The following is a 138,323-nucleotide window of genomic DNA, read 5'->3' on the forward strand; positions in this document are numbered from 1 at the left end:
CAACAAAATCACACAGGTCTAAACCAAAGGTCTGTATCTTGGTCTGCTTTAAATTCAAGCTGGAAGTTATTTGCAGCTTCAACCAAAGAGTCTGACATAGAAACGTGGCTGATTTCAGACTTCTGACTTGGAGGAAAACGCTCTCAGAAATTATCCTGGGTGTAGGACAGTATTCAAGATGGCCTTGTAGTGGGTCTAGCTGGGATGGAGTTAACTTTCTTCACAGCAGCCTGTATGGCGCTGGGCCTTGCATCTATGGCTAAAACAGCATGGGTAACACACCAGTGTTTTGGCTATCGCTGAGCACTGGTTGCACAGCATCAAGGCTTTCTCTCCAATGCTCCACCACCAACCTCAAAGGTCTGTAGGCTGGAGATGGGCAAGAGTCTGGGAGGGGACATAGCTGACCAAAGGGATATCCCATACCATATGACGTCATGTTCAGCAATAAAAACTGAGGGAAAGGGGGAGGATGGGGCGGGCATTTGCGGTTATATCGTTTGCCTTCCCAAGCAATTGCTACATGTACTGAGGCCCTGCTTCCCAGGATGTGGCTGGACATCTGCCTGCCGATGGGAAGCGGTGAATAAATTCCTCTTTTTGCTTTCCTTCTGTGCACAGCTTTTGCTTTTCTTAATAAATGTATTTATCTCAACCCATGAGCTTTTCTATCTCATTTTCTCCCCCAGTTCTATTGAAACGGGAGAGTGAGAGAGCGGCTGGGTGGGTGTCTGGCAGCCAGTCAAGGTAAACCCACCACAGGCTTCTGGACAAGTACTAATTTTCTTGGCTAATTCTCTCTGTTTTGGTTCCTGATGATCACAAGGAAAACAGATGATGTAAACTTCAAAGGCATTTTCATATGAGAATTGTCAATTTGATTCAATACTCCCAACCTCAAACATTTAATAATTATCAGTCCTGATTAAAAAGAAGAAGAACACTTGGGGTCTTACCTTTTAAGTCTTGGCATTTGAGCCCACAAGGATGTGGTTTTATTACCGGTACATTCTAGTTCAAGCCTGTGTCGCCCTACTGAGAGTGTCCCCACTCTCACAAGTGCCTGCTTTATATTCCTGCTGCTTGTCTTAGGTCAACACTAGCAGTCAGGAGGAGAGTCGAACAAGCTTCATGATCTGGCCGGCAAAAACAGGGACAAGAAGGGTCTCATTCATTCTTGCAAAATACTGTGTTTCAAAGGTGGTTTGCAGTCAGGAGCCAGGCTGTGTTAGGAGTCTGCCATAGGGTGGCCCAGGAGGAGTGGATGACGCAGGAGGTCTGCACAGGAGTCCAGTTTGTCACTGCAGCATTTCTCACTGTGTGCAGCAGTTCCTGTCAGCAGGAAAAAAACAGTCACTGATTTCTGTCAAGTGCTTCAACTGCAGTATTTCTGTCTTTGTCCTGCATTGTTTTATGCAAGGGTTAGACATTTGTCTTGGGCTTTTGCTGAAGGATGCTGTTTCAAAGTTAGAGACATAGCTGTTATGATATGAAGAAGATGCACAAAATCACCTCTGGAGGAGTGAAAACAACAAATTGCAATGCACAGGCTTGAGTGTCAGCGAATACACATCTCTGGAAAGGATTTAGTTATTTTCTTACCCCATGAAACAAGTGACATCTCTCAGGAAAGACTCCCTGTGGGGAACTTGATCCTTTGGGAGGGAGGATGAATTAGTGATCAGGGATGGAATGCAAAGGTGTTTTCAGCATAGCGCCTGGTTGCTCCATTTTCTAATACAGTACATTATGTTGTTAATGGAAATGTAGCTTTGCACCTTCTGTTTTTCTCCCAGTAGAATTAATTTCAGCACTGTTTGCATGCCAAGCATGCACACTCGCAGCTGTGAGCTCCGGGGAGAGGGAGAAGGCACAGCTTGGACCTGCCCAGATAAGATCACAAAAAGTCTGCAACAAGGCCAGGAGCTGAACCCGCTGCTTTTGCCAAGTGACTTCACCACAAGACCATCTTTGCTCCTGCCCACAGGAACTGTCCCGCGCCATTACAGACAGACCTCAGGAGCCAGACAACGGAGGGGGGAAACCATCTGGCTGTTTCAAAGTCCTTTGGGAGATCCACAAGATGGGTAGTCTTCTGTGCCACTCTGTGATGCAGCAAAGAGGGGAAAAACACCCATTTCCCACTGAGCAGCTATCCCTTCCCAGTAATCCAACCCGCACGCCTGTTCCTGCCAGAAATCTCGCTGTTTCAAGGCTGCATGTGTCATTGATTAAGAAATAAGACAGAGCAGGGAGGAACAGCTTTTAAAGAATAAGGCCATGCACGGGCAGGGAAACAAGGGCTGCTGAGTGCTTGGGAACCCTCAGAGATGAAAGTTCCACAGGACTGCCACATGGCAGTGCTGCTGGTATATCTACCGTGCAGCTAAAGGAGTTCTCCACGTGCCGGTTATGGAGAGAGACAATCCTGGAGCTGGAGACGGTCACAGAGCTCACTCCATCTGACGGTCATGAAAGGGGAAAGTAAAGGGAGTAAATTGTTCCATGCAACAGGAGACACTATCACAAGCTGAAAGCCATGGGAAAGAAAGCAACAGGGCATGGGACTTCCTTGGGAGCTGACTGCGAATGAAGCAGCTGAAGTTTCCACTTGGATTTGCAGCTGCATGTTTGTGCAGAAAATAAGGGTGGAAAAGCTGGAGAAATACCGGGAGAGAGTTTCTGAGAGGACTGCAGGCTTGTACCCAAGAGAGGGAAAAGCACCTCCTGCTGTGCTGGTGTGCTCAAGGCACACAAACTGCAGGAATATCCGACTCCTATTTCGTCCTGCTTGGAATCAAATCACAAAGCCCCAGCTCTCAATTAGCTGCTCAAACAAAAAGGGAGATCATCTATTTTCCAAGCGCTTAGGTAAAAGAAGAGTGAAATCATAAGATGTGAGGCAGAGCTTCTGCTCTCTTGTTGTGGTGCCAAAGCACAGCGTCTTAAATAAAGTCAGCAATATTATTTTGTGTGTGCTTAGGAGCAAACTGTAATCCCTCACCTAACATTACCTGAGTCTGTAGAGCTACCCTGGTGTAAATGAGTCCATAACTATATATACACAGCCATCAACTTACTCAGTTCCCATCAGCATAACTGCTGTCATTGCTTTGTATACCAAAGAAGAAAAAACAGCAGAAAACTTGTTTCCTGGCACGTTTGTTTCCAGAAAGACAGCTTGCATATATTTTTTTTACATCTCTGGAGAACAAAGCCCTTAATACTGACCAGACAGAAACTTCCTGAAGTCAAAACCTCCAGGCCAGAGCTCGCTTTCTTTGCCTTAGTATGTTAATGAGCAGAGGGCGATTTGTGAAGCTGTCAATAAAGTTTATCAGGGCAGTGAGTCACCACACCATAATCCTGAAGGTTATCTGGCGGCTTATCTAAGCAGCCTGGCCTTGGTTAAGGAATCAAAGAGGTGGTTTGACGCCGAAAGTCACAGACAGTGGGATTTTGCAACTCCCCGTTCGCCTGCAATACAATGCGTAATTTTGGATATTCTGTTTAAATGTGCGTAGCCACAGGGCTGCGGAAGAGAGACAGCGCAGTGATGGCTGCCCTGCCACCGTTATCCCCTGTGTACCCAACAAATCCAACAGCGGGAGATTTAGATTAGGTATCAGGAAGAAATTCTTTACTGTGAGGGTGGTGAGGCGCTGGAACAGGTTGCCCAGGGAAGCTGTGGCTGCCCCATCCCTGGAAGTGTTCAAGGCCAGGCTGGACGGGGCTTTGAGCAGCCTGGTCTAGTGGGAGGTGTCCCTGCCCATGGCAGGGGGGATGGAACTGGGTGATCTTTAAGGTCCCTTCCAACCCAAACCATTCTATGATGCTATGACACCTCCGAGCGATTCCATGACACCTCTGTGACGCCCGCGAGCTCCTTTTAAGAAATAAAAAGGGGGGCGGGGAGGTGACAGGCCATTTAACCTGCTGGGACTGTGGCCGACAAGGGACGAACCTTCCCTGGACGCGACCATCGCCCCCGCTAGGCCTCAGACACGCACGCCCCCCAACCCACCGCGGGGGGGCGGACGGACAGACGGACGGACGGACGGACGGTGCCGCCGCCAGCCGACAGGGGGCGCTCCCGACGGGGAGCGGGGCTCCTGCGGCGGCGCCAGACCGGCACCGTCCCCCCCCTACCCCCCCCCTTCCCCCCGGCGCCTGCGCTTCCAGGAGCCTCCAAGATGGCGGCGGGCCCGCCTCCCACCGCCGCCCAGGCCTACCGGCCCAACCGCTTCGTCTCGCTGCCGGCCGAGCTCGACCCCGAGACCTACGACTTGTCGCCGGAGAAGCGCCGCGCCGAGGCCGAGCGCTTGGCTATCCGCGCCCGGTTGAAGCGGCAGTACCAGCTGCAGCTCAACAACCCCAACCCACCCGCCATCATCGTGAGTGGGGAAGGGGGCCGCGGGCGGTTGGGGGGGGGGGGGGGGGGCGGGCCGCGGGAACGGGGCGCCTCGCCCGGCGTCCCGGAGCGGGGCCTGGGCCTGGGCCTGGGGCTGGGCCTGGGGCTGGGCGGGCAGGGTGATACCGTCCCCATGACCTTGTCACCCGTCCCGGCCTGGTCCCGGAGGCAACCGGGGGCTTTCTAGGCCCCTGCCCCGCCGCGGGGGGTAAAGGGGGCTGCCCCCAGTCGGGTGTCCGCTGCAAGGTCCCTGGGCCCTCACGGTGGCTTTCTTTCCAACCCCAGGAAGATCCTGCCTTGATCCGCTGGGCCTATGCTAGGTCGCAGAACGTCTACCCTACTTTCCGCCCGACGCCCAAGACGTCCTTTCTAGGAGCCGTTTTTGCGATAGGCCCTATCCTCTTCTGGGCTGCTGTCTTCAAAGCTGACAGGGTAAGTCCATTGACGATACTGAATGTCGGTGGACGCCACTGATCTGCTTGGAGACTTAATTGGTGGAATTCTCTTGCACCTAAGAATTATTAATACCATTAAAGTAATGAGGAAAGGGAGACTGATAGCGAGCCTGCTAGCTCAAAGCGTCGGAACTGATTGCAAAGTCCTGCTGCGCTGAGAGCCCTTGTACCCTTGGGTATGGCCAGTCACAGTTTCCCTGATCAGGATATTTTGCTATAATAAAGCGCTCTGTAGCACTGACTGTAAATTAATTATAAGGGCTGTTGACACACAGTAACTGTGCATTCTAAAATAAATAAATAGAGAGTTTATGGCTGACAGACCTAGTGAGGTCTCTGCAAATTGCTTAACCATTTCTCTAATCTCATGAAGCAAGTGGTGAGGAGTACTTACACTGATTACAGTGCCTGCTCTCACATGGCTTTTTAAGGTTTTGGAAGGTTTATCTTGCTTCTGTTCTGAGTCCTGAAATGTGGACGTCAGAATCTGAGCAATGGTAGACTATTCTGAAAATACTCATCTGTATACATACATAAGAAAGTGCTAGGCGACTGGCAGACAGCGACTGTTTTTACCAGTGCATTTGTGGCTATTGTAAAACACTCTTCCCTCTTTCACACAGAAGTAGCATTTTTAGATTAAGTCATAGACCAGGAAGCACAAACATCAGTTAAAATCAATAGCATATTTGTAGGGAATGCTGTTTACTAGGAGAAATTAAAAAAACAGGTTTAGGAAACATGCTGAGCATGTTGATATAAATCTCTGCAGTATTTTTGTCATGCTGGTTTGGTTTTGTACACAAAGCCGCACTTGAGCTTAGCCACCAAGTGTGGCTTAGTGTGTGAGTGCTTAAAAATAAACCTGTGTGAGCGAAATATAGACATACTTGCCTGGCAATATTTAAGCTGAAGTCTTTAATGTAGTCTTCAGGACAATTTGCTTTCCATTATTCCAGTTCCCTTACTGATTGGCGATTTGTCTTTTGTTTTCTGTTAGTATAGAAAGCACAATAACTATTATACTCTTTTCTCTGAGGAGTGTTTGTGGTGTGTCTGGGAAAGCAAAAGATAAATTGCCGAGTCTTAAGCAAGTCTTCTGGTTTTACCCAGCAGAAGGAATCTGTGCAAAATCTGCAGTGTCTGTGTACTGTAACAATACCTGTCAGAAAGGTACATGACTGCAGAGTGAGATACAAATGGGCTGAAAGTGAACGCAGGCACGTTTAGGCAAGTTTTACTAAGAAGTTTCTCCATAATTAGATCTCTAAACTGGATTATTCAGCAAGAAGGAGGAGGTAGAAACTAAATGTATAAATTAACTGATGCAACTAGTTTGGTAAAAAATACATCACAGGAATTGGTGTCTGCTGGCCTGTGGGAGTGGATAGATGTGCAGAGAGGTCAATCTGAGCATGTCTTCCCTGGCTGGAATGCCGTGTTCTTTTTTTTGCTTTTTAATTAAACAATGGCTGTTACCAGAGTTTGTGCTTATAGAATCATTTAGGTTGGAAAAGACCCTTAAGATCATATGGTGCTATCTTCCTATAGGCTGTGCTGAGATACTAGAACTGCTTTTCTCTTATCCCAGGCTGATGGAAATTTCTTCTCTAATAGGATAATGATGAATGTTCTCTTTCTTCCACAGGATCGTAAAGAGAAGCTTATCCAAGAAGGTAAATACAAGCGACCGTTCAGTGTATTTTAAGTCCTGGAATTGCAGTGCTGTTCATGGGATATAAATAAAATAAGATGTATTGTGTGCTGACATTTCTCCTTCATAAGAATAAATCTTAATTGCTCGTTGGTTGTCTTGCATCTTTAACAATTATGGAAAATGCAGAAATGCAGGATCTTTATATCTAATGCAGATAGATACAGAGAAGGTGTCCGGAACTCAGCTAGGGTACTCCTTTGGTCTACATGCAGAGGCTCCTTTTAAACTGTGGAAGTTGCTGCTGTCAGAGCAGCACAGGCTGAAGTTTAAAATTAGTAGCAGGCTAAAAAGTTGAGCAATCCCAAAGCAGTTTCCCAAATAAGTGCTACTTGCCTACTAGGTATTTCTTCCTGGCGTCAGTTTGACTATGTAGTTTGCACTAATGGGATAATAGGCAAGTTCTGCAATACATTTTTAATAACTTTAGGAGCCTGCCTGACTGCTCTCAATAAATTGAGTTAATTTTTGTTTTCCCTAATAAAATACAAGCCTAAACCATGCATTTGTTTACTGTAATAAACTTTTCGGTAAAATTACTGTACCAGACTTGGAAATAGTGGGCTTAACATTGTCATGCTATGTGTAACACGCATTTCCACTAATTCTGTGATTCCTGTGAGCGGGAGACAAGAAGTAAAAAGAAAGGATTTTTATTTTTGACACTGATTCCCTTACAGTATAGGAGAATTCCATTTCACCCCTGCAAATGGGCTGTGATTAAAAAAAAACAACCCACAAAGCATAACTGAACCTTGTACCTGCAAAGATGTCTTTTCTGCTTATTTTTATAAGAACCCAAGTCTTTTCTGCCCAGGTCAACTGGTATAGGGGACTCTGGAATTGTGAGCCAGTTTGTCACTTGCATGGCAAAGTACTGCAAAGAAAAGATTTTTAATTCAGACTTGAATTTTCACGTGGCCTGTAGGTGCCATCATGATCCAAACAACCCTCAGTCTTCAGACATTATACAGGAGTGGTTTCCCAAATGTTGAGGTCAATGCCAAAAACTTAATCTGATGCAAAAGTTGAAAAAAACCTTCCCTCCGCCTCCTGTGAAAGCAGCCTATGTTCTTGACAGTGAAGTCAGCAAGAGCAGGTCTGATGAGTCCCTTTGCTGCATGATTAGGATGTAAATATGGGCTGTTCGCAGCCCTTGTTCATCAGAGTGAGATGATGAGCTTTTTCACAGAGTGGCTGAGGTTGGAAGGGAGCCCTGGAGATCATCTGGTCCAAGCAGGGCCACCTTGAGCAGGCTGACCAGGACGGCTTTTGAGGATCTCCAAAGGTGGAGACTCCACAACCTCTCTGAGCAACCTGTGCTAGTGCTCAGTCACTCTCACAGTAAAAAAGTGTTTCCTGATTGATTAATTTTATTATTTTTTAAAGAGTATTTCCTGTCGTAGCTCTTCCCTTTCCTGTCTGTCTCATGAAACGTTCAGGCTTGGCACTGAGGCTGTGTGCAGCAGCTGTGCAAGGCCATGGCCTGCTTTTGCATTCCCGTATGTGCTCTCAACAACCCTCTCTGCACCTGTCTCTGCGGCTTGTTCTTCTGCTGGCTTAACGAAAGCAAGCCCAGATTATTCTCTCTGCAGAACAGCTTCTAAAAGACTGTCACAAATGATATTACAAGATACGTCTGTGGGTCAGTGGAGAGAGAGAGGCATCAATGCATGGAGAAAGAGGTATTAAGGGAAAGAAATAATTGCTTGTCTGAGCATGCTAAATTAACTATCTTCTTGCTGCCACGAACTAATTTGATCTCCCAGGACCCATTTCCTCCAGCTAATTGGAACTTGAGTTGCCACACATGTAAATTCTCCCTTGCAGCTGTATTTGTTTCAGGCTGGTTGAGCAAATGGTTTGGGATGGGTTGTGGATGGGCGCTGCGTCTCTTGTCTTTCAGGCCGGCTTTGGATTGTTGCTCGTGGCGCCTGCCACAGCCCTTTCCTTTGCAGATGAGAGAGTCTGATGCTACGTCCCTGTAGATTTGAGCGTGGTGCTTGGGGAAAGGCTGCCCTACTTTTCCTCTCTCCTTATTTGCAGAACTCCTCCAAGCTGTTTTCTTGCAAGGAACGAAAGTGCTGTGCTACTGGAGGTGGGGTTGGTGCTTTGAGGCCGTGGTGATGGGTGCATAGAGGAAGGAAAGGAGAGTTTCCCTTCAGAAATGTAGGGTGAAGACTGGAGAGTGAAAGTGCCTCGTGGAATTTTACCCTTGACTGATGTGTTACCACCCGTGTCTGCTTCAGTCTATAGGAGGAGAAATTCAAGCCTGCAGGTCACTGGATGATAATTTAGGCCCCAAAGAGAAAACAAGCTTGTCCCCTCTGCCTATGAAACATTTAGACCTCATTTATCCCTGGATCAGTCTGATTAAATCAGCTTCTCTGGCAAATTGATTCTCCTGAACGTCCTTTTCTGAGCTGGCTATTTTAGAGTAAACATCTCCCTGTAGATTTTATAATGTAATACTTTGCTCAAAGCCAATGCTTTTTTTTTCCCCCCAAGGATCTGGTGCAGATCCAAAACCGATGATGGATGTAACTGACAGAAGTTAGGTGTTGCAGTTCTATATTTCATACTCTTTTGGAAGATTGAGGATTGCTTCTCTTGGAAAGTAAGAAACATAAATGCTGATGGCACCAAGCTTAGTAAATGTTGCACATGGGTATGTGCTAAAGCACAGGCCTGAGGTTTGGGATCTTGGGCTGTGCTCCTGGTTCCCAGCCTACTTGGGGCTTTGCTTTCTGCCTCCACCTTGTGGAACTCGCCACCAGGAGGTGAGGCTTGCGTACTCCAATGAATTTTGAGGTCCTCCGTGATGTCTGCTCTTGAACTTTCTTCCAGGTACCTTCCCAGGAACAAATGCATGGATTGGCCAGAGAAGCCCCTTGCACTTGCTATGCTGCAAAGTAGCTCTTGACTAGGGAGAGAATTTGTCAAACGCTGACAAACAAGTCAATGCGGAAGGACGGCCAGAGCGTGAGGTTGGAGAGCAAATTTGGATTCTCCAGCCTTTTCTAATTTGCAGTCTACTTTTCTGACAAGTCTTTCCTTGGCAACCCTCCACAGAGCAGCAAGTTGAAATCACTTGTCTAATAGGAGGCTTAGGTCTGGTAGAGCCTTCAGCTCTGCTTGGGAAGCTCTTCCCCTACGAACAGCATAAAATGCTTTATTGATCCCTAGTTTCTCCCTGTGAAAGATGCACTGGGTCGTATTTTCAGGAGGCCCTGTGAACAGGGGCTGGCTGTTACCTCCTACCCGCACAAGGTACAGCGTTCACACCAACTACACATAGTGACAGCCACACAAGTACTTCAGCTTCAGCGTGTCACCAGGAAAGCTTTAATTGGGTACTTGAAAGTTAAAAATAATGGTGGTTTTTTTTTTACTGCATTTCCCAAGTTACATAGGGATGATCATTTTCATGGCTCGGTGGCTGCTGGAAATGCCGTTCTGTGCTGGGGCACTCTGGATAGCCCGAGTCAACTGTGTCACCACACGTAGGTATGCTGGATTTGCCTGTCTTCACTCACTCATTGCAAGCGACAAATACTTCTCTTTACTTGCACTTTGGGTTGAAATGGCTTTTCAGAGGCTCCCAGCACTTGTAGTAGTTTTTATCTAGGCAGTTGGAGGTCTGGAGGCCCCATTTGGTGACGGCCAGACTGAGGGACGATTCGAACATGAAGGCCTGTTGGGAAGAGGGAAGGTAGGTTAGGGCAAGAGAGCAAGAGTTTGCATCCATGCGAGGTGGCTCTGCTCTACCACAGACAGGAGTTGCGCATGTGGTCCAGCCCTGCCAGGTTCTGCCTCCATCCCGATCAACCCAGGGGGAGAAAGCTCTTCAGAGCTGGCATTGCAATGCTGGTGTGACTTTGGATTCCCTGCATACCCAGGAAGGCTAGGTTGTTCCAAAAGCTCGAGTTCAAGGTCTGTTGATGATCATCATTAGATTTTAGGGGGTAGAGAAAGGAGGACCATTAGGAGTTTCATTTCTTTGTCCATAGGCTAACACAAAAATTAAATAAATCAGTATGAAAATTCCTAGCTTCCTGCTCAGGCAACAATTTATGTGGGACGATGATCAAAGCTGCCTGGCATCGCATGTCTCCAGGGGAGCTCCTGGGAGTTGAGTGGTGCTGATCGGTAAGGGAGGCGAATGCTGCAGCTGTTTGGTCCAAGCACTTTTCCAACTTGCCAGCAAGAAGCTAGGCTGTACTTGGAGAGCGGCACAGCCGCAGTGTGCCATGCTGTATTCAAAATTTTACCATCTCTCTTGGCTCCTTACCATGGTCCCTTCTGCAACCCTCTCAGGTTCCAGCTTGGCTTTGCTCGCCTTCTCAAAGCAGTCAGCATCCGGCCCGTGAGGAGTCATCATGCTGTGCAAGCTGCCCCCTCCAGGCTGGAAGCCTTCCTCCTTTGCTTCGTAGTGGCCTTTGATGAGCCCCATGAACTCGCTCATGCAGTTCCCTGCAGGAGGCATAGAGAAGAGGCTGCAACCCCAGCTGAGCTGTGAGCTCCTTGAAGCCCACGAGCTAAGCTGGGCCAGGCAGTGGGTGGAGTGGAGGTTCCTAGGCAGGGCATCACAACAGAGGACATCAGGGCTCCTACAGGCAATGCTTGTAAAGCTGTATAGGTTTTATTCCGCTCTTAATTATCTGGATTCAGAAACTGGCAGCTCCCTAATGAAGGTGCATTGATGTTGGTAGACGTGTGTTTTTCCTACCACCTGGCGCTGTGTAAGTACGGCACCTGCGTGGTGTAACCTGATATTTACAGACTCGGATTAGAGATCTTAAAGTGCTGGAAAGAAAGTTCAGTATAATCACCCCTGTGTTACAGGCACTGAGGCATAAAATGCCTGGCCATCAGTCTGGTGAGAGAGGCTGCTCTGCTCTCCCAGGTTGTAAGCTTGAAATCATTTTGTTCGATATTCTTCTACCACCTCCAGTCCAGCCAGGTGCTTTCAGTACTTTATGCTTTTGATTTGCGCATCATTTACTTATTTCTTGAGAGCCACTGTGTGCCCAAAGACAAGGAGCCAAATTCATCTTTCCCCAAGGAAGAATACTTTTAAGTAGACCCTCTGAAACCAAAGGAGTAATAAACCACTAACTTAGGTAAGGATGGCTGTATCTAGTCATTCAGTACTCACTGAGTTATGCTCCCTGGAGTACTTTAGTACTTTAACAAGTGCCATCCCAAGGTTTCAGCTTTAGTAGACTTGATGTGACTAAACAATATGGCAACTTTCTGCTTAGCAGTCAGTTTCTGCAAAACCAGGACACGCTTGTGTAGCTATGTTATATATAGCCCTTTTTAACATAGCTAAAAGGGCTATGTTAAGCCTATGTTAAGCCCTTAGGACTATGTTCAGTCCTAAGACTGAACCACTAGTTCAGTCTTTGTTAAGTACAATCCAGGGTCTGAAACATTTAACAACAAAACTAATTTGGCTCAAAGCAGACTTGGCCTATATACGTATGCAAACATTTATTAGTTTTCATCCCAAGTTGTCAGTATCTCATGTAAGACTGGATTGTTACGGGCTTTTCATTGAACTCGCTCACGTACTGCACTTGGTGTGCTCAGACGGCTGTACAGACCCTAAGAGCTGGAAATCCAACGCGTCTGCAACTGGACTCATGCTACTGCTTAGGAAGAGTGGGCTGGTGAGCAGGAAGCCAGGCGAGGACTTAAGAGATGAGCTGAGTCCAGTTTCTTATTTGTTCACAGATTTCCTACCCGCCCCAAGAACTTAGGCGCACCTCCATTCCCTGTCGGTAAAATAGCATTGTCCTCTACAAGCAGGATGCTGTGAAGTTAAAATCACTTAGTGGCCGTTAGATTCTAGGTCCCACTGAAATGAGAGTCACACAAGTACTCTCCCAGGCACAGGGGAGATATATGGTATAAAATCTGTATCAGACACATTTTTCAACCTGTGGTGCAAAGACCCTAGGACTAATTCACGGCCTCCAGGGATGCAGAAAGGTGACCAAGAGAAGTCAGTATTTATGAGCCGCACAGCCACCTTTGTATGTGAAATTGTTACCACGTCTAGGGGGAAACTTCGGGCAAAGCTAAGGCTAGACAAAAGCCATGACTCTGAGTGCACCAAAGTTCTCTGAACACAGGCTTTCCACTGCACCTGAGAAGAGGAGGCAACAAGGGATTTCTGGCAAACAAAATGGGCCTCTCGTAAAATATCTGGAGAGAGGAGAGTTCAGCAGCACTGAGCTCATGCTACTCCTACCCCAGGGTTGCTCGGTCCTGTTATGCCTCTCTAATGGTACAAGACTCATCACCGCCCTAATTTCAGAGGGAACTAAAGTGCAGTGTCTTGATAATTAACTGTTGTGATGTCTGCCTTACCCACTCAAGCTCTGCCCCTCCATGGCTGGGCTAGAGTAGACAACCAACCTGCTCATCACTAATTTACTGCTCAAGCCTATGGCTGAGATACTGTGGTCAAGTGAGTAGCTGTGGTAGATACGGGTACTCTTAGCTCACAACACAGACAGAATGAGAGTTATTTCAACCATCTTTTACCACAGACTAAGCAAGGTCGAACAAGTTTATGTTGTTCAACACAACGTGTCTGTGGAAAGTTATCACAGCTCTGCTGATGCCCAGCAACTTAATCATGGTAAGGTGGCTGTGTGTCCCACCTTTTAGGGTCTAATAAAAGAGGTGACTGTGACCTGGCACTGTCCCAGCCAGTCAGGAGACACGTTTCCATGTCACACATGGAATCATTGCGATTGAAAGCAGAACAACCGGGCAGGACTTTGCCTGTGGGATTTACTCAGATGGCAGCACAGCTACCTACGGTGCTTGCAAGCGCCACTTAATTCTGCCAGCCCCCAAGACGCTTGGAAATATGTCTAATAGCAAGAGGAGCTGGCTATTAAACTGTGGTTAGTAAGTATGCAGTAAGTAAAGCCTCTCAGCACTTCAAAGTAACCATAGGGCGTCCTTGGTAGCTTCTGAGATGGGGCCTTTTAGCTGTCGACAGAAGGGGTGCAGCATGAGCAAGCTTTCCCCCTCAGTCTCATAGAGCAGGTTGCCTCATCCCTACCCTGGAAGGGCGAGCCCATGTGGGCAACTGATTTCTGGCATCTATTTGACGCAACATGTGGCTGTGCTCTGCCAAGATGAAATAAAAAAACTGCCAAAAAGAAACTGTCTCTGGTGATGGCAACCAAATCCCCCCCAAACCAACCGGCTGCCTGAGAAGGAGCTCAGTTCCTGATCTCTGGCTTCTTAAATGCCAGAGGTACCTCCATCACTGTGCAGATGGTGAAGAATGGCTCAGGAGAGCCAATTCAGTCCCTTGCTGTAACTTTGGTCTCACCCTGTGAGTGGCCTTGGGCAGCTCTATGTCTCTCTCTGCTTCTCGCCACCTGTGAAGTTGTATTTTCCTTTCTCCTGTTCTTCATCTATGTACTCTAATAAGACGCTAAGCAATTCATGGCTGGACGACAGGACAATTTCTGACGCACTTGTGCAATGCCAAGTTCAATGTGCACCCGGTCTCAGTGGGAGCCCCCTGAGTACAGACGCATCCACCTATGCAGACACCACCAGCCCATCACCCCTGAGTTTTCCTGAGATGCTCTACATAGGAACATCTTTGGGTTTGTTCGTTTTCCAGGGAGGACTGACTGATTCCAAGAAGCTGACTCTAACTGTGCCAAGGGCAAAAAATCAGACTGCTTCTTCCCCGCTCGTGCTCTCCAAATAAACGGAGGCTTATTTTTTCCCTGAAATCTTGTACTCAAGCATAACCAACAAAGAGCAGACGTACGGTGGTAGTATGGTGGACGGAAGGTGTTGTTAGCTACCCCCCATCGTGGGGGGAATATGACAAAGTCAGCGAGTGCCACTCCAGGACGAGTCGACTTGGCTGTCAGGACAGTGAAGATAGAAGGATCCTGAAAAAAGCAAAGCAAAAAGCATGAAACAGAGCAGGGCTCTGAGCTGTCTGCTCAGGTCATCCAGCTGGTGAACCTGACTGATACAGCCTCTCCCTCACCAAAACACTTTTACCACCTCCACCTGGTGGTATGGGTGATATTTGTGACCCTGCGTGACAGCACCCAGCATCTTGATCCCATGCTGAACATGGGAGGCCAGTGGTGGGACTGGATGGTTCTTCCTTTAGGCAGCCTTGGAGAGCCTTCCCTGACCCAGCAAAGGTGCCCCTGGAGTCAGCAGCACAGATGCAGGGGAGGGACAGCCCTGAAAGATGGAGTACTGTAATACCAGGAGAAGCCTCCAGCATCTCTCCTACCACAGAACCGTACCTCTTCCTTAGCCAGTTACAGAGGACAGGAACATGCTCCGGTGGCATCTAGCCTCACAGCCCTGTTAGTTTACAAACAGGGAGAACAACGCACAGAGAAATTGTGGCTTGCTTCAAGGATTTTTGAAGCCTCTAGTCCTGTAAAGTGATTTTCTGGGCTTTGGTCCCAAATCCATCCTTCTCCTGGCAGGTTTTTCTGGAGTTTAAACAATTCTTTCTGTTGGTTGTCTCACTAGAAATTCTCCAGTCTCCTTGCACACCCACTTGCAGAAGCAGCGCCAAGAGATGGCATCGCTGCGGGCACCTCTCCCACTGGGCTGGTTTCCTTTTTAGAAGAGCTGCTCACATTAGTTTTGGCTTTAGTTATTTTCCATAAGATCTCGAAATTATTGCAATGAAAGCTGCCAGCTCTTCAAATGAATTTCAGTGCTGGGCTCAGAAGAACCAGGGGAAGGAGCCTGTGCCATTGCAAGAAATAAATCAAGGCAAGAATTTGAAGGAAAATTCTTTTTGCTGAGTTGCACCGTGTGTGTTGGCTTCGGTATTCAGCTCTCTTCCAGGGCGCAGGAATTCTATGCTAAGCTGCATAAAGCTGTTTAAGAAGTGGATCAACCTCCAGTTATGTCTTTGTACCAAAAAGGAGGTTGTCTTTCTCTACAAGAGCTTGGTTTGGGCCCAGAGAAAGCAGCATAGGAGATTTCACACTGTTTCTTAGAGCGCAATATATTTTTTAACAGGCGCTAAGCCCATGGAGTTCAGGGTGCGTTTGGATGCTACGGTGCCCACGCAGCATTGCTCTGCCTTGCCCGGCCCCAGAACTTACCGCGTGGTCAAAAGCAACAGAATTAATGACCATGAATTTTTCCAGATGGTATTTGTATGGCGTGTAGTTCCCGTGCCAAGCTACAACATTGAAGGGGGAGAAATCCTACCAAAGCAAAGAGACAGAGGGTTACCATACACAGCCCTCCGACTTGCTGCACATGTGCAGGGCACTGCTCTTTCCCAAATTAAAAATGGGTTTTGTGGAGGTGAGAGGTACACCGGGAACCTGGAGCACGAAGCCCTTTACGCGCAGCCCGCCACTGCGAGGAAGTGTTTTTTCTCAGCATTTCCACTTAGTGAGCCTCATCCCTCCCTCTGGGGTTTGGTCTCCAAGGGCTTTTGAGTGCCCAGGCAGTGCTTGAACAAGGCCAGCTGCAACACTGGCTCTCTGGTAAGGAAACCCTGGCTTTTCACAACAGCCCCAGTTCCTCTTTTCTACTCTCTCACTATAAATGTATGGAAACAGTGAGGGAAAGACCATCTTTGAGTCTTTGGGCCGCAAAGTCTTCACAAACACTTTTTTCTAGGCTGTGGATCCTCAACTGGGAAGATGAATGACCCAACAAGGCAAGGGCTCAGTCCTGCTCCACTTGACCCAGCAGGACCTCCTGAGACTACATGCATGCTGCTGAGTTGCATATCCCAGGCCATGCCCTGGCAGTCGCTGCGCTTCAGTATTACCTGTTCTCCTGGGGCATCCTCACCTGCTGGGCTGCAAACAGCTTGCCCTGGTACTTGCTGATCACCGTGTAACCCCCCGGCACTTGGCGGTCCTCGTACCATGCGACAGGCACCAAGAAGTCACGTGGGTTGGCCAGGCCGTTGGCTCCTGCGAAAGAAAGAGAGATGCCAGAGCTCTTTGGGCAACCTGCTAGAAAAGTGAGAGGCTGGTGCAATTTCCTGGCTTTGTGGGTGCCCTTCTGCATTGTGAATGACTGTACTGCTTCTTGGCCCACCACGAAACCTGAGATAGTCATGTACTTCTTGTGCTCCTACAAGTAGGTAATTGTAATACATCCGAGCGTTTAAGTCCATGCACCCCTTATGTGACTAAGACAGGTATCCCTTAGTCGCCTTCTGAACAAGATTAGTACATCATCCTCAATTAAAGGCACGCAACAACTAGGAATTAAGCAAAAAAAGGAGGGTGAATTGTTCTCTGCTCCTGGACATCCTGCTGGTTGGACACATAGCCGTGCAGAGGTTACGAGGCGTGTCATGAGGGGGCCAAATACATTTCTGAATGCTTGCAGGAAGAGTAGTAAAATAAGGGCTAGTGATACCTACAGACTCTGGGCATACTGAGGGGTTGGTTGTCGTGAGGAGTGCATTTTCAAAGTGTAAAGCACCGTATGGGTGCTGAAGTATTCTTCTTCTTCTCATTAGTATTATTGTTACGAAGGGGTTTTGAATTTCTTGGATAAAAATGCAGACATTACTACCTGCTGCTAGGGTTTAACAGTCAGTGCTTTTCTCTAGCTGTCATTTTTTTCAAGTGAAAAGTGAAGTCAGAATAAAGTAAGACTGAAATACAAAGGATCTTGGTCTCCGAGGGGAAGGCGGGTAGGTGGTGAGAAGAGGAGCTCTTATAATTACCACCTCCTGAAAAGGTTTACAGGCAAGTGCACTCATTTTCTTTTTCTTCACAAAGTAAACGTTATAATAGATTCCTGCCTTCTGGAGACCGAAAAAAATCCCACCCCAGTCTAACAGTGTCTGAAAAACTAGCTAATGGGAAAACTTGTTGCAAACAGGCTGGGGCAACAATATCAATAATCAAGTGGAGCAGGCACAGAGCGCGAGAAGCGGGTGAAGGCAGGTAACCTCAGCTGGCTGAAAGGAAAGCTGCTGAGAAATCACTGTAGGCTCGATGCGGAAAGAGCTGTGCAGCGCACGTCACACGGGAGAGATGCTCGAGCCGGGTCCCATTAAATGGCTGGTTCCCAGGGGGCTAGTTCCCCCCTGCAGGAATGACCAGCTTCAGATTGACTATGGCTATGAGATGTTTACAAATGCCTTCTGAATGCAGATGGTCCAGACCAAGCTGGTTACTGGTTGGTAATACCTAGTCAGTTGACTTCAAGCATAGCCAGTCTTTTAGATCTCACTGAGAGTTATAAAACAAGCCCAGTCAGGGAGGTAGGGGGGGAAGCAACCTAAAATGAAAAACAACCACCAACAAACCACCAGTCTGAAGATGGGAAACTATTGTTACTGAGTTTGTAGTTATTTTAGCCGTTGCAAGGGAAGTTTCTTTTCCCTTCCCTGGGGCAATCTTAGTAGCACTAACCAGGAGGTGTTTTCCTGAGTAAGAAAACTTTGGAGGCAAATACTGCAAGGATAAGGAAAGTGAAATAACCTGAGCTGAGCACCTCCAGAAAGCCGGCTGGGAAAACGCAGAGGGGTCGGCAGGGCTTCAGATGCCGTGCACCCTCATGATAGCTTTGTCATGGCAGCAAGAGACTGTGTCTTCGCAACCTGCGACATTGCACGGACCAGGAGGCAGCTGGCAGAGAGGATCCGTAATTTCTGAGAGCTAGGCCTGTGCTCAGGGAAAGCAGATCCGCCCTGGCAGCGCAACACGGAGATGCGAACGTGTTGCTGATCCTAGTCCTGTGCTGCTCGTTTTATTGATTTCTAATTCTCCAAGAGGAACAGCTTCTGACAATAAGGTGTTCTGGCTCTAGAGCTCTAAGGCACCTCTGATAACAGGGGTGGGGGAAAAACACTACTTGATTAAATCTAAAATGGGGCTTCAAGAATATCTGTTGCCTCTCAAATCTGCCTTTCCTTTTACCAGGTAAATTCTCCCTATTAACTCCAGTTTATGCCATATCCATAAGTAAGAGGCATTGGTGATGATGGCCTTTTGAGTTTCTTTTGGTAGGAACAGGTTCAGAGCCAGCAGCTGGGGACTCCCGAACCAGAAGGAAATAGAGAAAGTGGAAAAGGGGGTGGGAGAGAAATAGTCACTTCAGTCCCAGGGGAAAATTGGGAAAACTGAGCTGTCACATTTTTGGGGGAGAACGCTTGCTCTGCTGGGGAATAACAGTGTTGGGATGGAAAGTGTCTTTGGGAAGAAGCGTGTGCATGGGAAGAAGTATTACATAGGAGATAAAAGGCTGGATTAGGGCTTGTAATTCCTGGCTGTATCTATGAAATTCACTGTAGCTCTGACGGGAGATTGTTACCGATGGGTCCCAGATCAGGCAGCTCAAAGTGTGCCCCATACACCTCCAGGATGTAGCCTCTGGTCTCTCCAAACACCTCCACGCTGAAACGCATTCCTTGCTGGAAAATAAAGGAAGATACTAGCATCCTCACAGGACTTCCCTGACAAACCACAAATAGCTGAATGCGGGAGCTGGTTTGCTCCAATGTCAGGCTCTGAAACACAGGCAAGGTGCAGCCAGACCTTACCTGGATGACACAGATTTCGTTGGGCTCCACTAGCATCTTCCCAAACTCGGTGGTGATGAGCAGTTTCCCTTGCTGGGGCACTGTGGAAACAAAATGCAGGCAGAAAAGCTGAAGCAACGTGGTGATTGCCGCCTTCTCTGTCCCCCAAGAGCACCAGGCTCCAAGGAAGAGCAATGGGCCCTTTCTGATCCTGCTTCACAGCAGGACCGGGCTCCCTCTCCCATGCAGAGCCTTGCAGCAGAGATGCCCATACTGGAGGGAGAGCTTCCAGACCAGCCCCATGGCCACCACATCGCAGCAGGTCATCCAGCACCTCATGCTCCCTTAACATAGGGTTTGTGCCACAGTCCAAATAAAGGAGACTTGATATATTTGGGCTCATACCTCTCAGTCTCATGATCTTCACGCAAAATGGTGCATGTACCCATCCTTGTCATGACTGTGGCAGTGTGAGATGTCTGGGAATATCTAATTCTCCCTGCTTCCTGAGGTTAGAAGTAATGCTTCGCTAACGTCTGCATTATTTTCCTTGACTGTCCTGGTGCAGAAGAGCTCACATTTTGACTTTAAAAACTAGCAGATTTACAAAACCTGCCCTGGCACTTTTACTTCATGGTAGTGAGGGAGGTGAGCGAGAACAATTTAATAGCTATTTGATGGGAGAAATGTTTCTTTTGGTGACCCCAAGGCATTTCTGTCCCTTCGTCAAGAAAGATACAAGTAAATATCAGGCTTCTGATACTGCTCAGAATATTTTTCAGTGTGTGTGCACGTTATGTGCCAACCTCAACACTCATCGTGGCAGTCTGGTTGCCTGGGGCTGGCGGAGTGCAGGAGCTAAGCTGCCGTGCCAAATATTCTTGGACTGAAGCAGAGAAGGCATCTAGCTGTAAGCTGTTCAGAAATCCTGAGGCTTCTGTTTTCCAGAAAACCTCCGCCTGTGGTGCACCTAATACCAATCTGGGGAGCGCTGGGAAACGATCCCTGAGCACCACGCCAAGGAAGCTGGGTCACTGCTCAAAACCAAAGTTGAGGTCTGGCACAGATGGGCACTCTCTGAGCTGCAGGAGAGCGGCGCAAGCCACCCGACAGCCCAGCTGGTGCCAGGCCACCGAATCTGGATGGCATGAGGGTGCAGCCAACCCTCTCCTCAAAATCTTGGCTGTAGGGCCCAAGGCTGTGGAGGAACAAAGAGGCAGGCAGGTGGCAACCCAGATAGACCCTCGTGGGAGAAAGGAAAAGCCAGAACATCAACTCACCAATCAGGAAATCACCATCCGAATTATAAAGACATCTAAAGAAAAAATAGAACAGGAAGGTCAAGGTGCCATAAACACCAGGCGCTTGCACATGCCATGACCACAGCTGTGGAGGTCTGAGCTAGGAGACTGGCGTGGCAGAGGTCTCCCCTTCAGCACCCGAAAAGCTACTTGTGGGTCAGCAAATGCAATATACAGACAGGGGCAGAGGCGGCAGGGAGGTTTAATGTGCATGCTCTGGAAGCAGGATCTCCTCTGACCTCTGCCAGGTCCCTGCCTTTGTGGCCATGGGTGCATCAGGCGCTGTGAACTGGGGAGCAGGGCTGACTTCCCCCATGAGCCGTTGCAGGGGGTAGCAATGACCACCAGAGCCTGTGTACGTGTTGACCTCTGAGGAGCATCTCTGATCCCTGGGATGAGAGCACCTGAATCCAACGTATCCCCTCTTGCTGCATCCCCATGCCCAGCTCCTTCCTTCTCTTGGTGGCTCCCCACCCACTCCTCCAGTGCTCAACCGGGGAGCACAATCTGCTTCACCAACACCTGACGTGGACACCATGGACACCTTCGCCTGTGCACACAGGCACACAGGGACAGAGACAGCACTGCTGGGAGCAGCTGGACTGAAGCACCGCGGTGACAGACATACACAAGCAGGCAGCCAGCCCAGGGCAGCCCAAGCCTCCGGCGTAGCACTCACTGACCTGTTGAGCATGGAGGTGTTGCAGACGAAAATATGGACGGCGATGCCATTGCGTCCTCTGGGCTCACCGGCGCCGCACAAGGTGTGCAGCCCCTGCGGGCAAACCCAAAGCATGGGGAGTGAGCGGCAGGCAGCGGGGCAGGGGACAGACCCCTTTCCTCCCCTCATCCCACCCCCTTGCTGGGGCTCACCTCCCTCTCCCCGCTTCCCGTACCGCTACCAGCCTTCCCATGGATGGCCTTTTGCCAAATGTGTTGGCTTTTCTTTAATATTTTAGGTGTTTCTTAAAAATCCATGTAAGCTGGTGTTTTCCAGCCCAGGGACTGGGGAGAGCTGGGGATTTGGGCTTTTTTTGGAAGAGTTCCTTGAAAGCCAATGAAGGTAATAAGGTCCACTGTCAGTTGGTTGAAATCTGGGATCCTCTCCCCTCCCACGGATACTCTGCCAGCCCTGCGGTGTCAAAACCACTGCTGTTAGCCCAATGCTGAGCATCCCATGTGCCCCACTACCCCCCCAAGGGGGAGCAGAGATGGAGGATGCCCAGATGCCCAGGCCCCCCTCAACTTACGCTCACAAAGTCCAGCTTATTCTGAGGGGCTTTCGGGATCTCGAAAGGTTTCCAGCGCAGCTAGATTGTGGCAAACAAAAAGCAAAAAGGCGGTGGCCAGTGGTTATAAAGCAAACAGTGGCAATTTGAAAGGAAGTAGAACCCTGCACGCTCCCTGCTTCCCTGCTCTCTGCTAGCTGAGGTAGACTTCTCTTTCCTCATTGCCTTGCTTAACTTGGTTTACAGGTTTCTTTTGATTTATGAAGCTTTTTTTCCTTTTTAATCATAATTTTGTGAAATATTTGGCAGGCTTGTGTAGTGCCAAGGTTTAAAAAAAAAAAAAAAGTCCTATTTAAAAGCTGTCTCTTCCTTTATTACTAACAACACTGTTGAGGGCAAAGAAATTCAGATGCGCCGGCTTTCCACATCCAAATTGTCACGGTCCTGTGCTCCACTCCCTGCTGGATGATCCACTTCATCCATGACCCAAGCATAACACTCCTGTTTGCTCCACCTCATTTTCCCCACATCCGAAGCAGAAATATCTCTACCTGCGTGAGCGGGAGCTGTAAGCAGCACTAATTACTTCTTGCAAAACCTGTTGAGATCCTCAGGCAGAAGGTGCCAGAGGAGTCCAAAGTATTTACTGCCTCTAATATCGTATTAAGGTTTCGGCTTTGCAGCTCTTGGGAACGAGGTGCTGTGACTGACAGCCCCTCACTGGGGTGGGGGGGTTCAGTGCAGACCAGCCCAAACACCCCAAATTAGGAGGATGTTGACATGGCCAGCTGCCAGATATATATCCCCTGCATCGATACACTTGACCCCAGATGAAAGTGTCTGTGATTCTGGGCATCCACGAGAGCATTCTCTTGCTTTTAGCTACCCGACCTGGCAATTCTTGGTATGTTTTTAGGCTGGTGCCCTCAGAAAACAAAGCTTATGGGACTCTGTGCCTGTGCCTGCCTCTCCCACTAATTTTGAACTATGTGAAATTTCAGCTAAATTTGAATAATTTCCCCCATGCCTCATGGAAGTTTTCCAGACCCAAATCAAAATGTGGGTGGCCAGGCGACTTGTCAGGCTCTCCTGGAGAGCCGGCCTTGGGAGGAAACAGGGAACTGTGCCCAGCGAGTGCATCTGCCAGTAAAGCTGAGCGAAGCAGGGGCTCATCACTAATTAATCAGCTGCACCCCAGGCCTGGCCCCGCAGCTTGGCCCTCTCCGCTCTGCTCTCTGAAGCCATCTGCTTCCTGAGGGCATCCAACCACTAGCAGCCTTGGGTCACCTGGGTTCGATCCATCCCTTGTTCCTTTCTCCCCCCCATCCCATCTGCTGCCAGGCAGAACCGCATTTTCCTCCCCAGGACACCTGGGCGGCTCCGTGATGGTGCCTGCTCAGGGTCACACTGCTGGGGTGCCTGGCGGTGGGGAAGAAGCTGATGGAGAAGTCGCATGTTCTGGATGGAGACACGCAACACACCCACCAGCAGATCAGATGTGACCCTTGCAAGGTATCAACACCTTACTGATGAGACAGTAAGAGAGCGCTGAACCTCAGGTTTTGCTTTTGGACTTCTTTAAAGCATGTTTTCCTTTGGTTTCCAATCCAGTCTTCCAGACATGAACAGAGCCAGCGCAAAGCATGGTCAGAAGGTGTTCCTGAGCCTGCTGCCACCCCCCGCAGTGGGATCTTCCCCTTCCCTGTTGATTTCATGGCAGCTGTGAAGGCCAGTGGTGACATCTCAATGTGAACTGTTCCTCTAATGGTTCATTTAAGCCTCCAGGGCTGGAAGTTGTGACCCACTTGACAGAAACCATTGGGAAATACTGACAGAAAGGACACAGGGAGGGACAAAGACAGAAGACCCTGAAGACTGGGGGGAGAGACAGACAGGGAATGAGAACAGGCAAAAGAAAGGAAATAAATGTCAGGTATAAAGATGGTCTTTTCTCACTGGGGAATACAGAAGATGACAGTAACTCTACAGATGAAGTAATAAGTATAGTGCAGTTCCTACATAACAGCTTCATTTTCACTTTGGTCCCTGTGGGCACCTCCACAGCTGTCATTCCTGTGGGACAAGGAAAGTGGGAAAAATGATCCAGCCCACTGGTTGCAACCAAAAATAGTGTCTGGCCCCTCTCCTCAGAAACGCTTGCAAATTGCTAAGCTACTGCCCGGGTCTGCACGCCATTCGTCTGGTGTTTCTCTGCTGCATTGGGCTTTCACTGGTGCAAGAGAAGAACAAGTGCCCTGAGCAGAAGAGAAGTCTAAGACAGCCAGCGGCTGCCAGTGCCTGATGCTTAAAACAAGGAAGCTTTTAGTGTTGTTTCCCTGCTGTATGATCTGTGAGCTTCCTGAAATACAGCACCTCGGTACTTACTATTACTTTATAGGTTTTCTCTCTCCAAGGTTTGTCCAATCACTTTTCGAACCCACCTGGATCCTCTGGCAAGAAGTTTCACAGTTTATGCTTTTATTTATTTTTTAATGTGACATTCGTTATTGGTATTCATTTTCTTCCCATCTCTCAATCATAGTTTCTCTTGGTCATCTCTGTTCCAGGCTGGAGAGCTGTCTTCTGTTTCAGCATTTCTTGCATGGATGTCGCTCCATATTTTTTCATCCTCTTAGTCCCCTTTTCTGTTTTGTGCCCTGTGCCTTTTATAATTCTGCCATTGTCTTTGGGCAACATTAAGGGATTTTTTTCCTATTGACTTCAATGAGCTTTGCATAAGGTACCTCCATATGTCCATCCTTTTAGATGGATGATGATCAGGAAAGCTCCTTAAATGAGCTGGGCGAAACACAGAGCACTGCAGGGAAGTGTTGGTCTTGTCCAACCAACTGAACCTGGCCTCTGGCTCTGGTTCAGAGAGGATGAGAAGGGAAGGATGAGAAGAAACTGGATGGCTCCCACTTGCTGCTGGGAAATAACCCCTCCGGGTGAGAGAGAGAGTGGGCAAGAGTCTCATTGCTGTTCTTTTAGGTAAAAGATGTATTACACGTAAATATCTTGAGATGCTTGAGAGCTAGGCATCTTGGAATTACCGTAATCATAAATAACTGTAATGGTAGATGCGGGCTGCGAAAGGGCGTCAGGGATGGATGAGGTGGTAACAGAAGTCATCGGAGCTTCATGTAGGAAGGAGCACCAAAGGAGCCTGTCACCGCTCCTTGGTCAGTGGCTGGAAAACATATTCCAGCAGAACTGGGAAAGTATTTAGACAAATGGCAAGGCTGCTGGGAGACTGGAAATTAGCTAATGATGATGCATCAAAGGGCAAAACCTGAGAGGAGTAAAAACCGATGACCATGATATGATGCTGAGAGGAGAATGGCAGGAGGAGAGAGTCAGATTAACAAGCCAAATGTTCTGGGGCTGGCAGGGAAGAAATCATGATTAAAGATGATAGCGGGGCTGTAACAGAGGAAGACAAATGCCACGTCTCTGTGTGACTCTCCAGAATGAAGCTTGATTTCCCACGAGGCCTGCAGGGAAACAGGCTGGCAGCCAGCAGCCTCAACGAAAGCATGGGGAAGGAGGGGATGGATGGCAGAGACATGCTGCTGCTCTACCTGCTGGGCTGGGGCATGATGAGCCTTTGATGGGGGAAACTGAAGAGGAAGAGGGAGCAGCCTGAGGGGTGGCCAACAGGAGCCCCCAAGGGAGGTACTAGATAGCACAGACCAAACCCTGTGACATTGCAGCCGTGCTGGGAGGCAGCACAAGCATCCATCAATGTGGGAAGCAACAAGCTTCGATGGCTTTGCGTCGAGGGCTGTCCTTCCTTGGATGATCCATAGGTGAGGAACAACAGCTGGCAGAAAGGATCCAGTTCCTGTGTTGGCCAGACCCCCAGCTTCCTACTGCTCTCCTCAGACCTCTTGCGGCTCAGTGCCTTTGCACCCCTGATTAGCTTAATATTTGACTGTCCTCCTGGCAGGACCAGGGCTCTTCCCAGCACGGTTACCTGGTTGGGGTCAGGCTCAACTTCATCCCAGTCATGTGTCAAGTGGCCCTCCTTGAGAGGTTTGAAGGGTTTGTGGCAGACTGAAGGTAGGATCCGATACAGCCAGCTATAAAGAAGGAAAAGACCTGGATTAGCCTGGGGAAGAGGTTAAATCCTCTGAGTGGTGGCCAGCTGATTGATCTTCTAAAGGTATGAGTAACATTTACATTGGTGGCAACTGGACCAAAAGGTGTATTAAATATCAAACACCAGCTCACAGCCAGAGACTTCCAGAGAAATGGCTTTTTATTATAGGCTCTAAATAAAAATCTATGCTGTTATATGCACGTAAATGTCTATATGTGTGTTTACATATAATTACGTATGTTTACATTCACACACATGTATATGTATATAAAGATAAAAGATACAGCTATCTCTGAGGTGGAAAAAAACCCTATTTAAACACAGCTACAAAGCAGCTCAGACAAAACAGGGACAAGCACAGTATCTAACTACAATACAGAGGAGCTTTCAGGAGGCAGAAGGTTCACAGCCAGTGTCTGAATTTGGGTGGATTACTGAAAGTAGCATCCTATGCCTAGCTGGCCACACCCATAGGACCACCAGTGAGCTGATGCAGAGTCCGGATCACCAGAGTTTTATGTGGGATGACGCTTCCTACTGCTGTAGGAGGTCCGCCATGCCCCCACCCCTGCCTGGGACCGTCACTCTCCTTCCTTGCTGTCTGATGTGTCCGCGGCTGCAGCCCCTGCCGCCCCCACCGCTCCGGCAGCCATGGCCGGCATCCACACACCACACACCGGCACGGCCAAGCCCGAAGCTGGGTTTTTAATCAGGTGGGAGAGCAGAGGTAATCAGGAAAGCCTGAGCTGGGCAGGGCTGCCAGCGCCTTTGATGTGTTAACAGCGGTGGTTGCAGTTTGGGTGGGTGGGAGAGGGGAGGAGGGAGCTCTCCCTTGAGAGTTGGAAAATTTCCATCAAGGACATCTTCGTGCCGCAAACAATGATTCATCCCTTTCCCACGCACACTGCGAGCTGGCACCAGCCCGGAGAGCAGAGCTCTGCTAGGCAGCTCGGATGATGCATTTGCCTTTCATTTGAACGAACAACAGAAGGGACAGAAGAGCCACCATGGGAGAAGCAAAACGAGAAACCCATCTTCTGCAATCTGGTCATAGCTGGAGCACGATGACCGGGACAGAGCTCTGGGACATTTGCTGCCAGCTGGAACAAGCTGTCCCCAGCTCTGCTGGGAACAGCGGGTAGTCACCAGAGTGCTGGGTGCCTGGCGCTGCTCTGAGCCCCCGGCCAGCCCCAAAACAGGTACAGCCTGAGCTAGTGCCTCACTGGCCCTGGCCAGTCTGCAGGAGCATCCCTTAGGAGGAGGGAAGAGTCCTGCTCGGAGGCTTGGTTTTGACACTGTCCGTCAGGTGCTTACCAGTGCCGGTAGCAGCAGTGATGTTTTCTCAGTGCCATCAGGGCTGAGACCCCGAGGTTGTTTCACGCAGCACACAGCCCCTTCGGGACCCTCTGGCCCCCATGAATGTCCCCTCCCCTTCCTCTCCTCTCTCAGAAAACCATTTTCTTCCCCATCCTGACACCTTCTTTTTCAGCATTTTCACAACCCACTCACCCCACCTGACTGCCCTGCCCCTCTCCTGTGGTTTTCTGCCTTTGCCCCTCTCCCAGCACACGGTGGAGGTTTTCCGATGCGTGTTTCTTTGCCTCCACCCACCCAGGCTCGCAGAAAGCTCTGGTGGCACAGAGGCAGGCTCTCCATCGCTCCCCGTCCCTCACCCCAAGCTGCCCACGTCACCCACCCACTGCCGGGAGTCACCGTACCTTCGCTTATTCGTTGGCCGGGGACAGGTGAAGGCAGAGCCCGAGAGCTGCTCAGCGTACAGGCCATACGGGCAGACTTGCGGGTTATTCTGAGTGGGAGGAGAAGGAAAAATAAGGAGTAAGAGGCAGCGGCATGGGGTTTAGCTCTGGAGCCCCCATCAGTGGGCCGCAGACTGATGCCATGGGGTGGACTGTGCTTCTGAGCCTGTGCATCAGCCCCAGTAGTCGTATCTCCTTGCTCCCGTGAGGCTGAGTGCCCTGAGGGTACCAGCCAGGCCCCAAAACCCATTCCCACATGCAAGACGCTTCAGAAGTGCCCTAAAGGAGTCAGCGCAGCCATTGAGGCAGCACGCCTGCTGCTGGAGCAAGTGGTGCTCAGTAGGGTCAGCGACAGGAGCGTCAGGGAGAAGAGGGTTATTCCCGACGCTTACAGACTGCAAAGCAGACCATCATTATGCACAAACTTTTTTGGGACCAAGTGTTCAGAGGGGTTGCCCCAGACCACTATGTCTGTCTGGCTTTCCAGAGGGCTGATAAAGACTCGCAGCAGCCGCACCTTTGTTTCCTCCCTCCTACGCACTGAAGGTCCCCTTCTCCTCCTGCCCTCTGCCCGGGGGAAGGATGCCCAGAGCGGGGATTTTGGTAGCGTGCTGCTTCCTCCTGCCAGTGCCTTTTGCTGCCCAAGAGTAAGAGTGACCTGTGTGGGAGTCTTTGCTTTTCCACAGGGCTTCTGCGCAGCGGCAGTCCTCCTTTGGAGTACAAAGGGGGCACTTTCCCCTTTGCAGAGCCGTGGATGTGACTAGCACAGGTTTAGCAGCCCTTGTGAGTTCATAACTGAAGGACAGATTCCTCCTTTTCAGAGAACAGAAACGAGACCTTTTGATCTAAGTAGGCCAGTGTCTATTTGAGATCAGCAAGAAGCAAAGGCATCCAAGAACTGCAGGAAATACCCCGGTGGGACAGTCATACACCATTTGCTGTCCCATCTCCCTCCTGCAAGGTCTAGTTTAGCATCCTGTCGTCCTGCTGCGGCTGAGCAGATCAGCCATCCATACAGTATCAAACGCTGCCCTGACAGGTGGGCAGGAGGAAGAGGTAAAGCTCTCATAACGCACGCAGCTTCCAGCCCTCAAACTCCATCTTGTCGGTACGGGTATGCAGTGAAGCAGGGGGATCAATAGCCCTTGTCATTTTTATCTTAGCCAGCACTACTGCAGATGCCAGTCTTATAAATACTGCAGAGGAGAAAGGATCCACCCCTGGGACTGGAGACTTTTTTTGTCTAATTTGTTTTCAGATTTTTCTATTAACTCTTTTGACACCAAGTCCAAACTCTGTCCAGATGAGGGTACCTCCACCAGGAGCTGGAGGGGTCTCCTCACCTGCAAAGTGGTGCTGCTCTGGGAAATCACGAGGAGCACATCCACCACAGCCCACTGCCTATTCAGACCAGCAGTCACCCCTGTTGATCTCCCAGTTTTAAGGGGCCTCTTTCTTACGTCTTTTCTCCCCCCATCTGCTGTAGCCAGTCCCAGAAACAAGACACCCCACCAGCTGAGCCATCAGTCTGATCCAGCACAGCAGTTTTTCTTTCTTGTGGGCACACCATAGGCTGCAGTGCAGACCTAGGGGGTATACATACGCATTTAATGTGTCCTAGTGTTGTGTGTTACTGTCCACACTGACACACAACATGTAGAACATCAGAACCGGGGGGATCCAGCAAACTCAGGAAAAGCGAAGGGTGAAGTTCCCTATTTGACCTGAATTCTGCTGGCCGCCTTGCACAGAGGATGAAGAGGAGCTGACTTGCACCAAGGGGTGCCACTGACTGAGCGTAAAATGCTGCCATCCAAGTCCAAGGGATTGCAGGGCATGCAAGGGAGGGCACAGTCAGCCTCAAAACACCAGCGATAAGGAGATGAGAGAGCTTTAATTCTTCAGGGTTTCATCCTTGCCTCTGCAGACCGAGTGGCTAGCATCACACGGGTCACTGTTCCTTCCCTTGAAGCAGAAAGACCCAACGTAATTTATTTTATTCTAACATGCTCAGAAGTTACTTACTTTTAAGAATGAATCTCTCGGCTTATTACTACAGGCGTTCATGTCCCCTCCCTACAAAGAAGCTGCTCTCCTGACAAAGACTTATAAGCCAGCTTCACCAAACCCAATTCCTACAGCAATCCCAAAAACCGCATCTCCTGCATGATCGTGTCTCTCTGCCAACCTTCAAACTTCCGCTCCGGTTTATTCCAGAGCTGATGGCTTCCTTCTCGGTGTGGCAAACACACTTTTACTGCAAACTCCTTTTGGAAAAAAAACCCGCTGTTGAGCAGAGGTAATTCAGAAAAGTTTTAATCCCCTAGGTGAAACTTGGAAGCTCACAAGTAACTTGATAATAGAAAGCATGAATGGAAATCTTTAATTCTGATTTTTGCCAGCATGTTATTACAGTCCTGCATAAAGAAGGCTCCTGGAGACTTCTGTGGTGGCAGAGAGAAAGGAAACATGTTAAGATGAAAAGAAGCCCAGGGAACAGATATTCACTCTATTCCATGTCATTTTAATAAAGCGCTTAAAAAACCTCAGTACCTGTCCCTCTGGTAAAGCTCCTGGACAGCGTGGATCCTCAGAAACTTGTTCATTTCCAAATCCTGACATGTACTGTAAAATAAACCACACAACTCATCAGTGTTTTGAATGAACAAGCAAAACATCTCCAAACAAGCCATCCATTGCTTCCCTTGCTTTTTTTCCAGGCTCAAGTCATCAGGCTCAAGTCATCAAGACTTTCCCAAGTTATCTACTTGCATATTGCCATGGGCCTCCTGGGTTGGCTTCATTGTCTAACCGCATGGTGGACTAGGAAGGACAGACAGGATTTGCTCTTCTGCTACATCTGCATGTACATTTTGACCACATCTGCACCGTGAAGGCACTTGAGAAATATACCAAATATCGCATACGCAGTCAGCCTCAAGAAAAACAGGATGGTGTATAGAAGAACTATGCATCAACATTACGGAGGTGGGCTAGCACCATCCTGACTTGGCTTGAATAGCGCATGTTCCAACATCTGCAGACTGCCTTGTAAATTCATGCACTGAGTCATGGCCTTTGGATGCTCAGGGACTGAAACTGGGAGTCATTTGGTTGTTGAATTCTTGCCATACGTCCCCATGACCACCACGAAAGAGGTCAGGATGTAGTTGGGATGAGGGAAGAAAGGAAGCTCTGCTGGGACTCACACTGTGTTACTGATTTGCCCTAAATGAGTATCACCCCGTTGGGCGTGAACCATCCACCATGGTAGTAAGCAAGAATTAAATCATTAGCAGGTGATAATCTGATTTTCTAGGGCGATGCATACCCGAGAGACCCACGGACTGAACAGACCTGCGTGCCCTCCCATGCCTGCCCTGCCTACGGCCGCTGTGGTCTGAGCATGGCTAAAAGCCACAGGACCCCGCAGGATGCGGCTCCCAGCTTTGCGGCACTGAGAGTAGCCCTACAGTGAACCTGAGACACGTGAGGGAAGCAGGTATAACAGAGACCTTAGCTTCGCACTGACAGAAATGTAAAGACAGTCCCTCCAGATGCTATAGAAAGGCATGAAGCAACTCAGTTGAACTCTGCATGAACGCAGAGGTGTGTTGGCAGCGATCAGTGGTTCGGCTCTGCGGCCTGGGGAGAGAGTTAAATATTAATGCTTCCTTCTATCAACTGCGAGAGTAGCCGGGCTGCTCGTCTGCCTTCAAGCAGTGGCTCTGGGGTGGCAAAGCCCAGGCATCCCAGCGCTCGGCTGGCACATGCGTGCTTGCGGCGACAGGGTGGCTTCATCGCTGCGATGCTGCTGCTCCCCAGCAGCTGCCTCGGGGCTCTGAGGAACCCCGGCGAGCGGCGGGCACCCTCCGTCCCTGCGGCGCGACACCCCACAGGGCAGAGGCCTGACACGAAGGTGGAGGCACAAATCCCCCATCCCTGCTTTATTATATCCTTGTAGTGCCTGGATTAGTTCCCCCAGGGTTTCTCAGCCTTGTGCAATTTGCATCCCTCCCTAGAAATTTCCCAGTGTGGCAGACACTCGGAAAGCAAACCTGAAACCTCCTGACAAGCCGTGTGCTCTCCTCCGGCACCTTTCAGCGACCCATAAGAAAAGCCCATTCCCAGGAGGAAGCCAGGCTGGCTGGAAGCCCTGCTTAGCCTGAACCTGAAAACAGCTCGGTTTCTGTCAGATCAGGGAGGCTATTTCTCTCCTTCTTATGAACGAGCGTACGCCGCTAGGACTCTGCTCTCCACTGGGTTCTGCAAGAAGCATATTGATATGCAAAGCAGCAGGTCACCTAAGCAGCCTTGGCAAATGTATTGTACTGGAGCGGGTTTTTTTTCTTTTTTTTTTTTTTTTTTTTTTCTCCCCTCGTTTAAAAGGAAATGCAGCAATATCTGATGGGACTGCAGCAGTTCCAGAATTAACCGAGACCTCCGCACTGCATCCTCCTCTACCTGCAGTGTAGGGGTGGTTGGAGCGTTTGCCTGAGGGGCAGCCTTGAAGAACAGGGGAGGAAAGGAGGAAGAGGAGGAGAAGGAGGAGGGGGGCATGCTTATTTTCTGGAGGCATAGCCAGCAGGGCCCAGAATGCTCTGCCATTAGCACAGCAAGGAGAGGGTTAATGCAACATGCAGGCTGCTTTGCTTGAGCACCACCTGAAAAACGCTCCACTGAGCTGGTGGAGAGCTGGGAGGGGATGGTTTGTGGTTCTTTGGTGGGTTTGCGTATCTGGTAACCAGCGTGTGCTCCCCGACAGCCCCCTGCCATGGTGCTGGGGCAAGGGGGAAGGAGGCACAGAGGTGATATATCCATCCCCCATCCTTCAGGCTAAACAGCCGGTGACCTGCCCAGCTGGCCTGCCCTTCCGCATCCACAGAAGCCCCTTTACTTCTGCTTGCTGGGATTAGGAAGGGGGTGGGGAAGGAAAGAAAAGAAACTCAGTAGCCAGCATCTCATGCCGGCAGCCGCTGTGTGCCCGTGTTGGTGCTGCACGGCTCCTCGCCAGCCCCAAGCACAGCCATGCAGGCAGATTCCCAGCGGGCTGCCAGCCGGAGAGCTGCTGCCTTCCTCGGCTGGGCATCACCGGGGGCTGCAGAGCTGCTGGCTCTCGCCCAGCGAGGAGGCAGGAGGCTGGGGGTTGGGGCAGGGGAGCCGAGTCGGGGAGGAGACGGTGTTTGGGAGAGGGTGGCATCACCCCGCTGCCCCCAGGGCTGGGGCAGAAGCTGCTTCATCATTGTTTGGTCAAATCAATTCTTCTTTGCCAAGAAAAGAAAAAAAAAAATTAATCCTCAGGTAACTGCATCGAGGGCTGAAAAAAAAGATATTGGCAGGACTGCAGCTGCGGGAGGGGAGACGTCGTCCTGCTGGTGATTTATCACCCTGTGTGGCTCCAAGGCTTTGCCTGGATGCTCAGTGTGGCTTTTCTCATTCACTCGTTTTATTTTGCCTTTCCCTGTGACAGACCTCAGAGAGGCTTCTCTCCTCTCCATGCCCTTAGGGTTTGGTGTCAAACACTACTTGGGCTGGCAAAAATAGCTGCGCAGCTCCCTGCGTGCATCCAGGGCTCTGGAGCACCACAAGGGGACCCAGCGGATGCAGGTCAGTCAGGAACAACAACACAAGGGCCAGGCACACAATGGCCCTTCTCCTTGCCGACCCTCTGAGCCCGCCTCCACCTCCCAGTCTGCGTAGTACAGGGTGGCCCCGAGCCAGGAGAAATGACCCCTTTCTGCCTGCCCGGCACCGGCACTGGATCACCCTTCCCGTGCAAAAACATCTGGAGAGATGGAAACCAACCCTTCTTCTCCATGGCACGGCGATGGGTCGTTAGTCCAAACTGACTTCCATCTAGGTCCCTGCCTGGCCTCCATGGTTCCTAGCCACATTGTGAGTTACTCCAGGTCGGGTCGGTTGATGAGAACTATTTTGGTAATTGAGCTAGTGGTTTCATAAAACAAAAAGTTCTCTGCGGTCCTTTGTTTTCACTTCGGCTTTTAATTCCTGCTGTTGTTATTTTGTTCGAGATCCTGTAGCTTTTTATGCAAACGGGATCTTAGGAATTCATCTGACTCCACTTTGTTTTTTATTTTGTCGTTTTTCAATAAAATGGGAGAGATAAAAGCCTGGCACAGCATAAAAAATTCAGCAAAGCTCATTGATTGGGATAACCAGGATGCAAAACAGAGTGCTCGCAATGGGTGTCATGCTCTGACCTATAAACCATAACCTTTTGTTCACCGGATTAGACAGCAGGCATGGGAAAAAGGCATTTGAAGTCTGAACACATAGACTGCAAAATAATTAAGGCCCTTCTTCAAACGCTGCATAATACATTTCTCTATCAGCTCCTGCTGCAGGACACAGGAAAACAACATTCATCTCTAGACAAAAGGCATGGCACTTCGTATCAGCTCCGTTCAGTCAACACTGGAGCATCTAACACAAACCCGCAGAAAGAGGGACATGAGCATTTGGGGCGATGAGCAGAGCAAGTCTTTCACCTTCTGCATGGGGCTCCACAGCCTCTTTGCGGGGTTGAACCAAAGCACCCACACCGGAGCTCTGCCCTGGTGCTGCCATGGTCCTGCAGGGCCAACATCCCTGGCAGGAGCTGACGTCTCCCTGATGTCTGACCAACCCTCTGCTCTAAAAGTACCGGGGATGGTCCAGGGCCAGGCCCTTCCTGAAAAGACCTGCCCAGCTCCAAGGTGGGTCAGGGCACTCGGTGGAGGAGGGAAGAGAGGGATGGATGCCAGGAAGAACAGAGAGGATGGGTGAAGCAACTCTTTCTAGGAAAGACTCAAAGAGAAGATTGGCTGGGGAGAGGTGATAATGGGGTATGGATGTATATGATATGTATATGATATGTATATGAGGGGAGATGCTGGCAGAGCAGCCCGTTCCTGTGGGCAGCCCTGGGCAGCCCCATGCTCAACCTGTGGCCAAAGTCACACTGGCCAACAAGGTGCTAGGGTCTGCTAGGGATGAGTTGGAGACAGGGACATGGAAGATGCTGTCATGACCGTGACCGACACCTGTCGGCCACTCATCTGGAGTGGTATGGGGGCAAGGCTGCCCCCAATGCTGAAAGAGGACATTTCAGAGCTGTGGGGTGTCAGGGACAGGCAAGGAAGAGGCGCAGTGAAATTCTACTGTATGAGGAGACAGGACTCTTCAGAGAGGCTGGCCCTGGCGCAACGACAGCGAGGTGACGATGAGATGCAGGGCTGTGAGCCTCATGTGAGCCTGGGCGTGAGCCACCCGCCACATCCCAGCCTTCTCCCCAAACTCCCCCATGCTCTGGCAAATGGTGGTGGGGAAAGCTCCTGCTGGCTGCCCCGCTGAGGCTCGGAGAAGAGGGCATGGCCGGAGCCCCGGTGTGCCGGCATGCCCTGTGCGGGGCATTGAGAAACTGCCCCAGGACGGAGCTGCTGCTCCCCTGGGCTGCCGGGGAAGATGGTGGCCAGGGTTGCAACATCTGGGCAGATGTTGCCAGCCAGATTTCATAGGCTGAGGGGGAAACACCCCCCTGGCAGCCGGGGCAGGAGGAGGGGTGCGTATGGAGGGCGGGGGAAGGACAAATTCCCCGCATGAAGAAGTCCTGTGCTGGGACAGGCTGACCAAGAACAATTTCCAAAGGAGAAGAAAAGGGAAAGAAAAGCCCATTGGTAGAGGAAACACAGCAAAAACCTTTACCCTAAGGGAGCTTTAAAACACACCCTGAAACACAAAAGAGGGCCACGCTGAAGTGAAACAGACGCCAAAAATTTGGTGTCAGCGGAGAAGGGGTGCCCACAGCCAGCACTGGTGGGTCGCAGGCGCCCGGCCCCTTACCTGCAAGCCCGCCATCCTCCTCCTGGTCCTCCTCCTGTGGGAGCAGACACAAATCCCAAGCAGGTGTCTGGCTGAAGCAGCCCGCCAAGCAAAGCCTGCTAGCCAGTCGAGCGAGCCAGGCCGATGGCAGGCTGACAGTGCTGGAAGTGAGAAAGTCCAAGGGAGTTTTCAACCTGTTTGCTCAGCCCGGTCTGTGTTTAACCAAACGCCAGCCCTTCGCCGCAGAACCAGCCCCAGGATCGATTTGAAGATAATAATGGCGGGGGGGGATGAGGGGGAATGGGTTTCCTCGCCACTCTTTTTCCTCCTTAGATGTTAAAAAAGGGGTCGTAGTTCCCACACATAGGGGGAACGCCCCCCCCCCACCCCCCCCGAGGTGTTTAAGAACAAATAAAAGTAATTTTTGCAACTGTTTTATCAGCTTCTTCCATAAATCATACCTCTAGCAACTTTCATATTCAATCCTCTAAATGTGTAACAAATATGTGTTCATTATGCTTCCGAGCTGTGTTACATTGGGGACAGAAAGGATCACATCCCCGTCCCGCTGAAGGTGGTGATACTTGTGAAACACGTTACACAGCAGTTTGGGGCCAAAAGCCGAGGAGGATTTTGTATTCTGGTGATTAGAGCTAGTGAGGGGTGCTTACAAATTCTGAAATATTAATATTTTTCAAGAAAGCTGTTGCTGAGGCAGGAGCAGCAGCAAGCATTTAGCTATAGAATACTAATGAAAGTAGCTCTGCGTTTCCAGAAGCTGCAGAAAAAAAGATCAATTGATTTTATTTGATTTTTTTTACTTTGAATTCTCCTCTCTCCTTAAAAAAAAAAAAGGCCAATTTTTATTTTTTTTTCCTTTCCATGACCTGCTCTACTGTAAGTCCTGCCAGGAGGAAATCTCTAGGAGGCACAACTGAAATTCGAACATGACCCTGGAGTTAATGTCTCCCCCTCTCCTAGAGAGTCCTGGAAGCCTTTGCTCCCCAAAGCAATTACCAGTTTGCGTGGTGACCGCAGCAGCCAGCGAGAGCTTGGTCTGCAAGAGGGACAGGTCTTAATTGTTTTGTCTTCTCTAAAAACTGGAACTTCCTCAAACCACCCCGAGTAACATGTCAGAGCCACCGAGAGCTGCCACTTTTTAAGGTCTGATGAATGAGGCTGGCTGCTACAAGGGAGATGGTGTGGTGCACGAAGAGACGGTGGTTATTGGCAGGGGAGAGGTAGAGATAGTCTTCCTTGGTTGTCCCCTCTGATCTTAGGATGACAGGATCATGAGATAGTTCAGGTCAGAAAGGACTTCAGAAGGTCATTAGTCCAACCTTCAGCTCCAAGCAAGGTCAGCTCTGAGATCAGACCAGGCTGATGAGGACTTTATCCAGTCTTCTCTTTAAGACCTCCGAAGATTGAAACTGCACAGCCTCACTGGGCAGCTTGTTCCACTGCTTGGTTGCCCTCACGGTTGAAAAGCTTTAATTTATATGCAGCTTGTATTTCCCTTGTTTTGATTGATGGCATTTGTGTCTCATCCTTCCACCGGTGAAGAGACAGGCTGGATCTTCTTGCTAACCTCTCCATAGGTATTGGAAGCTGCTGTCTGGTTCCCCCAAAGCCATTCTCCAGGCTGAACAAGCCCTTGCAGGATGTGGGCTCCAGCCCCCAAGCATCTTGGTTGGCCACTGCTGAACTTGCTGCAGTTGATTGGTCTTTCCTGTATTGGGAGCCCCAAAACCAGAGACAGGATCTCCACTTCCCCTACAACACTTGCCTCCCTAAAGCAGGAGCACCGCAGCCCTGGAAGGCCACATCGTCTTCACCTACTTCTTCTTTATTTCTTCAGTTGCTTGTCTACTCCGCTAAGATGTTTTGAGCCAGTTCTGTCATCATTTTTGCATACCGTTTTGCACACTACAAACTGAGCAAATAGCAACAAAGCAAGCCCTGGAGACATGGTGTGTGTGGGAATTGCTTGGAAATGGAGATAGAGAGCTGCAGTTGAAGACTTGTCTGGAAAGTAGCAAGGCTTATTTATTGGTGGCACGTGGTGGAGCTGGTGCCTCACAACCAACAAGCAGGAGTGTTGTGGAGAGATGAACTAAGAAAGCGAGTGCCCCATCCTTTCCTAAACTCTGCAGGGACTTTCTGCCTGCTTGAGAGCCACCTTGACCCACTGCCTCCAGCACCCTCAGCTCAGAGACCATGCAGGGGCTGAGCCGAGCTCCTCTGGTATCATGAAGCCAATGGTTTTATCGCATAATCACCAGGAACAGGCTCAGCTAACCCGGCTGTACTATATCAGGTAGCAGTGCCTCACTGATGCTTGCTCTAAAACAGATAAAAAATTAGCCCCATTACAATGTGGGTGGGCTGAGGATGAGTACAACTGGGAACTTACATAATTTTATTACAGCAGTACCTGAAAGTCTTGAACTGTAGAACTGGACTCCCTTGCATTAGGCTCTAGAAGAATATAGACTGAGTAATCTTTAGGTCTCCATTATGGCTTGCTGTCTTACCATTTGCCCAGGACGGCGCTCTCCATACTCTGGCCTCTGCCAGCTTTCCTACAAAAAAATTGCACCAGCAGTGAGCAGTTCTCCAGCTCAAGGTAGAGATTGCAAATATGTTAGTTCACCCTGAGCAGTGATTCATCATTGCCAAAGAAATAAAGTACCCGGCACCTGCCACCTACCCTTGAGACTCCTTTCCTACCAGACAATATTTAAGAGTAAAGAGTTCATCTCACTTGTTTTCTGACAGTGAAGAATTACAAGTTTGACCACAGTTTTGGAAACTGAAGTTGCAAAGTTTCAGAGGTTTCCAAGATCCCCTTCCCCTGACCCATGCAGCAGGAGAGGTAATGCCGCATTTTAGCTTACATTCCCCTTTGAGAACCTACATTTCGCCCTGTTCACACCTCTTTACAGGCCCTGCACTCTTGCCGCCTTCTTGTGGGACAGATGAAAATAAAGGTGTTGCTTTTTAATTATGGGTAGACCTACTTCCTGCTTGTTCTTGTTTCCTTTAAAGGAAGGAGAAGGTATGATTCCTTTACTCACCTGATGGCCATGTAAGTGTTTTAGAGCTTATTAGGCTCTCTAACCTTGCTTTTCCATTCCATAGAGGGAAAAACATTCTTTCATGATAGACTGTTGAACTGACACTGTTGGCTTTTTTGATTTATTGACCTCCAAATTACATGAAGTGCAGAAAAGAATGTTTCTTAACACTTTTGTGGCGTTTCTGACCTAGCTCATCCCATTTAAGAGTGAAATAATAAATCCACGCTGGCTACTTCCAATCATCTTCATGTCCAACATGTGTCTGGAAATGGTTGCCAGGATTAGTTGCCTTGAAATGATGGTGGATCCCTTGGAGGGATGGAGCATCCCTTCTCAGGCATGGAGGTGAGGCTTACTGGCCTGTAGCTGTGGATTTTCCTTTTTGCCCTTGAATGTGAATATTGAGTTCTCCAGATCCTCCTTTTTGCCCATAAACATGAATATTAAGCGGCAGTCAAACACTGGAACAGGTTGCCCAGAGAGGTTTTGTATTCTCCAGCTCTAAAGATACTCAAAACGCAACTGGACACGGTCCTGGGCAACCTGCTCCAGCTGACACTGCTTGGGCAGGGGATTTGTACTAGATATCTCCAGAGATCACTTCCAACCTCAGTGATTCTGTGATTTAGCTTAAACAATCCCTTTAGTTAGTTGCAGCAGCTCTTAAATATAGATCTTATAAAACATTAAGTATAGATGTACTTCATTAATATTTTAGCAACTGTCTTTGTTATCACATAAATATGATGCAGAAACACAATGAATTGCTATCTCATAAACATGATTCATAAACACAATGAATTAAGGGTGGAAGAATGAGCATTAAAAGCGCTCAGTGTCTTCTCAGCTATCTTTCTGGGTTTACGACACCTATCCAGTGCATGGCTCCATGTGGCCTTTACCCCAAAGAGATTTTGGCTGAAATACATGACAAGACCCAGGAGAGATACGTCAATGCAACAGTATTGGCTACCACACGATGTATATGCGCATCTATGGTACCAGCAGCTTACTAGATGTGAACTGTTCTCACAGCCATCATGACGGAGACATGCAAGGAGCTCGTCTAAGTCAGGCAGAGTGAAAGTCTCAAGGGGCTTGCTTGGAAATTTAACAGCTTGAAAATGGCATCTAGTGTTCAACATCTCAGTAGTGAATGAAAGATGAGGAGAATTGGCAAAGCCTTTTAAATAGAAGATGAGGCAGCTTGTATTTGATACGGTAGGCAAAGGGGACTAAAATAATTCAACTTCATAGCATGTGCGTTAAGAGGCCTTTTGTTTCCTGCCAAATCATTTAAGAGTTCAGGTGGTGAGCCATTACAGGGGTGAATGACCTGGGAGAGAAGGGAAAGGAGAGACAAGGGACAGCAATCCTTTTGCTTCCCTATGCTTTCCATGGGCATTTTCCTATGCAATGTGTATTTCATGCCATGTGATGGAGGTAAGGCCGTATATTCTTCCTCGTCCCTTTCCCTTAATCCTTGTTTATTAAGGTATGTGCTTTCCGGAGCAGGGCCTACACCTTCATAAATTTCTACTCAGTGCTTAGCATGGGGCTTCCCAGCATGGACGGCACCCTGCCCGTCTGCTGTGATGAGTACAATTACTGGATCACGGCTCACCATCACTTCTTGTAGCGAGTGGTTGTCCAGTCCCCAAAGTAAAGCTCTTCTATGTCGTGTGTGTTGATCTGAACGTGTTCACAAGGCTCAGAAAAGGAGACCAGCACGAACAGAAGGAGCCAACCGCACACTGACGCAGCAGCACAGCTCAGCAGTGGTGGGTTTTGTCATTGGTGAAGGCAACAAGCCCTGCCAGAAAGCTGGTGTGACGTCTTCAGCTGATGTCACAGAATAGTCATAACCAAAACAGATGTCACCTGGGAATGAATGATTTGAAATGTCTGTGAATTTTACTCAGGTAAACTGCCAGATTTGGCGTGTGTGCACAACATCTGTGCACAACTGAGCGACAAATCCTTTCTGATGTGGCCACGGACCTGCTGTTGCAGTGGCCCACTGCTTTTCACAGGGATGTAACTTCTTTCTAAAAGGACCAATCTCTTCTCCTGCCTAACTTCGTCCAGCTAAAATGCATTCATTGATGTACGTAGTTATTAATATGTCTCTACGATCTCAGCTTCCCCACCTTGCACTTCTTCTCTGCATGTTAACCCTTCACACACTGCCAAGTGGGACAGGAGCTCTCTAGAGCAGCTGTCTTTATCTGCCAGTGTACTACTTAGTACCAGGGGATTTAATCTCTTTTTTGAACCTTTCATCATAATATAAGAAAATGAAGCAATATTATTTATACTTTTTTATCACTGCCAACAGCTTTGCAGCAAAAAAGGCTCTTTTTAATAATGTACTTTTTTGTTGAGTGGCTCTTATGAAATACGTCCTTGTCATTTTTCTGGGACCATTCAGCAGCAGATGCCAGACAGGTTAATTATTATCATTTATTTGTGCAAGAAAGGTCATAAAAGTTGTCTGCAGTGGAAAGCACACACTCCTTGTCGCCAAAAAGCAGATGCTGGATGAACAGAGGCTGGAGAAGCCACCTGCTCACCTTGCTGTGATGCTTCTGCCTTCAGGCTAAAAGAACCACTCCTAGGAGGCAGGAGAAAATTTAGTCACCTTGCCCTGTCCTGTTCTGTCCTCCCACTCTGGTGCAGTGGCTAAGGAGGGTGCTAATTTTGGGTTGTCACTGAATTTTGTGATCTGACCTTTTATTCCTCAGGAATAGGACAGCCCACCACATCCACATAAGCCACCACAGAACAAGCCTCAGGAAGACAGGATGGTCACAGACAGCAAGATAAAAATCTCTGAATTTAGTCCTAGTCATCAAAGCTACTGGGCCCCCTTGTCCTTTAATAAATCTTTAACCCGAAGCCAGCAGTGCTTTTCCACTTTGTAAATGTTAACTTTCAGGTCAAAGGGAACGTAGATGTGCATGGGTTAATCACACGCTATTTCACTTCATGCTCCTTCTCCTAGTCAAAAGAAACGACTGAACTTCGAGTTGGATTGCCCACCCAGCCCAGACTTTCATTTGGTTGATCTAGTCAAGAAAGAGCATGTGTTTTTATTTACGAGCTTGTCTTGTATTCGACATCTTTATGAGAGAAGTCCATGGTGATACGCTGAGAAGGAATTACGCTGTGCAATTTCAGTAGGTATGGAACCAGGGTTTCTGCACATTGATAATCCCAAGGGGCACAACAAGCTGTGTCTCAGTGATATAATGGCAAGTCAGGAAAAATAAAACACAGTTGTGCATTTAATACTACTTGCAGCAGGGGTCGGCTAAGCAGTGAACTGCCCAAGCTAGATTTCACAGTCTCTTTTGCTGCCACAGATAGCTCTGATCATCTGAACCAACTTCCGTACAAACACACTGGGGTACTTTTCCTCAAAGCTGTGTTAAAGCACATCTTTCAGAAAACTGAGAAAGCCCAAATGATGACAAACCTGCTTTTTTCCGCTAGTTGTTTCAGGCGTTATCACTCTCACTGTTAGAGAGCTACCTCTAATTTCAAGATCCTTTTAGGCTTGGGTTCTGAGAATCACAGTTTATTGAAGCTTTGCCTGCACAACTGGAAAGTCCTTATGCTGCCCATATGCCCATGGTTAGTGATGAAGACTCTCCTTAACTTCTTCATTGGGTTCTCGTGTACCATAATGAAACATTTTCCCCATTTGCTGATCAGATGTTAGAATAAATCCACAGTAGCGCAAGTGGATAATAATAAAAATAATACTTCAGGTTTTGTTCTCCTTCCTCTCTTCCACCTGACACCTACCTGATGTTTTTTTCCAAAAAACAGTGTCTGTCTGAGGACCCAACGCACAGCACTGCAGGAAAGCACACCCTAAGGAAAGCTTTACCTCCGAGCGCTTTCTGGTAACTTGCCAGCCAGTGACAGGTTCATCAATAACGATAATGGCTTTTTGTCAAAGAAAACTGGCGCACTAAGCCACAGACATGCTCAACCCTATAAAGGAATCAAAGTAACTGGCGTCCTTGTAAGGAAAGTGAGACAGGAACATGACTTCTAATGGGAAGAGCTGGCTAACAAAAGAAATAGAAGGATTAAGCTCCCTTTGCTGAACAGCAGAAGCAGGTTTTCTATCGGTAAAGTCTGTCACCTCCTTATCAACTCAGAAACGAGGATTCAAGCGCCGACTTCATTATACCTCACCGAGAAGATCTGACTTGACTGCAGGCTACGACACAGCAGTTCATATCTCTTTTGTGATAAATGGAGCATATTGCAGCTGCCGCTGCAAATATTTATGGTTGCACCCAAACCCCCATTACTGGTTAGGTTTCATACTCTTAAAGCCAGGGGCACCTTTGCTAAATGTTGCCGCAAGGAGCAGGCAATCCTGTTGCTACGAGAACAGAGACATATACTCAAGAATTTAAGGTTACTACTGTACACATGGGTTTCCTACTTTTCTGCAGGGAAATCGAGAGGGGCAGATTTGGGGGATTTTCCAAATTTAGGACATATTCATGCTTCTGACTATCCCCTCAGTCATCAAACTGGCCATAAATCAACCAGAAAGCTCTGCCGAGCCCTTTGGGAAGAGGGGAAGCTTATTAATATTTGCTATACACTTCACCTGTGTGAAAGTCTAACACAGCTCAAATGTACCTGACACCTGGTGGCATGAGCCACCTTCACTGACACCTCTGGTACACAGCACCTGAGTAAATATTTCTGCCTTGGAAATAACACAAAGAGATTGAGTAGCTCCGGTTTAAAGGAACCAGGTAAAACTGCTTTGATGTGAAATGTGTGTGCTTGTGACAGACACCAGAGAGACAGACAGAAGGAGAGATGTAGGAAAACAGACAGAGACACACGGAGACAGGTGAACAGAGGGACAGAGATTGATATCAGGTGGTACAGCAAGAGAGAACAAAGCATGGTGGAGGGAAACGGAGAGAAAAACAGAAGAAGAAAGGGGGAACCAGAGAGCAGAGTGGGGGGAGCACAATGAGAGGGGTCTTTGTGACCCCTGGTGACGCGAAGGGATCAGACAGGTGGGACGTGGGGAGAGAAAGTGGGATAGAAATTGGGAGAAAGGGATCTGGAGGAATGGGGGCACGGGTGGACAGAGGTAAGAGACAGAAGGCAAGACAGACAGAAGTGTCATAGAGGGCATGAGAAAGTGGGAGGGAGCAGAGAAAGGAAAGGTGAAACACAGACGGAGGAGTGAAGTGTGGCACAGAGACCACAGACCTGAAATTGGAGGTGAACATTTTTTGGGCAGCAGAAATAGGTGAGGCGCAAACAGCAACGCAACTGACTCCAGCTGCTCATGTAGTCCTGGTTCTGACAAGAAGCTAGCACTTCCTTTGAAAAATAAACGTAACATCATCAACATACACGACTCAATTACACATCACTGTGACCTAAAAGGAAAAATTATACTTAACTGTGGTTACCTGATGAGATATAAACAAATAAGATACTTAATCTGTACTGAAGATCTATTTGTATTAGAATAGCTAAGATGTTGGATTCATGGCACTACATTAACACAGGTGTAAGGCAACCAGTACACTCACACCCATGATCCAAAAAACTAAAAAGGATTTGGCTGGACAATGAATATTTGTCAACTTCTTTTTAGTGACAACTTAATACCGATGTTCAGACATTTTAAGATAGAAGTAAAGCAGAAGCACAGAAGGGATGGCGCAGCGAGTAATGGTAAAGTCAATGAGAACAGCTAGGGATGGTCATGCCACATCACCTGCTGGATGCTGAACACTTGATATACACCACAGCAAGTGCAAGATATTCTTGCTCTATACACACCAACAATACTGGTACAGCAAGGTACGGTGCTAAACTGGTGGCACTTGCATATGGTGCCACTATCCCTGATCAAAATACATATGTACCTAATCCCACACTACACCCAGTCAGCAGATTAATGGTGCCTGCAATGGCTTTCTGCCAGTTCCCATGGTTTATCTTATTTATAATTATCAGTCCATTCTGTCCCTCCATTACATTTAGGAAAACAGAAGCTACCACTCCAAACAAAAATCATACGGACCTATTTCAAGAGAGCTATAGCGCTCTCTTGCCTTGGTAAGTGCCAGTCAGGTAAACGTGAAAATGATAAAACAGGCATAGTGCAATTATCCAAACCCCAAGCATGGGAAAAAAAACATAAAATTTCAGGATTATACTTAAATGTAATTTGAATATGCTAATATCCTTAACTTGGCCCTGATGAAATACTGGAAGAAGAAAAGTAGGCAAAAATACATGGAAAAGCCCACACAGGTGTTTTACACAGCAACCCATTATAATCTGGGACCAGACAGGCTAAAGCATCGTAATCATGGTCAAATGGGTCTGCAATCATTTCTCAGGGCTACTGATGGAGAACAGCACAAAAATTTAGCCTTTACCCTTTAGAATTATAACCAAATGACAGCTACGTAAAGGATTTCAGTGCATTAAAACTAACAAAGACGGCCTACAGGAAAGACGGAGAGGGACTCTTTATCAGAGATTGTAATGATAGGACAAAGGACAATGGTTTTAAACTGAAAGAGGGGAGATATAGGTTAGATATTAGGAAGAAATTCTTTACTGTGAGGGTGGTGAGGCACTGGAACAGGCTGTCCAGGGAAGCTGTGGATGCCCCATCCCTGGAAGTGTCCAAGGCCAGGCTGGATGGGGCTTTGAGCAGCCTGGTCTAGCGGGAGGTGTCCCTGCCCATGGCAGGGGGGCTGGAACTGGGTGATCTTTAAGGTCCCTTCCAACTCTAAGCATTCTATGATTCTGCGATTCTATCATTTGTTTATGCAGGACAGAGTTAAGGTTCGTGGTATCAGAATAAATACTGTGACAACACAAACAACATGAAACAACTCTGGTACTCGTTTTCTTCAAGTTAAACATCCAGACTAAAATTAAAAAGGGTAAACTCTTTAATTCCCAGTGTCCTGAAAGCACTACAATTTGACAAACAGATACATCAGAACCATGCCTCCAAGGAAGCATCCTTCGCTTTGCACAGGGGACAGTGAGACTGACCATGAAGTCACTTGTCAGCTGGTCATTTCAAGAATGGACGGAGATATCCTGGGAGGAGTTTTATGGCTCACAGCTGAATGAGTGAGCCCAGGAAGACTTAGCTGAGCCTAGAGCAGGAGCCACAGCCTCAGGCAAACTTCTCTCTCAATCTGCTAACCTGCTACCGCTTGCCCATGTGCTCTACTTTTCCTTGATACTACTCCCTTTATTTTCTCTCCCTCCTATCATAACAGTATCTCTTTCTAATTTGCTCCTGGATACCGACTGCCATAACCTACAGTCCCACTGATGCACAGGACCTAGGAATTCTCTCCTCCTCCTGGAGCATGAACTGACCTTCATGAGATTTTCCATGTGAAGACTTTGTTTCTCCTTTGTGGAGCCTCAGGAGTGAAACCCACAAATACAGGTAAGCTGCAACTAGGGCTTACGCCACCCTACAGCATACTGAGCAATGTTCCTTTTTTTCATTAATTGAAAGGGGCTACTTTGGCGAGTTGCTTATTGCAAATCAAAGACCTGTGTAACTGTTGCTTCATGCAGCCTCTTATACTAAATGACCTCCCTTACTTTGCAATGCTTCCAATTCTCCTAAAACCATAGGGTGACAGAAGAAATAGGCCTAGCTTTCTTCTGTTCTGCAGTTCCTTGGTAACCTGAGGGAGCATAGTTCTACTTACCCTAAGACAGCACCTGACCTTGAAAAAAATAATTCCAGCTTTTATTGTCAAGGGAGCAGAGAGACACATCAGTGCTGTCATGAGCTGCATAGCTCAGACATGGGTTATCTGCTATGAATATTTCAGTACCTTATTTTCCCCTGGTTATAAAGTAAAGGTAACCTAATAACCTATTTCATACAGGCATCTAAAAAACTTACCGCAGTCATGTTTGCAAATGCTCCAAGACCTTTCTGGAAACAGCGTAAGGAAAAGCAAAGTATCCATATTTTTAATAAGTTTGACTGGTGCACCTAGCTGTCATTTTTGTGCCTGATTAGTGGCAATAAGCAGTTTTCCATTTATTTCCAGGCAGCTGCTAGAGAAGAGCTGCAGGCAGATGTAATCTGGAGACTGCAGAACTCTGCTCACTGTCAGTTTCACACCAGCATTTTACTTTCTTCTATCCCCATTTATTATTAATCTGTATTTATATCTAACTCCAGCTCTTAGTTAGCCTTTGCCAGAGGCTTAACCATTAGAGGTGACTGTGAGGAAGGAGGGGAAAGAAGAAACTGCGATAAATCAGGCTTTTACCACTCCATATAATTCTAGGGAGGTGAGAAACCATGCAAAGCTGGGGCTACTTAGGAAGACAACAGCTTACACAGTAGATCAGACCAGGTCAAGTCTCCTTTATCCTTAGTACTAAATATGAAAAGGAAACAACTCTATCACAGAACTTTCCTTCTAATCATGCTCAGTTCCTACTTTTTACGGGCCTTTATATCCCTTCTAAATTTCTATCCATTCTAATTCAGAGGATGTTCTTACATTTCATGTTTTCTGAATCTGCGAAGCCCCGAGGCTCAGTAAGACCATGTCACATTTGTTCCAAATAAGCACTGTATAAAAACCATACTTTTCCCAACAGCTTTCAATGCACTGCCTTTTGATTTAAGAACAAGAACACACTCAATTATGAAAAGATAAACAGGAGTACCTGATTCACTTTGTCATCTCCAAAATAAACAATTTTAATTTAAGCAGCAGAATTAATACCATGTTTTCTACTCATAATTTTCTTTTTAAGGCTTCAAATCTTTTTTCATCTCTGCCTATTTCATTTATCCCTTTTGAATAGGGCTGAACAGTGTGTTCCAGGTGAGACACCACCATTCATTTAATGAAGGCATTCTATTATTTTCCAGACCATTTCTTATCCATTCTTACATTTTGCTCACTTGTTTTGTTCACTTTACCATAAATAAGAAGCCCACTCAGTGTCATCTTTCCTTTAGAGGTAAGATGAATGTAATTCATTGCAAAGACTGTCCATGAGTTTTCCAAAACGGAGATAAAGATGTCACGTATACTTGCTGTGTATGATAAAGTTTCCCACAGCAGCGCGAGAGGCATTCAATTTATGGCACGCTTTCCCCAAATGTTCCCATATATCCAGACAGTCTGCAATCCCCAGAAACACCGTAGGCTTCAAATTAGATTTTCGGAAATTCTTCCCCAAGTCTCTTCCAGTAAAAGTAGCTTCAGCAGTCTACTCAGCCAAAGCATAATACCGTTTTACTCTGCTTGACAGAGGCGTTATTGTCTTTAAGCATCCAGTCGAAATGGGAATGTTGTTAGGAACTTGGAGAAGTCATCTTCCACTTCTTCAGTGTTCAATCATAATGAAGGCTCTTCAGTGTTGCCCCTCCAAACCTTTTCCTTTCAGAGAAGCCAGGAATCTAGAGACAGGAAAGATAAGTCATCATGTCAGAATCAGCATGAGCTCCCTCTAGCCCACATTTGAGTGCCTGTTACCAAGCCAACTGCAGCAATGCCTTCCTCTTCCACGTTGTCTCCAGAATCAGGACTAAAATGTTTCAGCCTACTGCTACAGGAGCACCGTCAATTAAACAAGACACAAAACCTGAGTATGGCTCATTTGTCCTATGGAGCTCCTTAATCCTTTTTGGCAAGGGTTACAATGAAAAGCTTAATTTCTTGGGCAAATCCTGAACGAGTTAATTACAGATTTCAAAGTCTGTAATTCAAATTCAGATTCAAATGCGTACAAGAATTTCTCTTCCACTCATTTTTAAAACTATAAAATAGTATTACCAAGTTCTATTAAACAGATGTTGAGACTTTACACCTTCTAACCTGAGACAGCAGCACTTCACTGATGGTTGAAAGTACAGTTTTAACAACTGCTGAAAGCTTTAAGAAAACCATCGGAATAAAAATGGCCACAACAATGCAAAGGATTAGCACTCCTGCTTTTGCAGCCAATCTGTAGAAACTGCTTACACCGAGACAATGAGTGCTTGCAAAGAAAATCTACTTGAAACCATCAGAAGCTTCTCTGGCTTAACGGTATTTCAAACACATCTGCGATCCAATGCACCTGTGAATCCCACAGAAGAAAGAGATGTACTGCTTTCTAATAGGCATGTCTGTCCTATTGGTGGCATCATAAAACTATTTGATGACAGCCCAGAATAACTTCTGAATATCTAACCACATACAAACAGAAATAACAGACCCAATAAACACACCCTCCCAAAACAATTCCACACAGTATATTAAAATGGAAGGTGTCAACCAAGCACTACAAATCACGCCAGGAGAAATGGGCATGTATGGATAGTATGGGACAAAAATGTAATTTACAGTACCAAGCAGGTATTAGGTTACACGCTTCATTGGTAAACTGAGAAAGCTAAAGAGCTCACCCAAAATAAAAATCCACCAAAACGCCCACAATTTAAATTTAGTTAGGGTTTTCCGGCACAAAACTCAAACAGATATGCAAGGTATTCATTCAGGAATTGTTTTGTTCATCTCTGAAAAGCAATCATCTCTAAGGGAAAAATCAGGCAGATTTTGCACAAAGTTGTATCTCATCAAAACTGCTTTGGGAATTCAAAAAAGAAAAATGCAATCATTATAACTAAAAAGTAGCAGGACACCGTAGCTAAAAACTTATCTGCTTTAGCATTTTTTATATCAAAGTCACTAATTAAGAGTAAGAATTATTTATCGGAGATCTGATCAAAGTCATAGCTAAAAACAATTTGAAACTTATCATTCTTTTCATCCTGAAGAAGTCTATAATAGAAATACCTCAAAACACGAGTGATCGAAGAGACCTATTGTAGAAAACCCACAAACACATTTGTAAGATTTACATTAAGTAGATAATTTCAAATAATAACATTAAGAGGTTATAATGAAATCTCCAGTTCCAATTTGGATTTTGCCTCTTTAAATATGACTGTCCACTACATAAGATTTGTTTTAAGCTTTTGAGCTGTTTTCAGTGAGGCAGATGAAAGTAGTCCTCAGAAGGCTGTAGTCTTTGGCACGTGGCCATAAGGAATATAAAGTTAATCCCTAGCTAGCCACTAAAAATGATCAAATAAGAAAAATAAAAATCATGCGTCAAAGACAACCAGCACACAAGCAGATTTCTGCATTAAGCTATTATCCCCATGAAAGGGAGACTTCCTTTCACTAGAACGTGGGAAGGAGGGAGAGGGGAGGAAAAAAGGCATCATGCAGAACTGAAACAGGAAAAAGCAAATTTATTTTTAAAAGGCATTTAAAAACACTCAGAGAAAGTAAGCATTTTGTAATTCGTGACTATTTTTTACCCCGCTCTCCCTAAGGGGCTTTCAGCACGGCTACATCTAACCATACATTCAATTGTATTTCAGTGGTGCTATTCATGGCAATTTGCAAGCACCTCACAGACAGGGTAAGTGGAACCTCGCTATTTCCTGCACGGTAGACTGTGCATGGGAAGGTGGGGGGCACAAAAAGTTAAAATGGCTTGCCCAATCCAGGACAGTAATTTTTCTAATTCTTTACTAACTGTATTGAAAACAGCTAATTCTGCCATTTAGAAATGAATTACAAGCTGGTATCATTACTGCCATTTTCCTTGTGGCTCCACTGGTTCTATGAAAACTACCTGTACAAAACATAAAATGCTAGTTCCAGCTGTGCAAAAAAAGCCTTTTCTTTGACCTTCAGGACAGCATCTCTGGCCTAATTCTGCAATCAGGCAGTCTGAAGCTGACAGATCTGAAAGAGATTATATTTGCCCATTTTACCTCACTCTTGCAACTTCTACTATGTTAGAATACTTAATTATTTCACTGCCAAATACTTCAGCTGACAAGTCAGCCATTTTTCTGTCTATCCAAAATTGCTGTGCTCCCACATATTTAAAAAACTCAGTTACCAGCATAGATTATCATTTAAGTCACATGAAGCCCATGTTTTATACAGGACTCCGTCAGCAGTTCACATTACGCAGGGAGAAACAAAACAAAAGTGGAAGAAAAATGACAAACCTGATTGCCATCTCTTAAGAAGTATCTCTTCTCTATGACCTGGGAAAAACAGAGAATGATCTTAGTTGGCACAGCATACGCATAACCTCAGATTTCAATCAACATTTCACATGTAAGCACCAAAACTCACGGCTAACTGGGACAAGGTCTGAACCCACATGCCCTGCTCCAAGCCTGCTGCTTTAAGTGCAATGCTCTACTACTAATAGAAGGAGTTGCCATGCCACTTCCAGCCATTCTTAGTAAAGCTGTGTTGTCCTCAACTGCTAGACACCTAACTGAATTAGCCTAGCCCTCTTTAGTAATGGAGATGATGGTTTGGGTGTCTCCTTATTGCATCAGAGTCAGTTATTCCCACCCCTCTCTGCAGGCGCAGCAGTTCTGAGTACCAGCAAAAGCTGACTCTGCAGGTGCATAACAACTCCAGTGGCTCCAAGTAGCCCCTGGCCACAGGTGAAGCTTGAGAAGAGGTAGCCCAACTCAGCCTCTGAGAACAATGCACAAATTGTCTGTGCTGAAGAAGACCTATGGAGGCAGTACCATTGATCTAAAAATCAAAAAGTGGTTTGTATCACCCTGTACAATCTACACCCTCCTCTGAAGAAAATTCAGGCCAAATTTCTTCTAAAGCATGACCTGTTACAGGAGGTGATCTGCTCCACTATGATCTCTTTGTCCAGGGTATGCTTAAACCAGAGCATTCCCCTTTTGTCATTTTCACAGTTGGCCTTGATGCTCTCTTGTGCAGGAAGGGAGAGTAATATGCCCAATTTCTTAATTCCTACCAGGAGCAACAGTGTCTTGTACTCCCCACGTTGCTACCTCAGCACACTGCAAACCTTCTGGCCTGCCAAAGGACTCCAAAAACACATGCAGAGTGTCTTTGCACATTTGTGAGATTTTTTACATTGCTCTACCCACATCAAGAATCAAACCGTCAAGCAGATCAGCTATTTTCTGGAGGTTTCCAAAAGCAGATTAATCTTTGGCCTCCCCAGATCTGGCTTGAACCAACTCAAAAAATGGAACACGAAAGGAGCAGCTAACTGTTGTTCCACATTCAAATCACGAATGGCGTTCAACATATAGGATAAAACATAATTTAATTGACTTGGCTTACCTTATCAAAAAACCTGCTTAGTTTGACAGCATTGGATGAGCCTGCAGCCAGGTAACGAGGATTGGTGCAATCCTAGAACACACAAAAGGCAACAACAAACCGAGCGCAAGGAGATCAATGCAAGGAAGCCATACACATGGAAATCAACATACCCTTTCCCCTGACACATGCACATGCAATCAGCTAGGGAAAACACTGTGTATCTGCTGATTTCTGCTCCACAGTCATCCGAGAGAAAAAGCCAACTTCTGTTCTACGAATCAACCGGAGAATTCTAAGTACTCCACTATGCGCTCCACGTATTCCTTCTGCCACCAGCTATACAGTCAGCTAATACTTTATACAGCCTACACATGAGACTGTGCGTGCATGTGTATGCATGTGTGTGTATACACAAGCATTCACACAGCACATGTATATTTTTATACATATATACACACACACACACGTTATACATACATATATACATATATAAATAAAGTGACCTTGATAATTCTTTCAAAGATAGTCTGTGTCAAAACTAAGAATAGAGAAGAGAAAATTTAACTCACAACCATCAATTCTAAGCTTTGGTGATCTTACCCAACATCCCCTATACCTCCCTATAGTGAAACAAAGATGATTGTTTCATCAAGCAAGAGGGACGGACAACCAAAGTGTGCATGACTCCAGCACTGCGAGTGTCTCATTTACTGAGAAAATCTCCAAAAGACCAATTTTTGTAACAGTCTCTTTACTTACTAAAAATCAGACTCACTCCTGTATGAAAGCAAAATAACACTGGTGACAAGGATACTAACCAAATTTATCTCTTCAGCATTGAAATCCTCAGCCAAGAAAGCTGTTCTGGTCAAAACTTCATTCCGCTTAGTTTCTGGGATCTGATCCAGCTTAGTTCCTATTACCAGCAGTGGAATCTGGTTATCAGCAAACTGCTCACGGTCATAGTCACTGATGAGGGAAACAAATATAATGCTGAATAAAGCATTGGTCATGTAAGTGGGCACAGAGGTGCCATCAGCTCCCCTGTTCCTTTCAAATACTGGTCATTTATTTATTAATGGTCATTATTTGTTTAAGTGAGAACGTGCTCTATCTGTAAATTAAAGAAGGGCTTCTGCATCTAAGTCACTACACAGGAACTGAAAGGAAAGAGAAAAGAAACCACGAGTTGGATTTCTTCTCTGCACAGATGAACGGCAGAAGAAATGCTAACACAAGCAGGAAAGAAAGAGGAATTCCAGTATTGCACCAACCGTACGCAGCCACCAGAGACAGATCAGGGAGCTGGCACCTCTGAACATCTAAACTTCCTACATACATGCACTTTTTAAAAAGGGACAATGAAATAAATTACAACTATGAAACACTACCCCTTTCCACCTTAGACCAAAGAGGGCTGCAATAACAATTGTGTGGTGTCAAGTTACTAATTCTTCTACATTCAAGTAAAGGTAGCCACCATAAGCTATATTCCAACAAGCCTTGATTCAGATATGAATAATGATCAAAGACAGCCTTTATAAAATAGATAATATTGCAATTAAATGTCATCACAAATCCAAGTTCAAATCATTCTCCTCAACTAAGATAATCACTTGTCTTTCATTTTTACCTAAAACAAGCTTTCTAGAAAGTAATTTTACAACGAACAGCAACAACTTAAACGAGCAATTGCTAGTGGCTGAGCATCTGTCGCTGACAGAAGTTAAGCTTTTGAAAATTAAAATGATTGTCAAAAACCTGCATGTGGAAAACCTGGAGAAATTTGCAGTTTATATAGTGCAAACCCTCCTTCCCTTCTCCCATGTTTCTACCGAAACACCTGCATACCAGCATAGGCAGAATAGCAATTGATATTCTTCCCACGAAAAGCTACTCCTTATTATTGCTTCCCTGCTCATATGTGAGGTTGATCAATGATCTTAAAACCTCCCTGACTACATGTACAACAGGAGCACTGAGGCACAGGAGGAAATACTTGATATGATGTTGGAAAGCTAATTATGAACATGCTGCTTAAGCAGAGTTTTCTAAGCCCTTTTTTTAGCCTGAAATAATTCCCGCACTGCCCCAAACGAAAAATAAAGGGAACTTCCTCAGTTTTGGTGCATGGACAGAAAGCCTTTTGGAACAGAGTCATATCCCATGACACTTCCCGATGCTTTGCACATCTCAGTAGAGACACACAAGTCTTCAGGTATCAGGGACTGGACCCACTCTCACAGAGGCCTCAGACAAAAGAAAGACACAGTAAACATCTTTTCCCTTAAAGCAAGGTCTCTGCCACACAGTTCAGCAAACTACTGGCAGAATGGCCTGATTGGCAGCGTAAAACAAAAAGAACAGCAATTTTCTTTGATACCTCCCATTTGTTTCCTTTCTTTCTTAAAAGTCTAGGCACACCTAATTTTGTGCAGACTTCAAGTAGCCTTAGAGATGAACAAAGACTTCCACAACAGCTTGGAATTATTGTGTCTTAACTCTGCATGTATGTTTTTCACTTACCCATTTGTCACAAGAACTCCTGTTGGAGCAACATCTCTGTTGAGCGCTTCCAAAGACCAGCGATACAAATTCTGGGATGACTTCTTGTTGGTTAAGTCATGCACTAAAATTATCCCTAAAGTAAAAGAGAAGGCAGCAAGATGCTATTTAATGATAGATATTTTTTCCTTATCTTCCAAAATGACATCTGCAGGTTGCCAGATATCTGAGAATGAAGAAAGGGAAGAATAACCGGTTCAGTTACAGTGAATGCGTAAAGCTGAACATATCAGGATGCAACAGTTCTTTTAAAGCTGCTTATCAGGAATTGGATAAGAGCTAAGAGAAAAATCTCATGAAAGGAGGAAACGAGCAGCCACGTCAGGGTTTAATCTGCAAGAGGCTTGCAGGCATTCCCTGATTCTGCTCTGTCTAGTCCTAATGATATTGAAACTCTATATTATTGTAGCAGAGAATTTTGCCTTTCTGTTTTGACTAATTGGTAAACATAACTCTTTTTGTCACATCATCTAAGAAATCTAAAGGTTCTTTCTTTGTTTCAGAGCTTAGAGAGCACTATTGCTTTCCTGCATTTTCAAGAACTAATGCTATATACTTGGGGAGGTATCAAAACGGGAAACAGACTCTGATGAACTTTCACAGTCCACCAAATGGCTGGTAGAAACATGAACTATTAAGATTTCATATATTTAAGATTAAGCTTCTAGCACTTTTCATTACCATGATCCTTCAGAATGTAAATTCTGAGACAAAAAAACAGCCAGCCAAACCTCCTAGCTGTGCTATTAGCAGACACCCACTTCTGATAACCACAGTTCCTAACTCAATTACCAACTCCTGCTAGCAAATTTCTTCTATTTATTCACACCTTCTGTAACCTGTGGAACGTTCCCACTTCCTCCAGACGTCAAGCCATCATTAATTCAAGGACAAAATGGAATTACACCCCTTATCTTCAGGATTCATTCTCAACACACTTCACAGTCCACAGGTGGAAAAAACTTACTCATTTAATCTTTCACCTTAACTCCCAAAGGTGCCACCCACTGTACACATTATGAACAAACCACATTTCCACAAACATTCTTCACTACCCCACGCAACTGTGCACAGACTTTCCTATGAGATTTCCCAGGATAACAGAACCATAGCCCTGTTTCAAAGAATTTATCTCAGGAACAACATAAAAAGGCAACTCAACTGCGTGTCCACCCCCAGTGTAGGCAGAAAAAGCCTGATACAATATAACTTGGCCTACAGCAACAGATTCAGAAGCACTGCTGCATAATCTGCGAGAAACACTCTCCACCTCCAGATGCTCTTCCCCAGTTATGTTTTTGATTGGTCAGTTCTCTTATCTGCTTCAGTGAAAACCTACATAGTTAGTTGCACCAGCAGAAAAAGGCTATGTCAACATCAAAAAAAGGCAGGCAGGACCAATGGCTACTCAAAGAAATGTTCCTCCCCCATTAGGGTCTGCAAGCCACAGCCTTACTGCCTAGTCACTGTCCTAGACTATCATGGCCCACACACCAGATGCAGGGACACCAAAGCTGAAGATATGCAGTAGAACCAAAAGCAAACCACACCTAACCTGGTCAAAAACCAGGTTATGCTGACAGCCTGCACAGATGCTGCCATGACCAAACATTAACTGTCTTTTGATCTCTGATTTTTCAGACCACTGCAAACCCAGAAAGCACAAGCAGTCAGGCAGAAGGAATGCATTCATCTTCTCTTCTTGAATCACCTCTAACAGAGGCAATTTGTGAGACAAGCTCTAATGAAGGAATTAGTTTAACGAAAGAAACCAGAGCCAAGGCTAACTACCAAAGTCAACAGTTGTCATACGTAAGCTGCGTAATAGCATCTTTTGGACAGTGGAGATAAATAACTCTATTTTAATAATGTCATCAATTATAATTCAGACACATAAGTTCAAGATTTCATCTCCTAATGGGCTGTTCTAGGATATTTCCAAGTCTGACCCACACTCACTGGCATACTGTGAATATGGTGTCAGAAGAAATAAATTTCTTTCACATACCAAATAGGCTTGCTTCGGGGCACACCTCAACTCAGATCTTATTTGCAGAGGTCTGGTTAACACTATAAGCAAGAGGTACCTACACACAGTTTTCCTCCTGGGAAAGGAGGAAGAAATAACTAGTTAAATAATCACAGAGCAAAAATGTTTATTGTATGGCTTAAGAGATTATTTAAAGGCCCTCAAATGATTGGGAGCAAGAAAAGAGAATCAAACGGAACATTTGAGACAGATTTTCAGAAGCAGTTGTTCATCTGGTATACATCTATTTTTAGTGAACTGTCCTTGGATGCCAAAACGTAACAATTGAAATATTGCATTACTATATTCATACTCTCGTGTTTAGTCTTATTGGTGGTACAGATGAACTACTAAGGCCTTTAAGTCAGTATCTCAACAGAAGGCACAGAATACTACTCTCTATTTACATTAAGTTGCAAAATTCAATTATTAAAAATAATTTGGCAAATTAAATGAGCAAGATGGTTATCAGCATATTGCAATTTTATGGGAGAACAGTTCAAATTTGCCAGGGTAGGATGTAACAATCAAAGTTTATATAAATTCAAATAACGATTCCCCTGCTGTAGGTTTTGGAAGCGAACAGACAAGAAAATATAAATCATACTTCTGCATGTGTATCAGGACCGGAAAGGTGAAGTCAACCTTTATGTCTGCAAGCGTAGCTGGAAGGGGCACCACTGCAACTTCAAAGACTCCCTGTTGCACCAGCTGCACAAGACTGAAGTGAAAGGCTGATGAACCTTACCTGCACAGGTTCGCCTAAAATAGCTTTTCTGTTGAAAATTGAATCCATAAAATTCTGCCTACAAATGGTATCAGTTTTTTTGCTGTATAAATTTACCGGAATCAGAAAAGAGAACAGTATAACCCTCAGCCAGACTTAAAGGAATCCTGCTTCAGAATCAAGAGACAGCTCGTAACTGAAACAGTGACAAAACCAGACCTACACCAAGCAAACTTACCATTCAGCAAGTTATAAAATACTGCTCGTGTGCTTTTCACACTAGTGGCACTACCCACTGAACCTCCAACATCCCACAGCTCAATGTAGTAGGTCTTCTCCTCTGGAGTCCCTTCTTTGTAGTCATGGATCTGATGAAAAATTCACATCACAAGTAATGACAGCACCAGCTCACAAGAGTTAATCCACACAACACTTACACATTCAGCCGAAAGGATTATTGTACTTGGACAAAAATTTGCAATTCTCATGTTGACACCATTGCAAATCTCTCAAGTAGAAGAGAGAGGGAATGAGTCAAGCAGTGGCCACTGGATACCACAGCTCTTACATGAGATGGAGCTTGGTGGTCAGCAGAGAGTATCCTTTCCATCTCAATATAAACAAACCTAACACCTCATGATGTGCTTAGAAATAGCATGTTGCTAAAGCTGATGAAAAAGTAAGGTCATAACTTCTTACAGTTGTTAAGACTACATATAGTACTGCAAGAATATTAACACAGATGACCACACTGGATTCCAACTGACCACATCTTTTTCCTCTCCAAATTCTCATTGACATCTCAACTGAATTAATCAATTAACATTTTTTGCCCCAGGATCTGCTAGGTAGTTCTGCTCCACAGTCAAACAGGAGTGCCATGTTTCTTTCCCCAAATTTTAGAAATGTATTTCAGCATGCTTTGAGGTGAAATGACAGGATCATTCCTAACCTATGCTAATACATTTCAAGGAGAATGCAGCAAAGAGCTATGAAGGAAGAAAGCCTTTATCACCAGCACATGAGAACTGTAGGTTGGGCCAAAAACCTATTAGATTAATATCCTCACGCCTCTAATCGCAGGTCCTGCAATATGCAGAGGGGAAGAGCAGCAACCCTATGGTCATGGTCAGCACCCTCAAATTAAACAAGCAAATTGTTTTTCCCCAATATGTTTGGCTGACAATTTAGCTGTGTGTTAAGTGTTTCTCAGGGAAGTGTGGTTTAAGTGCTATGCTTTCTGACTTAAACTGGCCGGTCCGTGACTTGTAACACGCCCGTGACCACTGCAGCAAGGAGAAATGCCATGAATGACAAGTATCTTGTTCGCTTTTGACAAGCTTGTAAGGTCAAAACTTGCTCAACACAAGTGCTCGGCTCACTTTTCATAGTATTTGTTTCAAAAGATTATATGCTTAGCAAAAGAAAACATCAAAACACACCTCCTTCTGGGGTGGAAAGTAATGAAAAGAAGAAAAAAAATGTCAAGGCCCTTCCTTTCCACTGTAAGCTAGGGCTACCAAGAGGTCGGGCACGTCACCTACTCGAACATCCACTGAGCAGCCCACGGTCCAGGATGGGTTCCCCAGCACCTGGTTTTGGCATAAGAGGTGAACAAGCGAAGATTTTCCGACACCTGCAAGTGCACACAAGAGGACAACTCCTGGGAGGCCACCCAAGGCAGGTAACAGGGCCGTGAGGTGATGAGGCGGCAGCAGCACCGACCAAAAACCACAGTCCCGCCGCCGCCGCCCTTCTCCCAGTAGCGGCAGGTAATGGCCAACGGTCATCGGCCAATGGCCAGCGCCCAGCGGCCGGGGCAAAGCGAGGAGTGAGGGAGCAACGACGGCCAGCGGGGTCGCCGGCACTGCTTGCCCCAGGGTACGCGACGGGAGGCGGGCAGGGCCTCAGGGAGGTGAGCGCGGGACAGGGAGCAGGAGACTCCCGGTGGGTGTCGGCGGCGGGGCCGGGGGAGGGAGCGGGGCGCCGCGCATGCGCCGCCCGGCACCTCCGGGGCTGGGGGGGAGCGGGGGAGAGGGAGGGAGACTCACCGGAATCGCCCAACACCAGCACCTTGACCCTGTCCAAAGCCGCCATCTTATTCTACCTAGCAACAATACCTCCCTCTCCCGGCGCCACCAATCGCGGCGCACGCTCCTTCCCCTTCATTCCACCCATTGGCTGGCTGCTCGAGGGGGCGGTGCCGCTTTCACTCTTGATTGGTCTAACTCATGTGAGGGCGGGAACGGCGGGGCTTTCTGAGAACGCGATTGGCTCATTTTCCTGTCGCTCACCGAGAGGGATGACCGAGAGCCACGGAGGCATGGTACTGCGCATGCGCAACAGCCCGAACGCTGTTGGGCAAGGTGCCCTGCTGACGTCACAGCCGCGCGCGGCAGTGACGTACCCTTGCGGCGCCGCCGGAAGCGCCGCCTGAAGCGGGGAGAGCTGGAAGCGGTGGCAGGTCAGTGCCGACCCCGGGGGTGGCGGCAGCGGCGGCCTTGTCCGCTCATTGTCCGCCCTGAGGCGCCAGGATGGCCCTGCCCCCTGCCGGGTTCCCCCCGCTGCCGTCCCGTCCCGTCCCGTCCGAGGCTGGGCGCCCCCTCTCCGCTTCCCAGGGGCCCCGCCGCTCTGGGCGGCGGGTACCTGGGGCCTGCGGAGACCCCTGTCCCGGCCCTCCGTCCCTCCCGTCCAGCTGTGTGTGTGCGTGCGCGTGTCGCTGCGGGGCCGGGCACGCCGGCACCGCCCGCAGGAGTCTGTGCCTCCCCGCACGTTGTCGGGCTGGGCCCTGCCCCGGGCCCCTGCTTCGGCTCCGTACCCCACCGCCTGCCTCTGCTCTTGCGCTGTTTGTGAGGGTTTTCTCGTTTGTTTTTTTTTTTTTTTTCAGGAGGTACTGCTGAGCCCTCGTCAAGTCTCTTGTCCTACAGGAGCCTACACAACTGGATGTTTAAAGCTCACCGCATAGAAGTGGGTAGGGAACAGGAAGGTGTGCAAAAATAGCATAAAGGATTCTCTGCTTCACTTAGCTTTAAAGTGTAATCTGCCACTATAGTCTAGGAATTCTGTGCAATTTCGAATTTGAAGGAAGCTGCAAGATTATGGGAATCTGAAAAGTAACTGACGTGACAAATCTAGCTCACTTCTTTTTGCCAGGCTTGAGCATTGGTTGAACCCATGCAGTGAAACCATTCAGTTCTCTATGTCAGCAAGATACTTTCTTTTTGTTTGTTAGTTTTCATCTGGCTTCACAGGCTTGCTGGTTCCCTGAGAGGCAGATGAACATCACATCTTATAATGGCACTAAACTGTTAAATAGGTCCAGCTGTGCAACAAATGACTTGGAATGAATAAGGAAGATCAGCATTTTGAAAAGGGTGTTCATCAGTACACATTTAAAGCATATTTTCATAAAATATAGATAGGTTAGTATTTTTCAGCCATGAAAGGTAGTATCTTCTCTCATCTCCTGCGCTTGGATCCTCTCGCATCTGCTGGTTCAGTTGCTCATCGGACTTTTCCACTAGTCAATTCAATGATGAAACTGTTGAAAAACCTAGTAAAAGGAGGAGAAAGGAAAAAAAATATGTTACTTTTCTGTCATTTAGTGATGCAAATTGGTACACAGGCAAGTCTTGTGAGTGCTAGAGCTGGCATGGGGGACAGCAGAGCCGTGTGCTTGAAAGAGGGGCAAATACCCTTCTGGCAGCAATACAGGACGATGGGAGTTTCAGTCCTACCTTCCTTTGAGATACTATTTACAGCTCGCTTTCACACAGGATGCTTCAGGGAATTCTTCTGGGCAAGAAACTACATGAGTTAAAACTATCCAGTATCTTATTATTTAGTTTCTCTGTTTCTTAATGGCTTACATCCACAGTATGTATCCCTTTTTGCTACCCCCTGATTAACTAAAACTTTTCTGAACCTAATACTTTCATAAATCTTTGTGTTACTACTTCCCTGAATTTCTGAGAGTCAGACAATATCACTCATGTTATCTGTCATGATGAGGAGTGTGGTCTTCCAGGTCTCATTGAATCCATGATATGAAAAAGAATTACTACTTTCTTCCCATCAGAAACTTAACAAGGAATGCTGGAGTTAAGCCCACTGTACTTCAGTGTAATCATGACTTCTTAGGCTTGATATTTGTAAGAAATGCTCTTACTTTTTTCCTTTAAAAAAAAAACCAAACTCAAAACCTTACAGCTTTGTTCTGTAAGGGGCAATGCTGAGGTGTCTCCAAAATAACAGACATTCTTCTGCTGGTGTGCATTCAAATCGGAGTGTAAATTCTAAGCGTTTCTGATGTCCACGGTTAAAATGTTCTAGTGGCTTCACATTGCAGTTGATCCAATTGCACATCTTTGCAGCCCCATGGGGATGCCTCACTCTTCTACATCCCTAGCCGTGTTTTCTTGTCTCTGCTTCGTGTGGACTCTAGTCTGGTAACATAAATGATTTGGTTCTTGAACTTTGCCCCCTTGCCCTCCCTTTAAAATACATTAGTGTTTTGCCATGTTAATTCTTCACTTTTTTTCAATTTGATTCACCTTGCTACGTGAATAGGCAACTGGCAAAATCAGCACAGAATGGGCAGGGGTTGTGGCTAGAGGCTGGGAAGGAAAAGAAAGACTTCTTTATGGAAGGGTATAATTTGACTTAAGCTGTAACAGGAAACTTGTACCTTCACTATTCTAGCCACCAAGATTGGCCTTCAGTAAATAGTGCACTCCATTTTTGTCTACAGCTGCAATTATAAGCAGTTTGCTATTGTGTATTTGAAGTACTTCTGAGTACTACATCTGTTTGTATACATGCAGATAGGTAGCCCTTTAACTTATCGACATCTTGCTATTGTTATGCAACGTTTAGATTACGCATGTGATTGGGAATTACATCCTGAGCCTGAATTGTTCAATTTCTGCCGTGTGCAGTCAGGCCTTGTGGCCGTATCATGTATGGTTCCATATATTTTTACTTGTGGAATTAGGTGAAAATGTTGTAATTTCAGCCAGACCCTTCAGGCTTTCTATGTGCAGCTGTAGCACAACTTTTCACCTTAAGAGAAGAAAACCCTTTGATACCTGTGGCCTCCTGGTTCCCGTTTATGGAATGCCAAATAGAAGGTAGACTTTGAGCGAAAGCAGGTTGTTCTTTTCTCCTTTAATACTTCAGAGCAGGGCTTGCAATCAAAATATGTGATTTCTCATCAAGATGTAGTACAGGAGGAAGGCTGAGCAGCAGTGTTCCTGAAGTCTCCAGGGGATGGAATTCAGTAAGCTTTTGGTAAAATGCCAGAAGACTGTGGGTTTGCAACTGAAGTGGAATAAAGGCAGTTCTGGATAATAGGGACATGTTGCACAGATCATCCACTCACTACAGAGAAAGGCAAAAAAAAATCCATACTTCAAAACGGAAGATTCTGTGCCATTTTCCCTTTTCTGGAAAGGACAGCTGGTGGCTGAGATGACATTGTACAGACATCTAGAATCTTGATGGCATGTCTTCCCACTGTAGTTCTGAAATGTGTGCCCTCCTTCCCTGTACTCGGGAAGATTCAGAATCACTTCTCTCAGCTTAACCTCATCGTACTCTGGAAGACAGAATTTTAAATTTTATTAGAGTGACAGACTACGAAACTAGGATCTGGTGTTTACAAGTGACTGCTGGAGTGGGATATGGTATATGCTGGCTCCCGGAAACCTGTCATACTTGGCCACGTTTACAGGCGAGGGACTCTCTGCTTATAATCTGATTTTGACTTTTTCCTGGAGAAACTGTGTCGGTGGTGTAAGCAAATAATTTTTTTTGCCTTTAAAAAAATATTTTGGCAGAAGCCTGCAGAAATGTTTTCCAAACAAATCTGCAAAACCTGATCTCAAAGATTTAGTGAAAAAGAGCACTAACAATTTAAATTAGGTGTGGGGGGAAAACAGGAAGCAGCTTTCCAAGTGTAAACAGTATGTCTGATAGACCCAGATTTCCAGCCAATGCTGCAACTCCCAAGTTTTCATCCAAAAGAGATCTGGGGTATTGTATACCCAAGTGAGTCTGAAGAGTAATCTGCTTCCTTTTTCAAGATCCTGCGTATAAAATGTTTACCTTGTCAAATATATGAACAGTGAGACTTAGTTTTTTTGAGGTAAAGTTACTAGTGGAATCAGTATAAGCCTCAAAGTTACATGTTAAAACAATGTGATGATCGTTTCCAGTATTAGATAAAAATTCAGGTTAATTTACTGTCTGACTCACGTTTTCATGACTTGTAGTTCTAATTTCATCTACACTGTGGCTTCTAGGTATCACCTTTTTAGCACTTGTCATTTTTTGACTCAGCTTTAGAGAGGAAAAGCGGGAAAGAAGAGATCCAACATCCTTAGCACAATTCCTGTTAGAGTTCACAAAAGAATTCTTGAAATCTTTGTAAATAGAGAAGAAGAGTTCAGTTACTTTGCTGCATCAGGAAAGTCCTGGCTAATGGAGATGTTTGGTGCATTGAACTTCTGGCTTCTATGTGGTCTTTGGTCCCATTATATTGAATGGTTTTTTGCCGTCCCTTGCTCTCCTCTGGATTTCCTTACTGACAGCCTAGTTATGCTCAGTACTGATACCTCATGCATTTTACTCAACCTGAGGTATGATCGCGATTTTTGCGGGCTGTACCCTGATTTCGTTAATCCAACAGATGTGCTTGTATTGTGTCGCTTTCAGTCTTTCTTCCCAGTGTTGTCTTTTTTAGCCATGTCAGTATTTATTCTTATGTTTAGAGGAATTGTTTTAAAAAAACCAAATATGTATTTAGGGTTGCTGTCCTACTGTGATAACATAGACAGATCTACTTTCCCGCTGTACCTGTAATACTGATTTGTATTCATGTAATTACGCAGAACCATTCCGCAACAGCTGTGTCTTTTAATGAAGCTTATGTTTAAATTTTGAAATTTTTCATTTGGGTATTTCTGAATATCATCCTGTCCAGTGTGCTTTATTGTTGGTGCTGTAGGTGCTTACTGCATAGTGATTTATCTTGGCCATTGTTTTTCTTTTGTTTTTTCCCTGATAACGTCCCTCGATGTTCATACATTATTAAGGTCAGTACAGACATTATTATGAAACAGATGCACGTCCATTAAAATCTTGTTAGGAGATGTTATCATATTTCTATGCACGCGTAATTAATTCAGGCTTGACTTACTGCTTCGATGGAAGGTGAAGTCACTGCCTAAGGATGCAGTGGTAAAGTCCCCTGCTTTTGAATCAAACTGATATTCTTGTGGCAGTGGACTACCGCTCGTGAGCTAGTTCACTGTCTGTCTTGCCCGGTGAAAGGCGGTAAGGATTTGGAGCTCTTACTCTGTAGCCTGGGATTCTTCATGGCAGGGTGGCCAGATGTCAGCTTCTCTTAGAGAAACAATTTGTTAGACCTTGGCCTAGTCAGGTCTGGAGTGGTATATGCTCATTCTCATGCCGTTGTTCTGTATCACCTAATTTACATGAGAACGGGATTATCAAGCATGATGTTGCAAAATATGTCCTTTGTCTGACCATACAGCTCTTGTTCAAGGCCTTGCTGGCATTAGGCCTCAATGTAGTATAAAACCTGGTGTTTGCTGAACATGCGCCAGTGCTCGTTTTCAGAGCTAGGTTAGTTGTGTTTAGCATTGTTGACCCTTGACAAGGGTGGGTTTTGTTGTCTTGCCTTTTTTTTTTTTTTTTTTTTTTTTTTTAAAATCTGACACTAGTCAATTCGATGTCTCACCGAAAAGCTGTCTTCTGCAGGATTTAGAATTTAATCCTTGTTAATCAACTTTTTGAAGTGGAGATTAATGGGAAAGAATGGTTTGTGGTGCTTTCAGAATGCTTGTATTTCCATGTACCCAGCTGTAAATCCAGCATTATGCCCAAGATGCCCACTATTGCCAGACGACATAGAAGATTTGGACATCACTAAAAATCTCCAGTAGAGGAGAAGAAATAATTGTGTAAAAACTCCTGGTCCCACTAGATTAAAAAAAAGAAAATTCTAGTGATTGACACTAAGAAGTAGTATTAAATCTCTCACTATAGCTGGAAAACAAGGGAAAAGTATATACTCTTAGAGGTGGTTTTATTTATTGGTCCCTTGTAGGTCTTAGTTTAAGCTTTTTGAGTACGTTATTCAGGAAATTGTACCTTAAACCTGTTTTGTGAGATCAGCACTTAAAAACCTCTTGCCTTTCAAAATTTGGCTTCTTAAATCTCTTCTGGGATGCCAAGTTTTAGTTAAAATTGATCTTTACATTAATGTTATACTGTGCTTAAACGCCGAATAAGAGTTAATCAGTTTGAATAAATAAAGGCTTCTGGCCAGCTTCTGCATTGACATTGTTTTATAGTATCAGTATGTTGCTGACAGATTCAGTCAAAAGCAAGATTTATCTTTAAGTGACTGAAAGATGTAAAAATACGAACAGAATGAAATTGATTTTCAGGGACAACGTCCTGTGACGGTATATTCAGATTGGGTCTGACTTAAGGGTTGAAAAATACTGTATGGCTAACTCATGACATCATTTATTGCTAACGCTTTTACCTTTAATGCAAAGCTCTAGAAAATTGTCCTTTGTGCGAGGTAATTCGTTATGTATCTGGTGTGCAAAAAAAAAAAAAGCTAACTGACTCTAGAAGTACTTGTTTCATGACTAATTCATGCTGTGATGAACATATTTCAATTTCCTTGAAGGGAAGCTGGAGCTGGACATCCAAGCATTGTTTCCGTAAACTGTTCTCAGCCTGCGCACCAGCACTCAACAGATGTTGTTCAGTTCATTTCAATTGGAGCACTGTGAATTCTGTTTGGCTCTAAGTTAGAGAAGAAGAAAAGCTCAGGGAAGCATTTCAAAAGAAAAGAATGAAAGTGGGTGGTTTTTTCTTACCCAAAAGGCAAGCAAGACAGGACAATCTTAATTTACTTATGGTTAAGCTCCAGAATCCACAGCGTAATTGCTTTGCAGTTAGACTGGCCATAACCCTTGAGAGGAACATACCTCTTCTGTTGCAGAAGAAGGTGGGGGTTGGACAGAAGTAAAGCTTCAATGGGTAATGTCGCTTAAAGTTTTTTGAGAGGGCAATGTTTCTTATACCAAAAAAAAAAAAAAAAATGCAAGCAGGCTACTGTGATAAATGTGCCCAGAGTTTTGAGTAGTCTTGGGTGATGGAAGTGAGTCATCAGCTGCTTGGTCACATGTAGAGCTTGGCGATTCTAGTAGCATGCCTTAGTGTGGGGAGTATAGAAAAGTTCTGTAATGGTGTTTGTCAAAAAGGATATTATAGGTTTTATGATAGCAATGAGGAAAATAGAATACTCATCCAGATCCTTTCTTCTCCTGTCACTCTCCTCTTCTCTTCATTTGAGACTTGAATGCTGGGGAGGTACATATACAGTGTGTGAAATATCCAATAGAAGTGAAAATTGATATTGGCAGAGTTTTACTATTTATGATATTAGTTCACAGATAAAAAACGCTTAGCAATGGTGAACAAACAAAACTTCAGGTGTGGGGTTTTTCCTCAGCTGAAGGAACCTTTTGCTTAAGAAATGGATGTTCATATCCTAAACCAGCATGGAAGTCTCATACTGAAAAAGACTATTCAACGTTTTATTTGAAGTTAACTGGAAGTACAGCCCCCTGAAAGAGTATTTCAAAAGCACCTATAATATTTCATCTTATCTTGAACTTTTCATACATGGAAATCCAAGTGCATTATGAGTGGAGGGGAATTTTGTTACTGCCTACGGATGTATGGACTTGAAAGAGTGGAGGGAAAATGTACAAAACCACCCTGTGAACTGATAGTAGACCCGTGCTCTGTGCCTTATGGAGTTGCTTCCCTTTTTCTCTCCACTGGACAAAACTGGCTGCTTCAGAAGAGTCTGTGCTGTTAGTTGTCTGCTGGGGTGTGATTTTTGGCTGTGTCTGTGGCAGGGGTGACAATATGAGGAACTCCTTGCATGATGTGAGCCTATATATGATCACATGTATGTCACAGAAGCATGTGATCGGCATGACCATGTCTGCCATTTCATGTTAAGAAATTATTGTCTTGTCACAGAGAGCACAGTAAGTCGTGATAAGTAAATCAAAGGATACTTCATGGAATACTTTTTTCTTTTTAAGCACATGGTCTCTTCATGTTCACTACATTTTGATTTTTACTTCATTTATCGTGCTATATTATCCATGGGCTTCGAAGGCCTGAGCATGAAACACTTTAAATGAAGGATCAGTCCTTTGGAAGGACCTATTTGCTCATCTAAGATCAAGGCTGAAGCAGTCTGTGATGTAGGAGTTCGCAGTGCTAACATTTTCATGCTGCAGAGAGTTGACTAAGGTCTATTTATCAGAAAGTAAGGAAAAGGTTTATCTGTTCTCATTGTGTGGCTGGGAGCTTTTGCTTGAATGCAGACCCATCCGCACTAGCAAGCTATCCTCTTATCTTTGCCCAGTGATGCCTAAGGGGTAGAAGCAGGTAGGGCTACTTATAACGTGATCAAGTGATATCAACTGGGGCCATAAGACTGCTCTACTCTTGGGCTGTCTTAGGACCTTTTGTGCTTCAGTCTTTCTCTGCTTCTCCCAAGCTACGTCTCAGCTGATCATGAAGCTGTCTACTGGAGCTCAAGTTCAAGACAGCTTTCTTATTCCTGCTCTGTTGGTTGTGACTGAGCAGAAATGAAATCTGCCGTATGTTATGGTACCAATTTCTTGTACACTTTTTAAAGTTTTCCATCATTTTGTTTTGAATAAGATGTACCACTTACTAATTCTACTTCTGTAGCATTGGCATTATCGGTACAGGGCTTGGGAAAGAGAAATGGAAAACACCCATCCTTTTCCTAGCTCTAAGTGAGATAAATCAAAACTTCTGAAGTCAGAAGACTAGCTAAGAATCCATCTGCCTTTTTTTCATTGCAGTATACATGAAGCTTAAGATCTGAATCTGCTATGACTGACCCAGACGTCCTCACTGAGGTCCCGGCAGCTCTCAAACGCCTTGCCAAATATGTGGTGCGTGGCTTTTATGGCATTGAACATGCTTTGGCTCTGGACATTCTCATCAGGAACCCCTGTGTGAAGGAAGAGGACATGTTAGAGCTCCTTAAGTTTGATAGGAAGCAGTTGCGGGCTGTACTTAACACCCTCAAGGGTGACAAGTTCATCAAATGCAGGATGAGGGTAGAGACAGCTCCAGATGGCAAAACCACCCGTCATAACTACTACTTCATCAACTACCGCCTTCTGGTTAATGTGGTGAAGTACAAGCTGGACCACATGAGGAGGAGGATAGAGACGGATGAAAGAGACTCCACCAATCGCGCCTCTTTTAAATGCCCCATTTGCTTCAGCACTTTCACAGACTTGGAGGCCAACCAGCTGTTTGACCCCCGAACAGGTAAGAGTACAGGTAACAGAATGCTCTTGCTCTCTCCTTCATCACGTAAGTGCTGGACTTTAAGGAAACAGTCTTAACAAAATTCTCTTGAGTTCGGTCAGAGCTAGAGGGCACTCTGTTTCTGCACGTGGTAAATGTTTGAGCAAAATAGAAAAGTAATGTGTACAGACTTACATAGTCTGTACAGGCAAATAACAATGTTGGTAAAATGCTTGAGTGACAGGCAGTAGAGAAATGGAGGTCTTATCTCAATCAAATTCAAGGTGAATAAGGCAGTCTGTCCTTGTTGGAAGCTGGCAGTTTTTCAGTATAACGTGGTCTTGCCTGTCAACCGTATGATTTACTGGTAGTTTGCAGAGAGGACATACGTATAGTCAACTTGGGTATGCAAAAAAATTTTAATTTAGAGATGGTCATGCAAGGAGTGAGTTGTTACTGTTTAATTTTCTTCTAACTGGTTCACTATACTGCACAACCTTGTTTCCCTAGTGTAAAGCAATGTCACTAAAGTTAAAAGAAATTAATTACAGACTTGTCTGTGGTTGGGAGTAAACAAGATTCTTTTTCAAGTGTGTGTCTCAGTGGAGGTGCATATTTGTCTCATGCATATGAAATAAGAATCGTTTCTGGGTGTCATTGTCTACAGGGGCAGTCCAAATACTTTGTCTTTTGTGCTAGGGAAAAAAAAGGAAGAACACCTGCACCTGATGACATCCTGTATTGCTAGTCCAGTCTGGGATTACTCTGGGGGGAAAGCAGGGAGTAGGGGTTGGGCGTTGGGCTTCCACCTTCTGAATTAATTTCTTTACTTTTTAATTTTTCCTTTTGAGTTCTTTGACCTGATCTTGCTTTTCCAGAAAAATAAAAGAGCAAAAGTCAGGAGAGCTCTCACAAACATTGGAGTGTGGTGCTTTTTTTCAGTTATCTTAATAAGAAACTGTAAAATTTCACTGTTTAGTGGTATTGAAGCTTTTAATCTAGGCTTAGTGATATCTTATCTGCTTTGGAGAAGGGCAAATACCCAGCAAGTGTTCAGTCTATCATTTTCCCCTCTTTCCTGCCTGCAAAGATCAAGAGCTGTGAAAGTCCTTTTACTTGAACAACCATGAAAATGATATTTAGTACTAGGGAAGCAGAATCCACTAAGTCAAGTAACAGTCACTGTTGTAATCCATCACAGCTCTCCAAGTAGAAGTTGTTCCCTTATGGAACACCAAAACAGAAATGCCAGCACAGGTTTTCTGTGCTCACCACTGAGTATAGAAACTACACATTCTCTCTACAGTAATGATCATCTGTGGCAGCTACAGTTGTGGGTGTCGAGCTGCAGAGGAATAGTGCTTTTGCAGTTTGCGTCAGTAAGAAGACAATAGACAACTTGTGCAGAGAACATAGTTGGGAGTGTGAGACTGTCATCCCAAGGGGACCTGTAACACTTTGCAGGTGAATCCTCCCAGCCTGTGTGGGCGGTGAGTTCTAAGGGCAAAGAACTGTCTGTCGAGGAGATGCAGAACACAATAATGCTGGGATTCGGCTTTGACAGCAGGGCCTGTGCTCTGGGAAATGATGAGGTCAACAAAGGCTTTGCCTGCCGTACAGGCACTGGCTGCCTTCACAATGCAAAATAGTTCACTGGCACACTGTGTTTTGCAGTTTTGCTGATGGAAGGAAAGGTTGAATGCTGTTTTCCCAGCAATTCCCAGCAGTTGGTTTCTGTCAGTATTAATGCAAGTAACAAGATAACCAGTTTACCTTCGCTTACTTCAATAAGAACGTACCTGTCTAGGATTTATGTATATTCTGTTTCTCTTATATAACTTCTAAGTCAATGATAGCTTCATCTAGATGGTGCATGATGTTGTTTCTCAAGAGCTGTTACATGGAATACCAGTTTGGATAGGCCTCTCCAGTCACCGTTTAAGAAGGGCTCATACTGTTTCCAAACCATGAGATAGGAGCTTGTTTCCATTCCAGGGGAATAAGTGGGCAGTTTTACTTGATTCTTTTTTTTTTTTTTTTTTTACTGGGAGTGGCTGCTTTATATTGCAGTGGATTGTATTGTCTGCATATGTTTCCCGCTCCTCTGGAATTCCACATTAGAAAAGAACTGAGGCACCTTTCAGCCTCTCACAGAGGTAGCTTGTGAGGGCAAGGCGTGTAGAGGAACAAGGTTTGTTGGACTGTGAATAGCAATCCTTTTCCAAGGATGTCTTTAGCCCTTATCAGCACTACACAAAAACACCTCCCACTCGTTGAAACTCATGGCAGTATAACTGCTGAAGGGGGGCTGAAAGCCACATGAATCTCAGTCACGGTTGACCTGAGCTGCTCCTGGACAGCAGCCATGTTCATAAAATTTTGTGAATTAAAAGGCCTGCAGGGCCAAAATCTGTTAGTCTATGGAGCAGATAGAGCATGGAAGGCATCCTCTGCATGAGTCTAGACCAAGCTGCACTTAAATTGGCAATCTCTTGTTAAAAAACATCCTGTTTCATTATCTGCTTCTTGTCCTTGTCAGTCAGAGCTGGGGATGGTTTGGATGTCCAGTGTTTTCTTCTGCTTCGCTTTCCTCTTCCCTAGTTACAACTCGAATGCAAACTCTGAGCAATTGTTGTAGAATGAAGGGGTTAGAAGAGGAGGTTCTTGCTCTTGCCCTTCCTCATCAGTGATGGTGAGGAGGTTTCCAGAATCTCTCCATGCCTGTAGTCATTCTATTGTGACTTGTGAATTAAGAGCGCTTGCGAAGAGCCTGTCTATAAGTTGGATCTATAGTGCTCTTTAATGTTTATCACAGCATCTGTGTCTGTCTCTTGCCTTTAGCAGAGGTCCGTTTCTTAAAGGTTACAGGCTGTCAAATGGAAGCCCTTTCAGCTCTGTGCTTTACTCCATTTGTGAATAATTTTGAAATGAACTGAGATGTTTATTTTTTTTCTTTAAAAGATGTGATTATTGATGTTTTTGGAAGGTGGAAATGTGTCTCCTGAGAGAAAGTATTTGATAGTAAGAAGGGTATGTTTTCAGGGTACATAGGTATGGATGTGCTGTGGTTGCTGTTCATTCAATTTACTTGGAAAAATATTTTTGAACAGAGTAGCAGGTTTGCTGCTAAGGTAATTTTAAATGTAGTTTTTAAAATGGTATAAATGTTACTTTGAGAGTGTGAACTCTCTGTTTTTAAAAGTATTAAATGATTTTTCTCCATCTCTTTTTCTGGTATTAAACATCTGAACCCCCAAAAAGCTCCAAAAACTTATTATGCTGTCAAAGTTTGAATACATGTTGTCTGGTACTTGTAGGAAGTTCAAGGACAGGAATTGTGCATTGTTAAACTGTCAGATGGTGAAAGTCAAGGTAATGAAAAAAACCTAGAGCTTTGCTGCTTCTTCAACTCACAAAGTGAAAAGAAAAAAAAACACGTGTTGGAAGAGTCACTTGGTTGTATGACCAGTGAGTGCCTGCTAGCTCTAAGCATGATGTGCCGAGGTTATGAGTTTTAGCCCCACCTCTTCTAGATGAAGAGCTGGAGCAGGTCTCCAGATACCGCAGTTTCTCCTCAGTTGTCAGTTTTTACTGTTGCCTCCAAAGAAGCAGTATCAGTAACTTCTGCTTTTAGAGGTGAACAGCTTGGACAAAGCATGCTTTTATTTTGCAAAAGTTTGCTGTGGAAGCTTGTAGCAAAGCTAAGAACTTTCCAATTCAGTAGCTTGCAGATTTGTGGCTTGCCTATTAACCTGGCAGTGTCTTTGACAGGAATTGGTGCAGGCTGGGTTGTTACACTGAATGGACAGTTCTTACCCACTTTTGTGAGTGTTTTGAGGTCTACAGAAAGGAAAACGCTAATGCTGTGTGAATTGTGTGACTTCTAGCCCTGTGTTCCAGATGGGATGACTGAGAAGGGAAAAAGATTGTAGTTTTCCTAGAAGATCCTAATATAGGCACTTGAAATGCAGATAATTGCCTCTCACTTATGCCATTGTCTGTTGTCTACCTGTGCTCTGATATTTCTTCACTCTTTGTTCTGCATGCTAGTAATTGCATGCAGCTGCCATTGCGATGAAGCCTCATGCAAGTGGAAAGCTGCAGCTGTTCCCTTAAGGTAAGGGGTATCTCTTGACGCAGGGATGTACAAGAAGTTGTTTAATTGAGTAGTGGTAAGGAAAGCCAGATGTTAAATGTGTACTGTGAATAACGCTGCTGAACTCTGTCTATTCCTAGACCTGGTCTGACAGTGGACACTGACAACAAGGATTTTCAAGTGTTTCACTGAGAGATGGGGTGTTACTTCATTAAGCTCTTACACAGACCTATGGGAAGAATTTTCTTCTCTGTGTTTTTCAATGTAGAAACTACAGAAAGTTGGTTTCTGTAGGCCAATTCCTGAAACTGCAGAGCAACCTAAACAACTTGATACCATCTTGTGTATTGAATATTTTTTATTTTAAAAGAATCTTGGAGAATTAAATATGCACAAGTTTGTTCTGTGGACCGTGGGGGGAAGGACAAGAGGAGCTGCGTTGTCTCACCCAGTAGAGGGAGCTGTCTTCTCTATACATATAGGCTTGGGTTGATTAATTTATTGAACGTCACAAAACTGGGAATTATGTTCATGGATGTGTGTTCTGTAGCATGATTAATTGGGTCTGGTTGGGGAAGGTCTCTCTGATGTATCCTGTTCTCATACCCTAATCATATTTGTAAATCTAGTGTAGTGTTGGAGTTGACTCTCAAACTCAAGGTCAATTTGAAAGAAAGTATGTGACTAGAAACCACAAAAGGGAGAGTGGGGTTGAAGTGAAGGAGTGACAGAAATGAGATCCTGCAGTGCATCACACTCTTATTCAGCCCTGAGTTTCCTTAGGTATTCTAAATACCAAACTGTATCAGGATGCTCACCAGCATAGCAGGTAAATTTGATGTTAGAAATAAAATACAAAGCTAGACAAAATAGGTTTTCCCCTGTTCTCTTCTACCTTTGCAGTATAATTTTTATGCAGTCTTGTGTTTCTTTCACTTCTGTTACTGTGAAGAAAATTCTTGATGTTAACAGTATATTGCAAATTACATTTGATCTCTCTTATATACATCTATACATTAAGTATCCTCACCATAACGTTCAGTTAGATAAGACGTGAATAATAGAAAGAAAAAGATGGAACATAAATGGGTAATGTGGATCAGGAAGGTGATGCTGTTAGGATGTTCTAATTGCAATCATAATCACTGGAGTCTTTTGTTGTTGTTGAAAATCATAGCAGCTAATTACTTGCCTACTCTTTGTCCTCCCACAGTTTGCTCTTGGTTTGGTGAATGATTTTGGATATAGCTATCTTACTGTTACTGAAGATGCACTGTACCATGTATCTCCATGCCTTTCTTATTCTGTGTCCTGATACGAAATTTAATTTGGGGAAAAGCAGATTGAAGGTGGCAATATCAGTTTTACAGAAGGGAAGACAACAACTGGAACTTCATTTTAACCCCACTTGTTTTACTGTCAGCCTCTTGCATGTCATTTGTGTACTTCGTAACAGAATTGCACATAACGTCTTCAGAAACAGGTTTTCTGTACCTGTCACAAGGCAATTTATATCACGTTCAGGCAGTCTGTGTGCAGCTGAGCGTTTCAATGGTTGGGGCCCTGTTACTGAGATTAGAAATTTGACTAGTCTTTGATTTTTTTTTGCCTTGGTCTTATGTGTTGACTTCTAGAGCTACTGCCTTTACTTCTGAGTGCTCGGCTTCTCACTTCAACCCCAGTGAGCTATTCAGAACACATCTGTCTTCTCTTCTTGTTTTGAATTTCCCCTTCCTCAGGCAAGTTCTACACTAGCTTCAAATCTTCCTCACGTGATTCCAATTGCTTTTGACCCTGTCCTGTCTATTTTGTTAATTTTTTCTTATGCTTCCCCTTCTCCCTGTTTTTTGCCTTGCCTTCTCTTGTTGGAGCTGTGGTGTCCATTTCTGGTACATCTCTTTTTGTGTTCTGTCCCTTCCAGCCATTAGAAGAAATAAATCACTTAGAGTGAATACATAGAATGAATAGCTCTGTGTAGTCAATCCTATTTGATCTTTAGGCTGTTGATTCTTGTCATTTTGATTCAATGATTTTCAGAATAAGCGTTCTGGATAGTTTTGTCTACCATGTACAGCTATGCATGTGCTATATGATACTACTACTACAACAATTTACAGCTTTTTACCAGCCAAACACAGGTCTTTTTGTAAATTGGCATACCAGAAACTTCCCTTGAAAAAGAAAGGATTCAGAGCAATTCTGTTTTGAAACAACTTCAAATTCTGTGAAGACTTTTTTTTTTTTTATTGTTGTTAGCTATCCAAGTGTATGTAAACCCATCAGTGTGATTTTTCTTGACTTTACAGGCACATTTTGTTTGTCTGTGCTGCCACTGAGAGTTTTTGGCAAACACCAACAGAAGGAAACTGCCCATGCTTTGCCTAGTTTCTCTGTTTCTATTCAAATTTCTGGCAAAAGTTCCATGAGTATTCCTGTCAGCTTTCCTCTGCTTCAGCTTGGTAAGGCCTGGAGCCACAGGGAAGGGAAAACTGAGAAAAACATATCAGAATTAATGCATATTTTTCTAAAAATAAGAATACTCTTTAGAACGACTTAAAAGGGGTGTGTAGGTTCCATCTGTAACTTGAATTCATTCCTTGCGTGTTGAACACCCTGTCTGGAAGATAACCGTCTAGTCTAACCACGGATATCTCAGCTTTGTGGAGAAATAGGTGAGGGTAGTGTTAGAGCTATGCAGAGCCTGTTAGGATGTTCTGCATAGCTTTTAGACCAGAACATCAGACCAGAGGATTGTAAGTCACCGGAGTAACTCAGAAAAGCTGTTGCCTGCAGGGTGCTGGCTGGTCACTTCCTTGTATTCCACATTGACCTCTAGCTGGTGTGCTGTGTCTCTTAGATTAAAAAAAAAAAAAAAAGTATCCGATAAACACATGGCCTGACTTACAGTAGTGATACCGTTTTGGTTTTTTTTTTGGTCTGCAAAGGACATTTTATTATTAGAAGTGCAGGAAATAATTGCCCTTCAAGTAAAGGTTATCACTTTACCTTTTCTCTTGGCTTTGCAAATTGAAATAGATAACAGCAAGAAGATCTCTGTAAAATCTGTGAATATTGCTAAGCCGTTTGCGGTGATGAAAGCTGGACTGCAGCATTCCCATCTTTTACTCTCGTAACTTGCTCTTCTTTTGAAACTGCATCCTCGGTAATACCATCTGCAACGTGTGTCATCCATTTAGGCATGGGTATCTGTAAGTCGGATCAGGAGCTCATGTAGAATCCTGTTACTTGTGTTGCAGTGTCTCTGCTGTTGGATGCAATTTGAGGGTACAGTATGTTGGCTCAGTTGATGTTTCGGTGTAGTCTTCTTGAATGACGTTTGGAAAAAAAAAAAAAAATTACTGAATTCCTTTCGGGCTTCCTTTGCATATTCCCTCTGTCCAGTTGCGTCTTTCTCTGCTCAGTTTATCCTCAGTAGGACAGAAGGAAGAACTCTTGTCAGGTCACAGTTGCTGAGGTTGTGCGTATGAACTGGAGCAGAAATAGCTCTTACTGAGAAGAGGAAAGGATTCCTCTCTTCTTATCCAATTTTATGTTGAATACATATTAAATCACCTGGCGCTTCTGAACAATCAATAATTTGATGTGTGTCTCATGCCGTCCATTTTTTGGAATGCTTAATTCAACCTTTCCAAGAAAAATGTCTTTGGAAGCTCAAAAATTCTGTTACAGTATTTTTAATCTAGTTGGGCTAAAAATGGTCTGCACGCTGAGATGAATGAGCAACTCATAGTGCTCCTTTAGATAATATAAAGTGGTTCTGAAGGTGATTTTATTTTTTTCTTTTTAAGACATTAAATGTTAAATTGCTCTCCTTCTCTAATTGCAAACCCAGGTCAGCAGGAACTGGAAACTGTAGCATGAAATGTAGATTAATGTTGTTGTTGTGAAACACAGAAGCAAATTTGGTTGATATCTTTTGAACTTTCTGGAGTTTGCAACCTAAACTATGCCCAAGAAATAAATACCTATAGGCAATTGTGCATATACATGGCATGCCGTGATGAAGTTGCTGTTTCATAACTGAGTTACGGCACTGCTATGCCCTTAGAGCACCTTGCATGCCTCATTCTTCGCTGATAACTGCTGTGGCCCCCTGGCAGAGCTTATTAGCTCGCATCCCATACAGTGCTCTAGAAGAATTTATTTTAAACTGCTGCCTGGGCCCCTGGACTGTCTTTGTATAGCTGTACTTAGTCCTTGTCCAGAAAAAGCTAGTGTCTTTGTTTTCCAAATTCAGATCAGAGTAATACAGCATGAGCATGGTTTGTTTTCTCCCAGAGTGCTATCGGGGTAGAAGTCAGAGGCCCAGATGTGTCCATCCTGTACAGAAATTCGTCTTCCAGCAGACACTGCAGGTCAGGCATGGTGCTGATGCGTTGTCAGTGTCACCTGACGGGTGGTGAGATGGCACTGTAATGCTATAATTATTGTGGTCAAAAAATGGTAACTAACAGTGAAATGTAATAGGCATCTGTATGAATCCTTCATAAGTCTATAATAAGTCTTTTATAAGATTGAGAAACGTGTGGTACCAGGGGCTTTACCATGAAATGCTTCATTATCTTGATTCGATCAGCTTTACTTCAGCGCTTCACAAGTTGGAAAGGCAAAGCATCTGTGGTCACCTCACCTGGCATTTCTTCGAGAGGAAGTATTTTACTTCAGGATTATTTTTTTTTCTTGATTTTTCTGCATGTACCTCTCAGATGCACCAGAGATGTGTCTCTCTCTCTGCCGTGTAGAAGCAAACAGCAGAAACTTCTTGCCCATCTGGCAGTATGTTCTGAAGGAGTCTTTCGGGAGCCCTGAACAAAATGTGATATAAACAAGTAGGTGTAGAAGTCTTGAAAACATTACTAAGCTGTACACAAACTCTAGAAGACAAACGAAAGATGCCCAGAATGGTTTCCTGAAGCCAATTCCACGGTTAGAGGAGTTCTGACTTAACTTGGTTTGAGTCGTCATTATAGTGTTTGAGGATAGAAAGTAGGTCATCTACAGACAGAAGTAGAAGTTGTAACATCTTGCAAGGTAAGATGTTACACCTTACCTTGCAACATAAAGTGTTCCAAGTTAAGTTGCTATTTGTTAACGAAAGATGCCTTCTCAGGCAGGCCTAATTTTCAGTATGTCTATTGAAGTAATCTTCTGTTCCTTGATCTTTTTTCATTGCCTGAATTTGTGAATAACCTGACAAAAAGCGGTTATGGCAGAAGAGTGAAATCTCTTACTCTTAAGGGGTGGGAAGACAAGGGAAGAGAGTCCTTCTCTTGCCAGTCTGGTAAAGTGCTTTTAGGTTGGTGTGGGTTGTTGGTTTTGGGGATGGGGTGTGCATCTTTTTTGGGGGGATATTTTGGTGGGTTGGCTTGGGGTTTCTTTTTGTTTGTTTGTTTATTCGGGGGGTTATTTTGGTTTGTTTATTTGGTCGTGGGTTTTTTTTTTTTGCATTTCATGCTTTAAAGGTATGAATGCATTTTTTCATGTGTTGAAAAGAAGGTCGAAGTTGGTCCCTGCTGCCACTTAATTTTGTACTCAAGAGGTGAACATTTGAACCTTGATTTGTGGGTTTGGACTAATAGCCTTTTCCACTAATCTGTTACATTGTCTGAAAAATTAACAACTTCCCCTCTGGCAACATTCAAGCTGTTCTGTCTGTTATCATGTCAGTTCAGACTGGTTTCCCAGCTCCCAGCTGGGAAATAGCAAGTTTTTGCTTGCTATTTGCTTGCTTTGCTAACCAAGAAATAGCAGTTGCATGAATGAGTGAGAAACATGGGGTTTCTATAGCGAGCTGATCAAATGTGCTGCAGGGGCTCCAATGAGGATGGTTTCTGATAGCCAGTTTGCACAATAGCCGAGCATTGTGAGGACAGAGTTGCTTGCAGGAGTTTGCCAAGCGAATCTGCACCAGGTGCCCTAATGGAAATGCTTGACAGCTGGCAGCGATGCCATCCCCCTACATGCCAAACATACACTTTTTGCAGTTGCCATCCACACGTGCCCTGCCAGCACACAAAATCTGCTTCCTTTCATTTACAAGAATAAGAACTACTGGTTTCCCTGCCAGATTCAGTCTGGTTCTTAAATGTGGTGGATGGCTTTGAGGTTACCAATAGCAATCTCAAATCCAAAGCAATACTGAAGTTCATTTTAATAGCAAGTTGCTGGTTCCTTCTACCTTGTGTGATGTTTGGGGGCAAGAAATTCAACACCTGGTTTTCCAAAAAAGTGGCCAACTGCTGTGAAGCTGTGTGCGCACCACTGTTATGTCAGTATAGTGTATGGGAGAAATGTAGGCATGGCATTTGGGAAACTTGTCCAGAGATTTGACCAGATAACAAAGGAAGAGAAGCAAATGTTCCTTGCTGCTTTTTGCCTTCTGTTGAGATACAAGAGAGTTTAATCTTCCACTGTGTGTCTGAAGCTATTGCACGTTTCAAAAAGGCTAGGTGTACGAATTGGAATTTTGTCTCGGAAATACTCTTTCTGATCCTCGTCTCTTGGCCTACAAGGCAGACGACTCAAGGAATCTGTACTTTGGTGGCCCGATACACATGCTTGTGGCAAAGCGACTCTTGAGAAAAGATGGCAGGAGGAACACAAGTGCAAATTCTTCTAGAGAGCCCTTCCTTGCCCACAGACTGTATGTTGATTGTCATTGCTTTCTTTAATCAGAAGTGCAGACAGCCTGGTGTATATCTAAAACTTGCACAACTGAAATGGAGAGCCAACAGTGTATGCCAGTGTTGAACAGATCTGTATTTAAAATATTGGAAGGGACAAAAATGTTCCACAAGCAATAGTGCTCATTCTGTTTCTCGCTAACCATGCTTTGTGAGGAGTAGGTGCAATTGGGAATTCATGTAGGTAATATATTCATTGCTTTTCTTTTTTTTCTGGAGTGCCATTACAAAATAAAGCCAAAAATAAATGAAGTTTTGTATCGATAAGTGTGCCGCTAATCAGTTAGCGGCTTTGAACATTAAAATATCTGTTGAAAGTGTCTGTAAATTCTTACTGATACTAAACTATCATTGTTGAACAGAATAAAGTTATTAATTTCTGTTCCTAAAATAGAGTAATGAAACCCCTCTGAACTCTACTTCCATCAGTATAGAGTTGCTCTTAAATACGTATTTTCACTGTATTTTTCAGTCTTGCTTTAACTATTCTAGTGATTCAGTATAGGCCTCATCACTGACTTCAGGAGAATATTTTGCAGCGTGAAAGATTTTACTGCAGAGCTTTGACCTGTTGCGCAAAACTTTTAACTTTAATTTTTGAAAGTAATTACCTTGCTGTCTGCATTGTCCCCCACAACTGTGGGATGGAATTGAACTGAAAGAACAAAACTATGCTAGGAGTCTTCCTGACACTTCCATCAGATTCAGTATCTTCTTTTCTGCTGTATTAGATTATTGGTTTGTGTGCTTCTTACTCCTTCTAATTGTACTCATCCTTTTTAATTAAAACACTATTCCCCTGCTCGTGCTCTCCAAAAAGGGGCTGAGGAAGAATTTTTCTGTTAACAACATGAAAAGAAACATTTGGACTGAATGTTTATTCTTTTAAGATCTCAACATGTAACAGAAATAGTTAATATTTGAAGAAAGAAATCGTATTGAGCCATATTGGCTATGCAGATAAGAGAATTAATGATTTTGCTGCTGGAGTATCAAGCTTTTTTGGCATCTAGAGGTAACAAGCTTTTTTGCTTGAAAAATGTGAGACTTGGGGAGGAGGAAAGAGGAAAATGAAAACGGAGAGATTAGGGGATCGCAAGTGCAAGACAACATTCGTTTTATAAGATAAGTAAACAGTCCACTGTTCCACCTAACATGTGCTCTTCAGGGAGAGGCAACAATAGCAAGAGGCGTGAAGCCTACTTGGGCAAGATTTGCATTTCAAAAGGACTGGCAAGGCTTTTAATTCCCTCCACCAGGGATGGCCAGGAAAGGCATTTCGTCAGAACATAGCATCCTGTCTTCTATGATTAAAGGAAATCTGGGTGTAGGAAGGAAATAGGCAGCTGCTTTGGCAGAACAGGAGAAAGCTCAATAATACAAAATCGCTGTGATAAAGCCAGTTAAAATTGCATCATGGAAGAATTTTTTCTCTTTGCAGTCAAAAATTTTCTTCCTCCTGGGCTGTTTAATAGTTTTATTCTTACTCTGCTGCTTGCTCCTGGGGACTTAACTGTGGCTAATAAAAGTTTTTTTTTTTTGGTTGTGCTTATAGGTGGAGCTAAGGCAGGCTCATTTTTCTGGATTACCTTTGCCATTGGTCTGAAACGGTATGATCCAGCTTAATGAGTTCAGGCTAAGAAAAAGGGTTAAACCACTTTGCTTCTGAAAACACTCTTATTAACAAGTAGGTAAATGCATTTAGCAGTTTTACTGCATGACTTGAGTATATAGATAATAACATCTGTGATTATGGGAATACTTGAATGCCATACTTTTAAGTTGCAAAGAGAAGATGAGCAATTTCTGAATGTAATTCACTGGAGTTGAGAGAAGAGAGAGCTGCTTTTTAATTTCCATAATAATTGCACTGAGCTGGTGAAACTGATTAAAAAGTCTGTCTACCCTCAAGTCTAAAGAGCAGCAAATGTAGGATCTTGCAGTGAGTAGAGGACAAGGATGTAACTTGACCATAAAAGACAAAGGATTAGTTGATTTGTGATACTTCATTCAAACAGAAATGGAGACATGGTGATTCTCCCTGCTTTGTGAACAAGATCACAGGAATATATAATTATTGTTGGGAACAGACCACATCAATTTTAAAAACAAACAAAACCCCACACTTTTTTCATAGAAGTCAGTAACATCCATAATTAAATTGGCTGATATGTATGTGTGTATAAAAATATGGATGTAAAATCTTAAAAATGTCAGAGAAGCTGATGAAGGAAGACGAAATAATCCTCACCTGATTTATTTGACGTTATATAAGCTAAAACTTTCTGAAGACTTCGGACTGGTTCTGTGCTTGACTCGATCCTTTTGGGGATTTAAAAGTATTTAACTCGGGGAGATCTGTGTGTACTCAACACAGAGTTGAGCTGCTTACTATCACACAAATATTTTTAGGTGGTAACTGAACATTAGGTGTCCAGGCTGGAATGTTTTTGCTGAGGAATGAGTTCCTCAGTCCTGCCTCTAGTCCTTCCTCTCAGCCAAGGGTCTTGCCCCTGGTAAATGCTTTGGTGTTTCATCTTAATCTGCCTGGAACTGAAAGTTAATGACCCACAAAAGCAGCAACTTGTAAAGCAGACAGGAACTTGCTGCTTTCAAGCAATGAAGTCTGCTGTGCTCCTCAGCAGTTTAATATTTGCTTCCAAAATGTAATCATCATCTGAACCTGTAGTACACATTCAGGAGTTTGAGTGTTAAGGATTTGCTGCCTTGTCCATTGTCAGGACTGCGGTGGTTACAGTCTAATGCAGGGACAAACAGCTTCAGTTGTGGAATTGAGAAGATGTGGCTGAGCCTGAGCTTGACCCATGCCCACATTAGCATGCAACTTTGGATCCTCCTAAATGTTCCTTGGGTGACTCTGTCATTTAGATACCACAGCAGAAACTTGCAGGTTGACACACTGGGCATGAGCTCCAGAGATCCCCTTTCCACCACATACTTGTATGGCTTTATGCCTTACTACTTAGGTTGTCCATCTTCAAAATGGGAAACGTGTAATACCTTTTGTTCACACTTGCTTGATTTGTCTGGTTAGACTGACAGCTTTAGAAGCAGAATTTTTCTTACCAAGTGTTTTTTTTTTTTTTTTTTTTCAAGTCTCCCAATTCCATGCAGCTCTGGGCCTCTAGATCCCACCTGAATAGGACTGATGCCTCAGAAATACTGATGAGTCTCTGCTAGTCTTCACCACTGTTCCAAAATTTCATCTTTATATTTAACTAGAAGACAAAATTATAAACAAGGGTTTACAAATTTCTGAGGATCTTCTATCTTTCTGTCTTCTCTTGGATTTAAAGAGGCTTTGTTATCTTTGGCAAAAATGAATCTTTTATACCCCACTTCTTCTTCAGAGCACAGGTGATGAGTTACATCACAAATTCAAGTTCATTGGTGCACTGCTGCTTTCCCACCTGTAAGGGAAAGGAGTAAGAGCTTGTTTCTCTTAACCCCTTTTTGTTTGAATTTTAATTTATTAGCTCACTTATATCAAATCTGGTAAAATACAAGTTAAATCTGTGCACAATGCATCTCTAGCAGCAAGACGGCAATTTACCTTGGAGCTGTGCCAATTCTGCTTGCTCCGACAGAAGCATTTATGGAACCAAGCATGAGTGTGTACTTAAGGAGAGGGAAAGCAAAAGCAAGTAAACAGCACGGCGGGCCTTCTATTTGAAACTCCCTGTGAGAGCTGAGGGATTTGCAATTAATGTCCGTATGTTTGTTTATAATCAGTTTTGAAAGGAGCATTAAGACCCTGTAAGCTTCTGAATGCGGAGAGACAGGAAATCGGTTTTGGAAATCTGTGTCTGAGAATTCATTTATGTAGTTGTTTTCTTCTTCTCAGATCACTGCCTGTATCAGAATTTGTGTGACAAAAAAATTCAAGTATGCATTTGCTGATCTTTTTTTTTTTTTTTTTTTGAAGGCTATATGAAGTCACTTTCTTTAATGTAATGGCAGTGTTTGCTTGCAGGTATGCTATACAATTTCTCAGTGTCAAAACATTGATTCCTCCACTTGTGATGACTCTTCATTTAGGAACTGCTGTCAGCTGTGATGCAAAATCCTTTAATATATTCTGTGATATGCTTTTTCTTCTCAGGTTATAGCAGTTAAAGCTTGGAATTGGTATCTTACTCAGAAGTTATCTTGCTGGAGAATATCCCTAGTGGTATAGTCTCAAGCATAGGCACTCACTTTGATCTTGTCTGTGTAGGTCCTTGTAAGTGCCCCAATATTGCAGTGTCTGCACAGTGATATGACATACTGTTTTCATCCCTATTCTGCCAATCCAAAGGTGCCTTTATAAGGCTCACAACAGTCTTCTGTAGGCAGTACAGAAGGTAAAGTGCTGGTATGGGTGAATAATATAAAAAGCATGATGCTTTGGGCTTTAGCAAACATCATCTTGTTGACTGATGACAATTTCTGTATTTTATAAAGACAAGTTTTCATTCTAATTGTCTTCTACCAAGGATTTGCCACCTTTTCCAATTTTGTCTTATTAGTATATTGCAATGCATATACAATTCTGCAATCAAAATCCTTAGTAGAAAGTATGAAATAGGGCTGAACCAGGATAGGCCGTTGAAATGTCCTCTAAGGCTGACAGTGAACCATGATTTTTTTTTTTTTCTAAAAGTGGTGTTCTCCACCAGTTATGCAATCATTTTCTGATGAATTTATCTGGACTATGTTTCTTTAGTTTGCTGATGAGCATACAAAACAGTTGAACACCCTCCTTTCCCCCAGTCAAAGTAGATTGCGTCCCATTTTTCCCATTATCCTTCAGCTTCTCCAAAACTTAAGATTGGGCTCACTATTTTTTTTTTCTGTAATAACTCAAATTCCTCCTCAGTTCCCTCCATATGAGTAAATTCTCTTCTGTGCTTTGGCCTCCACCAGTGTCCAGTTATCCTTGTCTGTGTTACAAAGTGTAATCCCTAGCTGTGAGTTTCAGCTCTCCTCTAGCCTTCCCCAAATCCTGAATGCCAGTCGCAGGGTGCGCTGCCGTCATGGTTGTTTATCTCTGCATTAGCTCAAGGTAAATGCTGTTCCTCACTGGGCTGCAAGAGAGTAGATAATCTTCTTGGGAACAAGGAGGAGGAGAAAAGGCCATCTGCGGCAGTCTCCAAAGTGAGGTGCGTGCAAAATAATCCACTGAGGTGTATGAAGAAAATATTTTTTGTACCATTAATAAAATCGAAAACTTGTAAACCAATTTTTCATCTTAATCTTATCCTATTTCTGTTTGTGTGAATGTTTTATAATGTACATAATATTTTAGTACAGTAGTACAAGTATTTAATTTATAAGTTAATATCCTTGTATTGAGGGTGTGTGCTCAAAAAATTTTTTACTGATGGGATGTGCAATCAAAAAAGTTAGGAGACCAATGATCTGGGGCTTCAAATTTCTTCCCTTCCAAAGATAACTTCCAGTCCCTTGCCCAGTGTCAGGATCTTTGTCTTGGATTTTATTTTATTTTATTTTTAGTCCAGAGCATTATCATTTTGTTATTTACGGGTTAAATCAGGCTCTGGATTTGTTTATGAATTTGAAAGACAGTGTTCTGTGCTCTTTAGAAGACTTGCATGGATTTTAATAAAGTACCTTAATCTCTTGCTGACCGCTTTTGTCAAAAACCTGAATGTTTCTTCTTGCTTCCACCAAAATCTTTTGTCTGGCTTTCCTTGACCCTGAAGTAAATCCTTTATAAATACTGAATACTTTGTTGTGAAATGGAAAGAGTTTTCTCTTGCATCTTTGACCTGTATCACAGTGTTTTTGTGAATCTCTTTGGCTGGGTATTGGGCCGACAATGAACGGATTAAATGGGGATAGCTGTGACTTTTAAATGTTGAACTAGCTGAAAGGTAGTCCTTGGAGCACACAGAAGAGGATGCCACTAACTTTGTAGTGCTGTTCTTCATCTTGTGCCCAAGGAGAATTGGGAGTATTCTGGTTTGGGATTGCAGTGGTAACAAGTGATTGCGTTTGCGCCCACTTCCTGTTAAAAGCTCAACTTTTCTTCATGCAGCAAGTGATCGGTGCAGGTGCCTGCAGAGCAAGGTTATGTGGTTTGGGGTTTTGTTTTTGTTTTTATTCTCTGTTCACCTCATCTAGTCGTAGCTCTAAGGCAAAACATCCCTTGGTCTCTGTGTGTTCAAATGGAACCAGAGCAAGTTGCTTCATTCCCTAGATTGTTGTGAATAAGGCAAAATTAGTTTGAAAGTATTTAGGAAAGTCATAGTTTTTTGTTAAAAGGAAAGCTGATGCAAAAGTGACAGAGAGGATCTTGGATTGTGTAAATAAGGAAAGACCCTTGATCTGAGTGGGAAGAGAAATCTCTGATGGAAACTTGCGCTGTAAAAACTATATTTAATAGAAGACTAGAGAAGTGCTCAGAATACAGTTTCTGTTAGATTTTTCAAAAATGTATACATTCCAGGAGGCAAGGCAGAGCAGAGACAAAAATTCATTGATATTGGACTCTAGAAGTCACTGCAGCGATGGACGTGAAAGATGTAAACAGAACAGTACTGGAGCTTTCTGGCTTTGATTGAAGAGTGGATAGCTGATACTCAAACATCAGTAAATTAGCAATGTTAAGGTAGATCTGCAGCTAAATTTCTTACTTCTGTACATATGCATCTGACAATATGGAAATGCCCTTTCTTCTCAAAAGAAATGCAATGTATTGTTTTTGAGTTTACTGCCTCGTATGCTGTATCAGACAGTGTACACTTGCACTAAACTGTATTTTCATGTATAATATTAAAATATGCTGGCACTTACTGGCCACAAAATTATTATTAAAAAGAACTAATAATTGCATGAATAATGTTCTTGTCTAATGGTGATAACTGACAGTGTTGCAGTGAGGTCTTGTGGAGTTATATACATATGTAAAGCTATGTACATATATGAAGTTAGGTCTATGATATGTTCCTAATTGGAAATAATTTGGTGACAAACCTAGGAGGAGTCTCTGAGTTCAGACTTCCAAACTCTCATCCTCAGAGAAAACCTGAAAGGCTGGGGTATTGTTATTTTCTTTCTCAAGTCACAGTTTGAAACTGTAAAACCTTTCATCTGTCTGTGCTGCAAAATATCAAGTGTCAGGTGGCACTCTTCTTTAGTTAATACTGCTAAAATGAAAATAAAATGCAGCTCAGGAAACTGATGTGGGTAACTTTTCAGCTCTTTTGAAGACTTTGTAAGGAAGCCAAAATTAGGCTCGACACTGGCTTTGTTTAAAAACGTATTTGCAGGACCTTAGAAAATGCTCCAATAATACAACTGGATAAACGGGAGAGGGGGGAGAGAGATTCCTCCCAGACATGGGCATTGATACCAGACAAGGTATTCATCTCTCCTAACTTAAAGCATTTACAGGCCAGACGTGGACATCAGAGGCAGAAATGATCTGTAACGGAGCTTCTTTCTCTCTGCTGCCAGTGCAGGGATCCCTGTGGACTAGTAGCCCCTATGTTTGTGCCTGGTTTTAAGTGGGAAGGATCAAGAATGTTACTGGTCTGGGTTTTTTTTAGTGGTGACCAGTTAGATGAATTCAGGCAGAATTAAGCTCTCTTCCAGCCCACTTTCAAATCAGCAAGTTCACTCTATCCAGAGTCTCCAAAGGGTGAGTGTGTGTCTTACAGCATACCTTGTAAGCGAGCGTGCTAGGAGCAATAGAAAAGAATGTGAGGATCAAGAATTTCTCATAGGAATCAACCTGCAATTTTACACTCTTCTTTCAGCCTGCAGGTGTTGGAGACTGGGAAAACAGGACAAGAGCACCATGAGATGTTCAGTGCCAAGTCAGACACGAACTACCGTGTTGAAGTGAAAAACATTGCCGTGACTTTCACTAAAATGGGTTAGCAGATGGTCTGTGTCAGTCATACGTGTAAGGCACTGGTCCAAGTGTTTGCTATGATCCCAGTAAGAAAGGCACTCAGACTCTGTGGGGTACAGGTTAAAATAGCACTTATTGGAACTAACAAGAAGGAAAAGAAGAATGGATAATCTTACATCCTTTCCGATGCTGGGAATCCCATGTTGTTCATCATTGGACAGACCTGCAGTGAGGGCATGTCGTAATGTGCAGAACCCCATCCACGGAGAGGTTTGCTGGCGTGGTGGTCTTCACCGTTCTTAAAGGAGTTTCTTAGAAGAGAATGTTTGTAATAATTTCTGCTGTTGAGCAAAAGAACGTCTGCATGAGAGCGTGTTGCTTCACTTCAAGATAAAGATGTGGTGATGTAGTTGCCAGAGTGAGGGCTGCCTTACAGACATCCTCTGGTAGGATTAACAGGCCGAGCGTATCCTGCGGCCAGGGTATATGTGCAGCTCGGGCCTGAAGGCCAAGTGCTATGTACAGCACGGCACAGACCTGCTGCTACTCAGGCAAACTGTTCTGTGTGCAGTAGCCTCCTGGTTCAGCTCGCTAAAGTACCCAGCCCTTCAGGTGGGGCAGCCTGCGTTGTTCCGTCCTGCAGCGAGGGAAAGGTGTATCTCACAGCTCTCAAATGACCGCTCTGCTTGCCAAAGGGCAGCTGACCCAATCATTTGCCGTGATTCCAGTATCTTCTAAAAAGGCCAGGTTTTCTGTCTGTATGGCGCACTGCTGCACAGAGTTTGCATATTGAACCAGTTCTCTCTGGACACTGTTTTCATGGGTTAGTTTCAGTAAGGAGTACAGGGCTCCGGAGGTGGTGTGCCGTTTGGCACCCTTCAATTACTGTCAACCTGGTTTACTGGGTTTCAGCATAAGCATAGTAGAAAACGGTATCCTAAAATTGGCAATCTGTTGATTAAAATGTACAGAAGAAAGCCTAAAACAAGAGATAAAGCATTTGTTTGTGAACCAGAATGATGATATGCAACAGAATTTTCCAAGGAAAGCTGCTGTTAGCGATCTAATTTATTAAACAGCCCTCAGTGGTGGGAGGGGAGTTCTGTCTGAATTTTTCATACCAGGTTGTCAATTTTATGTTTGTTTGCAGCTTTAAAAATGTTATGTTTGTTTCTGCTTTGAAAGTAGGTACAAAGTTGGGAATGAGTACACAATAAAAGTATCTGCATTTCAGAATATGCTGAAGGCTGTTTTCGGATACAGGGCATGCTAGGAGAGATATCCTATTCTGAAGCAGGACAAATTTAACCTCCATAGCTAGTACATTCCAGGCTTTTTATCCTCAGTTTTTCTTACTACCCTAACCTAAAGGGTTTTTTACCCCAAATTAAAGCTGTGAGTAATCTTTTGTGTGTATGTGTGAAACTGAAGAACAGTTTGTCACCATGTTCATTACTGTAACATACTAAATATCCAAAATTTGCTGTTCCCTACCACCACCTTCCTAAAACTAAACAAGTCTGTCTTTCCAGTTTTTCCCTAATGAAACATGTGTTAAGCTGTGTCATTTTGTTCCTTTGGAGTTGTTACAGTTGGACTCCTTCAAGTATGCAATCTGAAGCCGCACCTGGTTATCAGCAGAGATATTCACAGGGCAGAATAAAGCAGGATAACATATTATTGTCTCATGCTTTGCATGACATAGTTATTAATTTACATAACAGACAGTTTTACTTTTTTTTTGCAGCACAACACTGTTGTTTTTTGGCTTTTTCCTCTGCTATAAACATGAGGATTTTTTTCAGTGTGCTGCTGAAACAATTCTCCCCTTCTGGCCCCCCTGGCCCACCCACACCTTTTTAAAAAAAGAAAAGAAAACAAAACAAAAAACCCCACAAAACCTCAAGTGCAGTATTCTCTAGCCATCTCTACTGAATTTCATAATAATAATTTTAAAGTGAGAGGTTCCAACCTGATATGAGATCTTTTCACCATGAGGATGGCCGAGCAAGTGCAGCAGGTTGCCCAGCACAGTTGTGCAGCCTCCACCCTTGAAGGTTTCAAGATGCGATTGGATAAAGTCATGAGCAGCCAGGTCTAATTGTCCTGATTTGAACAGAAGGCTGGACTGGAGACCTTCTAAGGTCCCTTTATGTTTCTACTCTTTCTCACATCCCTCAGAGCTGCTCTTTTTTGCCCTCTGTTTTTCCTACTGAGAGTTTGACAATCCTTGTTCATATCCCAAAGTCTGCTTTCAACAGTTCCCTCTTTTTTGCGGGGCAATCATCAGATCTTGCTGACGGTATACCAAAGATGTATAGTTCATTTCACCAGCTGTACAAAGCTTTAGGCTCCACCTGATTTCTTTCTAAGTCTGTATTACAATGTGATGTCAGTTTCCAAATACGTTGTCATCCACCTGCAGTAGTTTGCTGGTGACAGTGGCACTTCTCAGCAGTGGCATAGCCACAGTGACACTGTAATTGTCACCTCCTGGACTGTACTACTGTACCTGAAAGTGAGTGTGAAGACAGCGAGCAGGGTCATGCAGTTACAAAATGAACCTCCCCACTGCTTTACCACTTTATCAAGGCTGTGGTCCTGCCCTTCCCACAGCCCCCGGCTAGTTTCCCGTGCTGATGTAACACCTTGGTGCTCCTCTTCAAAGGAAGTTAATCAAGTCCACGCTACACAAGGGATGTCATAGGTTGAGACTACCTGGCACAACAGCACACCTCACTTGGGGCAGTGTCAGTCTGTGAACGTTGTACAGTTTTCACTTTCACAGATGAACAAAAGTGATCAAAAAAGCTTTTTTTTTTGAGATTTTGCACAGGCCTCGGTAAAAGCGGGGATGCATATTCCCATCAATAAATGGTCGATTTACGTGACCTCCCCCTACTTCTGCTAGCTTCTTGGACCATTTAACATTATCAAACCTTCCCAAAGAACCGAAAAACCAGCAGGTATTCCCTGGCTGCTGGAGGAGAACAGGCAAGTTGCCTGCCCCTATGGAGAAGCAGCAATTTTTCTTTCCTCTGACTCTGCGTTTATCCATCTGTTTCCTATCCACTGTGATGCTCAGGGGTGCAACACTGGACTTTCTCCCCTTGCCCCCTGCTACCATCTCACAGCACAGCACTTTCCCAGGGGAAAGGGTGCCGTTCCTGCCATGCTCACCACACTGGAGGGAGCGATGGCTGGTTAAAAATAAATTTGGGAGCAGATGGCGAGGCAGATTATTGTTCATCCTAGGGCGATGATGATGATGTGCCAGCTAACTGCTGGTTGTCTATCAGAATTAATCAGGAGCTGTTGTGGCACATGATCAGTGAAGCCACTGCTCCCCCTGGGAAAAGGGAAAGAAGAGGAGAGAAGCAGCTCTGTAAAATGAGTTGTCAGAGAAGCACTTGATTTTTGAGATAGGAGAAGTTTCTTATGGAGAAAAGACTATATAAAAAGGAAAACAGGCATGTTTTTAGCATTTGGGGTTTGGGTTTTTTTAATGTACTCATACTCTTTCATATATCTGCAGGTGGGCCTGGCTCCTAAATATCAAGTGGGAAAGCTTCGTTGCTTTCTTTTTGCTTTTGTCTCGGTGCAATTGTAGATCATCAGAAATAAAAATATTTAAGTGGTTTATAGGACCTTTACGAGCACTGTCTATATGGATAGTATGAAACATTGTCCATGGATGCTTCTGGTTTAGATTTGTGGCCTGTGTCAGAGGAAAGGAGTTCACGCTTGCTGTGCTCAAAACACTTCACAAACATTAATTCTCTGTACAGACTCAGAACAGACTAGGCGAAAGCTGGCTCGACCCGTTGAGCTGAAAGGCAGCATCAGAGGTACAACTCCAGAGTTTTGATGCTTTAGCCATCTGAAGGGTAGTTTATCCATATTATCTTTCTTTTTTTTTTTTTTCCTGTTTGACTAAAGAGGTTAATGAAATGATGGAAGAATTACCAGATGTTTTGTTTGATCAAAATAAGAAATAAAGAGTACATTTTTGGTTATTGTTTTTGTAATGGAAATCAACAGTAAATTTTGATCACTTAGTCCACTTAGATAACCCGTCAGTCTATTTTGTTAGCCTAGTAACATTTGTTAAACTAAATTTCTTATTTTGTGTCGTCAGCTTCCATTGTCCAGGCTGCATGTCATGGCATCTCCTTTCAGTGTACATCATAGGACCATAGGGTTGGAAGGCACCTCTGGAGATCATCTAGTCCAACCCACCCTGCCAGAGCAGGGTCGTCTTAGAGCAGGTTGCACAGGAACGCGTCCAGGCGGGTTTCGAATGTCTCCAGAGACAGAGGCTCCCCCACCTCTCTGGGCAGCCTGTTCCAGTGCTCTGCCATCCTCCAAGTAAAGAAGTTCCTCCTCATGTTTAGGTGGAATTTCCTATGCTCAGGTTTGTGCCCAATACCTCTTGTCCTGTCCCCGGGCACCACTGAAAAGAGCCTGGCCCCATCCTCCTGACACCCACCCTTTAAGTGTTTATAAGTGTTGATAAGGTCCCCCCTCAGCCATCTTTTTTCCAGACTGAAGAGACCCAAATCCCTCAGCCTTTCCTCATAAGAGAGGTGTTCAGCTCCCCTAATCATCTTGGTAGCCCTTTGCTGCACCCTCTCCAGCAGTTCCCTGTCCTTCTTAAACTGGGGAGCCCAGAACTGGACACAGTACTCCAGGTGCATCCAGTCTGTTCTCCAAAGATACATTTTGCTAGGGTGTAATTTATGGGAAAAAACCCATGGTTCTGTTTCAGAAGGTATTTCAAGTGATACTTTTTATCTAAGACTGTCAGGTATATACAGCCTAACTTAAATAGCACATTCTTCACAAACGTACATTATAAAATACAAAAGATGGGATGAAATTTGCCATTTCCTTACATTTTTAACCACTTTTTTCTTTTGTACTTTCTTTTTAAATGGTAGTGCTGTTTTAGGTTGTTAAAGAGGTATTTCCTGTGCAAACTAATCTGAGGGCTCTGTCTTGTATGTAACAGTGAGTGGAAGACGAGGCAAGGCTGAATTAAGCTTCTTCAGCTCTTATTTTTCAGGTGATCTAATTTGAATTGTTAGCAGTAAGAAGAAATGAACTTAAAGCAGAAATAAGATAGAATAACATGAAGAGAGGTGGTCCCTCTGGACACTCAAAATTTGCAGACGTCAAGGAGGCTTTTTATTGTTTGGTCTGGCGTTACTATAAGCTTTATTAATACTTCTTTTTAACAGTTCATGAGTGAGACAGCAAATCACTAGCAGGTTATCTGCGGCAGCAGCAGTCTTTAGGTCAGAAACACTGTTAAAACACTCCTGATATTAACAAGTCCTTTTCTTTTGCTGGTGTTGCAAATGATGAGAATGGAAATATATTACTTCACTGTCTTATTTCTTGTTATGTATAGGTCAGACTGAACTGCAAAACTAGTCTTCCTGTCTTTGTTTCTGATCAATTCACCTGTGTACCACTGCAGGAGGGCCAGATTCTTAGTATTTTGCATCCCTAGTGCCTGAAATGTCCTGTCTGTCTTACTTTTTAATAACTGAAATAACCTCAGAACCATTTTATTTCATTGTCCTTGCCCTTCCAACCTGCTTTTTTGGCCTGCAAGTTGCTGGGTGGTTTAAAGACAGTTGTATGCACATGGGATGGCTTGCTCTTTAAATCTTTTTAAGTGGTTGGATGCTGGTAAGACGGGGATATGTACAAACCCTGCAGTGCAGAGGTGCTATTGGTGAGCGTTGCTCAATTTTAGCATGAAACCTGTGAACAGCCAGATCAGTGCAGAAGGCAAAAATTGCCCTTAGCAGTAGAAAATCTTTTTCCTCTTTAAAGAGCAATAATTGAAAACAGCACCTCCTTTCCAAGCAGGTAGTGAAGGTGAGAGCGCTGGGAATTTGGTCTTTGAAGAGTTTTTAGCAGAAATCTTGTTTTTTAACAGGTGCTCATGGCACTTGTGGCTGTCTCACTAGGCCATGCTATTGTTTTGTCCCTCTCACCTCTATAAGCCCATGTGGTTCCTATTGCATGAATCAAAAGGAAAGGGATAGATAAAATCATTCTCTGGGAAGGTAAAAGATCACGCGCACACCCCCCCATTGCATCTTTCTCTAAGGCAGTGTGGGAAATAGCCACCCAGACCTCAGTCCTGGCTTCATGAGAGATCCTGCTTGGCATCATGGGCCAGCATTTGAGCAGCCTCAGCAATTTCTCCTGCATATTTCGCCTGGTGCCCTATTTTCCCCCCCTAATTTCTTTTTCTAACGTTTTTGTAGGCCTGGCCTGTGTTAGCTTCCCTTTGTGCTCCAGGTTACCTCCTGGCATCTGTGCAATTCTTTCACTTAGAAACTGCCAACTTTTTTCTCTCCATGGCAATTCTGGCACCATCCTGCAGTTTGGAGCTCAGCTTAGTCCCAAGGAACTTCTCTTTCCATTTGCTCTCTCTTTTATTTAATGAGAAAATAGGATCCTTCCATCCAGCCACTGCCTCGGCCGTGGAGCACTGCCCAAGCTTTCAGTGCTGCTCCCATTGCTCTAATGGCTCCGGAGAGGGAAGAAGGGCAGGGAAGAAGGGCAGGCAGGCACTGAGTGCATGGTCTTTGGAGGAAGCTTTGCCATTGCACTTCTTTGGACTAACCTTCATTCCCTTCTCCTGGGTCTGGCCACAACGCTGAGCACTGTACTATATACAGGGGGTCCTACAGGTGGGATCTGGCTTGGCTGTCATCCTTTCCTGGCCATAAGAGGTGGCCGTTCATGCAGCATTACTTGGACCAGTTTGGGGTATCTCATTTGGCATTCCCAGTTTTCACAAGGAAAGGGGAAAAGATATTTCCTTTGAGAGTAGCATTAAGAAGGAAAGGGAACGAGGGTAGCATGACTATCCAGAAGAATATCTAAAGGTATAAAAAAGAATACACAGATATTCCAATTTTCTTGATGGCAGTGAGGTTTCATGTGATAAGATGTGAGAAATATGAAAAGAATCAGATTTCTAAAAATACTGTGTAAGGCAGCAGTTAAAAGGTGGGACTTCTTTCTGTGTGGGATATGCGCACAGGTCTCAGAAGGGGATCTGTTACCTTTTCTATAGCTGAGAATACAAGTTAGTTGAATAGGAAATGCTTGCTTGCATCATCTTTTGTATTCCCAGCAAAAAGTGAATCACAGAAAGTCAACTAGAGAGCAGTGCTCATTCTTATCACGTACTGTTGTGTGTTTTTGCAGTGCCAGGGCACTTTCAAAAACTGCAGGCTAGGAGCACGATCTCTTCCACCAGTAAATTGCTGGCAAGTGTTGCCCATGAGCTTTTCCAGATCTTCAGGAAGGAGGGTAAAATGACATCTATTCTGATAATAGACTGTCTTTGTTCTTAAGTAACCAGCATCTGAAAAACCTGCTTCGTTCATTGTGAAGGGTCTCCAGAGGCTCACGGAAAACAAAAGGCGGAAAGCAGACTGAAGAGCAGCTTGTCCTCCTGGTGTTGGCCCATCGTGTGATGACATTGAAAATAAGGCTGGAAACAACATCTTGGAGCTCACTGTTATGCTTCCTCTTTCTTGCTGCCATCCCAAGGCCCACCACTGCTTGAAGCACTGGTATGGAAACGCATGCTTCTGACATTCGCCCCGTTAGCCTTTCAAATACTGCCTTGGGACAATGGTTTAAGGATTTCGTTCTTGCTCTTTGTTCTTAAATAGATTTCTTGTGTGTACATGAGCAGATTTGCATGAAATGCAAAGTCTCCGCATTCATGGCATGTTCCCTTGGTACCCTTCTTTTCAACCGGAGTTTGTTATAATGAGGAGAAAATGACATTTTTAAATTTTTTTATTAATCTATATTGTTCTCTGTTGGCGGCCCTAGTAGCTTTTGGAGGAAGCTCATGCAGTAGGGAATTTTTCTTGCCACTCATTAACTCTGAAAAGAATTTGAAAGTAAAGGGTTTCAGTTGTTGGCATTTCTGAGCCACCATCTATTGAATTTGAAGCTCTTTTTGACTACAAGTAGCAGAGTAGGTGTGCCAGAGCTGTAAATCTCTCTCCTCGGGGAATTTGTTGTATGCTACTAAAGGGATTCAGTAGTGACAGTGAACATGGAGGAATAGATCTGTTCCAGCAAATCAGAAGTGCTGGTGTGGTTTAACAAATGAATCTCGGGCATGGGAAGTATTTAATGTTTGCCATTGCCTGAAACAGAGGAGTCTGGAACCAGCCTCTGAAACCTTCTGTTTCCCTGTCCCTAAGTACTTGAGATTTTCAGGGAAGAAAAATGCTGTCCTTATGTATTCAAAGGTGTTGCCAAGGGTGTCTTATCTCAGCAATTCCTACTTTTATTGTTAACAGCAGGGTTCATTTTGTGCTGAGAGGGTCCAGAACAAGTGCTGGACACTGTTCTTGGCCATCTGTAATGACATTCCAGCACCACCGTTTTTCCAAATTATGGCTAGGATAATGTAACTGCCTGAGTGAAATCTGCTCTGCAGCTTAACAGAGAGACCTTCTGTTTCCAGGACTGCCAGTCCCTCAATTTTTATACATTTACACACTGCTCTCAGGGAGAATAAATAATACATGAACATATGCACTGGCTAAGTGAAATTTCCTTCTGGTAATAGTGAGGCACTGGTTAATGGCAATTATAAAATACATTTATTTCATCTTTTGCTAATCTTGTAGTGTGTTTAAAAGTATGCCTTTCTCTCTTCTTTTTTTTTTTTAAGTTGCCATTTTGTTTTTATTTTTTAAACTAATTGTTTTGATTGTTTTTCATGTGTTGGCAAGTTGCAGTTTTGAACCCCGTTAAACACGTTTCTGGCAGAATTACCTCATCTGAATCAGAAATAGTGCTACTGCATAAGTGCCCTTAAATGCTGTGTCTGCTACATCTATATTACAATAATAGAAGCTTTGGAAAGAAACCGATTGACATTAATCCCAAATGAAATGTTTACTCTCTGCTTAATACCTGGTGGGCAGTTCAATACTCTGAATCTATATTGAACAAGAAAAATGTTTAAGGCTCAAAATCAGGTGCTCAAAAGTCAGAGCTGTATCTTGGTGTGCATTATGAAATGGTGTTGAATAGTGTGATCAAATACTGGGTTTTGCACTTAATAAATTCATAGAATAAACCTTTTTTGAAGGCTGATTTGGAGGGTACAAGTATATGAGTCTCCATCCCAAACTTGTTATACATGTGGGCTAGACAGTTGAATGCTGTATTTTATCCTCCTGCCTCCACCGTAGAGTCCGGAGTCATGTTGAACAGGTCAGTGAAAGCAAGCTGTTTGCAGGTGAATGATCCTTGCTTGTTCTCTAATTCACCGAAAACTGTCTTAAAACCTTATGGTCTGATACTGAGGAGTATCAGTCTCATTGCTGTTGACTCAGTGGCATTTGTGCTAGAATATGTATGTGCCTAGGAAAAACTGGATCTAGATTTGGGGCATATAAAGTTAAAAGGAATTTTTCTTCGTTTTGGGGTCTTGATCTCATTTGTAAACAGTAGATAACACAACTTTCTTAGGAATTCAGATACTGCAGAAAAATTCATAAAGAGATTAAAATCTCTTTTCTGATAACAGTATTACATTATTTGTTCCTAGCCCCATTTCTAGCTGAAGCGATGTGCTTGACATTTTATAAATGTGCGCGCCATACGCTTCCTCACTCATCTGAAGCAGAATTGTGATACAAAAGAAGGTCTAGCAAATTTCAGTTTAGGATGTGATAATAGGATGCGTCAGGCCGCCTTTCATATTGGTTGTTGCTATCCTTCCTGCCCATAATCCTAATTGTATGTGCCTGGTAGTACCTCTTCAGGAAAGGCAGAGAGGAATAGAGGAGATGCTGTATTTTCTTAGCCTATTATGAAGAGAGCTGTCAGGTCTGGGGGCAGGATGCTGTATTTAGCAGTCCACGTTCACGTCTGCTCAGGCCTCATCTGGTGAGTGTCTCGATTTGGTTGCAGTGCCGTTCACAGGGATGCTGCATACCCGGCTTCATACTACAGCCACTGCACTGACCGCCTCCTCTGGGCAGCATCGTCCTGTGGACTTTTCAGATCTCTGCTTTCAGATACCATTCACATGTTCTGGATTTGCTCTGTCACTGTCTGCATGCGATGTTGCGCATCTCAGTTGCAATATACCTTATCTTCTCTATAGTTAGAAATTTTAAAGTAAGACTTTTCAGACTGTTGGGATGGAGCTTGATGCATTTTGGGTTTCAATGGCAAAGCTGGATGTTTTATTACAGATGTGGGGTTAGCAAATCTTCGCAGAATGCTAACATTTCCTACACATGGTCCAGTGTTTGTTCTTGTACCCTAAGGAGCTCTGACAACAGCATCTGTTCTAGCCTATCCCAAACAGGACTAATATAAAAACATACACTTTCTGTGTCACATTTCAAGATAGAGTACTGCAGTCAGCCCTGGGCTGTGGAGTGTCCTCTAGAGCTTGAGATCCAGCGGACCATGAAACCTGTCTTAGAAAGATGAGATGTGGCATTACATTTTATGTAACACACTGTGCTCTGTAATTGGTTCTTTTAATGCATGTGTAGAAACACTGAAATACTTGCAAGAGAGAATGGTATTGCTGTGGTGTTCAGGAGACGGATTTTATTGGTGGGTTTCTCTATTTTTTTCCTAAAACAGCCGGGGTTTTGGATGTCAAATGAGAATACAAATGTACTTCGGACTGTCGGTCTGCAATATGGGGAGAAAAGAGAGACGGGGCCAGGGAAGGCTACCGGATAAAATCAACAGGAGACTCATCTTCCCGTGGGGCAGGAGCACATTTTCCACTCCGACACACTGGATTGCTTTCTCGTTGAGATGCTAAGGACAGCTTAATCTGTTTAAGACTGGGAGTCACTAAAGATCAAGAGCTCCTACAGTCTAATCTGCATTATTATTAAACCAGTTAACAAGCAACAGTTTTAACAATTAGCTCTGTGACTAGCTAAGTTCATTAAGGTCATTACAACTCTTTGCTTCAATTTAACCCCTTAGGTTGCTACTTCTAGTAGGTGAGTATCCTTATCATGTAGTGTGGTTTATGTTATGGTTGCTGATGATCCAGGTCTGTTGTAGCCACTCAGGCTACGATTTGTGTCTTTAATGATTCAGGAGAGAAATGCCTGTAGGTGCTGTCATAAACAGTCCTCTATATCTTGAAAATCAATGAGAAATGAAAGGAAGTTAATTACAATTTGTACTGACAGCACTGCCTATTACTTGGGTTGCTAAGTATTTCCATTACATGAGCTTGGATCATTCGTTGGAGGGCAGGCGTGGGAATTGCTCTGTGGATTTTGTTCTGTTCAAAACTCTGTCAAACACTTAATTTATGATGAATTTTTCCTATTCTATGCATCCAACTAAGTTTAAATTGCTTTGGAAAATTTCATCAAAAAACAGTTTGGCCATTTTGAAGAATGGGCTGATGAGAAAATGGAAGAGGAGGCCGGAGAAATGCATATTCCTTTGCCTGTGTTATATTGTTCCGAATGACAGGTTGTACTGCGAAAGGATTTTCCGTCTCTCTGGCTTGAAACAGGAAATTAATCTGATGACCAGGGCTCAAAGTTAGAAACAGAATTAGTTGATCAAAGAGCAGAGAGGCACGGGAGCGGAGACAGGCCGAGATTGGAAAAGAAGGATGGACAGGAAAGTCTGAGAAGTGAGTGAAGCCCAGGCTGAGAAAGCAGGACTAGATAGACCAGGACTTGCTAGCAAGGAGAAAAGGACTGTCAGATTGGGGAAAAGCCTGGAACTGAGGTGGGAGCAGATGGGAAGAGCTGGGTAGGAAACCTCAGGTTTGGGGCTAGCAGGTAGGATAGCAGGTTCCCACAAAGCACATCTCTTCCAAGAAGCTCAACCAGGACCCCGAGGTGTTTCCATGTCATCCTCCTTTTGTTGCCAGGAAGCAATCTGGCAAGGCATCCTGCTCCCTCTGCAGCCGATCCACGCAGCACTAGCAGGTTGTCATCTTCTCTGTTATTTCATTCCATCAAATGGCGAAGGCCTGTGCGGAACTGAGGGTTCCAGGTCTGCAGATCAACCATATGGCTGTCGGCACAGCGTCACATGGCGGGAGACATTTGTCCAGCTTCATGTTGGTAGGAACCTAGGAAACTCCTGTCCTTTCCTCAAGGTCTTAATACTCTCTTTTTAACATCAAATGAAGCACTCGGAGAGTGCTGAAATTAAAGTTGCTTATGCATCCCGTAACATTTTCTCTGTGACTTTTTTTTCCCCCTCACAAAACATGCGCTTTTCTCGGTGAGAGAGATGAGCTGTGCGCTTATAGTGCACTTTTTGTCTGGCTTGCTGAAGAAGAAGGAAAAATGTGCAGTGTGAGAGTCGGGGAATTACTTGAAGAAAATGGCTGCAAGTAGACACAGGAACATGATCCGATCCTCCAGGCCAGCTTAGTTTCTCTGTGGTGTTGGACTGGTCTCTGTGGTGTGGGACTGGTCAATTTGAGCTTAACTTTTCAAAGGCTATCTTTAGCTGTTGGACCTAACTTGTTTGAGATACCGGATTCTGCAGCCTGAAAGAAGATTGGTGAAAATACTGCACGCTCTTTGGTGAAACAGAAGTTTCAGGAAAGCATTTCTTAGGCATCTCAAATCAAGTACTGCTCAAATCAGCAGCTCCTTCTGAAATTGTGCCATCTGTGCCTTAGCTCACTCTCCACGTAATGGGAATAATGCTACTTCTAAAAGAAGGTTGTGGAAGATTTTGAAAATAAATTAGCTTAATGTTTTGTGATGCGGTTGAGAATAAAGAATTGGGTGAGGATGAAGGCTGGAGGAATAAAAAGGAGCTGAAAGATTCTAGTATAAAGTACAGTGTCATGCACCGAGCATCTAATGCAAGTGTCTCCTATAAACGTGGAGCTCAGCAACTGGAAACTACAAAGGAGGAAGAAAGATCTCGGAGCGTTGCTAGATCTTGTGATAATTGAGGCAGCACTTTCATGATCAGTTACACTGTGATCTTAAAAGGTCTCAGTGGCTATCAGAGAAGCACTAATGCTTTGGGCTTTTGGGAAAACTCATCTGGACACTTCTATATACTTCCAGCTTTACAGCAGAAAGATGAGAGCAAACTGGAGAAAGTGCTCAATGATGCTGATAGCATGGTTGGAGGAACGGGTGGCCAGTTTTAAAAGGCAAAGAAAAATGTGTGTCTTATTGAGCCTTGCAAAATGAAAATGGAGGGATGAGTAAGACAGCAGATCATAAATATACCTGAAGGATTAACAGCAAGATGGAAGCTAGCTGAGCTGAGGTATGGTTTTTGGCTCAACAGTACATAGGCTTGAAATGAACGGGAATGAGTTTAGGTTGAAAACAAAATAGTTTGTAAGTATCAGAGTAGTGAGAGCCTGAGGCAGCATCCCAAAGGACAGAGTGGGAGAAAGACACCTTGTTGGGATGGAGATGAGGCTTGAACTCTTTGAGAAGGGTGTGAGCAGGACCTGGGCTGAGACTCACGAGGCTGTAGCCAGTTAAATGCATTAATTATAGCAGATGCAGCATGCACGCTTGGACATCGTGCATGCAATGCGTGTGGGCAGTTGACCTTTTCCTTCTCTCAAGTGAAATCAAGTCATTAGGAATTATCTCTAAATATTCTGGCCCTATACTTCAGAGCCTGAGCTGCTTTAATCTTAGTATGCCTTGGGGAGCCAGATTACCAGCGTATCTGCCCTGGAGAGTCTGGGAGCAGATGAGGAGATCTCTTTCAGATGGCTGGTTTTTAACGTGCAGCCAGAGCGCTCTGTTGAGTGCCTGAGCATATGTGGAAAGGAGGGGATGTATGCGCTCTCCATTAGCATTTCCAAAATGCAGGAAAGCCTCATGTCTGTTCGCTTCAGGATATCTACTTGTCCTGGTTTATGCAGCGTATTTGAATGGAACACTGTCAGTTGTGTAAGGGCTGAAGGAAGAAATACATTGTTGGAGTGGGAACATTGCCATTCTCAGCCTTTGGATGGCCTGCACTTCATGTTTGTCATATGCAGTTCACATCTGTAAGGAACATGTGTCACTGCTGATGTGATGTGCCATGTCATAAAAGCTCTGGTGACAGTTTGTGACCTCTTAAAGTCTAACAAAAGAGGTTTGCAACACATAAATGCCATCTGCCATGGCAAAGCAACTTCCCAGTTCTCTAATCACATATGCCTTTTGTGAAATGCTGCATCACCTCGAAAAAAAATCAGCATATTAATGGAGGAAGCTTGTCATTTCACTTATTCCCAGATTCTTTACATAATTCATCTATTAACTTTTTTTGTTGTTGTTGCTTATTAAGAACCCTGAGGGGTGGAAGTTGCAGCAAATCCATGATAGCTTTAGGAGTTCCGTTTCATTAGAGCTGTATTTACTTTCTGATTTTTTGGTACTCTGAATTGGAACCATTCTCCCTACGATCTTAATCTTTTGCAAATACTCATGGGGTTCACAGATGGAAGCGTGAAAAGTCTGAGCTGTCTCAGGAACATGTAACAGGACTTTGGGGGGGGGGGTGTAAAAAGAGGAGAGTTTTCCTCATTAAGCTGTGTTTGTTCACTTAGTCCATTATGGGAACTGAGATGTGCTAATTATTTTGATTCAACTTGTTTGCCAATTTGTCACGCCGATAGCCTTAGATGTGGGATAAGGAGACCAAACTTTGGCTTCAATTTTTGCCGGGCTGAGAGCTTATATAATGTATAGTTCTTGAATCAGTAGGGGCCATATTTACAGCCTGAAAAAATAAGCAGAGTGTTTCATGCTTGGATGGGAGAGAAGAGCACTTTACCCACTTATCCCTTACTTTGCATACTGCTGTTGTTGGGTGCTGCAGCTTTTACATGTAGATAAGAAAAACTTTCTAAAGAGAGAGTCTATTGCAGGAAATGTGTACATATTACAGGCCACATATACAACACACTCACATTAATTTATGAGTAACAATGAGCAAAAGCTACATCAGATGGTTCCAAGGTAGAAAACTGCATCTCTACAGACTGTGATGAGAGGCAACAGATCTACCTCCTGTCATAAACAGTGCTTTTGTTTGTTTTCCAAGAAGTGCGCAGGCATTGTCTAGCCCTCACAGCCATCAGTGAAGAAGTTAGGTCTGTTTTTATCGCTGTCTTACAGGCAGAGAAAAAGGTACACTGAAAAATGAAGTGACAAGACTAGCAAATCTGTGTAAGCAGCAAAACAAGATACCAGAAGCCCTGGCTTGCCTGCCTGTCTCATTACATCATGCCCGTGTGCCCTGGGCAAACCCCATTCTTTCGACTGTGTTTGTACATAGCATCGGTGATATAGCAGGCTCCAATACCGATTGAATACTGATTTTTAGACATAAGCTTATCATTTCCCTGATATAACCTATCTTTCTGCTCCCTATTAGTAAAAAGAACTTTTCCTTTCTTCATTGGGGTATTGAAGGATGATGGTATTGAAGGATGATGCTAGATGTGTATAGGTGTCACAGAACGGATAAATTTAAAAAAAATCACCCAGGGACAAGAGAAATTGAGAAGCCTGTGAGCATTGTTCTGGATGTAAGTGTTCTGAGGAGGCAGAGGTACATTCTCAGTCCAGCACTTGCAAGGATAAGTCATTACACTCTGCTGCTCCTCTCATCGTGGACCATATGGTAAGGTCCTACTGTGCATGTACTGCCCTAAGGGTCCTACTCGCAGGTGGAGCGATGAAACTGAAAAGCCTGCTGTTCAGGAGTTCGGTAGGTTTTTTGTAACTGCATTGCCATACAACCATTTCAGTTGCCTTCCTGATTGACCTGTTTTTATAGATCCCGATGAGGTCTGAAAAACGAGCTTATTCTTAATTGCCATTCATACAATTCTTATCTTGCCATTCTTAATTTCAAGAAGTGAATAAAGGGGTTAGGTGCGATAAGTTTTTACATTTGCTGCTCTGCAGTAATGACAATTTTGCATGTTTTGACCCCGAAACAAAAGGAGAAGCCGTCTTTTTTGCATTAGTTGCAGAGTGAAAATGGTTATACTAGCAGTTACTGCAGAGTGGTTGGTGCAGTGTAAAACTTCACCCTGCTTCATTGTGAAATTAGCCTGTTCGTGTGGCCTGGGAGATACCAGTGCAAGCACCTGAAACAGGTATTTGAACTTCTAAGAGTCTATTGTGAAGCTTCTTATCACAGCCCAGTCGTAATTGACATTCAAAATGTGCAGCAAGAAAGAGGGAGTGAGATTAGGAGATGTCTCAGCAGAGGTACTGCAGCCTATCTGGGCTTTTCAGAACAAGAAACTGTACCCAACTGGGCATCACTGGATGGCATCAAAATGCTTGCTTTGTTTTCTGCTTAAATAATAACCAGGTACACTGTGTGTGGGAAGGGATTGTCAGGGGAGGAAAAGCTCTTTAGCGTCAAGCTAAAAAACCAGCAAAGCACTGCTGTTTGAAAGACTGTATAAAAAGCAGGGCCTGTTGCTTTCCTTCCAATGCTTTGCAACTTTTTTTGTTTTAGGAACTTTCCGCTGTACTTTCTGTGAGACTGAAGTGGAAGAAGATGAGTCGGCGATGCCCAAAAAGGATGCAAGGACACTCGTGGCAAGATTTAATGAGCAGATTGAGCCCATCTACGCGCTGCTTCGTGAGACAGAAGACGTTAACTTAGCCTATGAAATCCTCGAGCCAGAACCCACCGAGATTCCTGCCCTGAAGCAGAGGTGGGAATGGGCCTGGTCTTCTCTCACTGCGCTGCTTTCTTGTAGTGTGTTTGCCTGCTCTGTGAGGCTTTCCCAAACCTTGCGCAGCCTCTGGCTGCATTGAGGACTTGTTCAGCACCAACTGTGCAAGCAACTGACAGATTCCCCAAGGAGTGTGTGGTTTATAAGGAGACAAAGGGCAAGAACCATTCTTTACTAAACAAGGCAGATGACTTTTTTTCTTGTCAGCCTCCTGCGTGTAGTTTTCCGTGGGGTGGGGTACTCAAATTACCTGCTGCTTGCTGTGCTGTAGCTGGTATGTATATCAAGCCCTTGCCCCAGTATGCAAGAAATGCAAACTGCAGCCATTTGGGAAAGCTCTGAAGGTGCCATCTACACTGTCTTCTTTCTCTCAAACCCTTGTCTTTCATCTATTCCTTTTGCTTTTACCCAGCTTTTGAAACTAAGCTATCTGCATTCTACAATTTGCGCTTCAAATCCACATGTAACAACATTCTAGTTCAGAGGCATTACTTGTAATAAGGGTATTTTTTTCTTCTGATTTTCTCCTACTTGTTACACACCTTTTCGGGAGGAGACCATGTTACATTTAAAAACTCTTTAAAATGTTCTTACCCATGGGAAGTGACACTTTCTTTCAGAACATTCCTAGCTGTACAAAAACAGATGATGTTTAAATAATGCAGAAAGATGTGGGGAGCTGTCAGTTTTGTCAGCTGTGTGAAATGTGATGCACTTCTCTGTGTTTAAAAAAAAATAATTAAACACAAGATGGGGGGGAATGTACCATGAGGGGAAGCATTCCCACAGTGCCTTGGGGTGCTTGGCTTTAGTTAATGTGAGAGCAAGCAGGATACTTTTTTTCTCTCAAGCTAACCTTGAGAGAGAATGTTCCTCATATATTCATGCCAGACAGTTTCTAATTAATATAATAAAAAGTTCTTTTCTATTCATAGTCTTTTTCTAGCCAAGAAGGTAGCTAATTTTCCTCATAATTCTGATAGAAAAACAGAAGCAATATAGCGAGGGGAGGAGATTTTTTCCAAGGTCACTCAACATGTCTTTGGTGATATGGGGAGTCTTTGAAGCCGTTATGCCCAAGCTGAATCACTAGACTTTGCTTTAAAAACCCATTTGAGTAGTAGAACTGGGATAACCCCACCAAAAAGAGAGTGATTTCTCAGTCTTCCTCTTCTGTGCACAGGAAATTATCACAGCAGAAGCCTGGTGCAGTCCCGTGATTAAATAGCAGCACCCACTTACTTGACTCTTAAATACTTAAAAAACATTGTAAATGATTAATTACTCTGTGCAAGGAATGACAAAATAAATAGGCGGCTTTTTAAATGCTTACTTGAATACAACTTGCTTCAGTATATTTGTGATTTAATTATTTATTAACTCATTAATTCAAAGCAGCTAATTGCATGAAAGCACTGCTGTGAGATTATTTTTTTTTTAAAGTGCCAAACCCTGGGTTATTTATTCCCTCCATTTTTATGGAGTCTTGAGTGTCTGAAATCATTGACAAAACTGACATTTGGTGATTCTGAAACAAGCAGAAAAGGTCATGCATCATCTCTTTGCACTGACACAGGCAACTGCATGTGTTTTCAGAAGAGTTACAGCTCTAAGCGACCACACTGACGTTGCATAACTGTCATTCACCTGCCGTGGGAAACTAGGCAGGTTGTCATTTATATCTTTCTAGGAGGCCGTTAATTTTCTTAATCTTGGCAGAGCATGAATTAGCCCCACAGGTTTCAAAATAAACCTGCTTTTTACCTAAGCCCTTCTCTGTGGTTTTCTGAAACAGATGGATTATAATATCCCTCTGTTTTCTTCTGTCAAAATTGCATGATTTTATATAACAAAAATCTTCGCAGAATTAATCTTCTGTGGTCGTGCTATCAAGGACCATGGGTTGTCTGCTGTGAATTTGAAGCTCTTAAAAGCAGCTAAGTGAAAAAGTGCTTTATTTCAAACACAGCACAAAAAGAGTTATCCCCATTATGCGGAACCTTTTCTTAATAGTCTGGGCAGGATTGAGATGAAAATTTCAAGTTGTTTCCCCATTGCACAGCGTGGTTTCTGTGGGCCATACCTCAGCTATGTCAAGGATTATTTATGTCACCTTTAAAGGCAGCTAACCACTCATTAAGGGATTTACATCAGGGTAAAACAACTGATGGGTAACAGAGCAAATGTAGCCACATCTGGGCCACTGAGCTGACACCGTCTGAGTAGTTCCTAGTTGCAGGATGGCTGTGCAAAGCCTAGACCTAAGAGGGGGAAAGCAGATCTTGGATCTGAGAGAGACAGAGAGAGATGTAAGAGTGCACTCCCTTCATCTGCTCTGTGCTGCCCGTAAGGCAACTCGCGCGTCTGGCCTTTTGCTGGTACCTGATCCATGGTGTTTAATCCCGCACTTTGAAAAAGGGTTGCTGAACAGGAAGATCTCTTCTGGCAGTAGGTCTTGAGGGGTTGCTGACTCCTACCACCAGTGTTGTTGAAGATGCAGTTCCACAAACAAGGAAGTAAATTGAGACACGTTTGCAAAGCTCACCAGGGTTTGAAAGTAGAAAGTGTCTACATGGTTCCACCTAAGTGTGGGACTTTGCAGTAGTTGGCTTAAACTAATCCTTGCTGTAGGTGTCTCTTAGGGTTGTTACTTTCATTTTTGAAATGTTCCTAACGTTGTGGAATAAGTGTTTTGCTGCTAAATGATACCGCATAGGAAAAAAGTCCATTTCAGGCACGCTTACGGGGACCTCTGTGCAAGAGTATTATTAGGCAGTTCCTGGCCCTGCTGAGTATTCAGCTGTCACGCTGCAGTTGTGGGGAGGGAGAGCTTGAGGGAGAGCTGCATTGTGTATCTTGTGAGGAAAGTGGATTACATAAAATCGTCAGGGAAACGCTAGTTAGAGATTTCTATTGTGTGGGAAGCAGAGTGGTGCTTTTCACAGAACACACGCCTGTCTTGGAGAGCTGAAAGGTACCAACACTTGAAATAACACACTGGGAAGAAGGTCTCTGTGTGGTTCCTTAGGTTACGTAAGCAATACATGTGCACGAGTCTTCTGCCCCAAAATTCAAGGCTGATGTGAAGCTGTCTTAGTGGGGCTGGCTGCAGGAGAGAACCGGCTAGTGTGTGGACACATGCGAAAACCAATGCTGTGAAGTATTTTGCTAACAGACCCCAGCAAGCTCGCTATTGGGAGGCTGTGCACAGCCCTCAATCCAAACTCCGGCTGAACGCACCAATACTTTTTATGTGGAGAAGCGAGATGATCACCTACCTGCTTATTTTCCTCTCACTGTTCACCCCAAAAAATCCATCAGAATTAGCTCATCAAGCAGTGGTTCAGTCCTTGCTGAATTAAAGAAATTGCATATTACCCAGGTCTTCTTCAACTACAACCTTATTTTAAGCTTCTCAGTTGGAAGAGAGGTCATGGGTACATAGCAGTGTCTGAACAGTGCTCGCTGACAACTTCTGGCAGCTGAGCTGGCAGCAGAGCCGGGATGCTGTGGGTATCCTTGATGGATTTGCTTTGGACAAGAGGAGGAGTCTAGACAGGTCTCTTACCCGTGAAAAGCCTTAGGTACTACTGGCAGTCAGATGACTGAAATTATATGGCTGAGGGCGGGTGCAGTCTGCAGCGGATCTGTTTCTCCGAGAAGATGAAATATGATTTTGAATTAGAGGAACGGTCACATTTGGCTTTCCCCCACCTGGAAAGCAGTGAGTTTCCATTCATCTGCTTTCCCTGATCAATGCATATGTAGCAGCACAGACCAGAGAGAGTATTTTAGGCTCATTGCCATTACTGTGCAGAAAATACTCCACCTGATGTCCTCTTTCCATCAGATCCAAGCAGGAATGTTTCTTTTCTCCATCAGTCTCCCGAGTTAGAAGGGAGCCTGGAGGAAAATGTGCTGGCTGCAGCTTCTCTCAGAAAACAAAGGAGGGCTAGGCTTTGACTGTCGTACCCTTCGTATCGGTCATCGCCTTTCTTTCTCCAGCTTTTCCACAATGAAGACAGTTCTGTCTTGCCTCCTCCCACACACCATCACCACACAAAGCCCTTTGCCCAGTCCTAGCTAGTCCTCTGGTTTGAACGTGCCCTCTCATCTTTCTTCTCCTCTGCCTGGACTCCCCAGTGCTCCCACAGCTGTGGATAGTACAGATCTCCTGTGCAACACAGGAGACGTGACATACCATGCGCACTGTCACTCACAATTGAAGCAAGGGTTTGAACTGTGTTTTTGATGGTGAGTTAACTCCTTCATGAGTCCCGTGATTAATAATGGTTCACAGATCTGAGCATGCTGGGTCTCTGCCTATCATCTGACTTGTTTAAACCTGGGTGCTTTTTTTATGCAGTATATGGTTGCTGTGTGAAGGCCTTTTCCAAACGCCAGATTACTGTTTGACTATGTTTTGCTGCTGTGGCTTTTATTTCAGGGTATTCTGGGATTTTATGTTTTTACATAAGTGCATTAGAAGCCTTAGTGCTGTCTCTTCTTTTCAGTGTCTGTGGAGGAAGTTGCCATAGCCTCATGTAGGGTTTCCCATTAGAGAACCCCCAACCAAAGTTCCCCAAACCAGCAAGCTGGTGTAGAAATTCCTGGCATTATGTGTTAGACATGAGAATGCAAGTTCTCAGTGCAGATCATGGAAGATAACTAATCATAGTATGTGTTGTAATGCTGGCCAAGAAGGGGCTTGTTCTGAATGTTCTGTTTTTATATCTTTGACTTCTATGTAGCAAGGAACGTGCAGCTGGTGCTGGTTCAGGCACAGCAGCTGGCCTTGCAGGTGGACACCATCGGGAAGCATGGACTACAAAAGGACCATCGTATGAGGACTTGTATACCCAGAACGTTGTCATCAGCATGGAGGACCAGGAGGATCTTAACCGGTCTGCAAATGAAGGAAAGCCAGCCAGAGAGAGGCCAATTTGGCTACGGGAGAGCACAGTGCAGGGGGCTTATGACCCTGATGAGATCAAAGATGGTAAGAAAATTCACAAGGCAAAAGTACTGCTCTGCTTATGTGATGCTCTTAAAGTGCTGGCAAAAATATGTTTCCCTGTGTGTGTACAGCTGCTGCTCCCAACACTCCAGATTTTGGCTGCTCCCCTCTGCTGTGCAAAGCACCTGTGTGTAGGTAGATGTAAAAAATCCTGATTTATTAGATCCAGGATTGAAATCTAGGTCAGTAAAGCCGAGTTGCCCACAAAATTGTTTGTGGGCTTCTAAAATGTTAATTATCTGTTACATCTTCAACCTTGAGTGTTTATTACTTTTGGATGAAGGTCTTTCAATTTCATCTAGAAAGCTGCCTGCCTAATAGGTCACTGCTGAAAAATAACATTTATTAACATTCGGTCATTCTGAAGCCTACTGAATCTACCAGCAGTGGTTTTGTGCTCCCAGCCTTCTTATTGCCAATTGGTTTTGAAAATGTGTTTTATATGAAGAATATGTCAGAAATACAGCTTCTGGAAGTACAATAGGAAGGTATGTTACCATGGCAAGTGAGTCTTTATTGCTTTCTGTTTGGTTCTCATTATGTTTGCTTTTATTTTCATTCATGTTGGGGTCAGGTTGTCCATAGACTATAGTCAAGATCTTGTAACTGCTCATAGAAACATTCTGCTTTGTTAAGTGTACTATTTCAGCTTACACACTAAAAATAGGAAATAGAGACTTTTTATTATTTGTACGGGAGTGAATCAATAGATATGATCTTCCAAGTTGTCTGAGGATTATAGACTGAAACTTTTGATGCCCTAGGAAGAGAAGATGGTAAAAGGGGACCGCATGTATCCCTGCATGAGACCCTGGAACCAGTGCAGTGCTCAGGAGAGGAGTGGAGTACGTAGGTGTAGCAGAACTGAAGAAAAGGGACGGTAAAATGTCTGTAACGTCCTTCAAACATACAGATCCCAGAACATTTTCCAAATAGATTAAATAAAGTGAGGTGATTGAAACAACCTCCTCCTGCAGTCTGTAGCAGATGTTGTTGTTACTCACCAGCCATAGTGAGTTCTCACCCCATTTTTCTGCTAGACATTCAATTCACCTGTAGTTTTAAATTGGCTGCTTGAGATGATGTTTGGTGTACACAGCATAAATGTTCCTCAGGTGCCACTGAAGGACATGGAGGGGGAGTGAGTATATCTCCTTACAGCATGATGGCATCACTGCTTAACCTTCACCACTGCTGGAGACCAAAGAGGGGGCTTGTGGAAATGGCCTGAAAGTGCTGCTGCAACACATTTCTATAGCTCATGGATGACATAAACAGGGAGGAAGGAAACTTGGGACTGTTGACAGAAAAGATCTATGGTGTTTAATTCACTGCTTGGATCTGGCAGGAACAGTTCTTGCAAGCAAGACACAGCCCCGCGCCTGAGCCGCAAAGTCGGACTTTGTGGAGGTACTCCAGGCTGTGGTCACTTCACAGCTCTCAATGTGATGAGCAACAACATTATCTCACAGGGATGCTCTCTAATAGCCTCTTAGGTTCCACAGTCACGAGCAACAAGCTGAGCACAAGGCTGCCAACACAACGCCTTCATTCTTCCTTTCTTTCAAGATTTGTGCCAATGCATTAATAATAGTGGTTTCAGCCATCACCCATCACTACAACTTCATTTACAATAAAAACACGAGCCCAGTGAAGCTAGGGGTGGGTCTTTTGGCCTTTATTTTACCACAGGAAAGGAGTGACCACAAACTCCCCCTGGCTTTTAGTGCTAAATGCAGAGCTTACTTCCTAAGTTCACCTGTTTCTCAGCATTTTTTTCATTTCATAAGGATGAAAAATAACCGGTGCATTTTTGACCCTGGGGGAAAGGCTTGGGTGCCAACTGCCTGGATGTGATGCTGAAATCATGAGGGTCCTGGTCTTGGAGAAGCAGGCAAGTGGCATTAAAGTATGCGGGCAGAATGCCATCGCCTCAGCTCCAGCAATTGTTCGTAGGCAGCATCTGAGGTGCAAGAGAGAAAGTTTGCTATGGGGGGGTCTGTCCTGCTTTTTAGGCCTTGTTTTTACATAAGGTTATCTGTATTTCAGTTTTTCTCCTGGGGTTGTTTATTTCCATACTGCCTGTAGTTTTATTGGTGCTGGGTGGACTCACAGTCCTCTCATCAAATGTAGGATTAAGAGACGTTTTCTGCAGAACGCCACTTTTTGAACAGAATTTTACCTTTTGAATCTGTGTACCCTGCCTACCCAAGTCATGCCAAACCCTCCCAGCTATTGTACAGCCAAGCTTACTGAAAGAGGAGCACAGGGCGGGTGTCTGTCTGCTGGGAAACGGCAGTCCCCTTCGAATAAGAGGTCCAGGTAAGCAGCCAGAGAGGCTGGCTGGGCTGTGTTTCAGCTTGGAGGGCAGGAGCTGGTTTAACGCAGGCTTCCACGCTGTGCTGCGCAGCTTGGCTGCAGGCTGTAACCTGCATCTGCTTCACAAGATAGATCCTGCTCGCTACCACCGTGTTCCAGTAATGAGCGGTAATGAGCTTTTCCCCTTCCTGCCTCATAGGTGCACCTCTGAGCTTACCAGGCACAGCTACTTTGAATGTTGTTTTATAACACATGGTTTCCGCAATATTCCCTGTCTGCCTGGATTCATCTGCCGCTCCGTCTTAATCCTTAGAGATGAGGAGCTTGACAGGGCAGGGCCTGGTTTTGGTTCTGTGTTTATGGTCTGTGCCAGCAACACCCCATGGTCTTCATCACCACCACAAGTCCTCCAGGCTGTGGTCATACAACCTGTAAATTAAGGGGCAAAAAGGAAGGAAACAGGCTGTGCTTGTTCATCTGTGAAACAGCACTGAGATACTTGCTGTATCTGACAAGCATCATCATTAGGTGCGTGGTCTGGGTATCTGTAGCTCTGACAAGTGTCATCATTGAGTGCACAGTCTGAGTATCTGAAAGCCCAGATTTTGGTCCCAAGGACTACACTCTGCTGTACATTGACGAAAGGGTATCAGCCCAGCTGAGGAGTGCCTGAGTTGGGCACCTCCTTGGAGGGTCTTTTCCAGGTGCCTGCCCATCATGCGTTTGTTGTCTTCTCTTGCGATGTGCTTCTGGCTGAGACTATTAGCTGGGAGCCACAGTGACTCCAGGCCTCCCAGCTCCTAGGAAATGTCAATACTTGCTCTGCTGTTATGAGCAAAAACCTAACTATCTCTGTCTTTTAAGGGAGAGGAGGAGCTGGCATAGAGAAAGGATGTGACTTGCCCAAGCGTGCTCAGTGGCGGTAATTAATACGGGTCCAGAAGGCCTTCAGGGCCGTCACCCAGATCTCTATGCGGAAATGATCATTCCCTTGTGTCTCTTCCCAGGGGGCCGGGATCTGGATGCCTTCCAGGAGCGTGAGGAGGGCCGGGCAGCTCTGGATGATAATGAGGAGGTGATGCGTGCCCTGCTTATCCACGAGAAGAAGACACCTTCTGCTTCAACAGTCACTGTCGGAGGTGCTGCTCCTCTCTCCGGTGCCAACGCTAGTGACTCCGAGAGCGAGACAAGCGAGTCGGAGGAGGAATCCCCTCCCCGCGCTCCCACCACAGCCACCACAACATACGGGCTAGAGGATGAGGATGAGGATGAAGAGTTTGAGGTGGTGGCAGAGGACCCCACTGTCACAGTGGCTGGGCGTCCGCACTCCTACAGCCAAGTGAGCCAGCGCCCTGAGCTGGTGGCCCAGATGACGCCAGAAGAAAAAGAAGTTTACATAGCCATGGGGCGACGCATGTTTGAGGATATGTTTGATTAACTGCTTCCTGCCATGGCATTTTTTTAAAAGTGACTTTTTAAGCCAGAGACTCCCTAGTAAAACAGAAGACTGAAGTGCATCTTTCCTCCCCTGTGCACAGGGACATTGGGGCTTGGGACTGCTAGTCTCGGGCATCTTGCCCGCCAGAGTGGGGGAGCAGGAAGGCTGCATGTGCCAAAACAGGTAGAGGAGGACAAATCTCAGAAGTGAGGATGCTTGCAAGGTAAAAATCTGCTTCAGGGTGCCCTGCATGGGCACTGCTTTAACATTCTCCAAGGCCCCAGCAGCTGCCTCTCCCCGATTGCTTTGAGTTGATTTTTGTTGCAGATCCTAGTGAAGTCCACACCCCTGCCCTCAGAGGACCCGAGTGCTCCGTGGTCTCATCAAAGTGCTCTGCAGAGGTGGGTGTAAGTAACGTTACAGCTGCCTGTGCTCAGTGAGGGGAGAGGAGAGGGAAGCACTCATCTGCTGATGGCAAGCTTGGGCCAGAGTTGTAGCCGACCTCCTGCCAGCGGCCACTGGAATGGCTATTTCCAAGCAGCCCTGTGGGCAGCAACCTTTTCTTGCTCCCATTCGCTCCTTACTAGGTCTTGGCACCTCAAGGTCAGGTGTAACTTAAAGCATGCAGAGTGAAAGCCTTGGCAAGCACACAGTCACTCATTGTCAGTGTAATGAAAGCCCTCCATGGATCTGAGCTGTCAGAGCGCTCCGGCTTATCAGGAGATACCTTCATTTTTCCAGTATTGCTGCCCGTCGCTTCTGCCTGGCCCTGTCCGAACTCCAGTGTTGCAGATGGTTCGTAGTGGGCAGGGCCACAGTCAGGCAGTGCCAGAGAAATAGCATAGCTAGTTTTTATTTGCAGTCACACCAGGGCTGTATCATTTTAATAGGAATTATGCAATTTTGAGTTCTGCTTCGGCACTCTTTTACCATAGAAGAACATTCATTAGTGCCTACAGAGCAATATCGTATTTTTAATGTTTTTCTCTTTCAACTGAAAATGTTGGTTTTTTAAAATTCTTGTGTTTTCCTATCCAGTACTATGATAAAATAAAATGATAAAAGAATTTTGTGTTCCAGAGGGTAGGGGCAGTATTATGTACTGTTCAATTTACATGGGCGGCATGAATTTGCTGTTCACTGAGACTGTAAATCTGTTTTATACTAACTATGCTTTCCATGTTCTGCTAACCTTGTAATGCCTCCTTTGTGGTTTTATTTTCAGCTTCTTGATATTTTGGACCCCCGTCTTTTTTTAAATAGTGTTTAAATTTGCTTTTAAGTCATTTTAAAGAGGAATAAATAAACAGAAACTTCTCCCCTTTGTCATCTTCCAGTTTGTCATCTGCCTAGTTGGCAATGTTGTTTGCCTTATCATTTTGATTTACTCGATTCAAGAAAAAAACCACACAGTTTGAGGCTCTCCGTTGGGGGAAGGCCTATTTGAAATCCCACTGCACATTGTTTCTCCTTACTAGAACTTCCTTGAATGCCTCCTGGAATCTCCTGCGCTTCCGGGAAGGATGTTTCATTACACCGATGCTGTAGGGGAGGCCCTTTTTGATCAGCACTTCCACTCCTTTCCCCCTTCCTCCAGGGAAGCATAGGTTGATGGCAGAGGTCTCACAGACATTGTATCGCTGGTTCGAATGGTACTTTTGTGTAGACAGAATTCCAAGATCTGCTATCAAGCTTCTAGATATCAAGCCCCAGAGCTGGTAAGTCAGATTCGGCGATCAGCTAACAGAAAAAAAGTGCTGCACCAATTCTGTCTAGATTTAATCTGGTTGAATTCAAGGTTAACGCTGGAGAAAAGCAGGAAGGTTTACAAGGAGCCAAAGACAGAAACTGAGAACGAATCCTGAACACAGTACCAGGTACTCATGCTTGTAACTCGCTAGCGGTTTATACTGAGTTTTCAGTCTGCAAAATCAAACTGTAGCTTTATTAAAGCTTTGGTGAAGAAATAATGGGTTTTACTAAAAGAGCACTTACACTGCATCTATATCCAGCATAATCATCTATAAAGTTGTGGTTTTACTTAATGAACACCTTTAATTGTGGTTTGTACAGCAGCTGTAATTTTTGTCGTTCGGCAAGGCATGTCCTGCACGTGAGGGAATCGGTGCGGTGGTTTGTAGGGCAAGCCTTCCGCCTTTCCTCCACCACATGCAGCCCTCAGGAGGACTGGCAAGGTCAAGATCCACGAGCAGATGCCGTCATTGTTTCCTTCCATTTTTAACAGCCTCTGGCTCTTGGAAAGGATGGCTGCTCTGCTCTGTTACAGCCAGTTAGGGCTGTTGTCAAAGGACAACTATGTGCTGCTGCTGCCCTGTCATGACAAACAGTGCTTGAACGAAAAGGAACAAGTACAATCGATGGTGCCATTTTTTAATTTTTTTTTTTTCTTTTTGCAATTGAAGCAGGGCTCTGCACACATGCCAGGAGAGGAAGAACAGTGGCTGCTGCAAGCAAAGCCAGCCACTGCCTGGGAGCTTGGTGCTAATGCAAGGGATAAAGCCATCAATTCTGAGGAAGGCCCCAGCCGTTTCCTCTGGCTGCTGGACCGCATGTGCTGCATTAACGCGAACCCAGTAACACCCTGAGTGTGGTCGAGCGCTGAAGCCTTCCTGGGTGAATGTTCTGTCTAAACCCATTCAAACCAGTTTCTGTGTCTGCTTTCAGCCTGAAACGTGTTTTATCTGATGAGTGCACTTGAGGCCAGGGCACTGCAGCTCAGGCTGGAAAGAAAAACGCATTTCTTGAGCTGCTCGTACTCCTCTCCCCAAAGGTCAGAGGCCCTGGGTGCTTTTCCCAGCTTGGGGAGAGCTGCCTCTGTCCCCGCTCCCATTGCGCGTCAGGAAAAACACAGTGGAGTTATGTCCTCCCTGGCCCAGCACAGAGCAGGCCAGAGCAGATCGGTGAAGCTGCTGATGGAGGGGAAGAGCACTATCAACGCTGGAAAACAAGAATGTTTTAAATTTTTATACTAAGCTCCCAAACATCGTCTTCCTCCATCCAACTCTTCTTTTCCTGTGTTGCTGCCTCCTTCAAACAGACTCAGATTAAACAGACTCCTGCGCTGTGAGAGTCAAGGGATTTGAAGATCCCCTGGAGGAAGGGCAGAAAAATAGCATCATCTCTTCCCTGAGACATCTAAGGCGCCCTGCCTCGGTGATGCCTGCAGCGCCTGGGCGTGCTGCGGGGAAGTTTGACAGGGGCCTGAGGGGAGAAGCAGCCAGCTGTGCTTGGGTCTCTGTCTCCCACCGTGCCCCCATCGGAGGAGGGAGAAAATTGCCTCAGGAATCAAACACAAAAGAAAGCCTTCACGGAAATGGAAAGGTTATGAGCAGGTGGAAGGACATGTCAGCAGCAGGGCAAGCCAGCGGGCTGTCCAGTGTGCTCTCCTGGGTGGTTTGCGGAGAAGCAGCAGCAGCAACCCTGTTCCTCTGCTCTGGTATGTGTTGACATAAAGCAGTGAGGCTGTGGGCTCCGTCCCTTGGAGAAGTGTCACGCAGGGCTGCAAAAATTGCTCTGGGCTGTTCTAGGGCTGGTATTGCCTTATCCTGCTGGCCATATCCTGCTGGCCACAGGAGGCTTTGCGGTATTGATCTAAGCACGGGCAGCCGAGGATCCCTAAGCATCACGATACACTCCAGTTTAAAGTGTATTGACTGTGAGTCAACACAGCCTCTTCTCCAGGAGCTGGGGCTGAAGAGTAGCTTCTGTCTGCTGAGCTGCTTCCAGAATAAGGATCAATATTTATAAAGTCTAAGGAGATCATCGCTCGTGCAGTCTTGACAGGAGGCGTAGCCAGATGCTTGAAGCTGTTTAAGATGCGGTTGCACAGGGAGTCGTGGAGAGGCCGCTGCCTAAAAAGAGTGGGGAGCGATGTCTGAGTGCTGGTGCTCCTGGAAAGCTGCCTGCCTGCTCCCTCCTAGCAGAGAGCAGAGCACCGGCAGCGCCGGGCTGGCCGGGACTACAACCCCGTCACTATGGCAGAGCTATTTTCTCTGTCTTCCAAAGTTATCCAGGCAAATCTGGGCTCTTGCCTGTTCGGGATACCTAAATGAGCTGCCAGAAGGTGGTTTCTTATTTACCAGCATTAATTAGATTGAGAGAGAGAATGAACCTAATTTATATTTAAACAAAAATCAGATTTTGGAAGTGCCTGCTGTACCATCAAAAAACATATTAAGGACAGTGACTATTTGTGCAGCCATCCTGGAAGCAGTAGACAGAGAGTCTCTGAACAAGATGCTTTAAATATAACAGGTATTTTTTGCTTAAAATATGTTTCTGACCTAAATATAATTCAATTTCCATCCCTTTGAACAGTTTGATGCTAATGAACCAGCCAGGGATGGCAGAGAGGAGGCTGAGCCAGCCGCATCGGAAGCGACTCGGCTCCACTGCAGTGCGTTAAGAGACCCTGCATGCGCTTCACCCCGGCTGCACGCAGCGACGAATGCGCACATCTCTGCCGAGAGCTGGCCACAGGCAGCAGGAGGAAACCTTGGGCTGCTCAGCCGGAGGAACAGGCAGGGATCCAGCCTGAAAATTAAGGCTGATCAAATATTGTTCCACGAGCATTAACGTCTGCGTACAAAAAAAGGTGCGTCTGGCAAGGAGGAAAAATCACATCTCCTGCAGATTCGATTAAAGCCCTGACGTACTGCTTCTGCTTATTTTTCACCTGGAATCCGTATCGCCAGCCTCTGCCATCCCATTACTTGCTGGGAGAAGGCAGGTGAGCAGTGCTAATTTTGCAGTGAGCTAAAATTGTACGTAGAGCTGAGAAGCCTGGCTCACCGGGTAAAGGGATCCTCTTAGTCTTAAAAACATTCCTTTTTCTGCGCTTCTGACAGCGGAAATCTGCCTGATCCAATGCCAAATTTGCCAGGCACTGTTAGCAGAGTCCATGCTTTTCCTATGTCCTCTTAACATACGTTACGGGGGCGCAAGATGCCAATCAGCGTTTAATGGTGGTTTTTAATACCAGCTGACCTGGGGATGCTTGGGTTGCAGTGTCTGAACCAGCCCTGTCCCATATTGGGGAATGATAGGTCGGGGCATTTTGGCCAGATTATCCATACCCGCGCTTTGCAAAGGTGCTGGTTGTTCTTCTCCCAGCCAGTGCTGACGGGCTCTCATAAACTCACACCCAGGTGACAATTTAAAACAAAGTTTCAGTCCCTTCTCCACCACCACCACCACCACCGAGCAGCTCTGGCTTGTGCCACGTCCACTCTTGGGGCACGTGTCCCTGTCGTGCTGAGGTCCACCATGCAGGTCTGGGCCATGACTGCCTCCGGCTGTACCACGTCCCGGCAGAGAGGTTTAATGAATGGTAGGTCTGTGCCTTCTCCAGAAGTGAGGCTTTGGCTGGGCTTGGGGGAAACACCTATTATGGCCCCCCTCCCTCGCCCCCCAGTTTCCTACAGTGGGGAGGGAACTGGCATCAGCCCCAGGCTGGTCATTCCCCTTACACGCAATCTTTGCTGCTTGAACTGGATGTGATTCCGTAGGACGGAATGTGATCTTTCTTTTTTTTTTTTTATTTTAACCCTTGTTCTTTTTGTTCCTTGGGAGTATTTTGAGTTGCTGAATTTCTCGTGTTTCCCTGCTGCTTCTAACAACAAAAAAAAAACCAAACCAACAACTTTTTTTTTTCTTCTGAATGCAAATGAGGCTGTAAAATCTTTTTAAGGAGACATATCTGTTCTCCCTGTGCTGTCAGCACTATTATTCTTCCTTTGCCATACAATGCTTTCTTCCAAGACGTGGTGCTTTCAACACCTCGCAGCCCTTCTGGTGATGTCAGGAGATGAAAACTATCCCCATTACAACAGGGAAAAGTAGAAAGGAATGGGGTTAGAGGGAAATATGGCCTTTAGAACATGAGGCATCTTGAGAGAAATTTCACTTTCGCAAAACTCTCCCAGGCCACATGGGTGCCGTATCCAAGCAAATTAAAATACAATATGCTGAAGAGGGACTTGGCTCATGGTGTGTTTTTCATGGTGTATTCCATTGCCTCAGAGCCCATTAGGAAGGGTAATATTCACTGAGTGTGCCAGCCTCTTGGAAGTTATACAAAGGCATCAGGGAGGTCCCCAGATTAGCCATCAAGTTCAGCAGGAGCCTGCAGGTCCATTTGAATGATCTGACTCCTACTTTCACCATGCTGGAAGGCTTGGTGCAAGAATACCTTGCAGCAATGAGTTGCCAAAATGAGTTCCATGTCGCATTAAAAAGTACCTCTTTCCTTGAAGGTTTCATCTGAGTGGGCTGTTACGTCTGTGTCTGTGTATGAGAAACAAGCACATAAAGTCACGTAGGGGGGCTGCCCAGCCCTCCCGAAGCATGTCTCCCTTTGGGAATGTTAACAGATAAGGATTTTTGTACGTTTTAGGTAGGAGCTACTGCCAAGAGCAGCAAATAATAGTTGAAGTTTTTGTTACCTAGATAGTCACACGTCATTGCAGCCTTTCTGAAGTCCAGAATAAAGGAGCTTATCTCCGTAGGCGGCAGGCGTGGCTTCTTCCAGTTGGACAGGTGTCAAAAAGCCACATTTTCAGCCCTTTCAACGTTGGGTGGGCTTTGCTTTTTTAACTCTTTGCATATTTTGTGCCTCATGCAATGGGCACTAGCGTCTTTGGTGCACCAATGGAGCAGGAGCTACCATGAACTAAAAACCTCTGGCTTGGCTCTGTACTAATGAGCTCCTTGCGGGATTGGTAATTCACATGCTAATGGAGCCTGCCCCGGGAAAGGTGTGAGTCAAGCCATTAGAAATACTGAAAACAGGCCAAATGAACACTGTGCGTGGGGGCACATTTGTTCAGGTGGTCAAAACCAATGAACCGGAGATGAACGGCTCCCTGTTTGCAGAAAGTGTCTAGTGCACTTCCAAGTCCACAGTGGACATAAAAACTGCTTCGTGTCTAACTCAGTAATAAAAAGAGCATCAACGCTGGAAATCCATGTTGGAAAGGAAATAAATCATGCATTACTAAGGTTTTATTTCTCATGTTTGTTGAGGACAAAGAGGCAGTGAACCAGAACCTTTCTCTGTCCCATATGAAACACCCTTTGGCACCTGTGGAAGTAATAACGAAGCAGAAATGGGAACCGCTTTCACCTCATGGCTGCCGATGGATTGCTCTGAACGGGAAATCCAGCATTTTTTTAGTGCTAGAAGGAGCCAAACGTTCAGTGAGACTGGTGCAGCCTGTGCCGTAGCAGCAACAGCTGCAGAACCACAGAGAGAGCTGCTGTGATTCAGACACTCATGCTCGTCCTCTCTGGTTTTCACAGAAGCCGCGGCTGCGCTGCAGGATTCATGGAGCGTGTCAGCAGAAGGAGCTGTAGGCAGGGCACAGTCTGCTGGAGATGGTTACTCTTGTTCCTCCCTGGCCTCGTCACTTCCCCCTCCCTTCCCCCATCCCTCCTTTTATATTTTGAAGAGGGAAAATACAAAAATAAGTAATTTGCCCTTTAAACTGGGAGAGTGAAACACGATACTCAAGCCTATAGCTTAATGGCAAGGAATCAAGGAGAACAGGTGGTTGCAGGTGACTCTCAGTCCGTCTTGCTGGTAACTTTTCCTCACACCAAGGGCTGTAACTATACAAAATCACAGAATCACGGAATGGCTGATGTTGGAAGGCAGCTCCGGAGGTCACCTGGTCCAACCCTCCTGCTCAAGTAGGGCCATCTTGAGCAGGCTGCACCCAGGACCATGTCCAGATGTCTTTTGAGAATCTTCAAGGACGGAGACCCCACAACGTCCCTGCGCAACCTGTGTCAGTGCTCAGTCACCCTCATAGTAAAAAAGCATTTCCTGATGTTCAGACAGAGCCTTTTGTGTTCCAGTTTGTGCCCATTGCCTCTGTTCCTGTCACTAGAGAACAGCCTGGCTCCATCGTCTTCACACCCTCCCTTCAGGTATTTATACACATTAATAAGATCCTGCCCTGAGCCTTCTCTGCTCCAGGAGGAACAGCCCCATCTCTTTCAGCCTCTTCTCATAGGAGAGATGCTCCAGTCCCTTCTTCATCTTTGTAGCCCTTCATTGGACTCTCTCCAGTATGTCCATCTCTCTCTTGTACTGGGAAGCCCAGAACTGGACACAGGACTCCAGGTGTGGTTTCACCAGTGTTGAATAAAGAGGAAGGATCACCTCCCTCGACCTGCTGGCAATACCTTACCTAACGCAGTCCAGGATACCATTAGCCTTCCTTGCAGCAAGGACACATTGCTGGCTCACGTTCAACCTGGTGTCCACCAGGACCCCTCAGATCCAAGCTGCTCTTCAGATGGTTTACCTCCAGCATATATTAGTGCATGGGGTTGTTCCTTTCCAGGTGTAGGACTCTGCACTTACCCTTGCTGAACTGCATGAGATTCCTGTCAGCCCATTTCTCCAGGCTGTCAAGGTCCCTTTGGATGGCAGCCTGACCCTCTGGTGTATCAGCCACTCCTCCCAGTTTGTTTTCATCAGGAAATGTGCTGAGGGCACACTCTGTCCCATCATCCAGATCATTAATGAAGATGTTCAACAGGTTTGGACCTCATATTGACTAGGGTACACCGTTAGTTACTGGCCTCCTAGTAGACTTCATGCTACTGATAACCACCCTCTGGGCCTGGCCCTTCAGCCATTTTTCAGATCACCTCCCTGTCTGCTCATCCAGCCTGTACTTCATCAGCTTCTCTATGAGGATCTTATGGGAGACAGTGTCAAAGCCCTTCCTGAAGTCCAGGTAGACAATATCCACTGCTCTCCCCTCATCTACCAGGCCAGTCCCTTCTTCACAGGTGCTTATCAAATTGGTCCAGGATGACTTCCCCTTGGTGAATCCGTGCTGGCTGCTCCTGATGATAGGGATGTCTGCTTGGAGGTGTGGATGCTTGGAGCAAGGATTTTGCTCCCAGCTCTTCTCCCTTTACCACCCAGCAGCGCTGCCTGTTAAGCTTCCCTTTCTATGATGAGTGGAACATCTTACTCTGGTGCAGGCACAGCAGAGGGAGAGCTGCATTGTTGGAGCTGGGGAGGGGGGGTCTCTCTTCTTCAACTCATCCCAAGGGGACAGGGCAGGGGGGTCCCATGCACATTTCCGAGGCGCTGCATGACTGTGGGGTGCAAACTGCCCGTGGAAGTGGAGAGGAAAGTGGAGAAGTATCAGGAGAGCAATAAACAGGGCACTTATCTCCTCCTTAATCACAGCCCAGCCTTCAGGAGGTCTGCAGGGAGAGCTAATGGATTAAATACAGGTATTAAATGAAATCTTGGAAATGTTTCCTTCACCTGGCATGACCGAGAAGCTGATGATACGAGGGAGTGCTCCCAGCGTGTCTGGGCTGTAAGAGGCAGCAAAAGGAGCGAGGGCCGTGGTTGCTCATAGCTGGTTGTGGGATTTAATAACCTGGGTTTGATCTGTTGGTGCCGAGGCCAATCCTGAAATTTCCTGAGTATGTCCTTCAGCATTTCCAGATGGACTCAACAGGACGTTCCTCCTCAAGTTGCTTTTAGCCTGCGGAGGTCAGTCTGTGTTTTGTTTCACTAGGGGTGCTTGCTGCAGTGCTTGACCATCTCCAGGGCTGGGCTCCATGCACGAGGCACATGAGCAAAGAACCGCAGCTCTTTTACAGCCGAAGACTACAGCAGCATCCCAAGAGATCAGTTATTGATATGACCTGCACAAAATCTTACAAGGGTGTCCTTAAAATTCTTGTTTGGGTCTCTAGGTGCCCTTTTATCAGAAGGAAGGCTCCAAAATGTGTGGCTGAAGATGAGGGGTGATCTCTGTCCTGGTGCCATGGGTGGCTGAGCGCAGATAGGAGCTCACCAGGAAGGTTTCAGTAAGTAAAAGCACCGGGAAGTGGAGGTGGAACAATATATTGTTAATCTTATACCTTAGTGCAATCACTTTTAATGCTGGCTACATTTCCGGGCCATAGGATCTCACTTTTGGTGTTGCTTTCAGCAAGGATGCAGTAAGCTTTCCTCCTCCTTCCTCTCCTGTGAACTCCTTCTCCTTAAAAACATTAGGAAAAGCAGTGCTTTTCATCATTTCAGGGGTTTATCCAGAATGTGTGAACTAGCCCTGCCCCTCGGGTGACTAGTACAGCTGGAGGGCTTATCTGCTTTCTCTTTTACTAAGTGGACGGGATGGCTGGAGTCCCTTCACGACCAGGTGGCTTGCAAGTGTTCATGGAGAGGGCAGCTCTGCCCCACAGCTGAAACTGACACTGTGAACTCAACTCCAAAAAGTAGGCTTCAAGCGCTGTGGGCAAAGCTAGCGCATCTGTTGGGAGAAAGCAAATCACATTAATAAATGGTATCATAATTCAAAGTATTTTCTCAATATAAGGCTGAATTAATGTAATGCACTTCTTAGGGACAAATCAACAGCAATCAGGCTAATCAAATTGGCGTTTAAAATAATCCGACACAAGTAGAAAATCCTATTTAGCTAACTAATGATGCCAGTCATTTTACTCAGTCACTTTCAGAGTATAAAGAGAATCCTTCATCTTTGAAGTCAGTGACATTAGTTTTTCCAGCTCCTTCTCCCTTTCCTAGCGTGCTTCCCCTTGCTCTTGGAGGGTCACTGGCTAGGACATCTGCCTCCCACAATCCTCGTGCCGTCACCACCTAAATGGAAACCTCAGCAGAAGTCATGCTTCATTAATATACACCTTCTGGTTGTGTTATACAAGCATGAGGTGCCGAATTGTCATTAGAGGTTTCTTGAGCACTACTGGGAGTACAGTTCCCCCCCACCAACCCGCATTTTAGATAAAACCGCATGGCACTCGCTGCTGCCGCTGTATTGGCAGCGGGGAAAGGCCAGGTCGATGAGGGGTAGCCAAGATCGAGGTCAAGATGAGGTCTGCGAGGAGCCGCGCTGGGCGGCTGTTGTGGGACCGTGGGAGAGAGCGACAGCACAGCAAAGCTGGGACCTGGTGTCATAATTCAAGCAACAGTAATTAAAACAAAGCAGGAGGGTATTGTTTGGACAATGAACCCGCTTTAGAAGAGCGTCTGTTCTCAGACACCTGAGCCACCCCAGCCCGCTGGTCCCACAGACAAGGCTCTATCAGTGCTGTCCCTGCTCAAGAGGCAGTCCCAGGTGAAAACGGGATGGAAGGAGATAGGCATGGACATTAAGAATTAACAGCTAATTCGTTCATCAGTTACACGCAGGCTTTGACATCTCATTAGGTTGTAACACACACAGTCCCACCGTCGCACTCGCTGTGCAATTAATTTTAGGTCCTTGGCTTCTTTCGAACGCAAGTAACTTCTCACTCACTCCTAATTTGCATCCTTTCATCATTTTATTTCTGAAATTAAGAATCATCATTTCCTTCTGTTTGTGCTCCGGAGAAGCAGTTACGCCTTTGGACAGCTATGATAGTCAATATGTGCACAGGTACCTAATTCAGGCAGGCACTCAGCATCTCTTTTTCTTCCTCACCCGGGCTACCGTTTGGGCTTTTCTAACCATCTCAGTTTTGTGGGTGGGTGATCTACCTGCTTTGACTTCTGGAACCATCTTCTTCCTGCCCGGGAGTCCCCAAACTCCAAAAATGTTTTTTGACCTATTTCTCTTGCTCTATACTGGACTCCTCTGGTTTTTATGCCCAGAGCCCCAGCAAGGAGTTAGTCCTTTCCTTTGGTCCTTGGCTGTGCCGCCACCTCCACTGCCCTGGTGTCAAGGAGAAGTCCATACGCAGGAAGCTTCTTCAGAAACTCTCCATTGACCAGGGTTGCTCTCCTTCAACTCTGGAGAGAAACGACAATGAAGTTGCTCATCCATTATGTGATCTGTCATCTGGAGAAACTTTCCCCCACACAGAAGGGAGTTAACGTGAACCGAGGGATTCAAGCACATCTCAACAGTTTGAATATATGTGAACTTTCAAAGAGAATTAGATGCAAGAAATGTCACCGTGCCATTCCAGCACCGGAGGCACTGGAGATGTAAATTAAGGATGTAGCCAATGCGACTACCTGAGCTATGGCTTCCCAGGGACACCATGTCTCTTCTGTCTTTCCTCAGTCTGGACACTGGAAGATGGATATATGCAATCAACTCTCTGCTCTCCAAGATCCTGGAGATCATCCAAGGGCTCAGCTATTCAGGTGAGCAGAAAAACCTCAATTACATGGAACATAACAGGGAGCAAAAGTGCCACGGGGGCTCTGCAGAGGGGAAGTGTGGACCTGGGAACATTTCTTCCCTGTTCCTCTTGTTCCCGCTGGCTCCTGCACCCCCCAGTTCCCTGTTAGCACAGGCCTGTCCCAGTGCCACCACACAGCACTGCTCCCAGGGCATAAAGCAGTGTGGCACAGAGATACACGGGTTGCTCTGGAGTAGCGGGAGTGCCATCAAACCAAATGCCTTTGGAGTCCATCTGGCTTTATACAGAGAATTGTTTCACAAAGCATCATGATGTGCATCCTGCACAGAGATCACTGGCCTCATGGTGTAATGCCTCTGTCTCCATGCTCTGCAAAAGCTTCCAAAGTGCTTCTGAACCACAGCTGGTAATGTCAGTGATGGCTGGGTTTGCAGAGTGGGGCATCCAAGCCATACCACCGCCCTGGACTTGAAATGGTAGTACAAGTCTCCATCTGCAGCACAGAAAATCCACAGCCTGGACAAACAACCTGTGAGAAGCCTGGATTTTATTATATTTTCAACTATGTGTGTCTCCACAACAGTGTCCAGCAACCTGCTGTCCCTCTCCGGTGACAGGCACCATGGCATGTTCGGTTGCCCATCAGGGTGGCACTGTCAGTGGGGCAGAGGGCTGCTGCAGGGACAGGGATGCCGTGTGCTGGGGGGAGGAGCAGGTCCTGAGGGAAGAATGGGAAACCATCACTCAAAGGTGTTGCGTGAGCTCTGGAGCTGCGCGATCAAACGAGCCAAACACCCTTTTTGTACCGCAGACTTCCTTCCAAAAGCAAGGCTTTTGACACTGTCTCCCATAACATCCTCATTAGGAAGCTGAGGAAGTATGGGCTAGATGAGGTGACAGTGAGGTGGATCGAGAGCTGGCTGCGTGACAGAACTCAGAGGGTTGTGATCAGCGGCACAGAGTCCAGTTGGAGGCCTGTAACCAGTGGTGTCCCCCAGGGGTCAATACTCCGTCCAATTTTGTTCAGTATATTCATTAATATTCATTAATGACCTGGATGATGGGACAGAGTGTATCCTCAGCAAGTTCACTGATGATACCAGACTGGGAGGGATGGCTGACACTCCAGAGGGCCGTGCTGCCATCCAGCGTGACCTGGACAGGCTGGAGAGCTGGGCAGAGAAGAACCTAATGAGGTTCAACAAAAGCAAGTGCAAGGTCCTGCACCTGGGGAGGAAGAATGCTAAGCACCAGTATAGGTTAGGGTTGGACCTGCTGGGAAGTAGTTCTGAAGAGAAGGATCTGGGGGTCCTGGTAGACAGTAAATTATCCATGAGCCAACAATGTGCCTTTGTTGCCAAAAAGGCCAATGGAATCCTGGGCTGCATAGGGAAGAGTGTGGCCAGTAGGTCAAGGGAGGTCATTCTCCCCCTCTACTCTGCACTGGTGAGGCCACAACTGGAATACTATGTCCAGTTTTGGGCTCCCGAGTTCAAGAGAGACAGGGAACTGCTGGAGAGAGTCCAGCGAAGGGCAACAAAGAGGACTGAGGGACTGGAGCATCTCCCTTATGAGGAAAGGCTGAGAGAGCTGGGACTCTTTAGCCTGGAGAAGAGAAGGCTGAGGGGAGACCTTTATAAATGTTTACAAGTATCTAAAGGAGGGTGGGTTGAAGGAGGATGGTGCCAGACTCTTTTCAGTGGTTCTCAGTGACAGGACGAGGGGCAATGGGCACAAGTTGGAACATAGGAAGTTCTGTTCAAATACACGGAAAAACTTCTTTACGGTGAGGGTGACAGAGCACTGGAACAGGCTGCCCAGGGAGGTTGTGGAGTCCCCTTCTCTGGAGACTTTCAAGACTTGCCTGGATGCAGTCCTGAGTGATGTGCTGTAGGCAGTCCTGCTTTAGCAGGGGAGTTGGACTAGATGATCTCTAGAGGTCCCTTCCAACTCTGAAGATTCTGTGATTCTGCGATTCTGCATGCAACCACCAAGAAGTCTCAGCTGTGATCTTTTTTTTTCCAGCCTGCGCTGGTGGCAGACGCCCATGGCGGGGATTTGAACTGAAGGATTTAGCTGCACCAGTGCAAAATCCCTGCTGTAAACAAGGCTGACGTTGTATCTGCCTTTCGTTCCTACAGCAGCCCGTTCCCCGCTGCCCCTTCTCCTCTCTAATAAAGACATCCTGGCAAGCATCGCCTTTTTCAAGAAGGCTGATAGTTGCCTGTTGCCCTGGCTCTGGCTTCACACGGGCCTGGAAAAGAAAAGGCGGCCTCTTCCTCTGCCCCCGTTAATTCCCCCATAAATTGGATCACAATGAAAGGGAAGCAGCAGTGTAATTTAATTGTCCTCCGAGCACAGCGAGGTGGAGAGAGACGCTGGCGAGGAGGAGTCCTGCTCATGAGACACCTTCTTAATTCCCACGTATTTTACTTTGGGGGGGGGCAAGGGGGTGTCTCGGCATTACCTTCCTCTCTCTAGGTCCCTTTTCCTGCTGACGAGGAGTGAATTGTCAAAGTTTGCCATGTTGCAGCTTCCCCTCATCGGGAGAACGAGAAAATCGAGACGTCCTCCCTCTGTGCTGGATGTAGGCGTGGGGGATGGGGGTTAATTCGGCAATCGTTGCACAGAGCTCTGAAATATAAAGTGCTCCCTCATTGCGGCTGTCAGGCAGCCCCTGTACCTTGGCAGAGCACCACTGGATCCCATCCTGTCTCCAGCGAGTGGGAGTCGGGGGGGGCGGGGGGGAGGAGGGATGGGGAGCAGAGAGCTCTGTGTGAGGAGTATTTCCCGCAGAGAGACAAGCTCGTTACCAAAGAGCGCAGGGGCAGGAGACGGAGTCGCCGCAGCTGCTGCGGGTTGTGAAATGGCTCTGGAGCTCAGCTGAAGAGCACGAGAGGCTCAGGCACACCAACAGACCGCCTCGGGTGGGAAGGCACCTCGCATGAACCGAGCACCAACGCCTCTGTGTAACCTGTGCTCTTTCCCCCCAGGCAAACTCACGGTAACGCAGACGATGGTACAATTTTTCCGTCAGGGCTTGCAGCTTTGCTGGGATACCTGCTCTCCTACACAGCAGGCAGATGGACGGCTGCTCTGCTCCAGCTGATGCGCCGTATCGTGTTTGCTGTCTCATTTTACCTTGAGCTTTTCCTTGCAGACAGTGTTGGCTCTTTCCTTCCTCTTAACTTTGCGTTCCACTAAAACTTTCTCCAGTTCCTAATCCCTCAGGGAATAATCACTAACAATTGGGAAATTAACATTAAAGTGATGTTTTACGGGGGAGCTGCTAGCTGCTATGGTGGTAAACCTCAAGAAAGGTGTTGAGCTGGAGCCAAGGGACACTGGGACTTCGTTTCCGCTTTTGATCTCATGTGAATTTATTCTCAAAGACTCTGACAGGCGTGAGCTCATATATGATGGGGAGATCAGCAGCAGGGGCTTCCTGCGTGGAGGTGAAGGACCCTGCACAGCTCTCCTTGCCCAAACGGCTGGAACAAGGTGGGGGAGGAGAGTGGGGCAGCTCTGCAGGAGGTGAGATGGGGGAGCTCAGCTCGGTGCTCAGCAATGATCCACTGAGAATGAAGCAAAGGCAGCAGGTGACACAGCTGGAGATCAGGGCTGGCAGAGGGATTCTTGAGCAATATACTGGAAAACCCACAGGGATAGATGGGACCAACCCACCTCGCTATGAGCCGTGAAGGAAGGGAGGATAAGCCGTGGTGGTTTGCTGTAATGCTGTGTAACCGGTTCTTTTTTAAAGATTCCAACGTACAAACCAGAGCCCACACAAAGGGGGGGGGGGGGGGGGGAAAGGGTTAACTCTGCTTTATTGCGAAGCCTCGCTACAGAGAAAAAAAGCGTGAATTCAGCTTTATTGCGAAGCCTTGCTAAGCAGTTCCCAGATGTCCCAAAAGTTACTTCAGAGAGTCTTACCACCCTGTAGATGGTAGCAGTACCACTGAGCAGGAGGATAACAAGGAGCTGCATCGGTACGGCAGAGGGAGGCAGGCACAGCGCTTGTTCAGGGCGTCCCCTGCATCTTCAAAGTGTGCTCATGTCTCTCTCTCTCTCTCCAGCCCAAGACAGCCCCCCTTATATTCCGCACAGGATTGAGTGGAAAAGTACAGGCTAGAGTCGCTGCACGCGTGGCCAGCGCAGGCAGTGAGCCTCACCAGACTCATGACCCAGCTTTGCTGACAGCGGCTGTCTGATACCCGACTACATTGTCGTACTCCCCTCTTGTTATCTTCTTCATCGAAGGTCAGGTTCTCACGGACACACACGTGGTTTTTGCAGCAACAGTACTGAGGTCCTTTTTCTCAGCACGTATATACTGGGTTTGGTTCAACTAGTAATTTTCCGTCGTGTCTCACTCGGACCATTCTCTATTATCCCTAACACATGCTGTCGGCCCGTCACTGAGATATCAAAGCCTCCTTCCACTCGGTGTTGGCCTGGCTGTCACCCAGCACCTTGTGCCATGGCTGTAGGTGCTGGATTTCCCACCTTGCCCCGCAGGGAGAAGCGCTCGTTGCTCTCGCCTCTCCAGTGGCTCTGCAGCCTTGCCTCTTCTCTGCACGTGGTGCGTGTGGGTCTGCAGATGGATGCTGCAAGGGGGTCATGTCGTCCTCCTGCAACCAGGCGAGAGAGTTAAAGCCATGCTGTGGTTTGTGTAGCTCCACGTGGGGCCACAGCTGCCAGACACAGTCCAACGAGAGAGAGGTTTCAAGGAGAAAGCAGGGGCTACTGGTCCATGCTCAGCTCTCTGGGAGATGCCGGAGGAAGGACAGTGGCTGCTCATAAAAGAGGCAGCTTACCTGGCACAGGAGGGAGGCTTGAATACAGGCCAGCACTGAGAAAACGCTGTGGCGGCTTTGCAGGGAAGGATGCATCGCTGTGCCTGGGTGCCTGCCGTACGGCCTCCTGAAGAAAAGGGCTGAAGCTAGAAGGAGCCCCGGGGCCTGGCTGTAACACCCTCAAGCAACATCTGGGGCTGGCAACTCCCAGAGTTTTGATCCACAAGCTTGCTACTGCAATCCTGAGCTCTGTTCCCCATCCTTCACCTGCTCCAAACCCTCCTTGCATAACCAGGTACGCATTCCCCTCTTGCTGGTTGCCCAGCATCAATTTCCTTACGTCTTCTCGAGTTCATCCCATCATCTTGCTCAATCTGCCTGTGCTTTTTCAGTCCCAGCCTGCCTTCCTCCAGTGAGGCCTCACCTCTCACTGCAGTGGCAGGGGGTGGAAAGCTGCAGCCTACGTACTGGCCATGAACTGGAAGCAACTGAAAGCAGGGTCACTCTAATTGCTGCCATCACCAGCCTTGTCACTAGAAGGGGCCTGCTGTTGGTTTATAGGTAACCTGAAATTAAGCAGTCACGTGCACAATGTGCAGCACCTGTGGGAACCTCTCACTTGGCCCTTCAACTGCTGCTGGACACCGGAGATCATTAGCTGCACGAGGTGGTAGCTACAATTACAAGCATGTATATTTTCGTGGTTTGGGTTGTTCTGTGCTCCCTGCCCTGAAATTCCCAAGCTGATCTTCAGTTCCTCTTCCCCATCAAGACCGAAAGGTCTCGCTGGTAAAATATTCCTCTTTCCTCACTTTAAAAATGTCTTGAGTAGAAAGTGTACATGCTTCTGACTTCCCCTCCAGGTGTCTTGCGATTTAATTAATCCCAAGTCACATTTGAATATCTTCTGAGACGGAGACATGATACCAATCCACTTGCATAGGAAAAGGCATATGAAGATAATTGCTTCTGTGTCTCTTTTAATGTGGGAAGAATGTCTATCGGATGGAGAGTCACTTCCTGACATATTTCTGATGAATTACTGTTTTCATTTAAATCCTATAAAATAATGATGTGAGTTGATGTGCTTTTGAGAATTTTGGCCCCTGAATTATAGCTGGACGAGATACTTACTGCTGGCCGGTGTTCAGCCTACTGCAGGTTGCCTGGCTCTGCAACATCAGGCTGAGATGGACAGGTAAAGATCTCACGTGCGAAGAGTGGCCCTCACCTGCCTGGATTAGGCTCTACTTCTGACCAGAAGCTTCGTAGGAAATGCTTTGCAGGAACGTGGCCATTCTGAAATCCTGCCAGAAGTAGATGGGAGCAAGGATGTACCTGGTTCATCAAACAATTTCATCTGCTGTGGGACTACGCCCCGGTTCCCAGCCCTGTGTCTCCTCAGCAGCCACGTTCTCGTGGCCTCCAGGTCCCCTGGTCCTTGCCAGCCCCTCTGGAGTAATTTTTCCTGGTTTGGAGCTGAATATTCATCTTCCAGCCAGCTCTACTAACTGGTTAATACCCAACCTGTGTCTAAACCAGATTCCAAGTTGGAACACAGTCGTCACCAAGGGCACAGCTGCTGAACAGGCAGAATAAGAAAGAGATGCAAACCAGAACGGCAGGCAAACACACTCAGATTTTGACACTTGAGAAGTTTATAACCCAGACTATTTACAGTGAGATGTCAAACATCATTTGAAGATGAAGAAGTAGCCTTGCAACTAAACAAGCAGGAGAAATAACAGCAGCTAAAAACACTCGTGAGATGCTTCTGAGCCCGGTCACTTGAAGGATGGCATAGAAAGAATGACATAAAAGTCTGACAAACCCAGTCCCTTCACTTCCCATGTCGGAAGGAACTGCAATATCAGACAACCTAAAAAATGCAGCCTGATTTCTTTTCTGGTGCACATAAGACTAAATCCCATTGCCTCGCCTCCACCTGACCTGCAGGTCGTCCTAGTCTTTCACCGCTTCTGATGGGTTTTTCTTCTAAGTAAGCTTTGTAGAGAGCTTGCCATGCAAAAGTCTCTGCTGGGGAAAGCTAGATAGCGAAAGCAATCACCGCAACCTTGAAAGCTTAAACAGTAACTCTTTCTGTATATCTTACGTATAGAGGATATCTTTCAGCAGACCAAATTGAAAATACCACGTCTCTTTTTGTTTGCACTCGCAGCACTATTCACTAGCGCTGTGTGACTAGCACATCCCAGGAAAAACACGCTCAAGCTGAAGGTGAGGCTGTAATGTGTGCCTGTGTGTGTACACATTTTTATATAGAGAGTATTAAATTACTTGTACCAGAAAGAAATGCATGGCTTGCCTCTAAGATGTTCTCCTCTGCATGAGAGGCGAGGTGTGGAGTACGGTGCCCTTACGTGAGGTTGTCTTAGCCCCCATATTTATGTACAACTAGGTTAACGCAAGGCTTGCCTGATTTCAAACCTTGTACAAAGCTGTCGGGCACAATACTACAGCTTTGTAACTGTGACTTGATAGCAGCGGACCCTATCTGCCATCTTGAGTCTAAGTAAATTTTACTGGGACTCGATGCTAAAATGTCTGGTGTTGCTAGTACTTGCTGGCAGAAGGGGTTCATCTGTTCTGCATTGAAATATGCACACTTTAATTCCTTGTCCTCGTTGCTTGATTAATAGGCAGCCTTGGAAGGCGGTCGGAGCACTTCTGTTTGGTGCAGCACTCTGCCTGCGAAGTCTGAAGGTGGAGGTGGGGAGCAGGGTGAGCCTGCGCTCACGCTCTTGGCAACGTAGCACAGACTCACAGCCTGGGTACTGGAGCAGCGGCAGGAGGCAAGCGTGTCCAATTTCTCTACAGGATGCGATTTCCATGCTCATCAGAGAGTGGAAACTGGAATAAATAGAATTAATGAGCTCTTGGGACCATTGCAGACAGTGTCAGTAGTTGTTCTTAGGCAGAAGATGCACTTTCCCACTCGAAGTGCTCTTAAAGGATTCACCATGTGTGCAAAGAAGGGAAATCCTGCTGGCATCCCACACTTTCCCCAGCCAACTCCAACATCGAATGCTCACAGATGAATGAAGGATGAGATCGGTAGCAAAAGCAGGAAGCAAAGTTCACCTCTGTCACTGGAGAGAGGATTTTCCAGAAGAATCAGTGCTCAGCCTGGTGCTGCCCCAGGAAGACTGGACAAAATCAAGAAGTGATCACAAACGGATGCAGAAACCTGGAAATTACCTGGCAAGGTGCAAGGCGCGGAGCAGGACCCTGTAATAGCTGGGTACACCCATATCTTGGAATGCGGGCTGCCACCTCCTAAGTTATATCATCTTTGAAATGATATATTAGCACTATAGGGTGACAAAACCCACAAGAGTACTGTCACTTCAGTGTCTTGTATCCCTGATTCTCATGCGGGGACCTGCCCAGTCCATATGCAGCCTCCAAACCCAGGACATTTTAGGGGAGCGGTATGTGCTAAGATCACCCCCCTTCCTTGCTGAGGAGCAGCGACGGAGTTGGGAAGATCCAAACCTGGGAGATCAGCAGCACTGCCAGGTCCTGGAGTTAGACGGGGGGAAGATAGGGAACGGTCCCTCTAGGAGAAGAAAATAAATAGTTTAAGACTGTTGCCCAGAAAAAAAAGATGGTGAAGACCCCAGAGGAAGCATTATTCACTTGCTTATGTGATTTCATTGGGTGCCTCTAGTTTTTGAGTTATCGGGCAGCATATTCCTACGACTGCCAGGAAGGGCTTTTTCCAAAACGCACTCCATGCGCAGTGGAACCAATCACCGTGGGATGTTGTGAGGGCAGCAACCATAAACATGGTCAAAGAGACTTGAAAAAATTCAGCACATGAAGTCCGGTGTTAGATAAGATGTAATTTCTGATAAAGCAAGTGGCTGTTTAGGAAAGTCTCCTTCCCCGTGGCCCTGGTTTTTCATTCCCTCCTAACCTTCTTCCACTGATGAGACTGACAGCTGGCCCCAGTGCTCTCACACGATTTTTTTTTATTATTATTATTTCTTAATTTTTAAAATTTAATTTTTTAGATTTAAAATGAGGAGATACGAGGCTCTGTCCTTTCCAGTCTTGTCATCTTGGGAGCTAGTTAAGATCCTCGGTGAGGTAGCTTTGAGCAATGGAGTGCTGCTGGGGCTGTGGACCATGACTTACAAGGTCTGGGTTTTCCTAACATAAAGGGGGGGGGATGATTTTTCTCTGCCAGTTCCTGAGCGTTTGTAACTCTGGCGCCACCACGACGCCCTTCTCCCTGAGAGCTAAAATGTGGGTGCCATCCTACAAATTCCAACCCTGATTCTGGAAGGACCTGCCACTGAGATGACAGCTATTTACTTATTTCGCTTAAAAAATCCGGTTTTCAGAATGAAAGAAGGAGCTGGGAAAAAAAAGAGAAAATTTTAATTAATGCTACTGATGGTTTGTGGAAGAAATGCAGTAAGAAACACCTTTGGTGTGAGACTGATATTAAACCAATTTAAAAATTACTTTTCCTTCTCTGAAAGCAGAAATAATTAACTCTGAAGTGCTGGCAATATAATATCAGCTCTGAGTGGTAGTGCATATATTTAGTACTTTAGTTGTCCAGGTCTGGGAGATGCTAGGGGATAGGGTTTATTATCTCCATATCAAAGAGGTATTTTTTTCATTTCAGAGAGAGTTCACGGTCACAGAAAAGTCAAGCTCTGCACAAGCCATAATTAACGGCAAGGATGACTAATGGGCAAAACAAATCTATGGAAATGGACAGATGTTTATTTCACTGGATGTTTAGGAAAAGATTTTGGGGAGTTGCATTTGCTGAGATTAATCCCAAATTCTTGTCCTGGTGTCAAAGACTCCTGGAGGGAATACTGAGCAAACGGGAGTATTTTCCCTGGTCAAAATCATTAGAAGCTTCAGTTAAGTTTTGTCGGTCGCCTCCCGGCTTCACGACTCAGTATATGCTGAGATAAAACTTCTCGCTCTTCGGTGCTTTAGGAAGACTCACTGGATCTCTTATGCAATTGATTGTTGTGAGCCAGGTGAAAATGAAGTTTAATTGTGTGACTATTCAGCAGAGCCATGCTGTATGCCACCCTGTATGCCACACCGTATACCATCCCAGAAAAAAGGCTCGGTAAGATGCACAGATCTGCCCACTACAATGGGAAGAAAACAATTTCCAGCCCCTGTTCTGTGCTGATAAAGCCACGTCTTCCCAAACCACAGAGAAATGGGGTTGGGCTTGGCTAACAGAAGCCTCACAGGGAAAGAAAAAGCATAGCTCAGTAAATTAAATTCCCAGACTCAAAAACTAATTGAAGTCGGGAAGGTGCTCCAGAGGCCATCTAGTCCAAACCCCATCTCAAAGCAGGCCCAATTAAAGCAGGTTATTTATGGCTTTGTCCAGCTGAGTTCCGAATATCTCTAAGAAGGGAGCTTTCCTAACTTCTCTGGGCACCGTTTCAATCTTTGATGAACCTTATGATAAAGAAGCTTTTCTCATACCGTGTCCGAATTTCTCACATCCCAACTTGTGCCCGTTGCCTCTTCCCCTGCTACAGCGCATCTCCGAGAAAAGTCTGTCTCCATCTTCTCTGTGCCTTCCCATTGTAGACAGCAGTACCATCTCCCCATACCTTCTCATCTTCAGGCTGAACAAACCCAGTTCTCGCAGCCTCTCCCCATATGCCGTATGCTGCCCTTCCCTAGCCACCTTAGCGACCTGTCTCTGTTGATATCTTTCTTGACTGGGGAGCCCCAAACTGGACACGATACTCCAGATGCATTGTTAGGATGGGTGAAAAAACCCTGATTCTGCAATTGGAAATCCTAAATTTAGTGTCGGCAACACGCTCATGGTTTCAGGATAAGAAGTTTCCATCTCCCTTGCTGGCAACACATGCCCATAACCAGACTGGGGATTTTGCACAGAGTGCGGCAGGAATGCTGTAAGAGAAAAAAAGAAGTTTTGGCAGATGATAATTAAAAATAAAAATAGGTGTAGGTGTCAGATCAGCCATGAGTCCAAACAGCCACAGGTCCAGACTCTGAATATCCTTCGAAATGCCAAGTGTTTCTGCACACCACAGGAGAGGCAGCAGATGAGTGCGCAGTTGAGATGCACCCCGGTTGCCAGCATCCCTGCCGGCGTAGGAGCACGGCCCATTCCCTTTCTGCCGAATGACCACAGCGGCAGCAGATCACAGGGTGAGAGGAGAAGAGGGTATGGGACTCTGCAACAGCGTTCAAGGCAGGAGAGAGCTGTCAAGGTAAAGCTACCTGGAGAAATGACATCAAATAAAAGCTTAAAGACTAAAACTGTTGATGCTCCAAGGCTCTCGCAGGCAGAGGAGGAAGCCATGGGGATGGACGCACCCGGAGAGCCGGGAGCTGCCGGGAATCTGTTTTTTCTCTGGGTTAGTCCTTTGCTCAGCAATTACGGAAGTTCAGCAGATCCCTTCTCTGGCGCCGAGTGGGTGGGCGGTGGGGGAGGGCGTAACGGAGCTAACGTGGTGGGTTTTTAAGAAGCATCTGCTGAGCGCGCTGGCTTGGAGGCAGAAAGCAGCGCTGAAGGAAAAGCGAGGGACTGCGGAGCCCTCCCTCTCTCCCACCCACCCACCCACCCACCCACCATGCTGCCGGGCTCCTGTTACTGGCAGGCAGCGGGGTAATGTCTTCACATGGCTTGAAACAGCTTGTTAAATATTGTTAAACAGCTTAAAATTCTCAAGGAGATTTGGATTAAAGTACAGACTTTCAGTACTTTTACTATTTATACTTGCGACTGATGTTTCTTCCCCCTCTGTTATCAGGCCGCGACTTTCCACATATTCCTGTGACGAATCACTCACCCTCATTATTGTGCCATTTAGAAAAAAAGCAAGGTGCTGGCAGTGAGAGAAGGTTTTGCTATATTATGCATGCATATACGCATATGCCATTTATTCTAAATGGACTGTTCCAGGCATGTGAGAGACCCAGGTCACTGAGAGGCAGCTGCCAACTTAGAAAAAGTGTTTTACCAGAAAAGCCTGTTGTTAAAGCCAAGTCCCCATGTCCAGAAGGCTGAATTATTGTGAGCAATTCCCATCCCCATTGCTCATGACAGGTGCTTGCAGGATGCTTCTCTTCATAGCCATCTCTCGTCCTCCCGGTATTCACTCACGCAAAGTTATAGCTCTGCCATTTTGCTACATCAGAAATTCTCCTGAGAAGCTATTTGCAATGCACGTGAGTCGTTTTCACTTTAACTTCTGTTTTCAGAAGCAAATAGGCGATTGCCTCAAAAGAGGAGAATGAATGAACCTTCACAAAACCCACACGGACCTCACATAACTCATTGACGATAACAGGCTTTCCACGCTGTGCTGCCCGCGTTGTTAAAACGTCACCTGTTATTTATACCGCCGCAGCCAAATGCTTCATTTATGACTGTAAATGAGCAGAGAGCTTGACGCACAAATGAAGACGCCCCGAGTCCCACCCCCTGTAGCCCAGTGCCTGTGGATGCCCCCGGGTGTTGCGCTGCCACCAGCTGCAGCCGAGCACGGGGCGGCACCGGAGGGTGTTTGCTGCGGGGCTGGGGCTTCACAGCAGCTTTCGTGCTGCTGCCGCCACAGCCTCATGTTTCATAAAGTTCGGGGCTAATTGAAAAGTGCTTACTCCTGTTTTAACTCAAGTGCTTAGTGCCGCCTGTGTGGTTTTCGTAGGGAGGAATAGCCAACGACCCCGCTGCTAATGAAGAATTGAAGTTCGAGCATAAAAGTAGGGATTCACTGTAGGTCACATATGAAAAATGCCTTTGCCTGTCCGGAGCTGGTGTATTTCTTCAGTGCACGGAGAATTTTTCTGATGCTCCCGAAGCTAAGCTGCCAGCAGGTTATAAACCAAAAGGCATTTAATTAGTGCCTGTCTATTAATCTTCAGGGGTGCCCAGGCTTCCTTGCGCTGCAAGCCACGTATCAACCCCCCGCCGTACAGCGAGAAGCACCGTACTGCTCTACCTAAAACTGCTGAGGAGAGCCGTGGGACCTGTTCCCCGGTGAGAAATGACCCGTCTCCGTATCTCGCCTCGCTTCCCAGCCCTCCACTGGCACTTCCAGGCTGGGAGGCAGCTGTTGGGTCCCAGGCTACTTGGGGCTGTTGGACCCACCAGCCCATCCCCGCAGTGGGGCTTGGGTGAATGACAAAGTCCCAATAGAAGAACTGGATGCTACAGGTTTGGAGCCAGCACTAGCGAAACAATCTTGTACTTGCTGGGGATGACAGATAGATTTTTCTTTCAGAAAGGGTAAAAACCAGTCACTCGGAGAGCTGGAAACTGGTGGCTCCCTCATGGAAATGCCGACAATCTCCGCTGTGTGCAGACAGACCACTTCCAAGCCTGCAGTAGTCTATTTGGTACTTTCCCAAGACAATTTCCAGAGGTCTGCTACAGTCTAATAATTTTTATGAGGAAAAATGTTAGCACAGAAATAAGAATATTACTTTTGAGAAAACCTAATTAGATTCCCCCAGACCCACAACTTGTCATTCTGAGAGAGGCTTCTTGATTTCAAGTCCATCTTAGTAAAGACAAGAAGTGAAAGTGGCAACCAATAATGATCATTACAAACCTTATGATATATAACAAATGTGAATAACAGAAAGTCTGATAGCTGTGCAAACAAGTCACCAGCTAGGAAAGAGACAGCTGATGGAGGAAGATAAAACATTAATGAAAAAATCCTGGGTTTAAGGATTAAGGGCAAGAAGGCATTATTTAAGTATACTGAGACCTAATGAAATCCTTGCTATCATACAGGAGAATTGGATTCAAATGG

At 45.4% G+C, this 138,323-nt stretch overlaps 4 protein-coding genes across 8 annotated transcripts; 2 read left to right on the plus strand and 2 right to left on the minus strand.

Annotated features, from left to right (window-relative positions):
• Positions 1 to 4,152: 4,152 nt before the first annotated feature.
• Positions 4,153 to 6,673, plus strand: NDUFB4 (NADH:ubiquinone oxidoreductase subunit B4). Its single transcript, XM_054216724.1, has 3 exons — positions 4,153 to 4,394; positions 4,697 to 4,843; positions 6,515 to 6,673. The coding sequence occupies exons 1-3, from the start codon at positions 4,194 to 4,196 to the stop codon at positions 6,572 to 6,574; spliced, it is 408 nt and encodes a 135-aa protein (XP_054072699.1). The 5' UTR covers positions 4,153 to 4,193; the 3' UTR covers positions 6,575 to 6,673.
• Positions 6,674 to 9,896: 3,223 nt separating this feature from the next.
• HGD (homogentisate 1,2-dioxygenase) lies at positions 9,897 to 35,504 on the minus strand. Its single transcript, XM_054216712.1, has 14 exons — positions 35,347 to 35,504; positions 30,058 to 30,129; positions 27,466 to 27,554; positions 25,622 to 25,727; positions 21,667 to 21,726; positions 21,100 to 21,191; positions 20,396 to 20,430; positions 19,137 to 19,216; positions 18,908 to 19,007; positions 16,421 to 16,545; positions 15,715 to 15,819; positions 14,394 to 14,520; positions 10,872 to 11,053; positions 9,897 to 10,274 (listed from the first exon to the last, which is right to left on the minus strand). Exons 1-14 carry the CDS (start codon positions 35,359 to 35,361, stop codon positions 10,143 to 10,145), a joined length of 1,320 nt encoding a protein of 439 aa, XP_054072687.1. The 5' UTR covers positions 35,362 to 35,504; the 3' UTR covers positions 9,897 to 10,142.
• Positions 35,505 to 41,477: 5,973 nt separating this feature from the next.
• Positions 41,478 to 59,057, minus strand: RABL3 (RAB, member of RAS oncogene family like 3). Its single transcript, XM_054221815.1, has 8 exons — positions 58,977 to 59,057; positions 58,470 to 58,561; positions 57,164 to 57,293; positions 54,131 to 54,245; positions 52,423 to 52,573; positions 51,623 to 51,694; positions 50,503 to 50,541; positions 41,478 to 47,886 (listed from the first exon to the last, which is right to left on the minus strand). The coding sequence occupies exons 1-8, from the start codon at positions 59,020 to 59,022 to the stop codon at positions 47,821 to 47,823; spliced, it is 711 nt and encodes a 236-aa protein (XP_054077790.1). The 5' UTR covers positions 59,023 to 59,057; the 3' UTR covers positions 41,478 to 47,820.
• A 276-nt stretch (positions 59,058 to 59,333) lies between these two features.
• GTF2E1 (general transcription factor IIE subunit 1) lies at positions 59,334 to 113,879 on the plus strand. Of its 5 annotated transcripts, XR_008466786.1 has the most exons (7): positions 59,363 to 59,389; positions 59,813 to 59,911; positions 67,884 to 68,361; positions 103,559 to 103,760; positions 108,533 to 108,780; positions 112,125 to 112,778; positions 112,883 to 113,879. XR_008466786.1 is itself a non-coding variant. In XM_054204006.1 (6 exons), exons 3-6 carry the CDS (start codon positions 67,914 to 67,916, stop codon positions 112,553 to 112,555), a joined length of 1,329 nt encoding a protein of 442 aa, XP_054059981.1. In that variant the 5' UTR covers positions 59,341 to 59,389; positions 59,813 to 59,896; positions 67,884 to 67,913; the 3' UTR covers positions 112,556 to 113,879. The 5 variants fall into 5 exon arrangements, 4 of the variants coding, with proteins under 4 accessions (XP_054060000.1, XP_054059981.1, XP_054059989.1 ...); XM_054204006.1 differs by having other exon boundaries at positions 59,341 to 59,389; positions 59,813 to 59,896; positions 112,125 to 113,879; XM_054204014.1 differs by having other exon boundaries at positions 59,341 to 59,389; positions 59,813 to 59,892; positions 112,125 to 113,879.
• Positions 113,880 to 138,323: the final 24,444 nt, after the last annotated feature.

Source organism: Rissa tridactyla, chromosome 1 (assembly GCF_028500815.1).
Source record: "Rissa tridactyla isolate bRisTri1 chromosome 1, bRisTri1.patW.cur.20221130, whole genome shotgun sequence".
In the NCBI taxonomy this organism is placed as follows: Eukaryota; Metazoa; Chordata; class Aves; order Charadriiformes; family Laridae; genus Rissa; species Rissa tridactyla.

Coding starts and splice junctions, on each gene's coding strand:
- NDUFB4 (XM_054216724.1), top strand. CDS start 4,194: ATGGCGGCGGGCCCGCCTCCCACCGCCGCCCAGGCCTACCGGCCCAAC. Junction 4,395..4,696: donor CCAACCCACCCGCCATCATC/GTGAGTGGGGAA, acceptor TTCCAACCCCAG/GAAGATCCTGCCTTGATCCG. Junction 4,844..6,514: donor CTGTCTTCAAAGCTGACAGG/GTAAGTCCATTG, acceptor TTTCTTCCACAG/GATCGTAAAGAGAAGCTTAT.
- HGD (XM_054216712.1), bottom strand. Junction 20,431..21,099: donor AACACCTCCATGCTCAACAG/GTCAGTGAGTGC, acceptor TTTTTTCTTTAG/ATGTCTTTATAATTCGGATG. Junction 19,008..19,136: donor ACGAAATCTGTGTCATCCAG/GTAAGGTCTGGC, acceptor TTTATTTTCCAG/CAAGGAATGCGTTTCAGCGT.
- RABL3 (XM_054221815.1), bottom strand. CDS start 59,022: ATGGCGGCTTTGGACAGGGTCAAGGTGCTGGTGTTGGGCGATTCCG. Junction 57,294..58,469: donor GCTGCTCAGTGGATGTTCGA/GTAGGTGACGTG, acceptor ATTTTTCATCAG/ATCCATGACTACAAAGAAGG. Junction 54,246..57,163: donor ATTTTATAACTTGCTGAATG/GTAAGTTTGCTT, acceptor CTTTTACTTTAG/GGATAATTTTAGTGCATGAC.
- GTF2E1 (XM_054204025.1), top strand. CDS start 67,914: ATGACTGACCCAGACGTCCTCACTGAGGTCCCGGCAGCTCTCAAACGC. Junction 103,761..108,532: donor ATTCCTGCCCTGAAGCAGAG/GTGGGAATGGGC, acceptor ACTTCTATGTAG/CAAGGAACGTGCAGCTGGTG. Junction 108,781..112,124: donor CCCTGATGAGATCAAAGATG/GTAAGAAAATTC, acceptor GTCTCTTCCCAG/GGGGCCGGGATCTGGATGCC.